The sequence below is a fragment of the Pongo abelii genome, chromosome 22, assembly GCF_028885655.2.
Source record: "Pongo abelii isolate AG06213 chromosome 22, NHGRI_mPonAbe1-v2.0_pri, whole genome shotgun sequence".
In the NCBI taxonomy this organism is placed as follows: domain Eukaryota; kingdom Metazoa; phylum Chordata; class Mammalia; order Primates; family Hominidae; genus Pongo; species Pongo abelii.
In genome coordinates, this window is record NC_072007.2 from 50,181,480 (window position 1) to 50,303,375 (window position 121,896).

Genomic DNA, 121,896 nt, shown 5'->3' on the forward strand with positions numbered 1-121,896 from the left:
TTTATCTTTTGTGGTTTTTTTTTGTTTCTGCAAATTTGGTTCTAATCTGATCTTCATTATTTCTTTTCTGCTTCAGGGTTTGGGTTTGGATTATTCTTGTTTCTGCAGTTCCATGAGGTGTGACCTTGAATTGTCTATTTGTGCTCTTTCAGACTTTTTGATGTAGGCATTTAATGCTATAAACTTTCCTCTTAGCACTGCTTTTGCTGTATCGCAGAAGTTTTGATAGGTTATGTCACTATTATTGTTCAGTTCAAAGAAATTTTAAATTTCTATCGTTATTTCATTGTTAACCCAATGATCATTCAGGAGCAGGTTGTTTAATTTCCTTGTATTTGCATGGTTTTGCAGGTTGCTTTTGGAGTTAATTTCAAGTTTTATTCCACTGTGGTCTGAGAGAGTACTTGATATAATTTCAATTTTCTTAAATTTATTAAGACTTGTTTTGTGGCCTATCATATGATCTAGCTTGGAGAATGCTCCATGTGCTGATAAGTAGAATGTTTATTTTGCGGTTGTTGGGGAGAATGTTCTTTAAATATCTGTGAAGTCCATTTGTTGTAGGGTATAGTTTAAGTCCATTGTTTCTTTGTTGACTTTCTGTCTTGATGACCTGTCTAGTGCTATCAGTGGAGTATTGAAGTCTCCCACTGTTATTATGTTATTATGTTGCTCATTTCTTAGGTTTAGTGGTAATTGTTTTATAAATTTGGAGGTTCCACTGTTAGGTGCATATACATTTAGAATTGTGATATTTTTCTGTTGGACTAGTCCTTTTATCATTATATAATGTCCCTGTTTGTCTTTTTTAACTGCTGTTGCTTTAAAGTTTGTTTTGTCGGATACAAGAATAGCTATTCCTGCTTGCTTTTGGTGTCCATTTGCATGGAATATCTTTTTCCACTTCTTTATCTTAAGTTTATATGAATCCTTATGTTTTAGGTGAATCTCCTGAAGACAGCAGAAACTTAGTTAGTGAATTCTTAACCATTCTGCCTTTCTGTATCTTTTAAGTGGAGCATTTAGGCCATTTACATTCAATGTTAGTATTGCAATGTGAGGTACTGTTCTATTCATTATGCTTTATCATGCTATTCGTTGCCTGAATACCTTTTTTTCCTCTCATTGTGTTATGTTATAAAGGGAGTAGCAAATTCTCTCAGCATTTGTCTGGAGAAGACTTCTTGGAAGCTTTGTTTATTTTTTAAAAATTCCATTTTCTTTGTCTCTGACGGATTGGATTAGTTCAAAAGCCTTGTATTTGAGCTCTGAAGTTTTTTCTTCTTCTTCTTTGATTCTATTGCTGAGACATTCCAGTGCATTTTGCATTTCTCTAAGTGTGCCCTTGATTTCCAGAAGTTGTAATTGTTTTTTTATTTATGCTATCTATTTTACCAAAGACTTTTCCTTTCACATTCTGTATCATGTTTTTGATTTCTTTAAGTTTGACCACTTGCTTCTTCTGAGCCACCTTCTTTGTTGGCTCTTATGTTGCCTCATTTTCTTGATTTTCCTGCTACTTCAAATTGCTTTCTTTAGTGCTTGTTTTTATAAGATTGCATGTTGGAGGACCATTTCCCTTGTCCTTGTTTTCCTGTTTATTTACACTCTCTCGTTAGGTAATATTTTATGGTCCAATGATTTTACATACCACCTATATGCTAACAGCTTCTAAGTTTATCTTAGCCTTGTATATAAAATACCACCTTGACATCTCTACTTTGATGTCTACTAGGCTGCTTAAAGCAAAAAAGTCCAAAACAGAACTTTTGATCCTGTGTAAAATATGGAGAAAAATCTGGAAGTAGATCTTAATTCTTTTCTTTCCTTCATTGTGACATACAAATCCACAGCAAGTCCTGCCAACTCTACCTTGATACTACATTTCCTCAGCTCATCCACTAGGCTCATCCCCATGGCTCCCATGCAGGTCCGAGCCACCATCACCTCTTGTCTAGAAAACTACCCTAGACTCTTTATGGTCTTGTTGCTTTCACTCTACCTCCAGTACATGTCATTCTCTTAGCAGCAAGAAGAGTCTTTAAAAATGTAAATCAGATAATATTATTTCCTTATTAAAACTATCCAATGGCTTACCATTATACATAAAGAAAAAAATCCTCCAAGTTTTCTTAACCTGGGTGTGCCTAATTATTCTGACTTCAGTTATCCCCCCAATCCTTGCCCACCCCATCAGCACACATATGCACTAGACGACCATGTTGCAGCTTCTCTGGTCTACCTGCCTTCCCCACATTGGTTGACCTTCTTTCCATCTCATGACCTTTGCATTTGCTGATCCTCTGCCTTCAGCACCGTTTCCACACATCTTCACACCATTCAGGTCTCAGATGTATGTCACCTCCTTAGAGAGAGCCTCTCTTCCTTGCCTGATAAGTAAACTGAGGCTCAGAGAGGTCCAGTAACTTGCATGAGGCTACCATGTTAGTAAGTAACATATGTGTAATCTGAGCCTTGAGGGTCTGATGCTACATCCTGTGTCTTGACCACTATTTTATCTGTCTTTACTCACCCATAATACTGGCAAGAGAACACAGCACAGTGCAGGGCTTGCTGGGGGCCACACCTGCAGAAGATACAAAGAATGGAGGGAAGAAAAGGAGCAGAAGAAGGAGGAAGTGAGCCCATGAGCATTTTTTGGCAGCAGTAGCAGAGCCCAGTAACAGAACAATTGGATGTTGAATAAAATGAAGAGTGAGCCGTTAACTCCTCAGTACAGCCAAGGTTAAGATATCAGATCATGATCCAGAGATGAGAAGATCAGGCCTGCAAAACCAACCTGCAGTCCCAGCTAGAGAAGTATTATTTATTTCCTAGGGAACTAAAATAAGAATAAAAACCCAACTTGTACTTGTGTCCATGATTAGTATCTTATTCCTGATTTAACAACTCACTTGATATTCTCAGTAATTTATTACAGCATGAGTATTATTCTCAAGTAAGTCCTTTAGTTCACTATTACTATTAAAATAACCGCAATGGATATTGGTTGAAATAGAAATATCTGAAACTGGTGGATTGGGATTGAGCAGGAGAGAACGATGGAAATAATAAGAAGAGTTGACATCTACTGTCCTGTTAGGTCATTTAGATGTTCCTTTTGGGTACATCTCTACACCAATCTTCTGGGGAGAAAGAAAGACAGGAGGCCCCTATGATGGGGCCAGGGAAGAGGGTAGTAATTACATAAGCACATTGAGACACTGGTATGATCTTTAGTGCATATACTGACCTTAATACTGTCTTCCCAAATTCATGTCCATTCAGAATCTGTGAATGTGACTTTATTTGGAAATAGGGTCTTTGCAGATGCAATCAAGTTAAGATGAAGTCATTAGGGGGAACCCTAGATCCAACATGAATGGTGTCCTTAAAAAATGAGAAATTGGAAATAGAGAGACACATACACAGAGAGAATGCTGGGTGAAGGCAGACAGAGGTGAAGATTGGAGTAATGCGTATACAAGCCAAGGAGCACCATAGATTGCAGCCACCACCAGAAGCTGGAAGAGACAAGGAAGGATCCTGCCCTGGAGGCTTCAGAGAGAACGTGTTCCTGCTGACACTCATTTCAGACTTCTGGCCTCCAGAACAGCAAGAGCATAAATGCCTGTTTGTTTATTTATTTATTTATTTATTATTATTATACTTTAGGTTTTAGGGTAATGTGTGCAATGTGCAGGTTAGTTACATATGTATACATGTGCCATGCTGGTGCGCTGCACCCACTAACTCGTCATCTAGCATTAGGTATATCTCCCAGTGCTATCCCACCCCCCTCCCCCCACCCCACAACAGTCCCCAGAGTGTGATGTTCCCCTTCCTGTGTCCATGTGTTCTCATTGTTCAATTCCCACCTATGAGTGAGAATATGCGGTGTTTGGTTTTTTGTTCTTGAGATAGTTTACTGAGAATGATGATTTCCAGTTTCATCCATGTCCCTACAAAGAACATGAACTCATCCTTTTTTATGGCTGCATAGTATTCCATGGTGTATATGTGCCACATTTTCTTAATGCAGTCTATCATTGTTGGACATTTAGGTTGGTTCCAGGTCTTTGCTATTGTGAATAATGCCACAATAAACATACGTGTGCATGTGTCTTTATAGCAGCATGATTTATAGTTCATGTCTAAAACACCAAAAGCAATGGCAACAAAAGCCAAAATTGACAAATGGGATCTAATTAAACTAAAGAGCTTCTGCACAGCAAAAGAAACTACCATCAGAGTGAACAGGCAACCTACAAAATGGGAGAAAATTTTCGCAACCTACTCATCTGACAAAGGGCTAATATCCAGAATCTACAATGAACTCCAACAAATTGACAAGAAAAAAACAAACAACCCCATCAAAAAGTGGGTGAAGGACATGAACAGACACTTCTCAAAAGAAGACATTTATGCAGCCAAAAAACACATGAAAAAATGCTCACCATCACTGGCCATCAGAGAAATGCAAATCAAAACCACAATTAGATATCATCTCACACCAGTTAGAATGGCAATCATTAAAAAGTCAGAAAACAACAGGTGCTGGAGAGGATGTGGAGAAATAGGAAAACTTTTACACTATTGGTGGGACTGTAAACTAGTTCAACCCTTGTGGAAGTCAGTGTGGCGATTCCTCAGGGATCTAGAACTAGAAATTCCATTTGACCCCGCCATCCCATTACTGGGTATATGCCCAAAGGACTAAAAATGCCTGTTTTTATAAAGCAGGCAGTTTGTGGTCATTTGTTAAGGCAGCCCTACGATTTAATACAGTAAATCTAAATAATTGGCTATCACAGATGATTACTATAAGTAAAATTTCTGCAGAATTGCTTTGTCTTCTGTTGACATAGCTTATTTTTATTTTAAAAACTAGTTTTTAGGAATCTATATGAACAGACAGTACATTCACATGGTTCCTAAATTAAAAACAAAGCAGGGAATGACATGAAAAGCCCTCCTCCTTCCCTGGCTCCTGTTTCCCCTCTTCACAGACATTTTAAAAATTCATTTCTTGTGTATTCTTCCAGGAGAATCATGTGCATCTACAAACAATTCAAGGACATATTCTTCTCCTGTTTTTAAAACACAAATTATAGCATATCATACTCTGCTTTGCACCTTGCTTTTTTTTCACTCAAGTATATATCCTGGTAAACTTTCCACATAAGTCTATGCAGAGCATCTTGATACATTTTTATAGCTGTAAAACTTTCCATTGTATGCTTAGAATGATAATATATCCAGTTGGTCCTCTCACGAAGGCAATTTAGATGGCTTCCAACATTTTGCTATTATATACAAAGCTGCAAGACATCACTTTATATATATAAATGCTTCTTGATTCATGATGGGGCTATGTCCTGGTAAACCATCATAAGTCAAAAAATCCTAAGTCAAACGATGGCAAGTCAGGGATGGTCTGTGTGTCATTTTATGTATTTGTGATTATATATGTAGGAAAAAATTCCACAAAAGTGAAATAGAATCCTAAGGGCATATGCATTTGTTATTTTTAAAAATATATTTATTTTATTGTGGTAAAATATACATAACAAAATTTGCCATTTTAATGATTTTTAAATGTACGGTTCAGTGGTATTAAGTACATTGATATTGTTGTGCAACTATCACCAACCTCCATCTCCAGAATATTTTCATCTTCCCTAATTGAAATTCTGTACCCATTAAACACTAATTTCCCATTCCCCAGCACCTGTCAGCCATAATGCAACTATCCATCTCTATGAATTTGACCACTCTAGGTATCTTACACAAGTGGAATCATACAATATATTCCTTTTGTGTCTGGCTTATTTCACTATGTAAATGTCTTCAAGGTTCATTCATGTAACGTGTCAGAATTTCCTTCTTTTTAAAGGCTGAACTATAGTCCATTGTTTGTATACACACATTTTGTTTAACCATTCGTCCATCGATAGACATTTGAATCATTTCTACCTTTCGATTATTGTGAATAATGCTGCTGTGAACATTAGTGTACAAACATTTTTTCTAGTCCATGCTTTTACTTCTTTTGGATATATTCCCAGAAGTGGACTTGCTGGATAGTATAGTAATTCTATGCTTAATTTTTAGAAGAATCACCATATGGTTTCCACAGTGGCTACACCATCTTACATTCTCACCAGCAATGGTGGGAACTCCGATTTCTCTACATCCTACATCCTTGCCAATACTTGTTAATTTCTGGGTTTTCTTTTTGGATAATAGCTATCTTAATGGGTGTGAAGTGGTATATTATCTTAGTCATCTTGAGCTGTTATAACAAATATATTATAGAAAGAGTGACTTAAACAACAAACATTTATTGCTTTGGTTCTGGAGGCTGGGAAGTCCAAGATCAAGGTGCTAGCATGTTTGGTGTCTGGGAAAGACACTCTTCCTGGTTTACAGATGGCTCACTTCTCTGTGTATTCTCACAAAGCAGAGAGGAGAGAAAGAGAGAGAGAGAGAGAGAGAGCTTATGAGTCTATCCTCATGAGGACACTAGTCCTATTCATGAGGGCTCCACCCTCATGACCTAATCACCTTCCAAAGTTACCATCTCTTATTATACACTGAAGTTAGTATTTCAACATACGCATTTTCTGGGGACGCACATTCAGTCCAGAACAAATCTCGTGATTTTGATTTGCATTTCCCTAATGATTAGTGATTTTGGTCATCTTTTTATTTGCTTATCAGCTATTTGTATATCTTATTTGGAGTAATGGCTAAATTAAAGTCTTTTGCCCATTTTTTGATGGAGTTGTTTTTTTGTTGCTGAGTTCCCCGTGATTATTTTCTATATATTTAATATTATAGTATTTTTATGCTATTTTTGATTTAAAAATTTATGACAGATACTATTTTCCTGCCTTACCTTAAATATAATTTATCATTTTCTTTCCAACTCAGAGACACCTCAGTTATTCTACTACTCTGTAATATGGGGAAAACTAAGATGTCACCTGTGGTTCAAATATCCATCTGTTCTATTAAGAGATGTCCTATCTGTTAAGCCAAAAGTTCCATCTTCTTGGTATAAAATTTTCAGCTCATTTACTTAATTAATGGTTAATTTGAGGCACCGAGCACTACTCTTGGGGTTGACAAAACAAAAATGAATTAGTAGTTGTTACTGTCTCTACAGAACTTGCAGATGAATAAATGAATGATCATAACAGAGTGTAGTAACGGTTGTCCTGGGCACACACAGATAATCTCTGGCATAATTTAAATCAAGAATGTCTTGAACTCTATTGCATGAATCAGAAGACTTAGAAAAGTATTACCCTATTGGATAATCATTGATGAAAATCAGAACAAAGGCCATGTGCAATCTGTTCATCCCAAAATCATAGCCTTCCTATAGACACTTCAGCTGCAAAGTGGGACAGAAAGTGTGGCATGAATCTCACAAGGAGAACATTGATAGAACAGAGACTATTATCGATCTACTTAAATTTTTGTTTAGCATCTAGTATATGCCCTATATTGTGCCAAGGCAATGGTAGAAATTGCTTCTGTGATCTCCTGCCTGTCAGCCCCATAGTAACGTCCACCTCCAAGGGAAAGATTAACAAAAATATGGCATGTAGCACCAATGGAAGACATCACTAACTGATGGTGGCCTTTCTCACTTAGTCCAGTAGTAGTTTCTGGACCCACGGCTGGAGGAGAACAATACCAATCAATAGAGTTGGCCTTGGAATTTAAATTCACTTGCAATTTTGGCTGTCAAGGGTCTCTATGTATAAGAAATTCAGCAGTCCCTCTTAATGTCTGCTGCTTTGAGAAGAAGAAGAAAGTTCGGGGCTCCAGGGAGTGAAATCAGACAACCTGCTCCTCTTTGGGCCTGGATACTGGTGAGTCAAGGTCACCATCTCTTTTGTCTATCTTCTTAAATTTATAATTTCCCTCTTTTTTCATATTGCATGGTAAGTAAAAGATTCAATGTGCTTTGTTGACCCTGAAAAGAAAGAGTTGTTGGGAGCAGGCTTTGATTTGACTGATGTGTTAACTCAGGTGTACATGTCCTATTCATCTTCACATCCTCAGTTCCTATAATAGTCTTTAGGACATAGTAAGGGCTCAGAGAACATGAGCTGGATGAATGATTGAAGCTATAGGACAGTCTTGGATCTACTCACTTGGTTAAATAAAAATCCAGGTAGACTGCAGTGCCAACTATCAAATGACCAACGCCTAGGCAAGGGAGAAAACTCTCAGATATGTTCCTACTTGGGAGCCATTCATTCATTCATTAACAAATGCTGAACTTGCATGTACTCTAAGGTAGGCTGTAGGTGCTGGGTCCCTAGGGGCGGACAAGAGCATGAGCCCCTCCTGCAAGGAACTTTGGTGAAGTGGAGAAGGCATATCTTGGAAACATAAATAGAAAACTATAAACTGTGATAGATATTGTAGTTGGATAAAAAGAGTGCAGGAAGGACATAGTATAGATTGGGTTTAAGGATCCATAAGTGAAGAGATGGAGCTTTGCCCTTGTTCATTGCCCCGCAGTCTGTCAAGGTGCTTGCTCCTCCCTGACACATGTCCCTCAGGGGAAGGACCCTGCACCTGGTCATCAGCTGCTTGAGTGGCATCAGAGGCTCTGAGTTCGTGCAGTGCAGTGCTCCTCTCTGTGAGCACATGGTCTGTTACCCAACACACTCCACTGGGCAGAGTCAGAGGGAGTCCTTTCTAACATCATTAAAGTCTTAGCTACTGAGACTTTGGTTCAAAAGAGGCAGTGAACTAAATATTTAGGAGAGCTCAGAATTGAAATTGATGGTCAGAGCCTAAGAAGCCTCCTGCTTTATAGTTATAAAATTGAATATATTTTCCAATTCATAAAAATATATACTCAAAAAGCCTTAATAATTTTCATTTTCTTCTTGCAAGGTTTACAAATGTTTTAACTCAATCTGAGCCCTCAGAGCTTGGATTTCCAGCAATTCCATAAAGATAGGGACCTCATTCTATTCATTTTAAAGATTTAATGTCTTTTTTTTTCATTTCATAAAATAATAGGTTGGATTCCAAATCTTGATAAGGCCCTGGAATTCTTATTCTATTCCAATGGATTTCCTTCGTTGAGTGTTTTCTCTTTATTAATCTCTCTCTCTCTGCAGAATACAGAATTTACACCCTAAAGAAAGTTAGAACCTTTCTTCTCTTTACTAACACATCCCATGAAGTATCCAGTTAACTCTAGGATAAGACAAAGAAGACTTATCATTGATGAGAATCAGAACAAAGTCCAATTTAGAATGGTTTAGAATCCTTGTTACAAATAATGACATTTGTAGAAACGAAGTGTTAACATATGTGTTAGTAATACCCCTTTGCATGAGTATACTATGGATCCCACAGTAGTCAACATTTGCACCATCGAATCTGCTTGTTACCTTCTTTTGCTCCCTGATATCTGATGTTTGTGGCTCATTCATTGCTTAATTGACTTTGAGCATGTTTTCCGAATGTTCTCCTCAATCTTATCTTTGCAGCAGAAGGGAGAAGCTGTGTGTCCTTGGGAATCTGGGGGCTCACCAAAGTCCACAATGGCTTACCAAAAGCACAACATTTTTGTGAAATCTCACGCTTTAGCTGAACATTTTGCCTGTAATTTGTGTTCTAATCATATTCCTATGTGTTTTAATACAAAATTTCTCTTTTCCCCTAAACCTTTAAGTAGCATCAGTGCCTTGTGATGCTGTGTCAAGTGCATGTACTCTGCAGTTGTGTGTCTGAGATTCCTCAGTATTCGGTGAATAATTAGCCCAGCAGAGCAGCACAGTATCAAAGGAAGGGGTTTAGCACAGGGTTTATTGAGTGTTCCATGCATGAAGACAAGGACCACAGCCTAATCCTCTCTTCTTGCTCAGGAGCCTAGCAACCTGTTGCCCCGATTGTGGACACAGTTCTAGTCCCACCTCCCCCCATGTGGTTCTTCACTTGTGTCCTCACAAACTAGTGGATGGGAGTAAATCCATGAGAAAAGGAGGCCACCTAAGCCTAGCTCAGCCAGGATGCTCTGTTTAGTTTTTTAGTGTTTAGTAGGAAACAGATAAGGCAGCAAATGCAGCTTTTTAGGTCTCCTTCCACATCTCCAAATGCCCTCTCTCTCCTGAGGTTTCCTTCATCACCCCAGCGAGTGATGGTCTCTTCCCTTCTTCACTTCCAAGTAGCAAAAGCAAAACAACAAAGCAAAAAAAAAAAAAAAAAAAAAAAAAGAAAGAATTAGATGGAAAATGACGGAATGAGAAAAATCATTATTTTGCAACTGCTGCTGTAACTGAGTCAGGTGAAGACCCTGGGAGGAGCAGTTGTTGGGAACGGGATGGTTACATGGTCTCAGCATCACTCCCTCCCTATTTGTTAATTACAAGGGAAAACATTTCCTCTCAGTGGAGAGGTCCAACACTTAGCACAGCCATCTATCGACATCACCATCATGGGAGAAGCTGACATGGGCTGCCCACTGTAATGCAAGGGGGACGGCACGCCGTCAAATATTTAGCATTCTGGCCCAAAGCCCTTAACTGGAATCTAAGGTTAGCGAGGACACAGTCAGACAAATACAGACTTAGCACATTCTACAAAATGACTGGCCTGGACTCTTAAAAAATATGTTACAATAAATAAACCACAAAACATAAACATAGGCAAAGGATCTGTTCTAGGTAAAAAAGACTAAAGAGTGATGAAGATTGAATACATTGCATGATCCTTGGGAGGGTCTTGGAAAACTGGGACATTGGAATATAGACTGTGCATTTTAAATTTCCTGGGTGTGATAATGATATTCAAGTTATATAGGAAAAATTCCTTTTTCCTAGAAGAAACATTTGTGTAAAATGAAACATAAAAGTATTACAATGACTGCAACTTACTTTCGAATGATTTGGCGACTGAGAGAGGAAGAAAGGGAGAGAGAGCAAGAGAGAAGAAAGGGAAGGAAGGGAGAAAGCAAATGTGGAAATGTGGGAAAATGTTAACAACTGGTGAATTGAGGTCAAGGGTGCATAGGTGTTGATTATAATCATTGATTTTTTTCAGAGGTTTGAAGTTTTTCAAATTTTTGCAGAAAAAATTAGCATAGGAATATACCTATCTACGACTCTTGCTGGGCAATTTTAATCTTGTGCTACAGTTACTTATGGGTTCTACTGTCCCTAATTTGTGAGGTGTTCACCTAATTAGGATGGGATCCTAGCTCCTACATTATAAAGCACCTGCAGAGGTTAATGCATGGCTCTTCAAATAATAAATAAATGCCACTCACATGAATGCTGAGAACTAATATCACGTATCTGTACACTGGATGGAGAGGTGGAATTCCAGCCTTGCTGGGGCAATGAAGTGGGTCACTTCCTGCTGAAAAGGGGAAGGAATTTTAACCCTCATGGGTCACGAAGACCTTGTGAGTCTTCCAAGTTTGCAAGCCCCACATTTAGGATGCCGCACTTGGACTTGAAGGCCTGACCTTCATCTACACAAGATGGTGGGGTGTTATCTTTTTTGTGTCTTGTGTGAGGGAACTGCGCAAATCAGTTGGAAAAAATGCAATGATAAGGCTTCTATAATAGAGAAGGAATAATGCACAAAGCTTCAGGTGATACGGTGTTTACCAAGTTATGTTTTAAAAATACAGGGCATGAGTGATAGGAATGAAATGCACATTTAATTTAGATCAATCAGAATTTTCAAAATCATATATTTATTTAAGGTTCAGGAGCATTGCCTGTTTTTGTCATTTTCATTTGATTTGGGAAGCATGGATTTGTCTTATAAAGGGGCTTGGGGCTGTGGTGGAGGGGACCTAAACCTTCCTATCAGGACAATACAGTTTTGGGGTTTTTGCTATCTTCTCCATGGTGTACTGTTTTTCTGAACCCTTCCTCGATGGTGAAGGAGGGATATAGAGTTTTTTCACTGAAGGGTCAGGTCGATCAGGGAAGAGGAGTGCAGAGCTGAAAGAAGTGAGGCTGGGACTTTGTGCAGCTCGGGGTTCCTTTTACCCTCCATGGGAGACATGTGAGGATGCAGGTCTTGAGAGGAGGCTGTCACACGTGGAGTTTCCTCACGACGACCTGTGCTCCTTTCCCACCCTCCCCACTTACAGCACAGCCTCTTTCAAGGTCGTGAATTCACTGACCCCATGCTCCCTTGGAGGCCCCTGAGCTCCCCTACAAGGACTGAGTTGGTCCCTTGGTGGGTTCCCTTCATGAATCTTGATTTCTGAGTGCCTCCAGGCTGCGCTGGGGGCGGATAGAGACTGTCACTGACACTGAGGCCCCAGGCGGAAGGGTCCAGGCGGTTCCACAGTGAGTGTGAAGGAGATGTCTCACCTCCAGTTCCATCTCACAAACAGCCTGATGGGCAGCTGCCAGCTTCCTCTCACCTGCAAAGCAGGCACACCTTGCCAGGGTGAGCACTGTTTCTTCTTGGAGGCAACACAGTCAGCCTCACACAACGAAGTGAAAAGATTATCACTCCTGCTGCACGGCCTTGGCATCAACCCTTGCAAACCACAAGCCCTACATCGTTCCCTGGAGCTTTTGGCATCTTCCCAGGACGGGCTTCCCTTACAAATGCCTCCTCACTGGCTGCAGACGAGCCTGTCTTTGCCATACAGGGAGGAGGATGCTGCTCTAAGATGATTTTACCTCCAAACCTTCCCCAGCAATTAGAGCAGTGGCGGTGATTTCCAATTCAGACACTTCAATATATTAGAAGTTATCATAGAGTAAGACCCTCGCCACACACTCAATCCTGTGCACGACTCTTTGTCTTTGTTTTTCTATTTCGGTTCCATGTTGATGTTTTGGTTCTACTCTGGGCATGGAGAGATTCTCCTCTCCTCCCCGTTTGCATGGGCCAGTGGCAGAGGGGCAATGGGCACACTGTTTTGTCTGTCATTCTGGGTCCCAGTGATTGAATTATTTGAATATTTTAGCATTATATTATTATTTTTTGAACAGAAAATACATTTGCATAATTCAAAATTGAAACAATATATTAAGGTGCACAACCTCAACGTCCAATCTCCACCCTCATGCCTTGCTCAGCCCAGGAAGCTGCCCCCATACAGTGCACCGGCCCTGCTTCTTGGGCTTTGTTTAGCCAGTGGGAGATGCAGACAGGGCATGGGGTTGAGCCAGAGGAGGGAAGCCATAACCTCCCCCTTCTGCTCCGTCTCTGCCTCACCATGGTTGGGGTCAGCTACATTCTCACATGGCAGCAGGTTCTCTGGGGTGGCCTCCTGGGTGAATCCGCTTCTCATGGGACTCAGGTAACTGTTTCTGCCCCTCAGGCAAGGGGGCGATGGGAGGAGGAAGGGGTGATGGAAACGGCTTTCTGAAGCTGTTAGTCCCTGGCTGTTTAACTTCCTCTATGGTTCTCTTACTCCTGCCTGCAGATGTGGTGTGTCGTCTCTACGCTGACTGGTATTGATTGGGTATATAATCTCTACATTCAACTCTCCAGTTAAACCATCTGAGTGGCCTAACAGTTTGTAGTCAGGCCCTGAATGACACACTTACCACTCGTTATACTTTATAGGTAACTGCTGTTACTAGTTTTTCCTTATGTAAACATGAAACTTTTGCATATATATATTCTTTTTCTTTTTGGTGACAGGGCCTCCCTCTGCTGCCAAGGCTGAGTGCACTGGCACACTCGTGGCTCACTGCAGCCTTGACCTCTTGGGCTCAAGTGATCCTTCTACCTCAGCCTCCTGAGTAGCCAGGACTAAAGGGGCATGACACCATGTCCAGTTAATTTTTGTATTTTTTGTAGAGACAGGGTTTTGCCATGTTGCCTGGGCTTGCATAAGTATTCTTATTTCCCCTTTTCTTACATGAAAGGTAGCACGCTTTTCACTGAACAAGATATCCTGAAGGTATATTCCTAATACCGCATAAAGTGCCTCACCTTTCTTTCCTCTCTCCCTCCTTCCTTCTCTCCCTTCTTTTTGATGTTTGCATAGTGTTCCATTTTGCAGGTTTTCTAGAGTTTGCTCAATAAGTCCTCTGTTGATGGACACTTTCTCCCTTTTTATTAACCAACATAGACAATGGCACAATGAACAGATGTGTTTCACTTCTGTGCGGGCATAAGTATAATGTCAATTCCTAGAAGTGGGGAAATGCATTTAAAATTTTTATCAGTATTGCCAAGGGCTCATCATTTGCTGCTGACATCTCTCCTGCCCCTCTGAGCTCATCTTCTGAACTGCCAAGAGAGTTCCTTCTTAGAACACTTCAAAGCAATCCGTGGCTTCCTGTTACCCAAGCCACCTTCCTAGAGAGAGATAGGTGGTGTTTTTCACTCTCTCATTCCAAATTCTCTCTTCAGCCTCAGCGGCTCCTGCCTCATCTATGCACCATGCCCTCTCTCCACAGCTGCTAGCAGATAACGGAACACTGGGATTGTCAGTTCTTCTGTATCTTAGCTCACTGTGGTCACCGAGTCCGCAATACTCCCTTCCCCATCGCTCATCCTCATCCTTCACCCCACTCCTCCTATAGCTCTAGATGATGAAACACAGTATAACGTTATGTATTACACATATTAAACTATTGTGTAACTCTGGATGACGCTAAGCCCCACTCACATGTGTTTCCCTGACCCTCGCAGGCCATCTGGCTGCTCCTTAGCTGCCTGTGTTATGAAACCACAGCAGATCACACTCACCCATCCACACATAAATTGTCCTAAAAAGTCATGAGTCTTTAAGGAAAACAATTGAGGCTTAGTTTCATTTTCTAGCAAGGAGCCTGGTACAGAGTGGACGTTCTAGTAATTGTTGTTGTCATTGCTTATTTGCTTGTTTTTAAAATAGTGCATTTTCCATTTCTTGCCCAACAGTTGTCTAACCTCTTTATTTCCAGAATATATCCAGAGACCAAAGATATAAACAAATGATCTAATCAAGTTGAGAAAAATCACAAATTGGAGTGAAAGGCTGAGAAGAAAACCGGACTCCTGTGTCCTCCATCTGTGTGGAGGGGACTGTGGTGCCCCGGGGGGCTTGCGGGTCTGGGTCTAAGTCTGGCTCCAGACTTTGCTGAATTAAGGAAGTTTTCTGTTCTCACCAGCTCTCTGTGTACATGGTCGTGTGTGTGTTTTGTCATCTGGAGCTGTAGGTGGCTTGTACCCTGCTCAGCTAGTGTGATCCCACTGAGTGGGAGAGGGAGTCTGTGATGGGGCTGTGGTATCCCCAAATCTACCTTCTTGGGGGATTCAGTAGCAGGTGATTTGGGATTTAGAGAGGAAAATAGGTTTGGAGAGTGGTAAGGAAGGAGGGAGTGCAAGAGATGATAACAGTGTAGGGGAAGGAAGAGGAAGGGAGGAGGAGAAGGAGAGGGGCCTGTGGCTGATGCAGCCGCCACTCATCTGGGGTGTCATCCACACTTTTTGTGTTTAGCAACTCAATTTGAGTGATGCCACAACACAGGAATATCTACAATATGAGGTTTCCTATTAAGGGCCAGGGTAAGGTCCAAGAACGTATTTTATTAACTTACCCGAGAGAACATTCCTTTTTAATGGCTAAGAGACTTGTGCTGTCTTCAGGAAGGGAAATGAAGATGAAAATCAGATATGTGCTTGGGGCTGGGCACCATGGCTCACGTCTGTAATCCCAGCCCTTTGGAAGGCCGAGGCAGGTGGATTGCTTGAGGCTAGGAGTTTGAGACCAGCCCGGGCAACAGAGTGAAACACTGTTTCATCAGTAGTCTCAGCTACTTGGGAGGCTGAGGTGGGAGGATCACGTGATCCTAGGAGGTTGAGGCTTCAGTGAGCCATGATCATGCCACTGCACTCCAGCCTGGGCAACAGAGTGAGACCCTGTCTTAAAAATAAATAAATAAAAAAAAATAAAAACACACGCTGGTGAGCCCAGAATCAAGCAAAGCGAATTGCATCATTTCATCCAATATTCTACCTGGGATTGTCTTTGTTATCTTGAGACTTTGGTGTCTGAGGTAAAAAAGACTTTGGTGTCTGTGGGTTTGGGCGGGTCCATTGACTGTGTCTTTACTGAATATCTACCATGGATCTGCCCAGTGCTTGGTGCTGGGGACACAGAGGTGGAGCAAGCACAGTCTCAGGGCTGGGGTGCGGTGCGGAAGGGGAACTGAGATGTGTTGACTCCACTCTGTGGAGGCTTCCTTAGTTCTCCCATGAGGTTGATGTTTCCAGTTCCGGTTGATCGCAGGGAAGGAGAGTGGGGATCAGGCCGGATGTGGTGGCTCACGCCTGTAATCGCAGCACTTTGGGAGGCTGAGGTGGGTGGATCACTTGAGGTCAGGAGTTCGAGACCAGCCTGACTAACATGGTGAAACTCCGTCTCTACTAAAAATACAAAAACTAGCCAGGCATGGTGGCACACACCTGTAATCCCAGCCACTTGGGAGACTGAGGCAGGAGAATCGCTTGAGCCCGGGAGGTAGAGGTTGCAGTGAACCAAGATCCCGCCACTGCATTCCCGCCTGGGCAAAAAGAGTGAAACTCCATCTAAAAAAAAAAAAAAAAAGAGAAAAGGAAAAGAAAAAACAAAAAAGAAAGTAGGGATGAGAGAGGTCACACAGCTTTCTCAAAGTCACACAGTCCCCAAAGCCCGGGAAGGCCTGTGAGTCTGACTGACTCTGCCCTCTCCCTCTTCATGAGGATGCCTTTGGGACCAACAGTTGTGTGGGATAAGGCCTGGGATGGTCTCTAACCCAGGAGACACCCTCAGTCTGGTGCTGGGTCTGCGGAGATATGAGTGCCTGGGAAAAGGCTGTAGCCCTTGCTTCTCTGAGGATGTAGTGGTGGCGACGGAGGAGGAGAAGGAGGAGAGGACGTTTGAGGACAGGAGGACCAGGCCAGGGATGGGATCCACGCTGAGGGCAACACTCACGTACACAGAGGACCTGGTCTGTTTAGAACTCTTGTCCCCTCCTTCTGAGGAATGAGCATCTTTGACAATAGTGCGTTGGTGCTGTCTTTTGCTTCAACTTTTGCAAAACTTGCTCCTCAACCCCTTGGCCTGCAAGGTTGGAGTCCTGGGGAGTTTTTGGTTCTGTTACTGCGAACTGTGTTTGTGGGCCCGTGGAGGAGCTGAAAGCTCAACCTACACTGGGGTCTTTCAAATGAATTTTCTTTTCCTTTCTGTATTTGACCCAGGTTTTAATTTATTCATGGCAGATGACCTCACAGCATGTTGCCCATCTGGCAGAGCTACCTTGGAGCAATTTTAATCCGAGGAGCTTAAAGCCGTTTGATCTCCCTCGTACTTTCCATTCTCAGAGGCTAATTCAAGTAAGACGTACCAGTTCAATTTTCCTTCCAGGGAAAGAAAGGAAATGACCTTTCTGGAAAAAAGTAGGAGAATATCTCAGAAGGAGGTTTTGGGGAGAAAAAAATCACAAGGTTACAAATAACTCAACAAGGGCAGTAGAAAATCATTGTCCTCCACCACAAAGCTCTGCCAACATGATGACTGTAAAGTCACGATGGCAAGAGAACTGTTTCTTTCCCCTTCCTGGGAACAATTTTATTTGACCTCTAGAAACTTTTTGCGCATGGCAAAAATCCATCTAGACTTAGAGGTAAGCAGCAGAAGCTATTTCCACCTGCACTTGGAAAGCCAAGCTCTATGGGGACAGAGCAGGAGCAAGCCGAGAAAGACGTTCCTGTGTAGAGTTCCAAAGTCTTCCAAAAATGACCAAGACCAACCAAGAGCCTGTGGACACCTTCCCCTTCTGCTGGGGTCTGACGCCCTTCCTTTCAAAGATGTTAATAATTCAGTCCACAGACGGGCAACTGTCTTATGCCAAATAACTTGCACTCCTTAAATCCAGAGCACCGGCAGGCAGGTGTTGGGTGTGGCTGCCCGTGCACCCAGGTTTTCCAAAATGAGAAGAGAAGAGTGTGGGCAAAGATATATTTTTATCTTCACCCCGTTTCTCAACTTCAAGAAATAATTATTGAGGCCTTTTAAAAACACATTAATTCCCTTGTCTGAATAGAGATTGAAATTTGTTAACTGATACTTAATGTCTCTTTACCTTTTAATTAAAAGTTAACTGCTAGTGGAAAGTGCCAAGGATACTCCTTGGGCTGTGCCCAGGCCGTTCATGCACTCCGTGTTTTGCTGGCCTGCTGGGGCTCAGAACTGGAGGCAGTGGAGGGTCTCAGGGTGGTGTATGCGTGCACGGAACAGGTTAGGGACTGGTGGAGCTTGAAATAAAAGCCATTTCTTTTATGCAAAATTCACGGGAAGGCTGAAACAGTTAAATATGAATACCACCCCAAAGTCAACCACCCTGCCAATTACCAAACCCTGTCCCCCGCCTCCTGCTTGCTGGAGACCAAGGCTTTGTGTTGTCTTTGGGGGACGACGGCTGAGAGTCGCTTTCTCCAGTGTCTTCTATAAGTAGAAGACTGCTTGGCCACCAGCTCTACAGCTCCATTGGGATGATGCCTCCTTTTGTCCTTCCTATTGTCACTTAACCACCTTTCTTTGAACTGTCACAGATGGTGCTTAATTAAAATTTCCCCCAAGGATACTTTCTTAGCACTATCGTTTCTACCTTAGTTAATGCCATGTGCTATATTCTGTCCAAAGTTGAGGTGGGGTGGGGATACAGTGCTCTTAGGTAGAAGTTATTTTTTCGTTGTATTTTGCATAGTCTGAGTTTAATTTGCATCCCTGTAGGATTCATATTTATTGAACACTTACTATGTGCTAGAGCCCTTGAGTGTTATGTGAGCCATATGAAATAAGATATTCAACTATTTGTCCTACAAATCCAGACATTTCATATGGCTCAATCTAACATCTGATTTCACTTAATCCTTACAATAAGTCTATGGGAGAGGTGCCATTGAATTCATTTTTTGGATGGTGAGGAGCTGTGGTCCATGGATGTGAAGGTATTTCTAAGGCTGCATGGTTAGGAGGCCGGCAGAGGCCACTGTCTGATGCTAAATCGCTTGCACTCTTTTGTGTCTTGCTCTGGGTCTCAGGACCCTCACTCTGAATTTCAAAAGGCTTGGACTAAAACCCAGTGCTTTTCAATAAGATGCAGTGTTGTGCTCTGAGGAGGCACGTTACATGAAGGTGGGTGGTTTAGTGTCATGAAGACTTGGGAGGGGACCCTTTGGCTTATGGGAGGGGACCCTTTGGCTTATAGTAGGTGGGGGAGAGTTAGGAAGCCCCCTGCAGTGTGGGTCAGGCTGGCTGATGACCAAGCATTTTGCTCCAAATGCCTTTTGCTTCCTGTTTAGAAACATGGGCCCACATGAACCCCATGTTTCTTCAGACAGTGGAATCCAATCAGTCAGCCTTCAATGAGTCCCAGCAGACGAGGGGGGTACTTTGCTTGGATGGCTGCCTGGTGGGATGACCTGCCCCTTTTGGGAACATGCTGGCCCTGCCCGGCTTAGGACTGGCTCCTGGGCCATGATTCTGTTGTGTGCTCACATCCTCCAGGTGGGGATGATCCAGCCATGGATGGGCACCTGGCCTAGCTGGGCTATGGGAAAGTTGACCACGTGCACACATGGGTCCTGCCACATGTGAACTCATGGGCTGTGGATGGTCATCTTCTACCTACCCTGTGGCCTTGAGGGACTGAGAAGGCCAGTTTGCAAAGAGAGAGAGTGGAAGCTCACCATTGATTCCTCCTGGTTTCCCAGGGGCCTTCCTCGTGGGTCACCTGACTCCCTGTCCTCCATGAACCAGCCCTGTCTCCCTGCAACCCCTCCTCCTCTTTGGCTTAAGCCGGCTGGGAATGTTTGCTGTTTTTTGAAACTAGAATAAGCCTAAGCAAGATAACTCTGTCGGGTCTACCCTTGCACGAGTATAAGAGAAATGTGGAAAATGAACCACACTTCAGAGCCCCTTTAGAAGATAAAAAGTGAAACTTAATGCAAATGTGAAGATGCTCATCTTAGACTCCACAGGAGATTAATATTTTTAGAGTAGAAAACTTTAGCTTTCATTGTTCAAGATGAATTTTCCATAATTATGAAGGCAAATTATCTGTGAATCTGGAAGCTATCATTATTTAAAACAAGTTCGATCAGACAATTTCCTGGTTTCCCAAATTTTACGATTTTTTTTCTTGCAACCCTTTTTTGAAATTGGTCTTGTCATTTGTCTTGAAATGCAAACAATATTTACCTGTTTGTTGTGCAGCTAATTTTAATAAAATGGAAATGCATCATCATAACTAACTTCATTTTGAAGTAAGAACCTGGGTGCTTTCTTACTTAATAGTTATGTATCAGATAACTATTACCTATGAATGCTTGTCAATTTTGTGTATTTTTCTTAGGCAAGAAGAGCAGCTATTTTTCTTGTATGCAGATTATCATAGCTTAAATATTCCAGCTTAATTATCTCCGAGGCTTTATCTTTGGAAAAGTCACTGAACTACTTGGAAATAATGATTTCAGCATCGACTAATAAAATTATACATGAAAAAATTTATCTTCTGATGATGAAAGGAATCATGACAGCATCAGACATTTACTCTACTCTTCTTTTATTTTTATAATTTTAAGTATTAGATCCCATCATCTTGAAAAAGTAATACCCTTAATTTATGAGGAAACAAATGGGCTGAGTCTGTTGCACAATGAGAACCAGATGCTGAACTCCTCAAACAAGTAGGAAAATTCTTTGAGATTTGAGAATTTCCTGAAATGTTTTTGCCAGAGTTGACTTTCAAGGTGAATCATCCACAGTCAGATAACTTGGAGTGCTTGGCAACCATAGCCCAGCCCCTGTAGAGCCCTGCTGTATCTCAGGTCTCGGTCTCAGCTCTTCATATCTCAATCCACTTCATTAATTCAGTCATTTGCTCACACCTCTGGGGGCCGAGGGAAGGGCTTGTTCAGTAGAGTCAGATTTCTTGTGGTCCAAAGCCTCATGTTGGCAGTGTGTGTGCCTGTATATGTGTGCCTGTGTGTGTGTGTATGTGTATGTGTGTGTGGGGCGTGTGGGGGGGGCGGGGCGTGTGTGTGTGTGTATGAGAGAGAGAGAGAGAGAGAGAGAGAGAGTGTTGGAAGGTAGGGGAATGGATTGGTTGGGAAGTAGTCTGTGCTGGCGGCTCTGTGTGCCCAGACACCCCGAAGCATCCATGTCTATGCAAAGACCATCTCTCAAGCACCAGGCCTTTTAGCGGCTGCTATGGTAGCCTCACTCTTTCATTTCCGAGTTGTGGGGCTTGGGCACTGTGCTCCCCACACGTGTCCATGTGCTGATCACTGGAACCTGAGGATGTGGGGCCTTACATGGTGAAAAGGGACTCTGGAGGCGTGATTAAGTTAGGGATTTTGTGATGAGAAGATTTTCTGAATTATCTCGGTGGGCCCACTGTAGTTACAAGGGTCCTTAAGATGGAAGAGGGGACAGGAGGGTGAGAGAAGGGGATGAGACAGCCGAGGCAGATGTGGGAGTGACACCGGGCACAAGCCCAGGAAAGATCAGGGACATAGATTCTCTCCTGCAGCGTCCACAAGGAATGCAGTCCCCCTGACACATTTTAGGCTAATCACATCTGGAACTAAGAGATATGGGATTTGTGTCATTTTAAGGAATGAAGTTTGCAGTGAATTGTTACAGCAGCAATGGGAAATCAATACAGACAGTCCAGTAAACCTCAGCTTATTTTGTATTTAAAAATGGGGCTAATTATGCCCAAATCATGATGGGATGAGGTGTCATAAGGCTTGCGAATGTGATTTAGAAACTGAAACAACTGAAACAACATACTTGGCAGTGGAAACTTTTATCGTGTGATCTTTCTTTGATGCCAAGGGGCCATCAGGTGTAGCCCTGGAGCCAAATCATGGGGCATTGATCACTTGATTTGTGTTTTTTGTGCCAATGCCATCCCATTGTTTAGTGGGGCTTACTGTATGTTCAAACAGCCAGCAGCCAAGGACAAGGGCAAACACACACACACACACACAAAGATGACAGAGGCTGAGACAGGCTGGCCAGGCAGAATCGCACTATGGGGAGCTGAGGCTTCGGAGCAGACTGCCTGGCCCTGCAGCTCAGCCTCCGGCTGCCAGCTCTGGCTGTGGGCAGTGCTTTCCAGTTGCCAGCCTCAGTTTCCTGCATAAGAAGTGCTGAGTACAGTTGCTGCTCCGTAGGAACTGACAATTGTTATTACCCACCCTGCATACATCCACTGCTCCAGGGCACGACCTATCATTCCCACCCTGGTCCAAGGTTTTCAGCACCCGCCTTCTCCCAGTTCTGCTGAGCTTGAGGCTGTGGAGGTGGCTGGCTGGTGGGGGACGGAAGGGCCACCAGCTTCTCCAGGGGAAAGGTTATCCTCTTAGTGCACATCGCAGATGTGAAAAAGAAATGCCATCTTCCCAAATAAAATTAAATACAACCCAGAGGCCCCAGGACTGACCCTGGAAGGAGAATTAAGCTTTGTTTCCTTTTCCAGAGGACTCTGTCTTCCCTTGAGGTCTTTGTCTGGAACCCAGCTGCCCGTGTGGGCCTTTGGGCACACCATTCCCCCTCTGCCATCTGTAGAAAAAAATCATCCTTTCCTGCAATCTCTGCTGCTTTGGCAGGAAATTCATGTGCAAAAGACATCTAAAATGGCTGGATGGCATCACAAGGGGAATCAACCCAGAAGGAACAGGATCCTAAACATTTGCATCTCAAGAGAGGGGTGGCAGTGGAGGTTCGCAGGGCCTGTCCTCTTTCCCATGGAGTTTGACCTTATCTATTCTGGCTGCTAGACTGTGATGAAGACAGACACTCCAGGATTCAGCAGCCTGGGGCTTAAAAAATAATGTCACGCTACCTTGCAATGATCGGTTTTGGTCACTTCATCCCTCTTGGTCTCAGGGCTGGAAATGAACAGATGTCCAAGAGACCTCCAGGAATCCCTGGGAGTCTCAGAAGGGTGGCTTCTGGGCTCATGCATGAGTGAGTTCGTGTGTCTGTTCTTTCTTTTGTCTCGGCCCTGGCTCCCTCTTATCCACAGCTGCTGCCTGCCAGTCATGTGTCACAGGTTCACCATGGCCAACTGCCACCATGAAAAGCAGCATCCAAGCTGAGGAGCTCTCTTGGGATGTGCTCAGGGAATCAGAACCTCCAGGTGCTGCCTCCTTCCCTTGGCAGGAACAGACCCTGTTCTGGTTCTGAGCTACTCTCTGCCAGCCAGCTCCCAAAGCAGCACTGCTCTGCATTCAGCCTTGCTACGTCTCCTTCAGATGGGCGCACTAGATACTGAGTGACGATCATGCCTTGTCTAGGATCTCACCAAGACAGTTCATGAAAGAGACAGTGCAGCTCATGGAGAAGATGGTGCAGCTCACAGAGAGGATGGTGTCATCATGGAAAGCATGGTACAGTCATGGAGATGACGGTGCAGCTCATGGAGAAGATGGTGCAGCTCACAGAGAGGATGGTGTCATCATGGAAAGCATGGTACAGTCATGGAGATGACGGTGCAGCTCATGGAGAAGATGGTGCAGCTCACAGAGAGGATGGTGTCATCATGGAAAGCATGGTACAGTCATGGAGATGACGGTGCAGCTCATGGAGAGGATGGTGTCATCATGGAAAGCATGGTACAGTCATGGAGATGACGGTGCAGCTCATGGAGGAGATGGTGCCATCATGGAAGGCATGGTGCAATCATGGAGTTGACAGTGCAGCTGGGCCAAGATTCTCCTTGACTAAGCTCTTCTCAGGCACCTCTGAGCCGTCTTCTTAACTAGGCCTCAAGCTTGGCTTGTGAAAACTGCAGACTCTCAGCACAAATGATTTTATTTTCCTCCTACATTAAGAGACTTAAATAAACACTTGCATGGTTTTTAACACCCAAAGCTGTGTCCCTGGGATGACAATGACTCCAACCCCTAAAATTCCTGCTTGTGAAAGCTCATCGCTGACAGAAGAATCTACCATTTGTTCCAGCCAACACCAGGTGACAGGCAGATAGGCCCTGAGCCCCATTTAAGAGCAGTTCCTTTAGAAAGCTTGCAATTGTAAATCTTTTCTCTGTCCATTTGAGATGTAAATCTTCTACCACCTGGAACTGTCTTCTCAAGGACCTGTGAGCTGACTCACTGAAATGCAAACATTCAGGGAGATAACTCCACTCCTGTCCCCATGCGAGGGTGAGGCCCTGACTTTGGTGGGCACCTTGCTCTTATTTGCACCACCACCTCCTGTCCTAAAGACATGAGACATTTGTCTCTCCTCTGGATAAGTGCTTATTAACCAACCCAGGTGTCCTGGTCACATGAACCAGTCCAGCCTAGCACCTGGCACTGCCTTTCCCTCAGCACACTCTAGTCTGTAAAAGTCTCCTTGTGTTTGTTTTGGCAAAACTGAGCTTAGTTCATGCTAGACCCCTTCTCTACTGCAATAGTTACTGCTGAATAAAGTCTATCCTTACCACTTTAACTAGTGTTGGGCTTTGTTTCTCTTTCACAAGCTCATGGAGAAGACAACGCAGTTCCATCAGCTTCTGGCTCTTACATTGCTAACAATCAGCTGTGGGGTCCCTGAGAGGGACAGACCCACACCACCCGCTTCATCCAGGTGCTGTCATCATTCCTGGTTCGTCTTTGGTTCCTCCTCACTGCAAGAAGTCTCACTCCACCTGAAGCCTCAAATCAGAGCCCCTTCACATGTGGATACGGTGAACAGATCTTAGCCGTGGTGGGATCAGGAGCTCAGGAGTTTGAGATCAGACTTGACAACATAGTGACATCTTATCTCACTATGTTCCTGAAGTCAGGGACTAGGGAGCCAGTCTTTTGTTATCTCCTTGTTTCCCATGCTTCTGGGTCCAGACAGAGAGAGATTCCCTTTTGTCTGTTTTGGGAATATACAGTCTGGGTTTCCTGACTTCCTGGGCGAGTGACCCCAGAGCTATCCTGGCACAATACAATAACCATCCCCCAGAGAGACAGGATGGCTCCAGCCACAGATGGATGACTCATCCCTGGCAGGTGTCCCTGGGCCAGGGCTTGGGCAGTCAAGTACCAGTGCCCATGGATCCCCTCCCCACCGCCATTAACTTATTAGTTCAGCCCAGCTTTCTCCCATAAGAATTCTCAATGCCTAGTAGGACAATCCAGGACGTCATAAGATGCAGCTCTTCTTCTTCAGGCTGAGGCCCCTGATTGCCTCACCTCTCTCCCTCGCCATGCAACCTGGTCTCCTGCCTCGCAGGTGCTGACCTAGCTGTCTCTTCCTAACTCCTGTAATCTGATGTGTGATTTGCTTACTCACAATCTAAGATCTTTTCTGTAACTTGTCTCTGGGCCTCTTTCCCTCTTCTGCACTCAGTGATTCTTGGGGAGACCTTTTGGGTAATCTCCCCTGACTCTTCTCCTCTGTGTCTTTTTTTCTTTTTCTTCTTCTTTTTTTTTTTTTTTTTTTTTTGTTGAGACAGGGTCTTTCTGCGTAGCCCAGGCTGGAGTGCAGTGGCATGATCATGGCTCACTGCAGCCTTGACCTCCCGGGCTCAAGAGCTCCTCCTGCCTCAGCCTCCTGAGTAGCTGAGACTGCAGGTGTGCACCACCACACCCTGCTAATTTTTTTAAATTTTTAGTAGAGATAAGGTCTGACTATGTTGCCCAGGCTGGTCTCAAATTCCTGAGCTCAAATGATCCTCCTGCCTTGGCCTCCCAAAGCGCTGGATTTACAGGCATGAGCCACCACACCCAGCCTTGTTTCTATGTCTTGACCCCACTCTCCCATCAGTCTCTTATTGTCCCTGGTTCTCTCAATGCAAATTTTCCACACAAAGAGTGCACTCACCTTCCAGAGCCTCTCCCTCCCTCTCCACTACAGAACCCTTCCCTTCTCCCAAAGTTAAAGTCCCTTCCTGCAGCTATTTATCCATCCCTGGTCCTCTGGACCGGTATTCTTGAATGTTTCTGCCCCACTCCTATGGTAGTTCTAGTTTTTTATGAAGTTTCAGGTATTTTTTCTGTGACCCTAGAGATCAGGGATAGCAGGACCTCAAAGAATGATATGTCCCTATGGACCATGTGAAAGACATTACTGTTACTGTTAAAGGATATGTGTTTAATGCAGAGTGGACAGTAAGCTTGTCCACACCTGAATGTCTTGGGTAGGGATGATGCTATAGATGACATTCTGGCTTTTGGAATATTCAGGTTAAAGTAGGGTCATTGAATTAAATGTTATAACCCTGAATATCTTTGGATGAAATTCACAGGAACATGGTTGCAAAAGCTATTTTTTAGAAGAGAAATAAAGGTTTTTTTTTTGGCCAATTTCTCTTTACGATGAAAATGCTTTTGCCTTTTGGGATCCAAATATATGCTGGCATTTATGCATTTTTCAGCTTCGTTCTCCACAGCTGTGCCTTGGTTGAAACAGCTCATGCATGTGGCTGGTAACCCTGGTGCCGCCCTGGTGGAAACCTTGCCACACAGTAGGACTTGTAGGTCCCCACCTTGCTACAGCTTAATTAGGGAATTACATTTTTCTGAAGACTTTTGGTTGACTGAATTTATTAGACTGAGGAGTTTTTTAATGTTATTATATTGGTAATAAGTTCTTCAGTATGATTTAGTATTTGAAATTATTTAAAGCAAGGATTCATATTAACAGGAATGAACTTATCACCTTTTATGCTAATGTCTTACGGTCTTGAAATAACTGAAATGATATGAATGTTTTGCAGGACATCAATTCTGGATATCGTTTTTGCTTTCATTTGGAAAGATGTTGGCATAGTTTCACAGTATTTTATTGACATAAGCATTAAGCCTACATAGGAGTAACTATTAATAGTTCTTCTTTTGTGACCCATTTAAATGCTGTACAATTTCACCCAGTAGCCACTGGGAGTGTACTGTGGTGGGTTTAGTTTTCATCTACCCCTTTCTCCAGCTTCCACGTGTAACACACACACATAGGCACACACGTACACACTTTTGTCTTGTTTGATTGTCTGACATAATCCTTAATACAGGAAAATGACCATTTTTGAGTATGAAAGAGAAATAGTTTCTACCATATTGATATATCCAAGGTGGGGGGAAAACCATGATGAAACTTTTTTTTTTTTTCCTAGAGACAGGGTCTCATTCTGTCACCCAGGCTGGAGTGCATCTGCTCTATGTCCAGGATCATAGAACAGAGGCATAGGAGGGAGGGTCTAGTAATTACATCTTCTTTGCCTTTAGTTTCTATGAAATAAATGGATTGTGGTTTTTACCTTTTTTTTTTTTGCATGCCTAGTAATTTTGGATGCCAGATGTGAATTTCATATTTTGGGGTACTAAATTTTATCATATTCCCTTAAAGAGTGTTGGATTACTTACTTTTCTTGCATGCAATTAAGTAACCTTTGGACAAGTCTGATTCTGCTGAGGCTTGATCTGAGGCTTTGTCATGGTGAGTCAAAGACTACGTTAATTCTAATAAGAAGACGGGTGGAGCCTCTACCCCATGCCTGAGTGTTTTGAGGTTGCTTCATTTTGGCTGGTGGGAAGACGAGTGATTCCAATTCCATGGGAACTCTGGGAATTATTCATGGAGCTTTTCCTTGAGCTTGGATGGTTTCCATCATTTTGGCTTCAGGGAATTTTCTCACACAGATTGGTATTCAAAGACTCAAGGAAGTGCTCTGAAGACCTCTGCAGCTCTCTCTCTGCAGCTGCCTTCTTTTTGCTATTGAGTCTTGCAAAATTAGTCTCCCTGGTGTCCCCTGGTGGAGGTGATGACCTCATTGCCTTTTCCAGATTTACATGGTATACCCACTCTAGTATGCCTCTGTCATACCTCTGTTGACATAGAGTGGGCCCTTGTTCCAGGTGATGCTATGCAGTGTCCTGTGTCAGTGGGTCACACACGGAGCCTCAGGTGGTGCTGCTGCATTTGGATCGATAGAGGCTTGTGGACTGGAAAGGAAACGCACACCAGAATATGTGTCAATTCCAGTCAAGGTGGATTATTGCCTCTTCTGGGGTAGAAGGACTTTAATGACCTCAATTTGAAACCAAAAGCTGGTCTCCTTGAAAGCTGGTGCCATTTCAGGGGCTCAGACCTTCTGATCCTCCTTCCTGGCTGTGAAAGGAAGGGAGGTATTTTCTAGGTCACTGACCACATACCATGTACCTGGAGCCATGTTGCTCTCCTCTAGCAAAGATGCAGCAGATGCAGTTGGGGCTGCCACTCGACTGAGTTCGAAGCACTCCACTGACATCCTTCAGGCTCTGTCTGGTTTCTGTAGAGACCACACTGGTGAATTAAATGAAGATGGGGTTCATCACCACCCCAGCTTCTTGTGGGTATGTAAGAGTGACCTTAATCTCTGCCATTTCATTGGGATGTGATGTTACTTTTTATTTATTATTTTGGCTGGAGCAAGGGCAGTTCAGAGCTTCTACTTAACCTTCCCAACTAAGAACACTCTTACGCCACAAGCCATGAGTCTAATATGGATGTTCTGTCAACTGTCCAATACATCTATTTCCAGTCCATCCACTTTGTACCTGTGCCAGGATCCCATCTATACTCGACCCTTGGATGCCCCTTCTCTAACAGGAAGGCCAACGCTTTGGATCCCCCTTTCCACTTGGATTCTACAGTTAAAAATCTTCAAGATGTTTGAGTGTTCTCCTTCTCTGGTGCACTGTTACTCAAGGAAATGTCTATGGGTCCTTTTGAGGAAGAACTAGGAAAATTACTACTGCATACAGTAGCCTTGATGTTGGTAGATCCTTTCTCCTGGGGACTTGGCTTTCTGTCAGTTGCTTCTGGATCTGAAAACTGGTTCAGATCTAAAAATAGAGCAAGGAATCTTGACTTCTTATTGAGATGTCAGCTCTCAGCCCCTTGATTGTCCATCTCTGGTTTCTTGTATAGATTTATAGATCTTTGTATAGGTGTGTTTGTATAGCTCAGGTTTTCTCAATCTTGGCACCATTAACATTTTGAGCCAGATCATTCTTTGCTGTCGGGGGCAGTCCTGAATACTGTAGGTGTGTTAGTCCATTCTCAGTTCTGGATGACTTGGGAGGCCTCAGGAAACTTACAATCATGGCAAAATGCACCTCTTCACAGGGCAGCAGGAGAGAGAATGAGTGCCAAGCAAAGAGGGAAAAGCCCCTTATAAAACCATCAGATCTCATGAGAACTCACTCACTATCACAAGAACAGCATGGGGGTAACTGCGCCCAAGATTCAACTACCTCCCACCAGGTCCTTCCGATGACATGTGGGAATTAGGGGAACCACAATTCAAAATGAGATTTGGGTGGGGAAACAGCCAAACTACATCATGCCACCCCGGTCCCTCCCAAGTCTTATGTCCTTACATTTCAAAACACAATCATGCCTTTCCAACAGTCCCCCAGAGTCTTAACTCATTCCAGCATTAACCCAAAAGACCAAGTCCAAAGTCTCATCTGAGACAATGCAAGTAACTTCTGCTTATGAGCCTGTAAAATCAAAAGCAAGTTAGTTACTTCCTAGATACAATGGGGGCACAGGCACTGGGTAAATATACCTGTTCCAAATGGGAGAAATTGGCTAAAACAAATGGGCTACAGGTCCCATGCAAGTCTGAAATCCAATAGAGTAGTCATTAAACTTTAAAGTTCCAAAATAATCTCCCTTGACTCCATGTGTCACATCCAGGTCACATTGATGCAGGAGGTGGACTCCCACAGCCTTGGGCAGCTCCACTCCTGTGGCTTCGTAGGGTACAGAACTTCCTCCCAGATGCTTTCACAGACTGGGGTTGAGTGTCTGCAGCTTTTCCAAGTGCACAGTGCAAGCTGCTGGTGGATCTACTATTCTGGGGCTGGAGGACAGTGGCTCTCTTCTCACAGCTCCACCAGGCAGTGCCTTGTGAGGACTGTGTGTGGGCTCTGGCCCCACATTTCCTTTCCACACTGCCATAGCAGAGGTTCTCCATGAGGGCTCTGCCCCTGCAGCAAATTTCTCTCTGGACATCCAGGTGTTTCCATACATCCTCTGAAATCTAGGTGGAGGTTCCCAAACCTCAATTCTTGTCTTCTGTGTACCTGCACGACCAACACCAAGTGGAAGCTGCCAAGGCTGGGGGCTTGTGCCTCTGAAGCAATGACTTGAGCTCTACCTTGGCCCCTTTTGGACATGGCTGGAGCGACTGGGATACAAGACACCAAGTCTCGAGGCTGCACACAGCAGGGGGCGGCGCTGGACCCAGCCCACGAAACCATTTTTCCCTCCTAGGCCTCTGGGCCTGTGATGGGAGGGGCTGCTGTGAGGGTCTCTGACATGCCCTGGAGACATTTTCCTCATTGTCTTGGAAATTAACATTTGGCTTCTCATTATTTATGCAAATTTCTGCAGCCAGCTTGAATTTCTCTCCAGAAACTGGGTTTTTCTTTTCTATTACATCATCAGTCTGCAAATTTTCCAAACTTTTATGCTCTGCTTCTTCTTGAATGCTTTGCCACTTAGAATTTTTTTCTGCCAAATATCCTAAATCATCTCTCAAGTTCAAAGTTCCACAGATCTCTAGGGTAGGGGTAAAATGCCACCAGTCTCTTTGCTAAAGCATGACAAGAGTTACCTTAACTCCAATTCCCAACAAGTTCCTCATCTCCATCCGAGACCCTCAGCCTGGACTTCATTGTCCATATCACTATCAGCATTTTGGTCAAAGCCATTCAACAAGTCTCTAGGAAGTTCCAAATGTTCCCATATTTTCCTGTCTTCTGAGCCCTTCAAAGTGTTTCAACCTCTGCCTATTACCCAGTTCCAAAGTTGCTTCCACATTTTCAGGTATCCTTATAGCAGCACTCCACTCCTGGTACCAATTTACTGTATTAGTCCATTTTCACACTGCTATGAAGAAATATATCCAAAAGTGGGTATTTTATAAAGAAAAGAGGTTTAATTGATTCATAGTTCTGCATGGCTGGGGAGTCCTTGGGAAACTTACAATCATGGTGAAGGCACCTCTTCACAGGGCAGCAGGAGAGAGAATGAGTGCCAAGCAAAGGGAGAAAGGCACCTTATAAAACCATCAGATCTCATGAGAACTCACTCACTATCATGAGAACAGCATAGGGGTAACCACTTCCAAGATTCAACTACCTCCCACTGGGTCCTTCCTATGACATGTGGGAATTATGAGAACTACAATTCAAGATAAGATTTGGGTGAGGGCACAGCCAAGCCATATCAGTAGGATATTTAGCTGCATCCCTGGTCTCTACACACTAGATATCATTTACATCCTCCTAGTTCAGATTGTAATAACTGAAAATATTTTCCCCCAGCTGTGACAACAAAAATGTCTCCAGACATTGCCAGTGTCTCCCTGGGGAGAGAAGAGGAAATGCCCTGCTCCTCCTTTGGGAACCACAAGGGTAGATTGAGGGCTTTACTTGTTGGCTGCCCTCTGTCTTGTTGGTGTGGGTGCTGTGTTCTATTAACATCTATTACCATAGCTTGGTGTAAGGCCAGCCTGCTGCCTGCCCTTTTCTGATTATTGCACCCACATTGCTTTTGATGGGTGATTGTTGCCACCCAGCTTCTATTATTTCTAGATCCTGCCATGCCTGTTGCTATCAGGGAGCCTGGTTCTGTAGTGGCTTCCCCTATGCCCAGTCCTGTCCTGCAGAGGATGGACACCTGCTTTGGTAAAGGCAATGCCCTCATTGCACTTTTTCAGACTTTCATGGTGTATCTGCTGTGGCATGCCCTCAACTGTAGGCCCTTGGTCCTCACATCCACTTGTTGCCATGGAGGGTCTGGCATTTTGGCCTCAGTCAATATGGGTACCATCTTCTTCAAGGTTCCAAAAGCCACCCTAGCGGCTTTTAGGTATCATCTCCTGAGGTCTTTCCTAAAGTGTTAAGTGGTGTATCATAAGATAGTTTTCCTGTATCAATGAACTTTCTCTTGCCCAACTTCATTTTCTGCCCCTGCTCCTGCTAGTGCCTTCCTGGCTTGATCTGATGCTCAAATCCAGTCTCCTACACATTCTTTGTACATATCGGCCAAGTCCTGCAGGTCCTTTGGGAAGAGCCCTTTCCTCCACTCTCAGGCTTAGCGCTCTTCCCCACCAGCTTATGGGTGATTCTAGCTTAGTCATGAGTTTGTTGGGCATGAGGGAAGGTGGAAGTTCTCTTGGGATAGGTGTGTATTATCCTACCAGACAGAGACTCTGCATCATCTTCAAGCACCAGGGGCACTAGCTTTCGACAGGGAGGAGAAGGCCAATCTTGCAAGCCCAGAGGCATCAGAGGGATCTGGGAATTTGAGATCTTCAAGCACATCCACCCGTGACTCAGCATCCATTTCGGTTTCAATCAGGCCCTGACCTTGGCCCAGCACACCTGCTGACACTGAGGATTTAGATTTGCGTGGGGTTCTGCTAGGCTCATGATAAGACTTGGGCCTTTCTTCAGCTTCCTCTGCCTGCAGCCCATAGGAAATAAGAGTCTTCTTTACTTTTATAAAATAAGCCAGAGCTTCCAAAATGGGCCTGGGTTTCATACTTAGCCTTGAGTTCCTAATGAATCACCCCCAGCCTTGCTTTATTTCTGTCTATAGCCTTGATTTCTGCAGCAGCAGCTATCTGATTTCATTGTCTTTATAACTATCCTTTCCCACATATTTCTTGGCTATCTGACTCAGCCACTTCAGGGTTCCCACATCGTGCATTCTTTCCACAGGTATAGCACCCCACTTCCCCAGGGTGAGCGCCCTAACACCTGCACACTGCTGCACTTCAGTGGGGCTCCACGCTGCACCTGCACGCTGCACTGAGGGTCCACGCTTTCAGCTGGCTGGCAGGTGATCCAGATCCAAACCCTGTGGCAAGGTCTGCTTTCCTCCCACTGCTCCTGATGTGACTGTCAGGTCAGTTTCCCGGAAGCTGCCTCTAAGGTGGAGATGAGAATGCAGGGTGATACTGAGCCATGCCTTGTAATGATACTGTGTGGCAGTGAATGGGGCAGGATGGGGCAGAGACAGAACTCAGGCCATGATTGAGGCAGAGCAATGCCTCCGTGGATCCTACAGCAAGCTTTGGAGATGGAATGGAAGATTCTGCAGAGTTGTCCCAAATTGGGACCAGGGGGCCAGGCCTTTTTTAGATATGTTCTGCCCCCTGCATAGCTCCCTTTGGCTGAGAGCAGTCTCTTTAGGGGCTCAGAAATGAGAGTTGGGTCCATCACCAACACTCTCAGCAGGTGGGACAATAAGTACTTCAGTCCCCAGAGGGCAGGGGATTGGGGTGGTCCACTATGGAGTCCAGCACAGAAACCAACCTTAGCTCTTGGTCAGAGGTCTTAGTCACCTCAGGATGCCTTAAAAGAATACCACAGTCGGGAGGGTCAGCAACAGAAAATTACATTCTAACAGTTCTGGAGGCTGGAAATCCAAGGTCAAGGTGCCAGGGCTGGCTCCTTCTGAGATCTCTCCCCTTGGCTTTTTCTCCCTGTGCCTCCACACGGCCATCCCCCTGTGCATGTCTGTGTCTCAATCTCTTCTTCTTATAAGGACACCAGTCATAATAGATTAGGGTCCAACACTTATATACCTCATTGAACCTTAAACCTCATTAGAGGCCCTATCTCCACATACAGTTGTGTTGGGGGGCAGGCCTTCAGCATATGAATTTTGCGGGACACGATCTGGTCCATAGCTCTAGACGAGCAGGCTGGTTCTGCAGAAAGAATCATGAATCTGAAATTTTGGGAACAATTACTGAAAAGTGAGTTGGAGGAGTTCACCTGTGTAGAGAGTGGAGACGGGGAAAATAATTAAGGACTCAACCAAGCCCAATTCTGAAAGCTGTTAGGTTGCTGAGAATTGAGAGGTCCTTTCAGCCGGCCCACAGTGTGGCCTTCAGAGCTGCAGTGGCACTTTGAAGACAAACACCCACTGACCTTTTCATCAAAGAGAGGGGCTGCAGAGGTGACACGCAGACTCTGCAGGCCAGGCAGCCAGTCCTCATCAGCAGGACAGGCTTGGGCATTTAATTGGGCTGAAAGGAATTACAAGTTATAAAATGGCCTTTTCATCCATACATAGGGAATAATTTAAGCCTTAAGAATAGCAGTGGCTTCAGTTATGTTTGTAGCACTTGGAATTAGAAGATGTGACAAGACAGAGATCCATAGGAGCATCACGAATGGATTTTACCTGTTGCTGTATGTCTCCGATATTCTTCCTTTCTCTCCTGTTGGCTGGTGCCTTTTGGAAGAGTCACCTCACCTAGTGTGAAGATGGGATGGAAGGTTGCATGCATAAAACACAAATTATTTCATATTAGAGGGAGACATAGAGGGTAAAGGAAAGAGAGAGAGAGAGAAAGAAAATACAAGTCATGCATACCAAGTTTTCAATAACTTAAAGAAATAAAAAAAATACACACCTACTATATAGAGTGGCTAATTAAGAGTGACCAGTAGTGTGGAGAAGATATGGGGTATGAAGTAGAGGCATAATGATGTTTGTGCAATATTAGTTGCTAAAATCCTGGACGACCATAGCCAAATATTTCTGTTAATTATTATTTTTTCTTCAAACAGGCAGTAAAACCCAATTATCTAGGTTTAAAACAGGTGTGTTTTGTGGGAAGATTTTTTAACATTTTAGAAAACTGGACTAAAACTTGACAGCAGATTTAAAAAATACCCTTTTTTCTCATTTTCAAAGGAGAAAATTCTTACCTGTTGGCATGGGAAAGAGAATTTAATTTCACAGAACAAAAGAGCTTTCTTTCCTACAGCAACATTCACACTTAGTGACCGTTGGGTATTTATTTATTCAGAAGTGGTTTCAGGTGCCGACTCAGTGCTGGGCATCATGCCAGGCATGGCAATGAAAAAATAAGCAGGGTGATGTGTCCTGGCCTCTCCCTCTCAAGAGGCTTAAAGTCCAGAAGGCAGGCAGGCAACAAGGCTTGAGTAAACAAGCACACATATTCATGCATCCTTACAAGTACATCCTTCCAGGAGGGGTTTAAAGAATTAGGCTGCATGTCCATATCTGTGGATAGAACCTGCATAGCCTCCTGGCTCGGGGCCACATCACATCCTGTGGTTGGCAGCAGGCTAGAGTCTGCAGGAAGATTCAAGCTCAGGGCAGCAGGGAAGGAAGTGAGGAGTCAAAGACAGGAGCCCCTGGGTTCACCCATCAGGCCAGGGATGCTGAGGCTCCCCATGTAGACACCCAGAGTGTATAGTTGGCATTGGTTTGGAAAGCAGTGAAGGCAGAAGAAGGGAGCCTCGCCATCAAGGCCAGGCTGTGCAGTCTCCGTTCCAAGAACGATGACCACCTTCTTCGTCTGTGCTGGATTAAAACAGCGCTATGTCCGCAAAGGCGAGGAAATGAAGCAGAAGGTAGGTTCTTTTTCAAAGTCCCCCACACCCCCAGAAACTATACACAAATGATGCATTTGGTATGAAAGTCTGATGAAAAGCCGTAGGTCATTAATATATAGTGTCCCTATAAATAATCTCAAAGACAGCTTGGGCCAACTCTGCCCCTTCAGGCAGGATCATGCTTCTAAGAAGATGAAAATAATCTGTCCTTATTATATATATACATTTCCATAAATTTTAGAACCACATGTCTGTATTTTAATTCAGCCAGGCTGAAGTTTTCCCCAAGATCTAATATATGAAGCTGTAGATCTAATTCTTCTGAAGTTCCTTCAAAATTTATTTCCCAGCTCAATATATTTCATGTATATATTTTTGCTTAGGTTGGCAGATGCAAGGCTTGAATACTTCTATATTACCAGTGGAGAAAATCAGACACTGAGCAATGGAACAACTTCGCCAAGGTCGTACAGAAAATGATTTCTCACATCTAGGATCCAAGTTCTAAGCTTCTGGTTCAGAACCCCATTGGTCACGTAACAGTGTTTGGCTAACCTGAGAAAAGTCAAATGATGGGGCATGTTGAAGCTATTGACATACATGTGTAAAAGTAAACCACAGCCAAGCAGGCCTGAAAAGGAGGTAGAAAGGGAGAGAGTATCACTGTGTCAAGCAGCACTTCTCAAACCTGACTGCTTATCAGAACCGCAGGAAAAGGTTGAAAGATTGCTCATTGACTGTCCTTGTCCCTGGATGTGCTATGAAGAGGTCCAGGTAGTCTTTGGCATTCTTGATCTGGTAACTGGTCTTGTTGGGGTAGTACTGTCCCACGAGGATCAATGGGGCTAGGAGATGTCGTCCCAGGGCCCATCTGTGGGAGAGGATGCAATGTGTGTTCAGGCTGGGTTGCCGCTTGACAGCTAGCGTGCTTGCATTTGAGACCTGGTGGGTTGCACGCTCAGACCTGTCTTGTGTCACTGGCGAGCACTGATTTCCTGGGGCAGCTTGACCCTCCCTTTGTAGCAATACTGAACATTCATTTTGTGTTCTCTATAACAGGACAACTCCACAACTCATTAACAGGAGATAGTTATTTTGCTAAAGATATCCTGGGGAAATAAATAGGATGAAATTGCATACCACAAGGCCTTGAGAAAATCTCTCTTAAGGTACTTCTATCCTTTCCCTGAAATTTCTCCATGTGCTTGTGATGACATCTGTGTTCGTTTCCTGTGGCTACCAGAATCAAGTACCAAGACTGCGTGGCTTAAGCAGGGGATACCGAAATGTATCCCCTGGCAGTTCTGGAGGCTGAAAGTGTGAGGTCAAGGGGCAGCACAGTTGGTTCCTCTGAGACCTCTCTCCTTTGCTTGTAGATGCCATCTTCTCCCTGTATCCTCACAGCGTTGTCCCTCTGTGAGTGCTTGTGCCCTAATCTATTCTTCTTATAAGGACACCAGTCCTATTGGATTAGGGCCCACCCCAGCGACCTTGTTTTAACTTAATCACCTCTTTAAAGACGTTATCTCCAAATAAGGTCACATTTTGAGATATTGAGGGTTAGGACTTGAATGTATGAATTCTGGAGGAAGGCAATCAGCTCAGACCATAACCCATCCTCTCCCCAATAGTCTTCATAGTCCCTTGGTTGGTCCCAAAGAATTGCTGAGTCTACCCAGCAAAGCCTCAGCCCAGCCCTGCACCTCCAATCCTGCCCCTCTACTTGGAGCCTCAGCACTAACTGCTGTGCTGCCAAGCCCAGGCTGCTGCAGCCCTTGATGTGTCTTTGTGTTGTTAGAAAATGCAGGTCTGCTCCAGAGCCAGCCAGCAGAGCACAGGCTGATTCTCCACGTGCCCTCTGCACAGCCTGGAGGACCGCAGCAGGGACCCCATGGAGGCTGCCACTGGGAGGCCCCTTCTACACCTCCAGGCTGTGGGGGCTCCAGCCCCTCCTCTGGGGAGGGTGTGGTTTTTACTCCTGAGAAATCACAGTTGTCTCCTAGTATAGATAAGCAAGCACCCTTCTTCCAATCTGTCGATCTGTCATACATCGCAGATGACACTATGGCTCCGGTTCCTCACCCTGCCCTCCTGCCCTCCTTCTCCTCCTCTCCCACTGCTGACTACCTGGGAACCCTAAAGGCGTCCCATGTGGGCCTTCCCCAGCGTGGCATTGGGGGCAAGGAGGAGAAGGGGAGTGAGAGGAGAAGGAGGATGCTGCCTTCATTAGTTTGCAAATGATTTGTGTGGTCAGGATATGTAAACAAATAATTTATATACATATAAAAGTAAACGAATATAACACACTTACATATTTTATATAATATATATAATGTTCATTTCTGTTGCTCTGTGAAATATGGGTTATTTCATAATAACTCACGTGTGAGACTCTGTCTTGCTGGCTGGTGTGCCCACGGTGCGGGCGAGGGTGCTGACCAGCTGGCGCTCCTGGCCAAGGCCTCTGAGGGCAGCCTGTGCTCACCGGTGCCCATTTGGGGGCGCATGGCCTTCTGCTTGCTGTCCAAGGTGGACCTGAGGATGAGGTCGCATCGGTGACCTGGGCATGTAAGGAGGGCAGTCCAGGTCAGAGGGTGTGGGGCTGCTGAGCTGAGGAGAGAGGATTGATGGGCTGGAGTCTGGTGGCCTGCTCTACACAGGGAGACGAGGGGCGCTGGGGACGGGTCGCAAGACGCTTCAATCTTCTCGCCAGACCCGCTAAGTCCTGTACCAGGACTGGCAGAGTAACAGATGTGAATGTGCCTTCAGTCTGCACAACGCTTTTCTGGGACAGTTGAGGGCCCACTCTGATGCCTTGAAGACTCTTCAGAGCCTCACGATGTTGGGACTGAACAAAGGATGGAACCTCTTCCCGGAAAAGCTGAACAGGACTAAGGCAAGGAGACCTTCCACCAGGCCAGGGCCAATGCCCAGGCTCCTTCCTGGCCCCACTGTGGTTGTGAGGAGGGCACATCAGCAAGTCTGCTGGAGCCGCTCGCCTCCTTTGTTGAAATCGTGGGGACCCATTCCCATGTCCCAGTCCATCTACTCTTATCCTTCCAGCTCAGGGTGCAAGCAGGGCGACAGATTTGGGATGGGGGAGAGACAGCAGTCCTTGGGCTGAGTTTTGTGTTATAGAGAGCAAGGGAAACACAGCTCCTGGGAAAACCTGAAAGTGCGTGAGCAGGCACGCAGGTATTTTCAGAGTTCCTCTTCCCTTAGAAAAACAATCCTTCCCACTGACATTTGAAAGGTATTTTACATGCATGTAAATCTTGCACTCATTGAAAAACGCACAATGGCATCCCTGTGATGATCTTTGAAACTTTAGCTTTTACTTTTTTCTTTTTTCTTTCTTTCTTTTTTTTTTTATAAAGAGACAGGGTCTCGTTCTGCTGCCCAGGCTGGAGTGTATTACTTTTTAAAGAAATCGAGCATTTCCTTCCATCCTGGCGGAATTTGGAGCAGCGACCTAACGTGCCGTTCTCTTTTGCACCACTAGGTGGCCCCTGGTGCTCTCAGATGTCGGCCAGGCTTGCAGACAGGTGAATGCATCTCATTGGCTCCAGGGAGGCATGATGCCACCGGGCAGCTCTTTTTAAGAGAAAAGCCAGAACCGGTGGAGCAGCGACCCCTGAGCAGTGTTCTCTGTGCTGAGCGGCGGGACTGAGCTGTTGAGTTAGAGCCAACATGAGTGAGGTGAGTGATGCTTCGACTTGTAGAGGGAAACAGGAGTGAGAAGGGACCTCGGCTGAAGGATTAGTCTCAGGAAATGTGAGGGGCTTAGCAGTGCTGAGGAACAAATTAATCGTGTAATTATTTGCTTGGAGAACTGACAGGATTGATCTCTTGGTTTGAATGGTAAGTGCAGAAATTGGTTAAGTTTGCAACTTTTACAATTAGCCTGAGGAAGAGAAAGGTTTGCTTTCTGATTGAATTGTGACTTTGAAAAGTGCTTTGGGTTTTAGAGCTCAGAAGAGAAAGCCAAATGTTTTATTCTCTTATGAAGATGCGTGTCTTTGCATGATTCCCGCGGTGATACCTTTCAGAATGTGAGTGGGCAGGTGGTCATCTGGTGAACGCAAGCCTTGGAAGGGAAGGGGACAAGGTGGGGAAAGGGCTGGCCGTTGGGTGGCATTTCATGGCTCGGTTGTACAAATTACCTCTGCAGTTAATCAGAGCACCAGGGAAAGAAATGCAAACAGTAGTAGGAGCTGGGAAACATCCGTGTGTATAGATCTGTGGCTCTAAGGCCAGAGGCGGCCCTGGCAGAAGAGGAGCTACAATTGTGCAAATCCAAAGTCACTTCTCTAAACATGTTTATACAGAATGTGTTTTATTGGGGCCAACTGACAGCACGTTTTTTTTTTTTTAAATCATCTTCTCCTTTTTTCTCATCTATGAAGCAGATTAGCGGTGGTACAACATCATTCTCTAATTCAACTCAATAACCGAGCCAAATGCATTTTCATTTCCTCTTGGTTTGCACTTAAATAATTACTTTTAAAGATCTTTTATCTTCTCTGTCTCTTTTTGACAGATGGATGATTCTTTTCTTGGAAGTCTAGGGTAAAATTAACAACTTCAGAAATAAAATGCCTCCTCCCTGCTTTTATCTCTCTGATGGGTGATTTTTGATGTTAACATGACAAGAAGAAGAGAAAAGCACTATAAAACTTAGAAACGGGGTTTGGGACAGAGCCAAGGGTTTGAGGCAGGGAGAGACCAACTGTGGGGTGGAAGATGGGAATTCTCCCATCACCACCATCCATGGTACCTATAACAGCAGCTAACACTTGCCTAATGGTCTGTGTGCCGACAGTGTCAGGCTGTCTCTGCACCTGTCACCTTCTTTGAACCTCTCAACAACTCTGTGCAGTGGGCACCATTATTATTCCCAATTGACAGATGAGGACACTGAGGCACAGAGATGGGAACCAAGTGGTTCGAGGTCACCAGCTAAAGAACAGTAGAGCCAAGACTTGGGCTGCAATGCTGGGTGGTTGACTGCCAGGTGAATCTTGATGTCTAAATGTGTATGGAATTTGCTGAACAGAGGGGATGCCAGAGGTTGGAGGAGGAGAAGGGAGGTGAGGAGAAAGAAAGAAGGAAGTTGGGGCTCTGAAATAGAGATGGAATGATGAGGATGAGACCTCCATTTCCCACATGCTAGGAGGAGGGGCTTTCTGCTGGACTCTACAGATATTTCAGAAGCTTCTGTGTCCACATCAGCTCACCTTGCTTGCAACAAGAAGGGATGGCTGCGTGGAGTGGTTTTTCTTTATATACAACTTATCCAATAAGAGTTTCCTATAGAAGAAGGACTTAGAAAGCAGCACAGCACTGAGGGGTGGCCTCTCGGGTCAAGTCAGCTACCCTGGGATTCTGGCTCAGTCGTGCCGTCGTTTGCTGGGGCTCCTGGCCAGCAAGGTGCTCATGAGCTCTCAAGGATGCTCAGCTCTGCTGGGCTCACTCAACTGTGCGGGTCTCCAGGGAGAAAGCGCGTGTTCCAGAGCTCACCTGTGATTAGGGTCACAGCCTGGTTCCTGCTGAACGGGTAATCAGGGCAGCTCTGTAGTCACTGCCCCGCCGTGGCGCTTATTGGACGTATTTGCAGGTTCTTGCAGGAGCTCTTGCCTTAGTTCCTTTAATGTGGATAAAAGCACACAAGAGGCGCATCCCACTTTTCTGCCTCCCCTTGCTGCTCACAAAACCCCTCCCAGCTCCCTGCTCCTCATCCTCCCTCCTGCCCTGTTCTCCCCCTCACATCGCATGAGGCCCCCTCCCTCTGACCACCAGCATGGCCACCGCTCCTGGCTGATCTCCAAGTTCCTGGGCATGTGCTCCTTGGAGAGCAGGAATTTGTCCTTTGACTAAACCTCAAATCTGCTTAAAATATTTAATAAAGTGGAACAGAAGCTCCTTTCTGGGTAGAGAACTGGATTTCCCCTTCACGGCACCCCTCAAGGAGTTTCTTTGGTTGGATGAATTAAATGTGGCTTCTAGTTTTAATAACTCTCAGGCAGAAATGGCTTTCAGATCATCACTTACTTGCATATGTGACTAATTACCAAAGAAAGCCAGAGCAATGGATTTTGCCAGACTTTCCTTGACCTTAGGATTGATTGGGGTCTGGTGGGCAAATAGTGCCTGCTGCAGTGCCAGGGCTGAGTGCCTGCTGCAGAGGCTCTGGAGCTCATTAGCTGCTTACCCAGACAGTGGGCAAGCCTGCTGGCTGGAGAGGACCCCAAAGTGTCATATACTCCCCGGGGCCTGCTCTGCACTTCCAGGCCTCCCCGCCTTTAAGGGAAAGATGGAGTGGCAAAGGGAGCCTCGAACTGGCTTTAAACTGGGCAGCTTTACAACAAGACGTCTTCTTTATTTCCTGTAACAACACTTTTTAGGGGAAATGACATGTGATAGAAAAGAACAGCTCAGGAAAGTAAAGTACAGCGAGGAAAGTAAAGTCCAAATTTAGGGTAATGTGAGAGAGAGGAGGTGGTTTGTGGGGGTGTCTGATTTACATTTTGGTATTAAAATATGTCAGATGTGCCTGGAGCAATCTATGAGATGAATTGGAAGAGAATGTAACAGGGATCAGAATACAGGCTTAAGTCTATCAACTGGATCAGAAATCTTAACCATCACAGCCTCAGTTTACAAGGTGCATTCTTTCTCCCTCATCGTACTCACCCAGGCACAAGAAAAATGACTACTTTTGTTTAGCCACTTAATAGAGCTTTTGAAAAAAGAGTTCCTGGAATAATGACAGTCAGTCCCATGTTCTCCTTTAGATGTCTATTTTTAAGTTGCTTTTCAAAGGAACTCATTTAGGAGAGCTGGGGCAAGGTTGGAAGGCATAAGGACAAACATCTGGAGCGTGAATTTAAAAATGTGACACCCTTGCCCTGTTTAGGGTGCGGGTTGGAGACGTTCCAGGTCACGTAATCAAATGACAGCTATTAACTGGACTTGAGATCCCTTTGGGAAAAGCCTCTTCATAACCCCGAGTTTCACGGTCATGGGCTGGGCTCTTTTCTTGCTTTGGGGTGGATGGGAAAGTGCAACTCAGTACAAGGGCTGTGGCTCTTTCTTTCGTCTAGACGTTGGCCCCAGCGAAAGACGATACCCATCAAAGGCATGGTTTGAAAAACATCAAGGACATTTAAGGGCAAATCTTTAGATACACATGTCTGTTCTTAGCACCCAAACAGAATCAATGTCGAACTTAATGTATACATTAAAACGTACAATAATCTCTAAAGGAAGAAGAAAGCTGTAAATGGCATTTTTCTTGACAGAGATTGCAAATGGGAGGCTACATGCAGTTAACTCGTGAGGTGAGGACATAGAAAAAACATGAATTAAAAAAATGTTTTGCCACTGATTTAAAAATATCATACATACAACAGTGGTTTGGGGCTTACATAGTTGACTCTCACGGTTGCCCAGTGGAGGGACTAATGTTAAAACGAAACAGATCCTAAGAAGAGAAAGATTATGGCTTTGAGCTTCTTACAATGTAAGGGTAAACTCAAACGGATGCTAATGGGTGGGTGATTAGGTTTGTAAGGAGCTGTATATTTTAGACCAGTTGTGAAGCACAGATTCTGAGGGTGACTGCGTAAAATGTGGGTTTTGCAAATGGTCTGCAAAACCCAGCAACAGAAGGTCAAATGACAGTTCAACTTCTTATGTAATTATAACCCCATTTGAGGGTGTACCTGCAGCAAGGACTCTGACAGATCAAGCAAGATCAGTTTTAGTTTCGTTGGACAACACCATGAAAGATACTCTTTCCTCTAATTGGTGATATTAAGTTCACACAGTCACCAGTTACAATTTGGGTTTGAAGTTCAACTTTTCCTAATAGAGAAGAGGTCAAAATTAAGCAGGAATATGTGTTTCCCAGGGCCGATGATTGTAAACAGTTGCCATAAAACTTGTTTCCCCAATCATGCATTTTATGAAGAAATGCTGTGGGGTTAAAAAGTCTCAGGTTTTCTCTTTTGGATTTTAAGAATGACACAATGCAAGATGTATTTTTTTTTTTCAAAAAGAAAATAAATGACTCATTATTGATTTTATTAAAGGTTTAGTGAAGTAGTACGATCAAGATGAAAAGAAAACGTGTTTTTGTAATGGAAAGTTTCTTAAACTTATGATGAGCACATTCTTTGTATTATTTATTTACTTATTTATTTGAGATGGAGTCTCGCTCTGTTGCCCATGCTGGAGTGCAGTAGCGTGATCTTGGCTCACTGCAACCTCCGCCTCCCAGGTTCAAGCAATTCTCCTGTCTCAGCCTCCTCAGTAGCTGGGACTATAGGAGCCTACCACCACGCCCAGCTAATTTTTGTAGTTTTAGTAGAGACGGGGCTTCACCATATTGGTCTGACTGGTCTCGAATTCCTGACCTCAGGTGATCGCCTGCTTCGGCCTCCCAAAGTGCTGGGATTACAGGTGTGAGCCACCACACCCGACCTGCGTTATTTTTTAAAATTCTAATTTCTACTCTCAGTGCTTCGTTAGAGATGTGATCGGGGGAAGGCATTCACAATTTGTCTATGGTCCTTCTGTTCTTAGACCACTGGGCACGTTGAACTATTTGGATGCACAAATATATCAGGACCTAAGCCTGGGGCTTCTCATTAATTTAAAATGACTTTCTAGAAAGGTCTTCATACTTGGAGAAAAGGAGAATTTTAGGGGATGCGTGCATACAGGTTTATATTATATTGAATGATATTTTTATGAAACACAACAGTAAATATCATGTTGTTAAAGTATTATAGGCTGCATAGTATTGATTAGAAGCATCCTAGACTGTGAACTTCCCAAAAGGGACAATTTTATGTCATTCACAAGTCTGACCGCTGGATGGGCACTTGGTAAATGTCCAGTTACCGAATGAAGAAATAAGTTTTGGGATGTGGATTTATCAGTTGCTGTAATCAATAGGCCAGGCACCCTCTTTTCTAAATGTTGAGGCTTGTGGTTGGGATACATTTGGAAAAGACGTATTCCACCTTTTATTCTTTATTCCTGGTTTGAAACCTGTGTTTGCCATGTAAATCCTTTTATGTGGGAAATGGGTGCATTGTTATATACGCAACATAAGTGCTCTCATGACAGTAAAAGAAAATGAGAAAAAATAAGAAGGATCTCAACAGAAGGAACTCTTGACATTTGGGAAAATGTCAGGGAAAATATGGGAACTGAGCAAGGGACGTAGAATTCTAATATCCTATGTTTCCATGTTGTCTCCATTGAGACTAGTTCACTTCAGATAAGCTCAATGAAGTTCAAACGAAAGAGACTGTAGCCAGAGAGGCAGAGCCTGTGAATACCTTGGAAAATGGTTTGCTATACTGAAACAGAAAACCAATTTGACTGTGATTAGAAGAGAATAAGAGAGAGTCTAAGCAGATCTGTAGTAATATGGCCCCAGTGCCCAATCTCCATCAGCCCAGTTGTAAACTCTGGCATATTGTTGAAGGTAAACATTTAGCATGCGGAAAGCAAGTTGCATATTATTGCAAGGAAATAGTTTAATCATCATCTAAAATGAATTCTTAATAGCATACTCATAATATTAATTAAAATAAATAATTGATATTTGAATATTTAAATATTTTAGTAAATTTATATTTGAAATAGGAATATATGAAAATTTATATGCCAAAAGGGATGGATTCAAATTTCTTTTCTTGGGGAGTTCGAAACTGAATTGCACATCCATATCCCCATGTGATTAATCTGATAGGATCTCTGCTTTCCTATCATCCCCAGGGATAAACTATTTACCATTCTTCTTCCCATCTTTCACATGAGGTGCAATGTGAACAATGAATACAGAAACATTTTCCAATCATCTGGCACAGGCGCCTTTGGGATATAGATATGGGAATGTTCGATAATGGATTGTTTTGTGCCACAAACAAAGCAAGCTTGCCACAGTCATCAATGGCTCAAACCTATAAATACCACATTCATGTTGGGGCCATTCTACATGAACAATTTAGCATAAGCCACACATTCCAGGCATGGGTCTGCTTGTATATTGTTTATGCCTCACAAAGAGCTCTGAATTTATGCTTCAGAATCTCACTGAATTTACTGCTCGTTCCATTTCTGGAAGGGAAACACTTGGCCCATATTTATGACATTGCCAGTAGAAAAATCAATCACCCACTAAATGCCATTATTTTATATTTTACTCTTAACTCGCCATTTTATAAATGAAAGGAAGACAAATTAGACTCATAAAGCAGGAAGGTAATCATCCACAAATTGAACATTTAAGGGCAAGGAAGCAAAAGCTGTGAACTGTTCCAACCATTCAAATAAGGCAATTTTCCTCACAAAGGAGCTAGAATAGAGAGCAGGGGAGTCCCTGTCTTCAAGGTTTCTGCCCTCCATTTTAGGACAGTCTTGGACTTGGATGAGACTAAAACGTCTCCAGCCATACACGAGTCAGACCTCTGCCTCGTAGTTCAGAAGACAACTTTTGAATGTTAAATATTGTTTATGGCGATTTGATAGCAAAGTGGGATCCAGATTGGCTTGAGATCACGCTATTCCTGGTATAACAATCCAAGTCTGTGGTATAGTGGCATGACAAAAGACACAGTCATCTGTTCCCGTAGCACCACATCTGTGGTTTGGTCAATAATCAAATGAAGTAATGGTTATTTTAATTTTATATGACCTCTGAGAAAAGGACTCCAGAAGTTGACAAGACCCATTACCATGTGTCTTAATCAAATAAGAGTAAAAATATAACAAGGAAACACAAAAACACAAGAGGGAGAAATAATATAATTTCTTCCTTTTTTTTCAAGATCTTTGAAAAAAAAACAAAAACCAATACAAGCATCTGTTCATCAGGTGGTTAAGTTCTAGTATTTTTTTAAAAAAGCTAGTTAAAATGTTACACCTGCTTTAAAATTTATGATTCTTATGTACATTAGTTCCCCCTTATCTTCAGATGCCCGGTGGATGGCTGAAAGTGTGGGTGGTACCGAATCCTATACATGCTATGCTTTTTCCATCTGATAATACCTGAAAGTGCTGCTAAGTGGCTATGGGAGGTAGTGTAGACAGTGTGGATACGCTGGACAGATGAATGATTCATGTTGTTAGACAGCAAGCGGTTTCATAACGCTACTCAGTACAGTGTGCAATTTGCAACTTATGAATTGTTTATTTCTGGGATTTTCCATTGAATATTTTTGGACTGTGGTGAACAGCAGGTAACTAAAACCTCAGAAAGTGAAACCAAGGAAGGTTAAGGGGGAACTACTGTATGCAATTTCTTTATTAAATAATAGCCACTGTTTCATTAGGAGTTGTTAGAAAAATATCACTTTTTTTTTTCTTGTGCCCAGCAAAATGACTAATTGTATTTAGGGTTTTCTTTTTCAAATTGTAAATTTTCTCACAGTTTTTTTTTGTTGTTGTTATGCAGAGAAATCTCTGATGCAATGAACGGGTCAAATTTCGAGCTGAGTGTGGCTGTGTGACAGCATCCTGGGTGCTGGTCTCCTCATCTCTGAGGGGTGACAGCATACACACAGACACTGGCGCTGCCACAAGCCTGCCCATGTCCAAGACGGGCGATGGTGTGGAGCCTTCCTTTACAGATTGTATCTCTGCATCTTCCAGAGAGTTTTAGGTGGAAATAGCAACAAGCAAAACTTCAAACCATTATGCCATAGTGACATCTTCTCCTTAAAACAATAAGGGCGACTTGACGTGATTTTATCCTCTTGCCTTCTATGACTTTCCACAATTGTCATTGCTCTAACAACAACTGTCTGTTTTAGCATATCAATGTTTTGGGAACTATCTTCTCAGTATTCCTGCAGATCCATAACAGAACAATGGAATAGTGTCCACAATGATTATGGATATCAGTACTCCGAAGTTTTTGATAGTGTACCTTAATAGGGAAAAAAATTTGACCGTGTATACACAGCAAATTTTTATTGATTTTACAATTATGTATACATGCGAATATGCTAATATAGTAAGAGTTAATCGTTAAAGGAAGGGTAAGGAAATCTATAATTCCAATAGACTTTTTGGTAACTGTACTTCTTTTTGAGTCTAATTTGATGGCTGAGGTTTTTAAGCTTCATTGGTGCCCATGAAGATGTCCTAAGAATAGAAAGTTTAGTTAGTGCTTTTATTGTTTCCTTGGTGTTTGTGCTGATGGTGTTGGTATTATTTTCAGTCTATGATTTAATGCAGAATTTTTCAGTTGTGATAAAAGACATATACGATTTACTATTTTGACCACTTTCAAGTTTGCAGTTCAGCAGTATTAATTATATTTACACTGTTGTGAAACAGGTCCACAGAACTTTTTCATCTTTCAAAGCCAAGACTCTGCACCCATTCAACAACCACTCTCCATTACCCCACCCCTATCCTCTGGCAAACCCATTCTATTTCTTACCTCTATCAATTTGACTACTTTTGGTACCTCCTATGCGTGGAATCATACAGTATTTGTCTTTTTGTGACTGGCTTATTTTACTTAGCATAATGTCTTCAAGGTTCATCTATGTTGTGGACTGTGACTATATAGGACATTTTAAAAGCCACTTACCTACTGTGGGAAGATTAGTTTAGTTAAAGGTAGACTGTATAATCTATAAATCCTCTTAATGGAACGTAAGGAACTGCAATGCATCACATGATGATATTCTGAGAGCAAATCAACAGGCAGTGTGTCTTGGACAATCTCCAGCTGTGGGACTCCTACTCTTTCCCACCAAGTGATGATGTCAGTATCAATCCAGATATTAGCTATTAACGAAACCTAATTTTTAAATTGATCTTAGATCCTACACAAACATAAATAGAAATTCTAAAGTCTTCTTTACCGTGAGTGTTTGTGACAGTGAAGCACCTTACAACCCCAGAGGTGCCGTGGACATGGTGGTCTGTGCCAATAGCACCCCCTGGAGTTGTGCTGTGAACAACTATACCACTGAACGTGGTGGCTCTGCCCTTCCTTGAGTTGACGTCAGCCGGCTTAAGGACTGTTGACCTTGAGAAAGGCTGTCGTTTTTATAGTTCCACTTAGAATTCAGGGAATCAGAGAAGGGCGTCGTCGTCATTTCATTCAAAGCAGTCATTTTAAAATAGGGGACTGAGTGTCCAACGATAAATCTTGTGCAAAATCACAGAGCTTCTTGAGAGAAAGCTTAAGTTTCCCTTCCACATTTTCCATCCTATTACATTTCTCATTTTCTGGATACAACCCAATTTCTTTTAAACCTGTCCAAATTCCACTTAGGGTTTGCACAAGTAATTTATTAAATTAAAATTGTCCTGAATATTTTTATTAGTCTTGAGTTAAAAAAGAATAGCCACGGAAATCTTGACAAAGCCATTTTTTTGTTCATCAGGGCTTCCACTCTATTTCTAGGGATTCCAGCTTCCACCCTGACATCCCCAGCCTCCCATCCCATCACACACAGAGAAGCTGAGAAATGTTAATAATGCTACCCTGTGGAATGTTTCATTAAGACCCTTGTTGGGCACGGTGGCTCACTCCTGTAATCCCAGCACTTTGGGAGACCCAGGTGGGAGGATTGGTTAAGCCCAGGAGTTAGAGACCAGCCTGGGCAACATGGCGAAACCCCGACTCTACCAAAAATTAAAAAAAAAAAATTAGTCGGGTGTGGTGGTGCATTCCTGTAGTCCCAGCTACTCAGGAGGCTGAGATGAGTGGATGATTTGAGCCTGGGAGGTGGAGGTTGCAGTGAGCCATGATCATGCCATTGCACTCCAGCCTGGACAACAGAGCCAGATCCTGCCTCAAAACAAAAACAAAACAAAACAATCAAAGAAACAAGACCCTTGTTGGCAAAGTTTTATTTTGTTTTGCCTGGTAGTGTTCTTGACTTTGAGGTTATACCAATCACCTTTATGCCTTGCTTACTCTCTAGTGCTCTGTTTGAATGAGAAAGAGCATTCTGAACCCTAACATACACAATTTTTAGAAAACATTTGTCCAGAAAATGGTGGCCTTTTTATGGCCAAAACCATTGCATAGATAATCAGTCATCACAAATTTTGTAGTCACGTTTCTTTTTTTCTTCTAGATTGTGACACGAGAGAGAGAGAGAGAGAGAGATTATGTCTTTTTCTATACCATTTCATCTTCCCAGCACTATATCACTGAACTCACATTGATGGAGAATCAATAAGACGTGGTCCTTACCCCTTAAAGAACTTGTAGGGGGAGGCAGGATCACATAAAATTAACTCTACTCTGGTGTCCATGCAGAGTTACAGGCCTATTCTCTGTATAAAGCAAGTGCCAGGATGCATGGGTTAATTTGCCATTGCTCAGGGCTGGGAAGGAGAGGAAAGAAGATGCCAATGGGTAACCTTCCCAAAGCAGCTGGGGCTTACAAAAGTAGGGGCTCAGCACACATTGATTGAAGAATAGCACTACGATAGCACTCTGCGAATCTTAAAAGTCATACAATTTAAAGCCATGTGAGAATTTAGCAATCTTCAAGCTCATTGTATAGATACATGTCCATTATGATACTATAGTTAATTCTGAACTCCTGCCTGGTGATAAAAATTGCTTTAAACATGTTGGACATTTTCTCATCCACATCAATGAATATTTGGGCTCTATGGACTTGTTGCATCTTTCTTTAAAAGTGAAATTCTTCTGTATATTGGAAAGAGATTACATGAGGACAGTCAATTACATTTTTGAAAGTGCACACATTGGTTAGTTGTAAAATTTACATGATCCAATTGTGAGAACTGTGTACATGGATTTAAGTATATCTGTTATTTCCCTTTGTGAGAGTATCTATCCGTGCTTGCTCATGGTAGAGTATCATTGCACTCTGTATCTCAGAGCTTCTAGTGGCTTCTTAACCATTATATTATTGTCTTCTCTTTGAAGTTTGCTCAGGGGATGGGCTCAACCCTGTATTTATAACTCTGCTCTCACATATGCTTAAGTCCTGTCAAAATATCTAGATAATACAGTGCCACACCTCAAATATTATTTCTGGAAATGTTCTATACCTCAAAAATGTGGGATATTTTACCTCTTCTTGAAGAACATTTTCTTTTCTTTTTCTTTTTTTTTTTGAGACTGAATTTCACTCTTTTTGCCCAGGGTGGAGTGCAATGGTGCTATCTCAGCTCACTGCAAACTCCACATCCTGGGTTCAAGTGATTCTCCTGCCTCAGCCTCCTGAGTAGCTGGGATTACAGGTGTGCACCACCATGCCCAGCTAATTTTGTAATTTTAGTAGAGATGGGGTTTCACCATGTTGGCCGGGCTGGTCTCAGACTCCTGACCTCAAGTGATCTGCTTGCCTCGGCCTCCCAAAGTGCTGGGATTATAGGCATTAAGCCACCATGCCCAGCCAAGAAAGTTTCTTGAAATAGATGTAGCAATTTGTCAAGCACCTCCACCAAATACCTCCTTCAAGTTCATAGTTATTTTTCATCCAGATTCCTTCTTTGCCGTCTTTAAAAATGATTCATTTCATTTTTCAGGCACTATTCTATGAATTTCCATGTCATCACTTTTTTGCTGAGTTCTTGCTGGGAGCCAGAATTGGCTGAAATTCCTATGAGAGTTCCCCCACAGTTGCATTTTGGACGAGGATTTCGAATTTCACATGACAGACTATAAATGCCGCTAAATGTAACTCCAGAGATATAAGCAGTGGAGTCGGAGGCCCCTTCTCTGGCTCCTTAATGTCCCCATTAGTATTACAACAAGGAAAAGAGACACGGGCTGAAGAGTGTGGCAGATGCTGGCAGAAGTTAGTCCAGTTAAAAACACACCACAGTTCTGTAACCCTCCCTCCTGGCCCCCTCTGCCTTCAACCTCTTTTGAGGTAACGTAGCTCAGAGTTCGGACATCCATAAGAGCCTGTGACAGGGAGTAGGGTAGGACCAGTGACATAATTTGTGGCCCCAATGAAAAATCAATACGATGCCCCTTGTTAAACATTGATTAGAATTTGAAGATGGGGACAGCAACATATCAGACCAAGCCAGGGCCCTTCTGAGAGTGGGCCTCCTCGTACCGTGTGGGTCACTCTCCCATGCGGCCAGTCCTGGGTCAAAATGAGAAGCATCCCAATTGCTTTTTAATGAACAAATTAAAAACAGAAGAGGCAGAGCTGAAGAAACATAATTCCATTATCTTTGTAATGTCTGGAGCTATATATATATATTCCCTGTCCAAGTGGAAGCTCTCAAAATGGCCCAAGCCTGACCATGGAGGTCAGTGGGTGGAGGGTCTTTCCCCCAAATCCAAGGGAGCTTTCAAGTTGGTTTGGAGGAAGCCTCCCTAGCAGCAAGCTTGAATAAGAAATTATTGTGTTCAAGGATCAGCTTGGCTGGTGCTGAGGACCCTTTTGATGATGAAGTAATAAAATGGATTCAAAATCACTTGGAATATGCATGTGCATGTGTGTGAGTGTGTGTGTATACGTGTGTATGTTTAAAGGCCATATAAATGCTAAACTCTGTGTGCAAATGTCCTTGAATTCTGATTCCAGCTGTCTTTATCAAGTGCTGGTTGTTTATCCAGGTGAAAGCATCCGCTGGCCAGTTTTGTCCCAAGTCTTTTTCTATCAAGTCTTTGGTACTCACTTCTTCTTCTTGAGTATGCCCAGAGGGAACAGAATGCAGATGTACTAGGCTTTTCAATTAAAGAAACATTTTTGTATGTTGGGCTTTGGAAATAAAGAGGTCTGCCTTAGTAATTCCGGGATCAATATGTGCAGATAGGAAGTAATTTGGTGGTGTGAACTTTGGCCATTTGTAAGTGCCTTGTCCCTGGAAAACAATGTTTAAATTGGAATTGGGTTTATTTTCCAGCCAATTAAATCCTTCTGGATTTCAGAGGAATTTGAAACAAAATATGGAACAACTATCTATTATGAAGGAGGCACAGCTGTTAGATGAGTTGGTTGTTGGTAGTGGTGATCGTGTATGCATTTTTTTTTTTTTTTGTGGGAGAGTAGAATTTTCACTTCTGTGGGGAGCATCTGATCAAATGGCCCATATAACTTTTACCTGTCTTCTAATCTGAGTCTCAATCCACTTCTTGGGCTGTGACAGCTGATTTAGGACAAAACATTCCTTTTCTTCCAAAAGTATACGATCTTGGGCTTCTACTGTTTTCTGAAGCTATTTTTGTTCTAGTTGAATGTCGGGGGGAAAAACCTGGCTATTTGTTTATTATTGTACCAAAAAAGAAAGTCTCCAGCTTCCGAAGCTTGGGACACTCACTATTAGAGAAACATGTTTAGCAGCACACAGTGCCAAATAAACTACACACCTGCATTTCGTCACAACAGGTCATTGCAGGAACAGTGGCATTAGCCTCCATAGGAAAAGGGTTTGCATGGGGGTCTAGGAAGCCAGTTAAACACATGAAAAACCCATTGAGACACCTAGACAGAGTGAATTATGAAGCAAGAGCTGTTTTCATGGTGCCGGGGTCCTGTCCTCACAGATGCATGAAACGTACATCTGCATTTCTGACATCACAGCGGACACGGGACCCTGAGTGATGCAGTACTGAGTTCCCTGACAATGTGAAATGCATTTGTCCCATTTTTTTCCTGAAATGGCCCAACTATTTTCAAATGCAGAGTCTTGTGCGATGTCATACATTTCCACAATGTTGCTTTAAAATAAGAAGGGGCAGGAAACGTGATTCCGACTCTGCAACCAGATGGACTGAGGCATAACATGTCTGCATTGTTGATGGCAGAAAGGGGGCGTCCAAGTCAGGTTTTCCATCTTCCAAGCCAATCTTTCCCCCTCTAGACCAGAAAGATTAAATGGCAAGTAGACTACCAAGTCGATCTGCCCAGACTCAAATTCCGTTCCCTGACCCCATCACATAGCTGTAACATGCTTGGGCATAATCCTAAGCCTCTCTGTGTCTCAAGTTTTCTCTCCATCCAGTCAGGATAAAGGTAGTAGCCACCTCGTAGTAGGCTTGTTTCCATGAAAGTGTTTAGCTGTTGTTACTGTGACTGAAAAAACATAGCTTCTTGCATTTGCAGACAGAGCCTTGTGCCTTGGTGCAAAGAAAGGAAAACATCTTTGCTGAACTTGGAGGTGTCATCTATTCACTCAGCTCTAAATATAGGCTTCTCTTGGATGACAGTGGGTTTGGCCTTTGTCCTTTCTTTCTCACACCTTTTTGTTCACTTGATGAGGATGCCGAGTGCAGCGGTACATTATGCTTGTCTCAACCATGGCAGAGCCAGTGTGGCCATGGTGAGAGATCATTCAGGATGGATGACTGCTTAGGGACTGGCAGGGCAAGAGTCTCCCAGCTATTGCGGCATTTCATCCTGTGGTCTTTGGTCATTCTTTGGCTTTTATCTGAGTACACCTGGCATGGCATTTTACTAGCTGTACTGGGGAGGACTGGGGGAATGGAAAGCTGGCATTACTGCTGAAAGCAAAGAAAAAGATGTGTCTTTCTCTGTGGCCGGTTTCTGTAATCCGGGAAGACCCCATGTGGGTTTTCTGATCTCATGTCAGCTTCCCTAGCCTTTGAAGTGTATAAAATTGCTAGAAGAACCACATCATCCTCGGAGGGACAGGCAGGCATTCTTAGTGTTCTTGAAATGATTACATCGTCAGTTTCATTTAGTTCTAGAAGACTGGCCCTGCCTGTTGGTTTTTCCCCTAATCATCTGTATAAGAAAGACTTGCCCTTAAATGGGTGAGTTACAGGCACAGCTCAGTTTCTGTCATTACACTGATCTTTCATTGACAGTTTTCCACCCTCTGTTACTCTTGGCATCGGGCTGGTCAGCCATAACTTCTAGGGATGGGGAGAGAAATCGAATCTCTTCTATTCTTCTCTGTACTGCTTCAACCTGGCAACTTCTACGTAGACTGTGAGAATATAACCTTATAATAAACATTTGGGTCTCTTTGCCTTTGTCTGAGAGCCCACTGTTATTTTTTTTTTCTAATCACAGCAGCTGCTCTAGCTAGCATCTGGCTCATATACCAGCAGCCTTTATTCTGAGACTAATCTAAGGATTCAACACAAATTCAGGAAGGCAATCAAAGAAGTGGGTTGGATGGAGAAGTATTTCTTTGGGTACAGTTCAGATGCAGAAGGTGGTAGACAGCTACACTGATGCATTGTCTTAGCATCCTGCAGATCCATGGGGTTTCCAAGGGTGGCTTGGTGGGATTAGGGGGGTGCAGGTGAATTTGGCTGTAGCTGGGATAAATGGAGGTGCTTGTATGTTGATTCCTGGGCCCTTTGATCCAACCTCTGGTTTGGGGAGAGGCTGCTGATTGGAGCAGATGCACACACCTTGTTAACAGGGCCACTGAGTTCTCCCAGTCTTCCATCCACATTTCTTCTTTGTCATCAGCGTACCCTCCTCCTGTATCTTCCCTTTCTAGAAAAAAATATGAGCTGTGATTTGTACAAAACACACAAAATGCATCTGTTGGAATCAGAGATCCAGGAAACTTCAGCTGAAATTAACAACTTCATAACACAGGTAGAGCCTGCATCCTTCATGAGAAAAATGACACAAATCTCAGTATTCTTTGTTTGGAGTCTCTTAACATGCATGTGAGGTACATATTTTCTGTATTCTATTTTATTTTAATTCACCATGAAAAAGAAACTGGTCAGATAAAGAAGCTGAGGCTTTGAGGAGCGGAATCATTTATTTGTAGTTATTCAGCCATATTTACTCCCAGTGTTTCAACTGTGAGCTCAATGCACTGTTTTCATTACCTTTACTATATTGCAAGCTGAATACAATGAAAAAAAAGGAGAAACATCTCTTCTTAAGCCTGTTTTACTATTATTTTGCTCTCTGATTTTTCTTAGAGACCAAATCCATGCAATGTGAGTGTTTTTATCTCATTTAGTTCTCACATGCTAATGAGGTGGGTATATTGTTATTCTCATTTAATAAAAACAGACACTGAGGCTCAGAGAAGTTAAGTGACCTGAACTGGGCCACACAGCTGCTGGGGGCCAGGGCTGGGATTACCTGGGTAGTTGGATTCCAGCACACTTATTTTTGAGGTTAAGTTTATTAAGGTGTAATTTACATGTGGTAAAATCTACCCCTTTTTGTTGTATGTTCGATGAGTTTTGACACATGTGCGGCCTTTTTTTTTTTGAGAATTGGAATTTCTCTTTTGTTGCCCAGGCTGGAGTGCAATGGTGTGATCTTGGCTCACTGCAACCTCCGCCTCCCAGGTTCAAGCAATTCTCCTGCCTCAACCTCCCAAGTAGCTGGGATTACAGGCATGCACCACCACACCCAGCTAAATTTGTATTTTTAGTAGAGACGGGGTTTCACCATGTTGGTCAGGCTGTTCTCAAACTCCTGACCTCAGGTGATCCGCCTGTCTCAGACTCCCAAAGTGCTGGGATTACAGGAGTGAGCCACCGCACCCAGCTGACATATGCAGTCTTATAATTGAGATATAGACTATTCTGGCCAGGCATGGTGGCTCATACCTGTAATCCCAGCACTTTGGGAGGCTGAGGCAGGCAGGTCACCTGAGGTCAGGAGTTTGAGACCAGCCTGGCCAACATGGCAAAACCTTGTCTCTACTAAAAATACAGAAGTTAGCCGGGCGTGGTGGCATGTGCCTGTAATTCCAGCTACTCGGGAGGCTGAGACAGGACAATCGCTTGAACCCAAGGAGGCAGAGGTTGCAGTGAGCGGAGATCATACCACTGCACTCCAGGCTGGGTGACAGAGGAGACTCCGTCTTAAAAAAAAAGACAGAGAGAGAGAGAGAGAGAGATTATTCCATCACCTGAAAAGTTTCTTTGTGTGCTTATGGTCAGTCCTTTCTTTCTACCCTTGGCACTAGAGCCCACATTCTTCACCAGCACACCTTAAATAAAAATAAGCCCAATTACGATGCAAGGTATTTACACCTTTTTGAGAATAGCATGATCATATCGGCTTTTAAGTCAATTAAATCTCATAGTGCAACAGTTTATAAATGTTACTTTATAATGAATAGCTGAAGTATAGAAAAGTAACAAAATGACACCAGAATGACCTGTGTTCCTGGTCTTTGTAAATTATGCCAGGATCTCTGACTGCAGGGAGGGCATTCAATGAATGGGAGCGCTTTTGATTCTGAACAGCAGCCCTAGCCAGAGCCTTTAAATGGGTTTCTGTCCTGCTCCTTCTGAAACTGACACTGAGCAAGCGCCACCTGCTCCTGCTCCAGGGGGCTATTCAACCATGTAGTCCCGGGGGAGCCAGGGCTGTGGGAGGTGTTGGTTGCTAAGAAGCAATGAGCCTGAGGCCCAGCCGCGAGCCTGAGGCCCAGTGGAGCTCCCAGTTGCCCTCCCTCTGCTCTGACCACAGCTTGTCCCTCTGCCAGGCGCTGCCCTCACAAGGCGGCCAAGAAGGACATCACGCTGGCAGCTGGGGAAACCTCTGGCTTGGGGCTGGAGAAACAGTTCTGGGCATGTGGTTGAGGGAGGACACATCTCTTCTTTCTAGCCCAGGGAGTGTCCTACCTCCATGTGGTTTGGGGTTCAGGAGAGAATTCAGCCCATGCCCGTGGAGTCACACCCCCCTGCAGAGGGTACACACCCGAGCTGCACTGAAGGAGATGCCCTCCCCTGTGCCCTGGGCATCCCCCAAAGCCAGGCACCCTCTCCCTCCTCTGGGACAGGACGCCAGGACAGGCCCCAGAGCCTGCAGAGCCAGGCCTTTGCCCGGCTTTCTTTCCTGAGCGTCCTTCTATCAGCCCCTGTGGATGAGTCTGTTCTTTCCTATGTTGCTGTCTGAATGTATTAATTAGTCTGCGGGCAGCTTAAACAACAGAAATGTATTCTCTTATAGTTCTGGAGACCAGAAGTTTACAATCATGGTGTCTGCCGGGTTGGTTCCTTCTGAGCACTGTGAGGGAGGATCTGCTCCAGGCCCCTCTCCCGGGCTTGTAGATGCCGTCTTCTCCCTGTGTGTCCACACTGTCTTCCCTCTGCATGTCTGTGTTCAAATTGTCCCTTTTAATAAGGACACAGTCCTATTTGATTAGAGCCCGTTCCAATGAGCTCTTCTTTACTCAATTGCAAAGATGTTATCTTCCAATAGGATGACACTGTGGGGTACTTGGGATTTAGGACTTCCTCATGTGAATTGTGGGTGGAGGTCCCAATTCAGCCCACCACACTGCAAAAGTGGTAGTAGCTCTGCCCAACGTCAAGGACCATTCAGAACCTTCTATGATATTAATTTTCAGGAAACTGACAGCAACACACAGTCATCACCATGAGTCTTTGTTGAGCCAAGTTGAATAAACAAGTGGCTTTATTTTACTAAAATACAAATCTACTAAATACACTAATACTAGTAAAATGCGAGTAAAAATACTAAATCTACTAAAATACAAATCTACTAAAAATACAAAATTAGCTGGGCGTGGTGGTGCATGCCTGTAATCCCAGCTACTTGGGAGGCTGAGACAGGAGAATTGCTTGAACCTGGGAGGCGGAGGTTGCAGTGAGCCAAGATCACACCATTGCACTCCAGCCTGGGCAATAAAAGAGAAATTGCATCTCAAAAATAAACAAGTGACAGGTATGAAATATGTAAGATTTGAAAAGTCAGGGGGAGTTCCAAATGAACTCAACAGTGTGGGCTGGACATTTCACTGTGAAATCTGTGAAATTAGAAGACTCCATACAGAAGTCATTAAATAGCAACTGTTCCTTAAGTTGTAATGTATACCTTTATGAAATTATATATATGGTATGTGGTTGGTTTTATAAAACAGAGACTATATATATGTCCACCTATAAGAAGATGGAAAGAAAATATTCTGAAGTATTAACATGGATTAACTCTGGTTAGTTGAATTGTAGGTGGCTTTTTGCATTTTTCCTTGCGTATTTATGTTCCAAAAATTTCACAACAGCCACATCCTACTTTTGCAAATAGAAAACAGTGTTCTTCCACATGAAAATTGGCACAAATAAGTTTTTTTTAAAGTAGAAAATGCGAATTTTAAAAATATAGCTGTGAAAAAGAAGTATAAAATTAATTCCAATAAAATAAATCATGGATACCCAAAAATGATGGTACCTTTATAAATGGTTTGCCTAAACTGCAGTGACACTAATTAACTCTCTTACCATAAAGGTCAGGATAAAAAATGACAGGAATAGAACATAGCATTTGAGGCAGAGTTTCAGCCTTTGGGTCTTCCAGAGGTGAGAATGAAAGAAGAGAGGAGGAATTAGAAAGGTTAATGCGTTTGTCATTGAAAATCCCATCACTTTTTTTTAACCAACTTTTTTGTTTTTTTTTTCTGTTTTTTTTAAAAAACCTTCTAGCTGAATTTTCTTTTGACATGAATTTCTATACCTTTAGGGATTAAATTAACGCTCAATTTTTGGAATGTTATTAGGAGAATTATAGATGACTTAAAAATATCACTGGTGAGAAATTAAATCTTTTCTGTCTCTATCACAAAATGTAGGCATAAAAGTCTCTTCTGCTCTTCAGACAAATTCAGCAACTTTGATTTCGAAGTTACCTTTAATGATAGGTCTTCAATGTTCCTGAGAATCCATTTGCTTAATGATCGAGGTGGCCTCAAGCAGTCGTCAGCTACCTGCTTACCTGCCCGGCTGTTGATGCCATTTCACTGTGCAATCCCTTTGGCTTTGCTTCTCTGTTCATTTAAAGATGGATCATATAAGAGCCTGATTACCTTTTGTCAAAATAACATTAAATATAATACCATAGTAGCAGGCCTTTTTGTTTCTTTATAAACTGGTGATTCAGAGAAAGCAGACAAGAAACCCTTAGAAGGGCTTACTGGGGTGACTGGAGGCAGTCCTGCATTTTGTGTCTCTGCTGTGTGGGGTATTAATTGTGTGAGGAATATGCAATATCTGAAACTTCATGGTCCCCATGTGCAATATATACCAAAGATATGCGGATTCGTGTTTTTCCCCTTTTTTATGATCCATCTAGGGAACTGCTTGTCGAGATGCTGCCATTCCAGGGGAGCTAAAAACCCTGAAACCATTAGAAGTGTTGATATCAGGATGCTACAGCACAAAAAGAAGACAGCACTGTGGAGAAAAATAACTTAAGAGAAGACACATCACCGGGGGATAGATGGTGTTAAGTAGCCCTTGCTAACAAGAGCTTTCAAGCCACCGTGAGAACGAGATGGATTTATTTTCCTTCCTTTGCAGAATCTCAGCAACTCCGTGGTAGACAGGGGCCAACAGAAGTCAGATGTTGGGAACAGGGGGCAAAATTTTAAAGAGGACTTAGGAACAAATACTTCCTTTCTTTTCTTAGAGATAAACCACCCATTTAACATCACTCAACAATGGCTCTTGTGGTAAATGCTGTCATTGATGGATAGGTGGGGAGAGCATGGCTGCTGGGTCCAGGTCCCTTAGATGTGGCCAGTAGGAGGCATGGATTATCATTTTTCTTTGGCAGGGAGGGGACTGAGACTTCAATGAGGAATTTCTCCAGTGATACGCAGTTGGTGGGGACAGTCAGTGGTTGGCACACCTCCCTCAAGAGCTGACAGCGGTGTGAGTTAGGGGACTCCCCCACTGCCCCTGATGTCAATCATTCTTGGGTCTCAGCTCCTCCCCTCTACACTGAGATGGTTGCTTTATTCTCTGCCCGGCCCTCCAGGCTGTGACCCACCAAAGTGGGAGCAGTGGGTCCCTTCTGCTTGGGACCCTCGGGCCTAGCCCAGAACCTGGCTCAGCAAAGGCAAAAATGAACAGTCCAGGAGTTGGTCTCCTGACCTGGCTGAATCTGGGTACCTGTCTGACCCTGTACCTGTGACTTTTTCTCCTGACAGCTTTGCACATTGGTAAATATACCTAATTTCCACGTTTCACTTTAAAAAGTAGTCTTTTCCTCTTAGCCTGGGAGACACCACAGTCCTTTAACTAGAGAAGTTTTCCTGTGCAGTAGCCGTGAGAGGCTGACAGCAGGACTGGGAGGAGCCCATTTCACTTCCATCCCTGCGTGGCTTGATCACAGGGCTGAGAGGGAACGCCTCTGTGAACCAGGGGCCTCTGTGGGTCCAGTTGTCCCTTGTCGCCTGTGGATCTGGCTGCATGAGGACTCTTTCTTTCTTTCTAGTGTTGCCAAAGCGAGATTCATGAATAAAGCTCTTAAGAATATTTGGTGGCCACATAGGCAAGTCTACTGGGGAGATGGGAAAGAAAGGGACGGGTGTGTGGCACCCTAAGAAATTTGGGGATGACCTGGGCCCTGACGGCTTCAGAAGCCTCCTTATTCCCTAACCCTTAGGGGTCTTCAAAAGTGGTGACCCCCCCCCACACAGTCCAACCATATCTCACCAAATTAAATATCAAACCAAGTTCTTTTTTTTGTTTGTTTGAGATGGAGTCTCGCTCTGTCGCCCAGGCTGGAGTACAGTGGCACGATCTTGGCTCACTGCAAGCTCCACCTCCCGGGTTCACACCATTCTCCTGCCTCAGCCTTCCGAGTAGCTGGGACTGCAGGCGCCCGCCACCACGCCTGGCTAATTTTTTGTATTTTTAGTAGAGACGGGGTTTCACCGTGTTAGCCAGGATGGTCTCTATCTCCTGACCTCATGATCTGCCTGCCTCGGCCTCCCAAAGTACTGGGATTACAGGCGTGAGCCACCGCGCCAGGCCTCAAACCAAGTTCTAAGAGTGAATACAGATTTACCCACTTAAATGCTAGAGGCATACATTCAGAAAAAAATATTATTAGACTGCAATTTGGACCCCAAATTTAACCAGCTGGAATTCATTTCGCATTTCATATTCCTCAATCTCTGGAATGAAAAATAAGTGTCTTTTAATGGGAACTTGTATTTTATCCTAAAGATGGAACAAAGTGTACTGGGCTGAATTATTTCCCAAATAGGCATGATCTGTCTCGTGTTCTGGGTTATGATGAATGATAAAACAGGTTTGGGTGAGTTGGCTTCTTACTGATGTATGAATTGCACGCTGATTTTATGGGTATGGACAACAAAGGGAGGAAGCGAGGCCTTCTACTGCAGCATTCTAGAAGTCGTATAATAAACACTCTCAAAACAACCACAGGAGTCCTTCAGGCCCAGGCATGGCCCATGATACAATGAAAAGGTTTCAATGACTGTATTAGAATAATTTTCTGAAAGCTTGGAATTACTGGGTTTCTCCAATCTTTTCCTTACTTCAGGGAGACATGGTGACTAGAGTTGGGTTGAGCCACACTGAAGCCCAAGGCAGAAGGAAATATCAGTCATTCCAATCCTGACTATTTCAATTTTAATATTTATTTATCTATTTATTTATTTATTTTGAGACAGCCTCTCTCTTGTTGCCCAGGCTGTAGTGCGATGGCATGACCTCGGCTCAGTGCAACCTCTGCCTCCCAGGTTCAAGCGATTCTCCTGCCCCAGCCTCCAGAGTGGCTGGGATTACAGGCATTTGCCACCCCACTCAACTCATTTTTTTTTTTTTTAATTTTTATTTTTAGTAGAGACGGGGTTTCACCATGTTGGCCAGGCTGGTCTCAAACTCCTGACCTCAGGTGATCCACCCACCTCGGCCTCCCAAAGTGCTGGGATTACAGGTGTGAGCCACCATGCCTGGACAATATTTTAATATTTTGTTCATCATGACTTTTTGCAGTACTTTTTATTTGAAAAATATTGCATTAACATATGATTTATTTTGATTACTGAGTTTCTTGGAGCCCTCTTAAATTTTGTGCCCAGGGGAAATGCCTTGCTTGCCTTACCCAGTGGTGGGTATTTCAAGAACACTGTGATTTTGTAATGGATTTCACAAGGAAGAATAGTAGACTGAGAAGTAATTGAGTTTTTTGTTTTCAAAGGAATTTGTTTATGGGACTGTTAGTGATGTTCGGGATGCCAGCACATTTTCTGTTCAAGCCCTGAACTGAAGACCTAGGTATTGATGATGTTGCACAGCTCCTAACTGTAGCATACATATGGTCAGACATATCTTTATGTCCATTCTAAGCTCAAAGTACAGACAGAAATGAATCCAAGGCCAACTATTCACGTGGAACTTGATGTGGTCCCTTCAACTAGCAGGGTATTGAATATGAAGGGATTGTTTGTGATTTTGCAACTTAGTGAAAAAAAAAGTCACCCAGCCATGTCTATGCGCTGAGTCAGACACCTCTCATGTGTCACTAGGCCCTCTCTGAGGACCCCCGTGGGTGGCTGGCTCAGCGTAGGCTCTGCAGACTTCAGGCAGGTGCACAGTAACAGCATGTCATCTCCTGCCCACATCAATCACCTCCACCTCCACCCTTTGCCTTGGGGCTTCCTCATCAACCCAGGCAGATGCCAGGTGCAAGACTTTGCATGGGGAATTGGTGCTCTGTGGAGCACCTTGGATCAATGAGAGACAGCAGCTGGTGGTGTAGGGTCCAGCCCTACGGGGCTTAGCAGGTGTTCTCCCCGTGTGTGGAGATGAGAGATTGTAATAAATAAAGGCATAAGACGAAGAGATAAAGAGAAAACAGCTGGGCCTGGGGGACCACTGCCATCAAGACGCAGAGACAGGTAGTGGCCCTGAACGGCTGGGCTCGCTGTTATTTATTGCATACAAGACAAGGGGGCAGGTTAAGGAGGGTGAATCTTCTAAGTGATTGACAAGGTGAAGCAAGTCACGTGATTACAAGATAGGGGGCCCTTGCCTTTTAGGTAGCCGAAGCAGAGAGAGAAGGCAGCGTAGGTCAGCGTTTTCTTCTCTGCACTTATAAGAAAGATCAAAGACTTTAAGACTTTCACTATTTCTTCTACTGCTATCTACTACGAACTTCAAAGAGGAACCAGGAGTACAGCAGGAGCATGAAAGTGGACAAGGAGCATGAGCATTGAAGCACAGCACCACAGGGAGGGGCTTAGGCCTCCGGATGACTGCGGGCAGGCCTGGATAATATCCAGCCTTCCACAAGAAGCTGGTGGAGCAGAGCGTTCCCTGACTCCTCCAAGGAAAGGAGACTCCCTTTTGCGGTCTGCTAAGTAATGGATGCCTTCCCAGGCACTGGCATTACCACTTGATCAAGGAGCCCTCAAGCGGCCCTTATGCGGGCGTGACAGAAGGCTCACCTCTTGCCTTCTAGGTCACTTCTCACAATGTCCCTTCAGCACCTGACCCTATGTCTGCCAGTTATTCCTAGGTTATATTAGTAATGCAACAAAGAGTAATATTAAAAGCTAATGATTAATAATGTTTATAATAATGATTGATAATTGTTCATTGCATCTCTATATCTAATTTGTATTATGACTATTCTTATTCTAACTATTTTCTTTATTATACTGAAACAGTTTGTGCCTTTAGTCTCTTGCCTCGGCACCTAGGTAATCCTCTGCCCCATGGTGGATAACTTTTTAGTCTTCTCCCTGGAGCCTCTGTCCTCAGACACAGTTCACACAGCTCTCAGGGGCCACACTGCAAGATCAGCATTTAGAATTTTGTGTTTTAAAACTTTTTTTAAATTTTAATTTTTGTGGATACATAGTAGGTGTATATATTTATAGGGGACATGAGACATTTTGATATGCAATGTGAAATAAATACATCATGGAGAATGGGGTACGCATTCCTTTAAGCATGTATCCTTTGAGTTACAAACAATTCAATTACACTCTTTAAGGTGTTTTAAAATGTATAGTTATTATGGACTATCGTCACCCTGTTGTGCTATCAAATAGCAGGTCTTATTTATTCTAACTATTTTTTGTACCTATTAACCATCCCCACCTCCCCTATTCAGCCATAAAAAAGAATGAGATCTAGTCATTTGCAACAACATGGATGGAACTGGAGATTATTATGTTAAGGGAAATAAGCCAGTTACAGAAAGACAAACATTGCATATTCTTACTTACTTGTCAGGTCTAAAAATCAAAACAATTGAACTTGTAGACACAGAGGGTAGAAGGATGGTTACCCTCCGGGGCTGGGAGGATCAGCATTTGGTTATACCTCTCAATGGCCAGTCTGATGAAGAATCCTCATAGCAGCTGCCTCTCCACTCCCCACCTTCCCATCCTCTCTCTTTCACTTCTGGCCCTGCCTTCTCTAATAAAACCGTAGTGCAACCGGCATCTGCCTCATGCTCTGTTTTCTGGGAAACCCAGACTAATATATATTCTTCACTACTTTCCTGCAGATCTTGGTGCAACAGAACTGTCAGGAAAATTTACTTCAAAAAATTGTACCTTTAGAAGATTGTAACCCTGTAGTACTCGACCAATTAGGAACTGGGGAAGGGACTTGCATGCTAGGAGATAAATTACCTACTGTAACAGTCCTGGGTGTGCCTGCCTACCAGATACCCGATCTTGGAAGACCACCATTAAAAGTCTCGCTTCCACTGTTAAAAAAAAAAAAAAAAAAAATTGTACCTTTAAACACCTTTCCTGCCTTTTTATGGATACCGGGCACGTATGAGATTATCAGAGGAAACATTTAGAGGCACAAGGATCTTCATATACCCATTTGTTATTTAGATTCCCTTTAATCGGGGTTTTATTAAATTCTGAAGCGCTCTGCTTTTATTCATGAACACTGCCAAGAATGGAAACCTCACTTTCTGAAGCTGTGTGAGTTGCTTGGCACGTGTTTAAGAACCCAGAGCGTCTCACCTGCCTCCTGGATCCTCCTGTGTCCCCTCCACAGAGTCCCAGCACACGCACCACCTGCCTGGCACATGGCCAAGGATGCAGGCTGTGATTTTGAATTCTGGTGTTGAACCTTAGATGGGTGTGTAGCATGTTCTAATGGTGAAATAAGGACAATATTGAAGGAAGTCATTGTGAGGGAAATGTGTCTTTTGTTTGAAAGAGCCAAGTGGTGTTACTATTTGTGATCGGGAAGGTCAATCCAAGTGGAATACACTGTCTCACAGAAGGCCACCTGTCTTTTGTGGAGGTCTCTGGAGATACCAGTAGGGACATTGCTCTAACATGTTTAAAGAGGGAGGGCCAGTGTCTCTGATGATGTAGATAGACACAGAGCTGGCTTGAGCACCAGGGATGCTGATTTCAGGCAGTTGAAGGAGGAAGGGGCTGTCCTTCTTCTAGACTCTTTGGTGAGCATCCAGGAAGATGTCATGTCTGCATGAGGGCAAGGTGTTGCAGAGGGTCCCAAACAGGAGCATTTTATGTAAAAGAAGTCATTAGGGTGGGTGTCGGGCTGGAGATGATCAGGAGAAGAATGAGAACATCTGAGCTGAGTATTGTGATATAGACTGCAAGACTCATGGTGGCATTCTCCTGGGAGTGGAATTATTAGACAATCTAATGGATCTGGTTTTGCTGTGGTTGAAGTTGATGCTGACTTTTTCCTCTACTACCATTCTACTACCTGCTTCTCCAGAAGAAAATATAGCAAAATCCCACATGTATCAACCCATGCTCTTCTTAGCAGTCATAACTGACTCACTCTCTAGATCCCTTGGAAAACATCAAAGAAGATATCTGCTGACAAATTCACAGATATCTAAATGCATATTCACGAAGCTCTCAAATACTTAGTCCTTAGTTCTCTAGATAATTCTAATAGCATATTTTCTACACCTGCATTAAGTTGGTCATTGTGGCTATGCCTATTTGTTTAGGGACAACTTGTACTGCCTTCTGCATAACTTAACATATTAAGCTTTATTGATATCTAAACTGAATGACACATTGGTGGTATTCATGATACCATTGAATCATTTCTGAAATTCCTAAGAAAGAGCTCAGGATTCCAGAATCTCATATCAGGGTTTGCTCTGAAGCCAATTTATTGTGCCCTGTTTCTTGAATACTTGATTTCATTTATTAGTTCAATTATAATAAATAATACTTTTGAACTATGACTACTTCTGTTCAGTGGGCAACATATGTTCTTAGGATGATGAACTTGTAGTTGGAGCTCATTTAGAACACAGATAAGAGATCACATCTTCTCCTATTTGGGGATGAGAGTGGGGTGGAGAGAAAAGGCAGCCTCTTCCCGAAGACACTAACTTCTGTCATTTCATGAAAAAGAATCTTTTCCTTGGTTGCTTGGAGAATGACCTACCTCCATCTGTCTGTTCATTTGACCATCCACCCATCTACCCATCCATCCACCCATTTATCTACTCATCTGTTCATCTATCCATCCATCCATCCATTCATCCACCCACCCATTCATCCATCCACCCACCCATCCATCCATCCACCCACTCATCCATCCTTAGGTCCACCCATCCATTCTTCCATCCATCCATCCATCCATCCATCCATCCATCAATCAATCCATCCACCCATTCATCCATCTATCCATTCATCTACCCATCCATTCATCCATTCAACTACTCATCCATTCATCTATCCATCCACATATCCATCTGCTATTTATTTTAGTAGAGCCTAGCTCTGGGTGCTTATGTTATTTAAACATTAACAAAGATCTGATAGCATTTCTGGAATTGAGCCCTTGGCTGTTGTTTGCCTCTGCTTATTCCTGAAAGGCAAGTGTTCTAAAAACTCCAGCCTGTGGTGTTAATGAAGTCACATTTACCTTCAAACTCAAATCTTACTGCCTCCTAACTCCCTGCCTGCTGATAGAGGCCCTCAGGAGGGATGCTGCACACAGTACTGAGAGATGCTTAAGTACAGTGGCTAAAAGGAAGGGCTCCAGAGCCAGCTTCTTGGGGGCTGAATTCTGCCTCTGCCTCTTCCCCACTTCGTGGGCTTGAGCAAATTCCTCTCTGTGCCTCAGAATATAATTGGTAAAGTGAGGCTGATGAGGACACTAAGGGCATCTACCCCATCAGGGATGCTGTCAGAACTCAATGAGTTGATGATGCTTGAGTGCCCTTGAAGCCTGGCCCCAGCAGCATGAGCCATGATTACCCGACACCCAGCCTGGTGTAGACTCTCTCCAGTATAAGTTCAGTGAAACTGCAACTGCCTGGCATTGTAAAGACCAGACCCTGGGAATAGGGTAGCTCTTGGAGAATTCCCCCTCTGCCCTCAGACCTCCCTTGAAAATGTCAAAAGGTCTCAAAGAATTCTGAAATGAGATACTTTCAATACTTTCAATAACGAGTTCTTTTTTGTCAGGATCATTTTTTGATGTGAGACACCTTTTCCTATGACATAAATCACCTTCATTGTGTCTCCATTAAATAGAACCTGACATAAAAACCGCATCTTAGAAATCCCGAAAAAATGACTCCTTTTCTCCCCTGTGCACATTTCATTTTGGTTTTCCTCTGGTTTCTAAAAAGTGATCTTTTATGGAACAAGTTATTCATGACATTTGAAAGGCATCCATGTTTAAGGCATTTAAAGACAGTGGGGTTGAGCATACACCTATTTTGCACTTGCCTTCCATTTAATTTGACTTTATTCTACTCTAAAACACTGTTCTTTTATTCCGTGAAATTTTCTTTTATTTGAGCCATCTGTGAATTATGCAGGGAAAGATACTGGGTTTGAATGCCAGAGTTTAATCACCTGAGGTGGCTGTTCCATCTCGGATTTGGTCCAACTCAGTAGTAGTCAGATTTCCACCCAGTGCAGCAAACGTACGAGCCTTGTGTTTAAAAAGAGGAGGCATCAATATAAGGATAGACAAAAAGAAGCAGGCATTTTTACTTGCAAATCTGCTATATTTAAGAAATGGTTTACCTGATTTAAATCATTTCACATTGACTCACATGGAAGGTGAATGGTATTGGTAATAAGTGGGAAGCTTTACTTTGCTTCTTTATTGGGTTATTGTCTGCATAATGCAATAAGCATACACGAGGATGGTTCACTTTGTTAATATAAATCTGGATCATTTACTCTATTTATTTATACTTTTCAGACTCTGAAAGCAAGGTTTTCCGAGATGATCCATTTACCATTTACCATTAATTAAGGGTTGACAAATGACCTGAGAATTTCTTATGACAATGTTGAATGTCAAAGAGAACTGATTGTTATTTTTCTGATATTGTTTTTAGGCTAAAGACCTGGACCCAAATATGAATTTTGAGGGTACCTTATCCCTTAGTCACCTATCATGGTTTTCTCCTTGTTCGGTGCTCTGCTGTTTTTTTCTAGGATCCCATTCCGATAGTGGCATCACAGTAGCAATTCCTGAGGTGAAGGAAGTCCAGGCTCCAGTCTTGACTCTGCCACTCATTAGCTGCATGATCTGGGGCAAGTCATGCTTCCTACCTCCCTCATTTTCTTCATCTGAAAGTTAGAGACTTGGCCGGGTGCGGCGGCTCATGCCTGTAATCCCAGCACTTTGGGAGGCCGAGGCCGGTGGATCACGGGGTCACGAGTTCGAGACCAGCCTGGCCAACATGGTGAAACCCCATCTCTACTAAAAATACAAAAATTAGCCAGGGGTGGTGGCACGTGCCTGTAATCCCAGGTACTCTGTAGGCTGAGGTAGGAGAATAACTTGAACCTGGGAGGTGGAGGTTGCAGTGAGCCAAGATCCTGCCACTGCAGTCCAGCCTGGGACAGAGCGAGACTCTGTCTCAAAAAAAAAAAAAAAAAAGTTAGAGACTTTATAAGCTTTTCAGTCCTTTTCAACTCAAAGCATACTTTTTGATAACAACCAAAAAATGGGATTGACAAAATGCTTCTCTCTCCATAACTAGAATCACGTTAAGCTTTGAGGAAACACCCTTTCTGTTTACATGTGTGGTGTATTTCACGTGGCTCCCCAGACTTCACACCCAGAGAATCTTGCCCAAAGAGTTAAGTCTAACCTTAAAAGACTTCATACTTCTAGTTAACCTGGTAAAATGAAAATGCACAGGACAGGTATAAACAATGGCAGAAAAAATACTTTATAAGTAGGAGGAAACATAAGAGTTTCTTAGTTGATTAAAATTTATTTAAAAAGAAGACATTGGGCTGGGCGTGGTGGCTCACGCCTGTAATCCCAGCACTTTGGGAGGCTGAGGCGGATGGATTACGAGGTCAGGAGATCGAGACCATCCTGGCTAACACGGTGAAACTCCGTCTCTACTAAAAATACAAAAAATTAGCCGTACGTGGTCGTGGGTGCCTGTAGTCCCAGCCACCTGGGAGGCTGAAGCAGGAGAATGATGTGAACCTGGGAGGCGGAGGTTGCAGTGAGCCAAGATTGCGCCACTGCACTCCAGCCTGGGCAACAGAGCCAGACTCCGTCTCAAAGAAAAAAAAAAAAGAAGACATTGGACATGGTGACTGGAATGAAAATACAGCAGCCTAATGACCGTCATTAACAAAAGTAACAGTGCTAATCTTGTAGCTGATACAGAATCTTGGCTGTTGCCTTCATATTTTCAGTGAAGTTGTGCTTGATCTCCCTCTTGGTTTCTCTTGTTACTGGTGACTTGCATTCCTAGAGCAGTGGATGTGGATGAGGGGACCGGTCTGTGCAGCTTCAGTACATCCTTTCTTGGTGGATCCATTCCTACTCTCACTAGCACAGTGCTTTAGCCATCTGAGCTAAAGTAACATAGAACTTGATATAATGCAAGAGATATTTGCAACAATAAAAGAGACAAAAGTAATCCCGAGTATATCTGACAACAATTTCTTTTTTCTTTTATTTTTTGCCTTTAGCGACAAGGTGCTGGGGCAACCAATGGGAAAGACAAGACATCTGGTGAAAATGGTAAGAGGACATGAATAGTCCAAGTTCCTTCTCTTTTGCCATCTGCAGCCCTGGGTACGCAGCAGGTGTGGATCATACATCCCATCCCAATCAGCTTACTATATGTGTCTGTGCTTCAGCTTACAGAGGATTTTAGCAATTCACAATGAGCACTGAGGTCTGGTTTTATGAAGAAAACTGAGCTAGCTAAATGCTGTGATAAGAAGTTTCCCTTCCATAGGAGGACTCCCATTTTGGGCAACATGGCAATTACAATGCAAATCCAGTTCTCTGCTTTCTTCATTAGGGTGGGCGAGAATCATCCAAGTTGTTGTGAGGATAAAATGAGATCAAATGAGATAAGTGATTTGAAAACTGTGAAGTACACAACTTCTGAAATGATGTTTTAAAACTTGCTTCAGCCCTCCGGAGCACACAGAATGTGGTGCTGGTCCATTGGAAGGTGCTGAGTCAGTGAATGTCACTGCAGTGATTCACCAGCAAATAAAAATGATAGCAGTGACAAGAACATTGCATCCTGCCTCTTCATGGGCCCATCTCAACCATGACCGTGAATTGTAGGAATGATCATCATATTTTTATGGATCAGGAAATGGAGGCTTGGCATTGGGGTGAGATTTAGCTAGAAATGGGAAGTCCATGGATCCTGAAGGAAATAGAGCCAGCTGGAACCCCAGGTCTCTAACTTTAGCAATTGACATAAGAACAAGCATAATAATAAAAAATACTCAGTGGTATGCACCAAGGGCCACAGCATAGTTCCGGTGAGGTGAGACTCTGGGTGTTCTTCCTTTCTGTTAACTCAAGATGAACTCTCCTTTTATGGAAAATGACTCTTGCTTCCAACCGGATGAAATTGATGCTAGTGTCCACCAATCAGATTGTGGATAATGCCAATCTCAAATACCATCTGTTAAAATTCCCTGGGGCCTCACAACCCCTTTGGAGCCTCTGTGGTGGGTCTGAGCTGAGCAAGACTCAAGTATGAGAATGTTACTCTGCGTCTGCAGCCTGCCAATGTGCCCACCCATTTAGGGCAGTCCTACTGGGCAGGGTGAGTGCAGTGTCCCCTGGGTAAAGGCGTCATCATATCAATAAGTAGAGAGGTGGGGGCTCCACAATGTCCTAATTGGAGCTAGGGGGCTGGGAGAAGAAGGAAACAAGGTTTTCCATGAGGCTGATGGCTCTTCCTTTGCTGCCCAGGGCTTCTCCTGTCTCCTGTGTGTGAGTTGGGGTGGGTGTGTGGGGTACTGGCAAGGAAGGCAGGAAGCAGAGGAAGGAGCAAAGGATGAGGCTTAAAAGGGAGGAGCAATATTGTAGTTGCCTATATGAGGAAGGACCCACTGCCTGCCATAGGGGAACATAGGGCACTGTGAGCCTCCACTGATTTTCCCAGTTCATACATTCATAGCCATCTGTTCATGCAAGTTCCTTTCCACTGAACCTCACAACCTTAGATTTACAGAGTTTTACAGTCAAAAGCCTTCTCAGAGATCCTCTATTGTAGTGATTCTCAACTTTTTTTTTTTTTTTTGAGACAGAGTTTCACTCTTGTCACCCAGGCTGGAGTGCAATGGGACAATCTTGGCTCACTGCAACCTCCACCTCCAGGGTTCAAGTGATTCTCCTGCCTCAGCGTCCTGAGTAGCTGGGATTACAGGCACCCACCACCACGCCTGGCTAATTTTCGTATTTTTAGTAGAGACAGGATTTCACCATGTTGGCCAGGCTGGTCTTGAACTCCTGAACTCAGCTGATCCGCCCACCTTGGCCTCCCAAAGTGCTGGGATTACAGGTGTGAGCCACCGCACCCAGCCAACATTTTTGTTCTCACAACTCCTTTCCATTTTAAAGAATTCTTGAGGACCCCAAAGAACTTTTGTTTATGTTGGTGATATCTATTGATGTTTGTCATGCTGGAACCCTACTGACTCTAATAGAGATGGTACTGAAGAAAAGACCTGGAGCCAGTGAACAAGACATAGGATTTATTGAGGGGAGTTACCTATAGGGCAGTCCAGTGGTGGTGGGCTGGATAAAAGAATCACAACTGTCTGTAACAAGCATGCAGTTTACACAGCGTTTTCACTTAGCACCCTCCCTCTAGCAACTTCTACTTGGCAATCTACATTCATTCCAAAACAAAGGTCCCCAATCCCCTGTATGGTCTGCATCCCATGGGATGGGCTGGGAATTCAGATGTTCCTCATAGATAAGAATGAATCTCTACACTGGCCACTCCCAGACTCCTTAGCTCGGAACTCAACTCTAAGCACACATTCTTCTTAGACCATAGGGTCATTCTCAGGGTATGCTTAAGTTAGGCTATTGATATCAGGTGTATCTGCCATACACTGTTTCCTATATTAGAAATTAAAATAGAGAAAGTTTTAAATGGTTTTCTTATTAATTTATTAAAAATAAAATAATAAACCTACTACATGTTAATGTAAGTAACATTTTAAAAAATGAGAAGTCATTATATTTTCCAAAATGGAAAAGATATTTAGTAAAAAGTGGCAATTTTACATTTCTGCAACTCTCTTTAAAGTCTGGCTTGATAGAGGACAGCTGGATTTTCATATCGGCTTCTGCATTCAATCTGTTATATCATGTGATGTGTAGCCTATGGAAAATTCCACTGCTCACTTGTGAGAGTATGAGATTTAAAAAAGCAAATAATATCCTTTAAGATCAAACTCTTTCCTTTTATAATAATAATGTATTTTATAAGACCAAAAATGTTTTTGATCTTTTGGGCTCCCTTAAAGGATGTAGGCACCCCCCAGGGTACCTGGTTCACACTTTGGGAACTACCGCTCAGCATGTCTCATGTCATGCCTTGAGGAGCCTGAAGACTAGGCACGTGGTGACGAAGCCAGGACTAGGTCCTATGTGTTCGACGTCTCTGCCCCTTGGCTTTATGTTGGCATCCTATTGGTCTTTCAAACCATGCTGACACGCTCAGTGCTTTGTACCAAAGGGAATTACCGGCTACCTATAGTACCTATAGTGATGCCATTTTCTGCCATTCAAAGACACGGAATTTCTTTTAGCTGAAAACTGGTCCACACCAATGGAAACTGAGTGAGGTTTTTTATGGAGGTATAAAAATTAATTAAATGGAAATATTCCTGATGCTATGAAGAAGGCTTTTCATTAGATAATTCTAGATATTAAATGATAGTCACTTTTGGGTACAAAAAGGAATTTGAGATTATTTTATAGTTACCAGATAATGGCAATGTATAAATGTAAATTATTATTAACATGCTATACTTTAATTTCAGCTAAAACTGCCTATATATGATATTTGTACGTGATACTTTATTATAATTTAAAGTCTGTGCTTTTGCCTTTAAAAAGGAGCAAAGACAAAAACTGGAACAGCCCAAGAAAGATGAGGGTGAAAACTTCTAGAAGTAATCTAAAAAACATTTTCCTAAAGAATTGAAGTTACTTAATTTTTTATTCTTAAATTCCTGATATGAGATGATCATCTTGGAATTTCCGTTTTAACCTAGTATTACATTCCATTGAAATTCAAATGATTTTATTCTGTCATTACAAGTATCTAGGGAGATCTATTATGTTAATGTATATTTCCTATTAATATCAAATGAAGCTGTCTACATGTCTTGAAGGAGCGAGGACCCTTGAGTATTGAAATATGAAGTATTAAAAAAAACCATCAAAATGTTATGAAATTTGGATAGTAACACTTAATAATAAAAGGAACATTCTCAATTGTATTAATTGTCCGTACAAGTCAGGGTGTTCGTAATCCAAATATTGTAAATTTAGTTGAGGTCTCCATTTAACGTATAAAGCAATAAAGACTGTGGGAGTGAACTATAGGTGCCTTGAAATTATTTGGATCACAAAAGACCCAAGTCAGGTACATTAAAACTTCAGAAGGTATTTAGATTCCTGGGCTTTCCTGCCATTTCATTACATTGAATATTATCTTGAGAGCACCATTTGCTGGGAATCAAATTTCTCATAAATTCAATATTTATTTTTGTTATTGTTGTCAACATGGTATTTATTGATGTGAAGTATGACCTACTGCATACTCTCCAGAATGTTTCAAAATCCTTCTCATTTTCCCAGGATGTTAACCTCAGTACACACACTCAAACCCGATGTTTCTACTAGAACTAGATTTTGTGGTATCATCTGCAATAGGAAGACAGGTTTTTCAGAAATATTAGGGTTATAATTTCTTTTTAGTGTAGAAAATAAACATTTCAGGGCTTGGAGGTTCAGAGATTTTTCATTCCTATATGAGCAAAGTGCCTTCATCATTTGATTAGTTAAGCCACAGATTTCATTTCTGGAAAAAACTTTCTACTTCAAAGAAGCAATAGCTCATAGCTTCCATTATAAATCTTTTTGTCTCATTTAAATGGCTAAATTAAATTCAAACATGTTTACAAATATAGACACAACCATGTGAATCTAGATTATTCACTACAAATTAGTAATTTGAACACAACCAAAAGATTTTTTGGGGAAACTACAACTTTGCTGGATTTCTTGATCCATACCTTGATATTGGTTGTCTGGAGAGGCTCCAAGAGTTAAATTTTTTTATTGACACACAAAAGCAGAAAAATACTGGAAGCAGAGTGGCTGCTGGGAGCCTTCCTACCTGAAAAAGAGATTTATGAATAATAAACCTCGTGATGGGGCTTACTTTCAGAGCTTGGAGGCTGACCCAAGCTAAATTGAATTGCTAAAACTGGAATGGATTTCTCTTGACTTAGTGAGCTGTGATGCATTTGTTTCCAAAAGGCTCTGTTTCTGCAAGTGGAAGGTGTATGAACACACCTGATTTTAAGAAAAGAATCCCCTCACATCCAGGCTGTAGGTAAATGCTACAGAGGAAAGTATTATTTTGAACTACCTGTGAGACTCACTGTAGTTGTGTTTCTTTGAGTGTGAGTAGCCTTGCACAAGCTCAGGCTCCATGCTTGAATACCTGTGCCCCTTGTTTGGGAGAGAAACTGTGGCCTGAGAAGTTTCAGTAGGTGTGGGGATATTCTAGGAGTACTTAAGACTTAGTTTGATTTGATATGATTATATGATTGCCAAGAATATATAAGATGAAATGTTAATGAAACAGGGTACTTTCCTCTCCCTGTTTTAAATAAATTTTTAAATATGGTTTTAAATACATTTCAAACCATAAAAGTTTAAGTTTATCTCACCTTTGGATTTTGAGGAAACACACACACATGTACACACACAGGGTCACTTTCTTATTTTTCTGCTCTTAAGTAGGTAGAGAGAGACGTCCCAAGAAGGACTTGCATTTATAGGCAGACAGATGTACATGCTACCATTAAATGGACTGTGATTTTTCAAATAAAAAAATCATTCAAAAATTTATTTCCAAAGAAATTTCACTACCCCCTACCCCTGGCCCTTTGTGGCTCCATATCTCCCAGTAGACATTCATCCCCCTCCCACTTGTGTCTGTGTTCTTGGTGCAAGATTATCTTTCAAGACCTACGTGCTGACTTAGGCAGATTTTGCTTAGGATATATTTTATCTATCAACTCTCCTTGGTATGTGGAATTGTGTGGAGTAAGGCTTTGTGTACAAGGCTGGGCATCAGCTTGGAGTAAGAAGAAACTGATGTTGAGTCCAGGAAACAAAGACGATTGAGTGATCACTATCATGCCCAAGAGAGGTCAGTTTTGGCAGAGGATGCTGCCTGGCTGATCTTGCTCCTGGGCACAGGGTGGCTGGATGGAAGGCAAGAGGAAGAAATGCATTCTAGAAAGGCTACAGAGGGAATACACCCTGCCCCTGCCTGCAGCAGTGACTCAGCTCTGCTCTGCTTCAGATGTGGGTTGTGGTCATATCAGAGTTTGAGGATGGATCAGGGTACATGGAAGACAGAGCAGCCTGCGATTCAGAGTTTTGCTGTTCCTGTAGGCCAGAGGGAGCAGGTGTCTGGAATCCAGGGGGAGGTGAAGCTTGAGTCCACAATGAGGGTCTAATATGCCAGTTCTGCACAAATCTCAATAGTCTATATGGAAACTTACCAAGCCAAGATGAGCCTCTTTGAAAAGGAACAGAGACAACTTTGAGTATCCAGCTGCAACGTGTGTCAGAAATGTGCTGTTTATAACTTTCACAGACAGCACTGGCTGTGAAAAAAGCACCTCCCTAAAGTCATTAATGTCTAAGGTGTGCAACATATCCCAGGCTAGAAAGCTCTCAATCTGTTTCCTGCTAGGGCAATGAAACTCTGAGCTGCCTAAAGCTCAGAATCCACCATAGTGAGAGATAGCGAGTGCTGCTGTGAATACCAGAGGCACATGGGTGGTGATGCCTTCAAGGTAAAAAATCAAACAGCTCTGGTCTCCATCTGGGGGTTCTTGGCCCTTTATCTCCTTCCTTTTCCATATTTGAAGAAATCAGAAAAAAAAAATCAAAACAAAAGTGGCTGATGCTCAAGAGATGGGGTCCTTTGTGCTTTCGGCTCCAAACACTCTAAAGAGTCTCTATTCCAGAAGGAAGAAATGGACACACAAAGCTGCTTCTGATATTGATCCAGATGGGGAAAGGATGACATTGGAATTGCTTATTAAGCCGGGCATTTAAAGCCATCGCAGTCTCCAGACAAGCCCAGTCAATGGGTGATATTGCTCAACAAGTGAGCTGATTCTGCCTGAAGGTTACTTCAGGCGTTAGTGCTGAGAGGGAATTTATTAACATCCATCTCAGTTAGAAGAGTGACTTTTCGTTTGTTTTGCCCTTCAGAGTGAGCATTATAATAACTTCACTGAGCAAGGAACACCTTGGATAAGTACGGTGCTTCTGATCTGTCTTGGGTGTGAAAGTGCTTGAAGCCTTGTGGACAGAAGCGGAGATGCCTACCCATCCCTGGTTGCAATTCCTTACATCTCTATAGATTTGCATAGTTTGAAAAAATGCGGCCAGGCGTGGTGGCTCATGCCTGTAATCCCAGCACTTTGGGAGGCCGAGGCAGGTGGATCACAAGGTCAGGAGATCGAGACCATCCTGGCTAACATGATGAAATCCTATCTCTACTAAAAATACAAAAAATTAGCCAGGCGTCGTGGTGGGTGCCTGTAGTGCGAGCTACTCGGGAGGCTGAGGAAGAAGAATGGTGTGAACCCGGGAGGCAGAGCTTGCAGTGAGCCGAGATCGCGCCACTGCACTCCACCCTGGGCGACAGCGAGACTCCGTCTCAAAAAAAAAAAAAAAAAAATGCTCCCCCATGCTGTCTTCCCTTTGATTTCACCACGGCCTTGCAGGTGGTTTGGGAGAAGATCTCAGGCAAAGTTGCTGGTGAACTTGGAATTGTCCCAAGGTCACATAAATAAGATGAGGAAAGTTTTGGTCATCTGACCCACAGTCCAAACACACCAGGTTGTCTCTATTTACACTTTCTCCTGACTTCCCTGTTGACCAGGGTCTTGTGTGTAAATGGGCAACTTGGGCGGGCTGTGGTCTAAGCCCCTGGAACAGAATAAGGTTAACAGGCTTACAACTCAGCCAAACCAGAAACTATTGTCTCCATAGTACCATTATCTCATCAGTTTAGTTAACCAGCCCCTGGCAAATAGAGGTGATCTCAGACTAATAATAGGGACAGCCGTGATAATTTTCAAAATTAAAACATCAAAGCAACATGCTCATTTATAGCCTTTTCATATTTTACCTGCCCTCTTCCTCACCCTCATTCTCCCTCCTTCCTTCCTTCCTCTCCTCCTTCTTCCCCTTCCTTCTCCCTTTCCTCCCCTTCCTTCCCTCCCTCCACCTTTTCTTCCTACCTTTCATCCTTTTCTTCTTTCTTTTTGAGATTGAGCAGTGGACAGCTTTAGATCAGCTGAAATAGAATTTCATTCCACATCATACAGAGAAAGCTTATATACCTTGGTGAAAAAGTGAAGTTATACATTATTCTAAAAGAATTGCTCTTAAAGATCTTCTTCAAGATCTTGGCCGTGAAACAGCTTGAACCAGGAAAATGTGGATCCTTCTAGCCTTTGGAAACCTGCCCCAAGCAGGAGATATTCCAGGTTTCAAATGTTTCAGGTTCTGCTTGTCAATTACTTTTATGGAAATAGTATCACTCACAGGCTTGAAAACATTTTTGCTCTTTTAAGTAGGTGAAACTCTCATAATCTTATTTATAGAATTAATTTGCACAGCAGGCAGTTTTTCAGAAGCAAAACCCAACCTAAATTTCAGGCTGGGCCAAATGATAAGATGGTTTAAATTTGTAGGTTTCATATTAGTTAGGTACATCTGGGATTACAAAAGCATGGAAAAATGCTAATATTTCTCCTTGGAAAATAATGCTGTCAGTAGACGGAGTGGGCTGAATTGTCCTCAGAGAGTACATCTCCCTCTCAAGCTAGATCTGTTCTCCCCTCCACATGAGGCAGGGAAGAATCAGCCTCACAGCCCTGGGTGTGTCTCCAGGATATCCTTAGAGCAACCACAGAACATGTTTTGGACCCCGGGGCAGAAGTCCCCAGGGTCGCCCAAGAAAGCTCTCTAGCAGCCAACCTAGAACATAGCCTGGGGGAGATGCAGACCCAGAAAAGGAGAAACGAGAATCCCAGGGAGGTCTATCTGGTGGAGTGCACAGACAGGGGCTTCGGCCTGTTGAAAGGCACAGCTAAGCTGTGGCAACTTTGCAGAGACTAGTAGGATTGCTAGAATTAAGAAATAAAGGCCCTGCGACGTGGCTCCCAGCACTTTGGGAGGCCGAGGCGGGTGGATCACCTGAAGTCAGGAGTTTGAGGCCAGCCCGGCCAACATGGTGAAACTCTATCTCTACTAAAAAATACAAAAATTATCTGGGCGTGGTGGCGGGCACCTGTAATCCCAGCTACTTGGGAGAGTGAGGCATGAGAATCAGTTGAACCCAGGAGGCAGAGATTGAGGTGAGCAGAGATCGTGCCACTGCACTCCAGCCTGGGCAACAGAATGAGACTTTGTCTCAAAAAAAAAAAGTGCCTTCTGATCACTTCTACCGGTTGGACTTTCCCACCCAAAACTACAGAGCAATGATTAGGTAGAAGAAGAGAAGAGAGGAGAGTGAATCTGAGAATCAAGAAATGCAGCATTCCATTGTATCAAGTGCCTTTTTCCAGTTGTTGCCAATGTACTTCCCTCCCTGGCCTTTGGGCCAGGTCACCCTGTTCCCCTGTCAGTCCCCACTAATTAAAAAATGTAGCTTATTATACGGTAAGTGATTGCAGTTTTCCAAAGACAAAGTGGGAACGATTTTTGTATACAAATTCTGGATTGGCTTCAGAAAAAAAAGCAAGAAAAGTGGTTTATTGAAACCATGCTTTCATGTTAACTGTGTAGTGTAATTGGCTGGCTTAGTATTTCTAAAGGAAGGAAAATTATCAGATCTCTTTTTTAAGGATGACATATTTGACATTCCTGGAACGATGAGGCTGTCCCTGTGAAGGTTAATGTGTGTTCCCCACAGTCTGTGTAAGCCCCTTATCCCTCCTCGGGTGTCATTAAGGGGACAAGGAGGTGGCCAAAGAGGAGACACAAGAGGAAGCTGGCTGGAAGGTGGGTGAGGGTGGATACAGAACTGTTCACACCTCCACCCAGTCTGAACGGAAGGCCCTGCTAGATGGCAGGCCAACTTGGAAATGGGAAAGGGACTGGGCAGGCACGGTTCTCCCTGTGCACACCTCCACCCAGTCTGAACCGAAGGCCCGGCTGGATGGCAGGCCAATTGGGAAATGAGGAGGGGACTGGGCAGGCACTTTTCTCCCCTGTAAGCTGGGGTTTGTCAGATCAGGACGGAGGAGGAGAGTAGCTTCCAGCCACACACCCACAGACTGTGGGCTTCCAGAAAGCTGCTTTCTCAAGGGCTCAGTGGTGCCCCAGGCTCTCCTCTCACTGAGCAGAGTCTCTGGATGACTCCCCAGCTGCGTCGGCCCAAAGGAAAGGTGGGGAGGAGGGTGGGAGTGCCTGCGGCTCCAGGTGCTCTCTGGGAGGCTGGAGTAGCTGCTACTGTGCCTGGGGCTGTAGATGTTGGTCTGGGTTGGGAGGCAGCACTGAGGTCTCAGAGGAGAGGCTAAGCTTAGCCTCCACCCCCATGGAGAGGCATCAAGGAGCCAATCTGCTTTCATTTAGGTCCCTCTTGGATTTCCTGGCTTCATAACCTTGAATTAAACTTCAAATTTGTGACTGCAAGATCAGCTGCTTAAAAATATGAGAAATGACCATCTCCTTATTTAAATTATACGTATTTCCTTTTAAGTTCTTCTCTCTTCTCCCCCGACGCAACTGGGGGAATTGCTCGTTTCTGCACATGGTGAAGAAATGAGATCAGGGCCCCTTTAATGTCAAGTACATTCCAAATGTTCAAGAAGGAAGAAGAATAACAAGTACGGTGAGATCATTGAATTTAAAATGCAGCCATTTATAGACTTCACTATTTACAGCATTAATTCAAAGGAGTAGATATTACAGTTATTATAATGACAATTTCTTGTGGCTATTATGGCGTATTGATCTGTTCTTTTACTATCGCTTTTTCCTTGGGCAGATCCTGTATCTGCTCAGGCTGAGCACACCCTTTTCTTACAGACTGTTGTTCCGTGTCGCTGCTCTGTTTTTCTGTCATGTTATTTCCCTCAGTCTCATCATGAGCAAGAAGCCAAATTATTTGCATATCACTAGGTTTAATTTTAAAATTGTATTTCCTTTGAAAGTTGCCCCCTTCTCCTATTCACTAAGGAGCAGATGCTTCTTATTCATCTGCTGGGATCTCCTTGCATTCTGGTCATGGTTTTTCTGTTCCAGCTGCCATTTCCTTTTTACCTCTTGGGATGTGGAGTGGTGTAGAACTGTGATCAGTGGAAATACGTATCGATTGGATAGACCCAGATATGGCTGGGGGTGCCGGGAGGAGGAACTGGGAAGTCAGCGACGTGGCCTCCATCACAATGTTTATGAAAACTCTACCTTCAGGAACTTATGATTATGTGAAGGGGATGCTTGCTACTGTTTTTGTGCTTGGCAAGAAGCTTCTTCAAAATTTCTTCCTTCCTTTCTCTTTTTTTTTTTTTTTTTTGAGAAGGAGTTTCGCTTTTGTTGCCCAGGCTGGAGTGCGATGGCGTGACCTTGGCTCACCGCAACCTCTGCCTCCTGGGTTCAAGCGATTCTCCTGCCTCAGCCTCCCAAGTAGCTGGGATTACAGGCATGCACCACCACGTCTGGCTAATTTTTGTATTTTTAGTAGAGATGAGATTTCTCCATGTTGGTCAGGCTGGTCTCAAACTCCTGATCTCAGGCGATCTGCCCGCCTCGGCCTCCCAAGGCTTCTTCAATATTTCTAAGGTGCGTTCTTCTCTCTCTACTATTCTACCATCCCAGACCCTGAAAACCATTGGAAATTGAATCATGCTCTGGCATTCATTTAGAAAGCAAAGACTCCTCGGATGTCAGAGAGACGCTTTAGTGGCCAGGCACTGATGTGAGTGAAGCAATTCTCACTTCAGACTCCATTTGCTACCAGTTCACCAAATCCAAGTGCAACAGACCTGGCTTGTGTAGGAGGGCAGACCTCGCTTCCCACAGCAGTCATTGTGAACGGGGCTAATCACCGTGGGACCATGATCCTCCTCGCCCCCCAACCTTTCTTACACTTCGAGTTTCGCTGTTTTCACGCAAACATAAAGCTTTTGGCAGTTTGGATGGATGTGCACTCACCAAAATCCAATTTCCCACCAGTCCATTAAAAAAAAAAAGTGTTTTTATAGTGAGCTTTGAAAATGGGCCAGGCAATGAGAAATGGTCCATGCAGATGCTTGGTTGTAGATTATAACGCATTTGCTGGTTGGGGAAAGTGCTTTGAAGGTTCCTCCCAGGTAGCTCTGAGCTCAATAATTAATTGTTTCATACAACTTTCAGAATAAGATGGAGCAATGTTTAGCATCCAATTTTGGCTGGGGTTTTCCATGGATTAGCTGATGCCAGGCTGCCTCCGTGCCAGTAGGAGTTGGGCATTTTTGCTGACTGTTTTTAGGGTCTTCCTCACCCTTTAGCCATTTCCCCGGTTGCAGTGCCCCTGAGCTGCTTAGCCTGAAGGCCTGCCAGTAAACCTCATCTGACTCTTGGTTTGCTCATGAAGGGTGGGTTTTGGGTGAATTCCCATTTGTTCTGTCCCTGCCATTCTATGCTTTACTCATTTGTTCCTGGTTCACCTGCAGTGAATCATTTTATCTCTTTGGGTTGCAGCATTGTACGACGACATTGTCTTTGGGCACTTGTTGAATTCTGACTCTTTGTGATTCTGTGGCTGTCTCTTTCCTGGGACAGTGTAGGACATTTGACTCCTTTTGATTTTATTTTCTGTAAGCATCAAGGGGATATTGCCTATGAGTCCACAGGAGAAATACGATGATTTTTCCTGGTGGAGGCAGTGGAGGGGAAAGTAAGGGCAATGGATGGAATCTGAATGGGATTGTCACCGGCTGTGAACACAGAATAACAAGTAGTTATTTTTGTTGAAATAACAATTATTTCAACAAAATGGGTGAAAATGGGAAAATTTAACTTTTCCTCTAGAAAAACTGCATTTCCGACTATCTGACAGTAAAACAGGGAAACAGAGTTTATTTGCCTGGACCTTTCTGTAGTGTGTGTCCAGTTTAGAAAGGAGGCTGGCACCCCAGTGACTGGCCTTGAGGTGAGCACAGGTAGACAACAGTGGTCCACTTGACACAGAAACACAAAAGAAGTGGGTGCCTCCCTCTGGTGGCAATTGGCATACATGAAATTAAAGTGTGACTGCAATCTTTCAGGCAGAAGGTAGCCAACATTCTTTAGAAACTTTATAACCTTTTCACCTGTGGGCCTCGTCAACGTGACCTGGTACCAACCAAGCACTAGGGGAAACCTCAGCCGGAGGTTGCCAGGATAGGTGCTCCCCAACCCCATGGCAATGGAATACTGAGTTATAGCTGTTTCTTGAAAAATCCTCACTTGTCTTTTCTATAAATCCAGCCTATTGTCACCTTAAATGATGGCTGTGTGTGGAAGAGTTGAACTGTAATTTTGAAATTATAATCCAGACTTGTTTGTGGAAGAAGGAGATAGGGTTTTAGAAGACAAGATGAGCTACCTGCAGATAAGATGTTCACTCTTATTCTAGTCACACATCTCACAGCTGAACAAAACTATAAAACGTTGCCAATTACCTATCTGGGCTAGAAACGGCCTATTAGGTCACCCTGGCCATTCACGGCTGGTGAAATATGACTCCCTGTTGTGTATTTCCTCAGTTCAGCTTAAAATGACTTTAGCAAAAGGTCAGATGCTACTGCTCCTGGGAGATGTTTTCAATCTCTAATAGACTGATGTTAGACATTTTTTTTTCTAACATTCTATCTAAATTTGTTTTCCCCATCAGTTTCTTGACATCAGCCTCTGTTAATGCTCCCTTGAGCCATGGCAGCCCCAAATGGGTATTTTATCACTGCTTAAATTTTTGGTTTAGACAGAAATGCTTCTACTACCTCTGCTGATAATTAGAACGTGTCAAGGGATGATATTTCATTGTTGGTCTTTTGAAAGGTTTTTTTTTTTAAAGTATTTCCAAACTGATTAATTTTTGATCCTGTTGCCCTGATCCCAGAAAATTTCTTTCTGTCTTTGAAATTTCTTGAAAAGAATAAAAGTAATCCACTTTATTTTTGGTTTGTAAAAGCTTTTTGGATAGGGATGCTCCGATGGCACCCATAAAGGGCAGGAGCCTTGCTTTCCTGCCAAGGTACCACATAAAACAGGCCCTGGTTAAATGGTCACATTTAACCAGGCCCCATCTGAATTCTGCCTAGGTGTTCATCTACCTGAACCAATATAAAAAAAGTCTGGAGCTTCAGAACTTTTCACAACCCTGGGAAGAACTTCCCAATGCCATTTTTCGGGGTGATTCGGTGTCAGAACATTATTATTTTAATTTAATCTATTTTTATTTTTATTTTTTAGAGACAAGGTCTTGCTCTGTCTCCCAGGCTGGAGTGCAGTAGTGAGATCTTAGCTCACTATAACCTTGAACTCCCAGCTCAAGCAATCCTCCTGTTTCAGCCTCCAGAGTAGCTGGGACTACAGGTGTGGGCCACTATAACCAGGTAACTTATTTTTTGAAGAGATGAGGTCTCACTATGTTGCGCAGGCTGGTCTCAAACTCCTGGCCTCAAGGGATCCTCTCACCTAGGCCTCCCAAAGTGAGGACATTATTACTTGTTGCTTAAAACTAACACCAAAACTCTACTCTTAGTTAATCTTTTTGAGTCCAGGTTACTATATGTAGTTCAGCTACTTAGTCTAGAATGCCACATAACTTTACTTCTGGGGTATTTAATTTTATTATCTTTTTATAAATATAAGAACTCATCTTCCTGATAAGTAGAAAAAGGTACAAAGCTTAAAATGACCCATCTTTAAAAAGGTATTTCCAAGAAATCAGCAAGTGCCTGACCATGAGCTGTTAAGATAGTGTCATCTTAAAAAAAGCAAATTGAAGTGCTGTGTCTTTGCTCCAAACCCACCAAGAGAAGGGACGTGAGGGGCTGTGGCTGTGGATTAGGAAACCAGAGATTGTGAAGTTTAACTGTCACAGGGCTGGCCGTCCCTAGAAATCAGCACCCATCTTTGTTTAGACATAAAATACCCACTTACAAATCCAGGCACACACCTCTGGGCAACAGCCCGCTCTGTCCTTATGACAACATTCTGACGTGGGATGCCCAGTCATGTTCAGCATGTTTGAAGGGTATTCTAAAACATGGGGCTTCAGAGTCATATACAGTGGTGTCTATTTCTGCTCTGCCATTTTCTTGCCATACGTGAAAAGTGTAGAGCATGAAATAAAACAGAGGACCCACGACTGAATGGAGATTCCAGGCTGGTGGTAGCCTCGGGCTTGAGATTTTGAGCAGTGATGGGCGTCTATCAGCTCAGCTGCGTGGTTGGACCTGGTATGGACTTGGCCCTGGCTTTGCTTCACAGACCCCCTTTGGAGTTGCCGGAGAGTTGTACCCCACGTGAAATTGCATACACAACAGATCCGTCTACTGAATAGTCTTGTGCATTTAAGAAAGCTTGTAATCCCTGGAAATATGCAAAGAGAAACACCTGTCTGCAGGGATTAGAAGCTCAGGGTGAAGAGCCAGGGTGGGAAGTGCCCCGTGAGATAGCATGGCCCAGCAGCTGAGTTGACAGCCAGGGCCAAGAAGGACGCAGAAACGTGTGTCATGAAGGATGCCAGATGCACACACACACTGTGGAAGAAAGGCATTTAAATCAGACAGCACCAAAGAGAATAAAGAGTATTCTTATTCTTTATTTAAATCAGACAGCCTCAAAGAGAATAAAGAGTATTTGTAAGGAGGAAAGGCCTAGAGTACCCACTTTTGAAAGCAGCTTTAGTCCCTTTCTGATGTACATGTGATGATTTTTCAACCCAAGCTGCTCTTTGCTTTCCCCATTGTTCATGAAGCTCTCGGGGGCTCTTACCAGCCTTTCTCTTCCTTCTTCACTGAACCCTGGAACACACTCCATTTGCTTTGGCTTCTACCTTTCCTTCTTAGAGTCAAAATCTTTGGCCAGGCATGGTGGCTCATGTCTGTAATCCCAGCACTTTGGGAGGCTGAGGCAAGTGGATCACCTGAGGTCAGGAGTTCGAGATCAGCCTGGCCAACATGGTGAAACACCATCTCTACTAAAAACATACACGAACAAAATTAGCTGGGTGTGGTGGTGTGTGCCTATAATCTTAGCTACCCAGGAAGCTGAGGCAGGAGAATGTCTTGAACCCAGGAGGCAGAGGTTGCAGTGAGTCGAGATCATGCCACTGCACTCCAGCCTGGGTGACAGAGCTGTCTCAAAAAAAAAAAAAAAAAAAGAAAAGAAAAAAAAGAAAGTAAAATTCTTTGTAGAATTATGGGGCAAAGAGAATTAGAAGAAACTCAGTGGGTTCAAGTGAGGTTCTTATATTAATTAGGCTAATTGATGTTCCTTTGAGACTACTTAAAAATGTCCTGTAATTATGATTGCATTTGACTTTTTTTCTATTTAAAAACTGGGGAACTGTATGAAATTCTCTATGGTGGTGAAATTTTTAGAGTTTAATGCTTTAAATCTGGTATTTGAAATTTTAGAAGCTGGGGCACATGTGAGTCCTAGAAGGTGGTGAGCACCCTCAGGAGAGTCAGTTGATACCTGGTAAAACCAGGGAATATCAGAGAAAAAGGAAAACTCCAATTATTCCAAAGCTGTGAAAGGAAGAAACAAATAGACCTAGTGCAGAATGAAGGGAGTGGCCTGAAATCTGACTAGGGAGGTCACCTTCCCTGGAGCAGGACCTGCTCACATCAATTTCCTGTGTTTTCAGGCACTTGGAAAACTACACAGTTTCCACAACTGCAAAGGGAAGGGTATGGAAGGAGAAGCAAACGTCCCACAAGGAGAAAAAAAATAACATGAAGCAGGGAAGCCTCAGAGGGAATGTTGCCAAAGGTTACTGAATATAAAGGAAGTATTTCTGCAAAAAAATAATCTCTGGGATTTTTAAAACATTAAATACTATGAAGAAATGACCACCCATTTCAGAAACTGAATGGATGCACGTAAGCAAAAGATAAAATGTGCAGTTCAGGGAAGGAAATGAACCCATCCAATACACAGTAAAATGCATGTGAATTTCCATTATCAACTTGAAATAAAATGTTTCCTGATGAATTATACACTGATTATCACACATGTGTAGAAGATGAGGTTCATTTAAAAGAAGCTGAAACCCCAAGATAACAACTGCTTAAACAATGGAGAAGGTTATTTCTCTCTCATATAGAAGGATTCTGGAGGTAGACGGTCAAGGGCAGTCCGTGTAGTTTCAAGGAGCATCAAGCATCTGTTATCGTTTGGCAATATTTGGCATAAGACTTCCAACATATGGTTGAATATGGCTGCCTGACCACCAGTCATTGCACCTACCTTTCAGCCAACAGAAAACAGATATGAACAGAGGGAAAAAATGGGCAAGGGGTGTCTGTTAATTTTATTGTAAGATTTCTTTTTTCCACTTACATCATATTGGCCAAATCCTAGTTGCAGGGACACATCCAACAGTAAGGAGGCTGGAAACTGTTTTCTGGATAACCGTGTGCTCAGCCCCAGATCAGGGGTTTTGGAACTAAGAAAAAGGGGATAAACAAAGGCAATGAACAGACTCAGCCACAACACCTTTCTGCTCCTGGAGTTTATTGGGTACTTACAAGCTGGTTAGCTTGCACAGAGGGATTATCTGAATTGTCAGATGACTAATTTGTCCTCTATCTCTCCAATTAGTCTGAAGAGATTTTTTTTCTATGTTTCCTAGTCAGAATGTGAAGAAGGGCAAACTGTGGCTTTTCTGTGGTTTGCTGTTAGGGCAGCTAGCTGCTGATTCCTGGGAAGGAATTTCAATTCTTTCCATGTGTTCAGGGAGAAGAAGGCATTTGGTATGTTATTCTCACTCCCAGAAGCATTTTCATTTACCCACTTTCCTTCAAGTTATTCTCGAGTAAATATTAACGTATTTTCTATGTAAATAAACTAAAATCTTGCAATCTGATCTCTAAAAGCACAAGATTACCCCTTTTCTTTATATAATATTTCTCTTCTCCCCTGGCCCCAGTGTAACTGGTTATGGCTATAGGAGGTGGTGGTGCAGACAGCAGAATCTACTCTTGTTGGATTTGGAAGAAAGCGCTTTTATTATAAGACCTTTAATAATTTCTGGCTTGGTAAATTTTCCTCCATCCCTTTGTTTTGAACCTATGTATGTCTTAGTTCAACTATTGTTCAACCATTGTGGAAGTCAGTGTGGCGATTCCTCAAAGATCTAGAAGCAGAAATATCATTTGACCCAGCAACCCCATTATTGGGTGTATACCCAAAGGGATATAAATCATTCTATTATAAAGACACAAGCGTGTGTATGTTCATTGCAGCACTATTCACAATAGCAGAGACATGAAATCAACCTAAATGCCCATCAATAATAGGCTGGATAAAGAAGATGTGTATACACCATGGAATACTATGCAGCTCTAAAAAAGGAATGAGATCATGTCCTTTGCAGGGACATGGATGGAGCTGGAAGCCGTTATCCTCAGCAAACTAACACAGGAACAGAAAATGAAACACCACATGTTCTCACTTATAAGTGGGAGCTGAATGATGAGAACACATGAATGCATGGGGGAGAACAATACACACTGAAGCTTATTGGGAGTGAGAGCATCAGGAAGAATAGCTAATGGATGCTGGGCTTAATACCTAGGTGATGGGTTGGTCTGTGAAGCAGATCACCATGGCACACGTTTACCTATGTAAAAACCTGCACATCCTACACATGTACCCTGGAACTTAAAATAAAAGTTAAAGAAAAAAAAATTTCTGGGAGGCAGAGAGCTCAGCCTAGATGGTGTCCAGCCAGAAACAATTCATATGGAAGATATTTAGTGACATGATAGATCTTTCTAGCAGATGCTTGACTGCTCCTAACGTTGCCTGGCATGTGCCACCAGGCAAAGGACATTGGGATGTCCCCACAGCTGCCCCAGAGAAACCCAGTACCTCCACCTCAGGGCTTACCAGAAGGTGGGATCTTCTTGTGGTTGGCTGGCCCCTGGTGCGCACTTCTGCCTCTCATATCCTTTTAGTGCACCTGCCTGGCCAGCCCTCACCTGTGCTGCAGACTTCCACCCCTGAGACATCTGGGAATGATGTCCTCCAGCTTCTCAGCCTGGTGGTAGACGGAGAAGCTGGAAGGAGGGTGCTTTGGGCAAGCCAGGCTGCCGGCTGCCATCTTGGGCAATGCACCTCTGCATCGGGATGGCCCTCTACTCGTTACAAACTGTGTCCCTGCCCATGCTCTCCAGAGAAAAACAAGCCTGGGCAAGGATTTGAACCTCAGGAAGGCAAATCTGACCACAGTCAAGAGTCATGACTTGAATTCAAGCTGTCCTTAGTCAAGCTGTTTCTCATCATATCTCTCTGATTGTCTTTATTTTTTTCTTGAAAATGTAGGCATTTGGCTAGTGGAATTGTGTACTCCCTCCCTACCAAATTCAAGTGTTGAAGCCCTCATCTCCATAACCTCAGAATGTGATCTTATTTGGAGATAGGGTCTTTATAGAGGTAATTCAATTGAAATGAGGTCCTCAGGCTGGGCCCTCATCCAGTCTGGCTGCTGTCCTTATAAGAAGAAGAGATGAGGACACAGACATTCACAAAGGGATCCTCATGTGAGGACACAGAGGGAAGCCATCTGCAAGCCAGGAGAGAGGTCTTACGAGGAACCTGCTCTGCCAACATGTTAATCTTGGACTCCAGCCTCCTGGATGTGAGAACATAAATTTCTGTTGCTTAAGTGACCCCGTGTGTGATACTTTGTCATGACAGCCTAAGCAATTCATACAAATAGGAATGAATTTTGCCTTTTCAATAGAAAAATTAGTATTTCTTCAATGATGATTATACCTTGTTTTTTTGTGCCCTTCCTCGCTTAATAAATTTGGAGGAAGATCTGATCTCATTAGTTCTCATTCTTTGTAATCGATAAGCATGGATTTGTGCTAATTTGATTATCTAGTGCCACAGTGGGCATTTTATATAAGCCAGGGTGCCTCTGGATGGAAGCCCGAGAAACAGAATAATGGGAAATAGATGACCGAGAGGAGCTCAGAGTAAACTCTTACTTTTGGCTACCAAATTAGGGTTTGTATTAATGAGAACTTGATTTGAACAATTGAAGACTGTGGGTTTCAGAATACTTCTGTTTTAGGACAAAAGAGAATTGTTCGCTCTTGGAAAAAGCTTTAAGTACCAAAGAAGGCACTAACTTGGTAAATGGAAAGCTAGAAGAAATGCGAATTGTGTTTTTATTTGATTTGGGGAATACAATAGATGCAGAAAGTCCCCTTGCCTGGGACTGCTAATGCCTGAACTTGCTCATTAATCTCTGCGTCTTAGCACAGACCTGGAAAATTGCAATTCTCCGCACCAGCAGCCCTCATTCGATAAATATGGAGCCAGCGGGCAGGAACAAGAAGTGGCTCTGGGCTGTGGGGCTGGCTTGTTGGAATCCCACACTCCTCAAGCTGCGGAGGGACTGCAACTCAGGAAGTCAGGCAGAAGGACACAGTGGCTCTCTGCATGCTTTGTTCCCAGCTTTTTAAAGAGCTTATTGTCTTTTTTTAAATTGGCATTTCATAAAGTGTGATGCTGTATGCCAGCATTATTAGGTACTATGGGTATAAATTTATTGTTATAATTTTTTTCCTCTGGAGGAATTGACCTTTTCTCCAACACTAGATGCCTTATTCTCTGAGTATATCTTGATCCAATGTGAGGTGTAAAGGATAAAATTGCAATCCTTGCTTGCTTTGTTACCTGTCTCTTTGGCTTTCTCTGCTTCAAGGGCAAGGATTTGGGTCTTTAGGAGGGAACTCCACTCCCTCTCCTTGGCCGAGTGGCCTTGGTGTGGGCGAGGGGATCCCAGCTAAGAGGGCCCCAACAGCACAGAACTCTGCATCAATTAGCTTAATTATATCAAGGGCAACACAGCTGACAGATGTTAATTCTTCCAAAGTTAATATCGTACTTTGAAAGAAGGTAGAACATTCTAAGAACCTTGGTATTAAAATACCCCAATTGGAAGGCATACTTAAGTTAAATGACTGTTATTTCTTTATAACATGCTAAAATTTAGGTCCTTTTATAGTACGCTATGTGCTGCGACTCCTAATGAAGGCAGACTCCTACTCGGGACTATTATATCCCAATTTACTGCTTGAGCACAAATTTCTGATCTACAGGATTAGGCGTTAGGAGGTCATTCGTTTCTATCAAATCAATCTTAAAATATGAAGAGTGATAAATATGTAAATTAAAGCATTTACCTGTTTGTGTGGTGTGTATGAGTGTGTATGTGGTGTGATGTGTGTGGTCTAATGTGTGTATGTGTATGGTGTGTGTGGTTTGTGTGTGCGTGGTGTGTATGTGTGTGTAGTGTGAGGTATGTAATGTGTATTTCTGTATGTGTGGCATGTGTTTGTGTGTGTAATGTGGTGTATTTTTGAGTGTGTGGTATGTTTGTGTGTTTTGTGTGTGTAGTGTGGTGTGTTTGTGTGTGGTGTGTATGAGTGTGTGTGGTGAGGGTTGTGTTTGTGTAGGAGTGTGTGTGGTGAGGTGTGTTTGTGTATGAGTGTGTGTGTGTGGAGTGAGGGGTGTGTGTTGGTGTGTGTGTGGTGTGTGTGTGTGGGGTGTGTTTGATGTGTGATGTGTGTGGTGTGTGAGTGTAGGTATGTGTGTGTGGTGTGTATGTAGGATGTGTTTGTGTGTGTGTGCTGTGTGTGATGTGTGTGTGTTTGGTCTGTGTGTGAGGTGTTTGTGTGTGTGGTGTGTGTGGTGTAGTGTGTTTGATGTGTGATGTGGTGTGATGTGTGTGGTGTTTGTGTGTGATACGATATGTGTGTTTCGTGTGGTGTGGGTGTGGTGTGTTTGCGTGTGTTGTGTGTTTGTGTGATATGTGTTTGGTGTGGTGTGTGTGTGGTGTGTGTGTGTGGTGTGTATTTGATGAGTGATGTGGTGTGATGTGTGTGTGGTATGTGTGTGGTGTGTGTGTGCAGTGTGTGGTGTGTTTGCGTATGTGGTATGATATGTGTGGTGTGGTGTGTGTGTGGTGTGTTTGTGTGAGTGTGTGTGGTATGTGACTGTGTGATGGGTGTGGATGTGTCGGTCTGTGGTGTGTGTGTGGCGTGTTGTATGTGCGTGTGTCTGTGTGTTAAAAGTAAAAGCTGCTGTGGTGACTTATTGCTGGTTCCTCCAATGACGTAACCATGATGACGTGAGCAATGACCTTTCATTGCCATCAATTGGGAAACAAACAGATTTGAGAGTTTCCTTTCCCAAGTTTAGAGGTTAATATGTTTTTGAATTGTGCTGTGTTTCAAACTTTTTATCCTTTCTGGGACTGTTGCAGGATCCATGAATAGCTCTGTCATGCCCTAGGTGACTTTTCATGTCTGTTAATTTCCTAGGAATTTATGTTAATTATTTGAAGCCTGCCTCTTAGATTGTCAATGCACAGATGAAGACCATTTTTCTGGAAGTGCTATTTCCCACCATCCATGAAGAGCCCTGGCTGCCGCCCCCATCCTGGGGGAGGCTCCTTGGCAGAGGCCCCCCCCGACAATCTTACCTCACCCTCTCCAGCGGCCTGCTTTGCTCTTTGAATCTGAAATTCTATTACTTACTTGTGCATTTACCTTTCCGTTTGTTTTCCTGGGGAGGGAAGGGATTAGGTTTGTTCTCTGCTCCCTCCCAACCCCTGGGACAGGGATGGCTCTCTCAGAACACTCGCTGAATGCATGAATTTGGTATAGTTCCCCCAGACTGCCTGGTGAACCAGCAGATTTTGCAAGCTGGTTGACTGTATTATGTGTTTAGACTTGGACCATCCAAGAGATGCTTTTCCCCCAGAGCTATATTAACGGGTCCATAAAGAAGTCTGTCAAATTGGTCTACATCTAAGGAGATGAAGTAGCACAACCCCACAGAATGAAAACAAGATTTGGAACAAGACCCAGATCCCAAGTCAGGCTTGGCCAGTCTTCATGAGGTGATCTTAAGGGAGGCCCTTCTAGAATGGGGATGATGAATGTTTCCTCAGCTCTCATAAATGACTATGTAACTCCAAACTACAGATTCTCTATGTAAAATAGAGAGTCTTAAATATAGATTCTCTATGATGCAAAGCTACTTTAAAACCTATGAAGCCTCCAAATTAGGTCAGGTGCTATTATAGGCTAAGCCATGTCGTCTCCCCACCCAAATTAATATGTGGAAGCTCTAACATCTAGTACCCCAGAGTGTAACTACATTTGGAGATGGTTAAAGAGATGGTTAATTGATTAATGTTAAATTAATGTCCTCACATGTTGAGGACACAGCAAAAAGGTGGCCATCTGCAAGCCATGGAGAGAGGCCTCACGAGAAACCACACCTGCCAACGCCTTCATCTCCAACTTCTGGCCTCCAGAACTGTGGGAAAATAACTTCCCATTGGTGAAGCCATGTAGTCTCTGGTATTTTGTTATGGCAGCCTGAGCAAACTCATACTCTTCTCGACAAGTATCTGCTGATGGACTATGGGACTGATGTGAGAACCTCTGCTCCAGCACCAAACTCTGTTTTATCAGAATAGATAAATGCAAGTGGAATTTTAATTTATGAAAGCATTTTTCTGTTCTTTGGATTTTCATGACAATACCAGAGACTTAAAAAAATATAGATACAGGATCTCACTATGTTGCCCAGGCTGGTCTCAAACTCCTGGGCTCAAGTGACCCTCCTGCCTCGGCCTCCCAAAGTGCTAGGATTACAGGTGTGAGTCACCATGCCTGGCCCTGAGACTCGTAATATTCATTTGGGATTGTCTTCAACTGGTAGTATAATAGTTCCTAACCTTTATATTTATGATTCTCTATTTTACATTTGCCCATGAAATGATCTGTAAAATAAAATCTACTTGAGTATATGAGGGAGGATCTATTTAATGCTCAATAAAGAGTGGTTTTTATTACCATTCCATCTTTAAGAAGGGCTGCCTGAGCTTTCTCTTATGACATAATAAAACATATAATTGCAGAGGCCACCTTCTACTCAGTTTCTGTGGGGGAAAGGCAGTATTTCAGGAAAGTAGCATAAGAAATGTCTATACTAGTGCAAAGTTTAAACTTGAATAGTACTGTTTTGCTTCCTAGTGGAGGTCATGGCAGAACTGAATCAGGGGACGTTCCAAGCCTCAGGGAGCATCATTTCTTCATTATTTTTCCAAGCCGCAGGGAGCATCATTTCTTCATTATTCAAGGGCCATTGGCAGAGCTCTGTGTCAGGTCCTGGTGGTTTAATGAGGTTTCTGCTCAAAGGGAAAAGCCTCATTGCTTGGAGCCATTTTGCAGCTACACTGTTTGTTGAGAAAGGGCAATGTGACAGGCAGACAGGTAATGGACAAGTAGCTAGACAATGTAGCAGTTCATGTAGCTGCCCAGCCTGATAGATTTTGATTGTCACTTCGTTTGAGGTGAGATCTTACAGGTGATGGACTTGGCTGAAGTCTGAAGGCCTTGTGAGGGATAATGGCTCCCCAGGCACACAGGATGTTGAATCATGGGACCATTTTTCTTGAGCTATAATGATCAGTAAGTCGGGTTTCCCCTCACCTTCTAGTGGAGTTGGAATTACTGTTCTCTTACATCAAATCTGCTAATTGGCATGAATATCTCTTGACTGTTCTGTGGTCAGCTTGAGAATTTCAGAATGTCTATGCAGAGTGGGAAAAGGTAGAATTCCAGGACCTGAGTCAAATACAAGTAATGACAACTGTGAAGCCCTGGATGGCTTACAAGGTGTTTTGGTGAAATACTTCTTAAAAGGAAAAGCCGTAGACAAGTCTAATGTAGTGGAGTTCAACAAAGAATGATTCCAGAATTAGGCATCTCTCTGAACCAGAACAGGTTCTCAGAACTCCAGCCTGCCACGTGGTCAGGCAGCCTTTATGGGCAGAAAGCAGACGTGAGGCACTGAGGCAGCTTAACTGGTTACAGTGCAGCATTTTGCCCTGTTTGAGTAAGTTACCCACCTGTGATTGACTGAAAATGGGCTGCTGTGATTGACGGAGATCCCACTGTTTCTTGACCAGAGCACGCCTGTACAGTACTCCTGAGTTAGGCTTCTAGTTAGTTTTTGTACTAAGTAAGATTGTAGTTTTTATTTGAGGACTGGAGTATGGAGGCATCCTCAGGCCAAATGTAATTTAGTGTAACCTGCTGCTTGCTCAGACCGAAAAGCCGCCATGGAGAGTGGGTGTGGCCAAAGTGGTTTTCCAATACAGGCGGCAGAATCCTATATGCACATGTCAGGGAGAGGCCACCCAGTCCAGACCTAAGCCTTCAGCCATCTGTGTGAAGGAGCAAGTGGAAATATGACGGAAATGACCGTAATGCAATCTGGACGTGACAATGGCATTCGTTTCGTCAGTACCACTCATTTAGACGCCCTGCTCCCTCCTGGACACAGAAGCTCTGCAAAGGCCTCTAGGCCACTAGGAGGGCGTGGTGTGTGTCCTCGTAGCTAAGGAGAATGTCCTTCTGCATTGTCTAAGCTTTACAGTGACATGACTTGTGAGTTGTGGACTGTATTGGTTGGCAGTGGGAAGTCTCTCTTTTGAACAAATTTTAAGGATATTCTTTCTGCCTTGTATTTCTGAGCTGAGGCCATCTTGCAACAAGCCCAGCAAACACAGCTGACCATGATGGCCATGCGGGCGGCCATGTTGGAAAGTGCCCCCTTCCTCCCTGGATGAGGGCCCGAGTGATTCATGAATCTCACCACTGAGCAGACACAGACACCCTGAGCCTGGAGAGCCACCTTACTGCCCATGTCCGCTTCACTGGCCTTTGCAGCTCTGGCCACGCCATGCCCAATACAGTGTGGCCCGTGCTTTAAGGTACAACTGAGTGTTGATCTGAACATAAACCTAACACTGGGAGCCAGGTAGCACAGGCTTTTGTTTTCTAGATGAGAAAACTGAGCACCAGAGAAGCTAAGAACTTTTTTCAGAGTCACAGAGCAGTCAGAGGTAATCCTCAAATTCAGATTTTACCTGAACTCCACAGCCCCACTTCTGCAGGGTGCCTCGCTCAGCGCGGAGAGTATCTAGGTGTGAGGAGAGAGGCAGCCTCTCATCCCCAAAGAGACTGAGGGCTTTGGCTACTGGGACACGAGGCCTGTGTTTTTTGTTTTTGTTTTTGTTTGAGACAGGTCTCACTCTGTTGCCCAGGCTGGAGTGCAGTGGTGCAATCATAGCTCACTGCAGCCTCCATCTCCCGGGCTCCAGTGATCCTCCCATCTCAGTCTCCTGAGTAGCTGGGACTATGCTCAGCTCTGTGTAAAAATTAGCTGCCACCACTCCTGGCTAATTTTTAACTTTTTGTAGAAATGGTGTCTCCATATGCTGCCCAGGCTGGTCTCAAACTCTCAGTCTCAGTCTCCAAATGTGCTGAGATTACCGGCATGAGCCACCACACCTGGTCCCAGGTTTTGTTTATTCCCTGGCCAGCTACTGGTGGCAGTCTCTGTTCTAGGCAAGGAGAGGCTTAAAAACCCACCTGGAGCTTCTCTGGCTCTGCTGGGTCCCCACAGGCTCCTCTGGGGCCACAGGCCCTGGCCCAGGGGCATGAGGGTACACCTGTGCCTTCCTCTTTTCCTGTGTGCCTGTTGAGGTCTGGACGTCTGCTCCTGGACAGCTGTGCCACTCTTCTCTCCATCTGGCCTTGAGCATTTCCCAAGGCTTTCCCCCATGAAACAGCAGTGCTTCCTGACGTCATTCTCAGGTGCCAGGTTTTCCATCTTCCTTATAGTGCCCCCTGTGGGCTGTGTCCCTCTGGCTGCCCAGACAGTGGCTTTGTCAGGACAGCTTCCAGCTACATGCCCTCCTTAGAGGCCCGTTGAGACCCTCCTCCATGACAATGCTGCAGGGAGTGAGGACAAGGACTCGCCTCACAAACTGAAGTTAAATGGTTACCAAGGAGGGTACCATGCTTGTTTAGTCCTCCAGATAAAAGCATGCATTTGACAGCTGCCTAGCATATTAATTAATGGCCCACTTGCAATCAACAGTTTTTAATTGAACACCTACTGTGTGCTGGGTCTTATGTAAGCTGTTGGAACAAGGCAAAGTTCCTGGCCTCACAGAGCTCACACTGTAGCGTAGAAGACAGAGGACAAACTAGGGAAGGAAAGAAAAAAGTAAAGTAATGGGTAGCGATTACACCGTGAAGAACTGCAATGCAGGCTTGGGGGTGTGGCAAGCCCCTAGGGGACATATTCGGGGAATGTCCTCTCCTAGGGCTCTTCAGTCTCCCCAGCAGGTGTGGCCAAGGGCTTCCCTGTGGGTGTCAGCAGTAGAAAGGGCCCCCTGTATTGCCTGTGGGTCCCTGCCTCTGCCCGGGAGTGATGGGGCTGGGGAAGCTCCTCACAGGGCCACCCCGCTCCTGTGGTCTTGTCACTATCACTAGGGTCATCCTTGGGGAACCTTGGCAGGCTCCAAGGCCCTGAAGAGTGGTTCTGGGAGTGGATGCCCGGCTGTGGTCCCTTCCCTTACTCTTCTCCCCTACCTTTGTGCCTGCTGAATCTGGGGTATTTAGAACTGTACTTTCCTGACTTCCAGGGCCACAGACCATTTGTATTGAAACTTGTGCCACTGAGTCTAATTGGTTGTCCCTTCTCCACTGCAGTCGGGTGCCCCATTCTCTTCCTTACACACTCCTGGCTGGCTCAGTGGAAGGAGCTCCTGTCACTCCTCTAACAGCATCTGACCTTCCCCCGGGAACTGGACTATCTGAAGTACACAGAAAGTAGTGATTCCTTAAATGTTAGTGGTTTCTTTTTTAAACAATGTAATATTTTTCAAATGAGGAATCAATCGATCACTTTTGGCTGAGATATCAGTTTAAGATATAAGTGCAAAATTGATTTCTGTGACCTGTCCTCACTGTTTCATTATATATTTCCTTAATATACATAATTTTCTGCATCTTCATTTGTCATTTGTCAAAAAATAATATTGCCGCTTTCTTTCATTATTATAAAAGGGAAAAGACAAATCAGGCCCTTTAAAAACTTCAGATTGCAGCAACATTTTAAATTTAAAAGGGAAACTTCCCCTCCTACTTGGAATCAGAGTGAATTTTTCCCCTTTGCACTCACTGTACAGTCGATGCAAGGATTCCTCTGGGAGTAGAAGGATTTGGGACTATAAACCATCTTATGAAAAGTGACAGCTCCTAGTGCTGTAGATGCTACCTAACCAAGGATGTTATTGGTACTAAAGGGTTTATTGCCATCAGCAAAAACACTGGAGCCATTTGCATTCTGGGTTTGCTGGACACTTGCCCTCCAGTCCCAGGCTCATGTGATAACATTAATTAACCACTTTTAAAACATCTACTTGAGCCACAGGAAACTTTTACTTCTCCCAGTGATCCCACCCCTTATTGTTCTGCAAAGAAAGGGCCCTGGCAGTGTAGAAGACAATGTGAATAGCTACCTGCAGTGTGAGAAACAGTTCCACTTATCTCTCTATCATTTGGGCTGTCGTGGGTTAAAAAGGAAGCACCCCCCCTCCCCTGCCTTTGAAATATTCCTGAACATTGGTGCACTCAACATCTCTGCTTTTATGAGCATTGGCGGCAAGTTTGAAATAGAAGACAACAGTTCTCTGATTTGGGTCATGGCTCCATCAGTCCTACAAGGCTTCCAAAGCCAGAGCTGACATTCCCTCCTCCTAGGTAAGAGGATGATTGAAGGGTTCCAGGTGGATGCTGCTTAGAATCTTGGAAAATTGAGAGGAGGCTGCTTACAGCTCTGCAGATGCATCTGAAATAAGTGCTGATTCTCCTCTATCTATTACCTGTCTATCTGTACCTATCTATCATCTACTTATGTATGTCTGTCTGTCTGTCTATCTATCTATCTATCTATCTATCTATCTATCTATCTATCTATCATCTATCTATCTATCTATCATCTATCTATCTATCTAGAGCAAGCAGGATAGAACAGGCAGGACTTACCTCAAGTCCTCAAGTCCTCAAGTCCTCAAGGACCCCAGCTTCCTCCACCCTCTCTGATAGAGCTGGTGCCTGAGCATTATTATGCAAAGTCCCTAAACAAGGTAGTGGATGATGAACTCAGGCTGCCTGGTGACACTCAGGAATAAAGCCCACGCCCTGCTCACTGGCTGGGGCTTTTCCTCTGCCTCAGAATGCCTCCAGTTTCTCCCATCTCCAAGCTGGCTGTGCTCCTCACAGGGCTGGCCTCCTCTGCTCTAGGTGCAAGCCCAGGGTGGCAGCGAGGCTCTTGGCCCAGGTCCCAGGAGAGGTCGGTTCTGTCCCCATTTCTGGCTTGAGCTAACTCCAAGGCCTCCTTTGTCCTTGGATCTCAATTCCGGCCACACCTGAGAGTCTTTTTAAAAGAAGTGTAGATGTCTGGCCTCCCCCCAGGGACACGGATTTCTCAACATCCATCTTGCTCTTAGGAGCACTCTTCCCACTGCGGCTGTGCAAGGAGGAAGCTCTGAGTCTGGGGTGAGACCCTCATGCCTGTATTTAAAAAAAGAAAGAAAAAGAAAAAGGATGACTTTGATGAATCTGATGTTTAGCCTTCATCAGACTAGAGGCATTTATTATTTTATTTTAGTTTTTTATTTCTCTAGGTTTTTGGGGAACAGGTGGTGTTTGGTTACATGAGTAAGTTCTTCAGTGGTGATTTGTAAGATTTTGATACACCCATCACCCGAGCAGCATACACTATACACTCTACGGCCACACCACCCTGAACACGCCGGGTCTCATCAGACTAGAGGGTTTTGAAAGACATTTACCTTCCACGACTGAAGAATTTTATTGATTTATTTGTTTTTCCGTCTTGGCTGCACTGGCCCCGTGCTATGGTAAGGTATACAGCACAGAGGCCCAAACCTTCGCTCCTCACCGCCCCCCGCTTTGTATCCTATCACCGTGTGAATTGGTGAAATCCCTCCACCTTAGCAAGCCATTTGTCAAGTCTACCTCATAGGAACAAGAATGTAAGCTTTGTGAAAGTTCAGTCGAACTGTGAAGGTCAAATGGTGTCATCCCATCTTGACGATGATAAAAATGGAAGCCCTGATTGCAATAAGCAAATCTTTCCTGAGAATGACACACAGAATTATACACGGAAACTCAGTGTATGACTTTGCTGACTCAGTAATTGTGAATATCAGCTATCATCAGACCAATATCTTAGCAATATTAAATGGTACCTTTGTGAGATAGCAGGAGAAAGTAACAGCACAGCCAATATTAAAACCATATATCAAGATGGTCATTGAGAACAGAAAATCATGTGCAGAAAATACATGAAGTGTTGAGACTGTGTCCTTGAGTTTCATTGTCCTGCTCAGGTGGTAGATTCTGAGCTATGTCAAGACACTCCACTGGATTTTACTTTGCAAATGAGCTCTTGTCCTGGGGTGTAAGTTAAGCCCCTGTGTGTGCCCCAAGGTGGACTCCCTGGCTTCACTTATCTAGTGGGGCTGTCTGCTTTCCTATTTTCAGCTCAGTGACTGCCTTCTGTTTGTGTTTTTCTTGCTACAGATGGACAGAAGAAAGTTCAAGAAGAATTTGACATTGACATGGATGCACCAGAGACAGAACGTGCAGCGGTGGCCATTCAGTCTCAGTTCAGAAAATTCCAGAAGAAGAAGGCTGGGTCTCAGTCCTAGCGGGAGAGCCCCCTCCTAGTCCACCTGAAAACACCAAATTCAACCATCATCTGTCAAGAAATTAAAAGAACAACACCCTAGAGAGAAGTCATCCACACACAATCCACACACGCATAGCAAACCTCCAATGCATGTACAGAAACCTGTGATATTTATACCCTTGTAGGAAGGTATAGACAATGGAATTGTGAGTAGCTTAATCTCTATGTTTCTCTCCATTTTCATTCCTCCTGCAACTATTTTCCTTGATGTTGTAATAAAATGAAGTTACGATGAGTGAATTCAAGTGACTGCCTTTCTTTCTCTCTTTATTTTACCTGATGTTAGAGGTGACTGTGAGCCAGGTGTCTATTTCCTTCTCTTAGGAGTCAGAGATATAACACATTGTCTTCTGTTAGGAGCTTTTTTGCTGAGAGTGAGAGATCCATTTTCAGCCATGCTTGCCTCTTTTGGAGAGTCCTAAGTGCTGGCTGGCGATGGCAACATATTTTCTTCTCATCATGGGAATAGAGCCCTGTATCCTCGGGTGCCAAAGACAGAAGTTTCCCTGGGGAATTATGACTGATTCAGGAGAACAAAATGGGAGAAGGTGATGCATCTGTGTTTGCAGCATCCCCAGATTTACTCAGCAGACCCATTTCAGATCTCCAAAGGGGACACCCTAGCCTGTTATAGGCCATTCTGCAGCTTACCTGCAGTGCTCAGCACCTGTGTGGCTCCAGGGTACTGGCACCTTCTCCAGACTCCCCAACTTCCTCTATGCTGTGATTTGCCACCTGGTAGGGTTATTTATTACAACCTGTAGCAATTTAGAGAAGCTATCAGGCTTCTTTTCCACTCCACCTTCTCCCATGCAAACCTTGCAGGTAAACCGTTCTATAAATCCCAAAGTAGTTTTGTAGGCAGTGAGGAGAGGTCCATCACATAGGGAGGACCTCACCGCCACTGATTTGGGAGCCAGTTGGTTGGGTGGGTACCCGCCTTGGGAGGCACTTGTGGCTTTTGTTTGAACTTTTCCACATGATAACGTGATGTGTAAGTCATATCTCATCTTCAACCTCCTGAGATGTTTGAGATGCTCCACGACGGCTGTCGTACACAGTGGGACATTGCATGTCTTTCCTTTGCCAGCTCCTTAACAAAGGATCAAGGTGGAGCATGAAGAATAATGGGAAAAGGGGTGAGGGATGACATCGTGTGTGTGCACATGTGTGTGCATGGGTGTGTGGATGTAAGGGATGGTGGGAGTGAGGCATGGGCAAGGCAATGAGTGCAGGTGGATGTGCCGCTGTTCCTGCGGCAGGGCCCCATTTATTGTCAGGAAGGCACAGGTCAAGAAACACTGGCATGCTTGGGTGATTTACTGTCGCAAAAATCCCTCTGAAAATGTGCATATTTTCTTGTGTAAGGAAATCTCTCCTGCCAGACAATTCCCTGCAGTCGTTAGAGACAGCGAAAACTCATAGACTCTGATGAATTTCCAATCATCAGAGAGCTAAATAGGATCACTTTGGCCCTGATAACCAGCGAGGGCTCTGAGGGGCTCCTGATGCTGTGGTCCCTACTGAAAATAGGACCACAGGCTGAGGGGACACTCCAGGAAAAGCCTCCTGAGACAGCAGGGGTACGAATGCCACAGAAATCAGATGGGTCTCGATGTAGTCTTCTTTGGTGTTCCCTAAAGCTACCAATGTAAAGTAAGCCAGGAACAAAACAAACTTACATATTTTGGATTAATTTCACCACACCTCATACTTCAAGCACCTCCATCCTCTGGATAGTTCACCTAAAGGAAGTAGGGGCGCTGTCTATACTGGCTGCACTCTGGCCGGTGCTGCCCCGATGCTGACCCCTTTGGAAGCTAATCTGGCTTATAATGAGGATGCTTTCTTTAGAGGGGACTCTCCATGCACAGTAGAAAATCCCAATGGAGTGGTTCTTCCCTATATCCCCAAGGGACTGGGAATATTCTTTCAGGAACAATGGCCCATTGGGGGAAGAAGGATGAGAGTGGGGTGAGAGACGTGAAATTTGGAGAGGTCCTTCAAAGATTGTGATGTGCCTCTCTTGTTCCAATCACAGGACAGGGATATAACTGCTTTCCTTTGAAACACGGGGATGAATTTAACTATTCACTTCCCAGATAGATTCATCAGGGTCTAGAGCTTCAGCTAACAGCATGAGGAAGATTCCAAATGTGCCCCCATCAGCATAGGAACTGGGTATGTTGAGTCTATGTCTCATAAGACCAGAAGAAGGACAAGAGATTGTGGCTCCAGGCTTGGGAGCACCTTTTCCTTAACATGGGCTGCAGTATTTATTTAGGGTAAAGGAAGGAAACTCCTGAGGTGCTACGGGGTGCCAGCAATTTGGAGCATCACTAATTCAATGTCCCTTCAGCCATGTGTATTTAACTCCTGCTGTGAGTGTGGACTTGGTGCAGTGGCTGCAAAGCAGGACAGTCCTTGTCAAGGTGCTGTCAGTCTGGTGGGGAAGGGACGAGGATAAGCAGATGCTGGAGTGGAAGGAGGGGCACAGCACGGCAGATCATGGAGAATCAATCACTCAAGTCTTCTCCAGGTGCAGCAATGCCCAGCAGTGCACTGAAGGCTGACAGGAGTTCCTGGGTAAATAAGGGCGGTGGTTGGTGAAGAAGTGTCTGGGCAAAGTCCTTGAGAAGGAGGTGCACAACTTTGCCATCCCAGAGGCTGAATTTATCATTGCACTTCAGCCTGGGGGATGTGACTCTGCTCTCTGAACTTGGGGAGGCCAGGAGGCAAGAACCCAAGTATTTGAGACTTGAAACTGGATCCGTCTTTGACTTACAGTCAGTCAAGTGACTAAAGAGAAGTTACTTACCTCAAGTAGCCAGTTTCTTTAACAGCAAAGTGATGATAAAATCTTTGTGGTAAGGTGGTTGGCAAAGTGTTAGGAATTTAGAATGAGGCAAAACGCATGAGTGTCTGGCTCAATGTAGGTGTCTAATAAATGTAAGCTGTCATTATTGATAAACCAGTGTGGTAAAGAGTCAACCATGGCTTCCCTTATCAACATGCAACACACAACACCTCACTCAACTGAAGCCATGGGACTCAGTTTCCCTTGGCTACAGCCAGGTGGACCAGTGGTAGGCACTTGACTCAAGGGGTGGGCTCAGCCTGTCTGAATATTTCTCTAGTGATTCTGAATTAACCATCATGGGAGCTGAGCCAGTTAAGGTGAGGGAGATGTTGAGCTGGGACAAGGCTGGTGTGGTGACAGGTAAAAGCTGCAAAAAAGGTTTTAAAAAACTTTTTTTTTTCTTCAAGGAGCTGCAAAAGCCCATGTGGAGACAGGTGCAGGAAGAAGGAGAGGATTTGAAACTCAAGGTACATGAGCCCATGGGAGATGAAGAGGTAGCCTAGGTTGAGTTAGTCATTTGGTAGCAATGAATAGACACCCACTCATACTAGCTAAAAAAAGAGAGAATTATTCAGGTCTCACAGACATCCAAGAATAGAACATCCAAGACACCCAAGAAAAGAACAGAACACCATGGGCAGGCAGAATTATATTAGATTTATAAATAAACTAGGGCACAGTGGCGAAGAATTGACGTCTTTATATTATTGTTTTTATAGCATTTTATGACGTTTGGTGGTTTTATAGTTTTCTTCATATAGGTCTTGCACATTTCTTTTTGTTCTATTTCTAAGTGCTTCATAGTTTTTGTTGTCCTTGTAAGCACGATCTTTTTCCAAAGCATTCTCTAGTAGGTGTTGCTGTTATCTCAAAGAACTACTGATTTCTGTAGATTTAGCTCTGTAACTATTCATCTTACTGAACTACATTCCTGATCATTTTGCAGTGAATATTTTTGGATTTCCAGGTCCTATCACTTGCAAATAACAATAATTTTCTCTCTTCTTTCCAACTACTTTCAATTCCTTTCCTTTGTTTTGTGTCATCTTCCTTATAATTAATTCTTGTGTGTTGAGGGAGGCTTGGGCATGATTTCAGTCTCAACAGTTATAGTGACAGACCATCTCATGGGGTTGTCATTTGCATGGGTCAGCTATTTTGGGTTGATTGATTTTAACTTCATAAGATCATCTTTTCTCAAGTTTTACGAGTCTCTTATTGTACCTTTGAATGCACACATTTTATATACTGTGGAGATTAACCTAAATAAATTAGTATAATTGTAAGGGGAGATTGAACAGGAAGAGTTTAGGGTTAGGGCTTATTTAGGATTTGCGTTTAAGATAAGGATTCACATAAATGTCATGTTTAGGAGATTTCACTTGATTACAGCTCAAATCGCGGACAATCAAGGTAGAGTCCCTTGGTCACTCTTTTAGCTAGAGATGCTAAAACAAAATACCATACAAGGGTGGCTTAAACAATAGACACATATTTTTCACAGTTCTGGAGGCTAGGAAGTCCAAGATGAAGGTGCTGCAGGACTTGGTTCCTGGTGAGGTCTCTCTTCCTGGCTTTCAGACAGCCACCTTCTTGCTGTGTCCTCACATGGTAACATGGTAGACAGTGAACTTGCTCTTCTTTTTTTCTTGAGATGGAGGTCTTGCTATGTTACCCAGGCTGGAGTGGAGTGGTGCGATCTCAGCTCACGGCAACCTCTGCCTCCTGGGTTCAAGCGATTATTCTGCCTCAGCCTCCCGAGTAGCTGGGATTAGAGGTGTGCACCACCACGCCCCTCTAATTTTTGTATTTTTAGTAGAGATGGGGTTTCACCATTTTGGCCATGCTGGTCTCAAACTTCTGACCTTAGGTGATCCACCCACCTCAGCCTCCCAAATTGCTGGGATTACATCCATTAGCCACTGCGCCCAGCTCTTTCTTTTCTTGCAAGGGTACTAATCCCATCATGGGGCCCAACCCTCTTGATACCATCTAAGCCTAATTACCTTCCAAAGGTCCCACTTCAATATCATCATCTTGGGGGTTAGGGATTCACCATATGAATTTAAAGGGACATAAACATTCAGTCCATAACATTCAGCTCACCCTTGGGCTTCATTTTCTGTAATTTGATCAGATTGAACAGTAGATTGGACTTTATTTACTGCCCATCGATTTACTGCACAACGTGGATTTATGCTTATCACCTGCCACTCTTCCCCTCTGGTTGCTGCTTCAAGACTAGCTCCATTTTCCCTACAGCTGTGACAATGCACTCTGTTCAGTGCCCCATTGCCCTTTAGGAAGTCTTTCGCTCTTTTGTTAACAGTTGCTTAATTCAATAAGAATTAAGGGTAAGCAGAATGCTGCTATGCTTTATATGCCCTCCATGGGAGTTAGGAGTCTGCAGAGAGGGGATGATGATGGGTTTGGGCTGAGGCATGTGTTGGAGGGCACCTGCTGGAGGGCAAGGCTTAATCAGGCTTTATGAATAAAACCGCCAGAGGATTGTTAAAGTAGAGCCACTGTTTTTGCTCTCTGCCCTGTAAAGCTGATTTGAATATGAAATTTTTGCCCCCCCCCAGAAAAAAGCTAACCGCTCATTATTTCTATATGCCTATGCTTCAGGCTTTCTCTGGCATCTGAGGGTTTAAAGAGCTACTACCATCACATGGACCATGACAGCTCACGAAGGAGAGAGATGTACTTCTCTGTTAGTGCTTCTAGGGCTTCTACTGGGGGTCTTTCTTGTAGCCCCCAAGCTAAGGAAGAATTTTCTAGGCTACCTACGGCATGAACTATGTTGTTAGACGGTTGTCTTGTTCAAAGCCAGGCTGAGTCTTTGATTTAATGAGATGGATTCCTGCACAGAAATGCCTAGACTCAGGTGAAATCACATGGTATTCGATGTAACTAGGAGGAGTCCATGCCTTCCTGCTGTATTCTTATGTGAACCTTACTGATGCCAAAAATATTAGGCTGGCTGCTTTCCTCCCTCTGCTGCAGCCAGGCCACCTGTACCCAGGCCTTCTAAACAAGCACTGTGGTTTGGGAACCACACATGCGGCATGTCTGGCTCTAGACAAAATCACTTGTGGCTGACTCTGTAACTCTTGACAGGTGCAGAGGCTTAGACATTGCTAATCCTGAGAGCTAACACTGTTCTATACCTGGATACTTTCAGTGACCATCCCTCCAATTTCACCACATCATTTCCTCTTTCTAGTATATTCTGTAGCAGCCAGAGTAATTTTTAAAAACTGCAAACCTGGTCCTATCATCTTTTCCATGCTTCCCTCCCCTCAAACTTCAACATTCTTTAATGTCTTACCTGTGCTCATAGGATAAAGCCAATTTCCTCTGTGTGGCACCCACACTGCCACCTCTCCTCTCGTTCTGGAGGCTTCTGATGTTCCTGGGATGTGCTCTCTTGGCCGCCCCAACATCAAGATGCTTGAGTTGGCTTCTCAGTCTCACCCTGCCCGTCTTTCTCTGCATCTGCTACTTCCTATCATCTTAGTTCTGAGCTGACCTGTTACTTTCTGGAGTAGCCGAGGGAGAACTAACTGATGGAAAGATAAACCCCCAAATCCTGGTGCCTGCACCCAGTAGAACTTTGTTTCTTGCTTACAGCAGAATTCAAGACTGGTGCTCCAGAGTCATCTGCATTTCCCATGCGGGAGGCTGTGTCAAAAGTTTCTGATGGGTTAAACCCAGAAGTGACTGATTGACATTGATTCCACTGGCTGGGAGAAAACACTTGGTCTCGCCTATGTGCAGGTGAGTGGGGAAATGCAGTCCACCTGTGTGCTCAGGAAGTGGAGGAAGCAGGTTTGGGGCATCACTGCAGTTTCTGCCACAGCCCCCTCCCCTCACACCCCAACCCTTCCCACGTACCTACCCACCCCACTCACCTAAGGTCCTGTTCCTGATGGCACTTTTTACAACTGTAATTCACAGGCATCACTGTGATTGTCCGATCAATACTCGTCTCCTCCATGCTGCTCCATGAGGTCAGGGACACCCGTTTTACCAGCAGTTCAGGTGCTCTGTAAGAACTTGCAGCAAGAATGAATAAATACATCCATGCCCACATTTGTGGCATGCACTCTACAGATATCATCTTTCCCAGTGTATTTGAGGGCAGAGGTACATAAAGGAACCCTAATGTTTTCATTCAGTAAACAGTCAAGGAAGACCTTGATCTGGTCAGAGTCCAAATTCAGCTGGTATGCTTCAGCTTTTCATTTTCTTCTCTAAGGAGGGTGTTAGAAAGCCACTGTGCTGTAGATTTTCTTGTCATCCTGGTTTATAATGGCTAGACATAGAGTGGGATTCAGGACAGACAGGCACCAAGACACAGGTACATTTCTAGGCCTCTGTTTATTCCCCCAAAAATGCTGAACAAATCCTCAAGCCTATGGTGGTCTTGAGGTCAACAGGCACCTGAAAACTGCAAACCCAGGATCCTACTTTATTCCATGCTATTCTTTCTATTACAGGCTCTTTGCAACCTGCAACTTCCACCTCCTGGGTTCAACTGATTCTCCTGTCTCAGCCTCCCGAATAGCTAGGATTACAGGTGCCCACCACCATGCCCGGCTAATTTTTGTATTTTTAGTAGAGATGGGGTTTCACCATGTTGGCCAGGCTGGTCTCAAACTCCTAATGTCAGGTGATCCATCCACCTCAGTCTCCCAGAGTGCTGGGATTACAGGCATGAGCCAACACGCCTGGCCATGTCATTCTTTCTGTATAGAACAAATGCCTGCTGTCAGCCTACCCTCACTGTGGGCAGTGGACTGCCCTGGGCTTGTGGTCAGCCAGCCTAGTACCGGGGTTGTCCTGGGAAAAAAGCACAACTTCCTCTGGCCACAACCTACCCCTCTATAAAATGGACATAACTCCCAGGATGGTAGGGAGGGATTAAAAGCAACCTGTGTGGAACTCTTCCTGTGTATCGGGTTGTGGCAAGCTATTAAGGGCTTCACACATATTATTTCATTGAGTCTTAATAGTCTTAAAGAGGATGTACTTTATCCCCATTTTACAGATGAGAAACTTAAGGCTCAGAGAGGATGAGGGTCATGCAGCTATTGAGAGATGAGGTTGAATTCTGCATCTGGTTTGACTTGAGAGCCTGAAGTCTTTGACACCCATTTCATCTAGTAGGAGGCATTGAATACCAACGTATTCTGTAACTTACAGTGCTTCCTATCCATGTGGGGCACCGTTTGGGTTCTGTAATCTCCAGTGCCCCCATGATGTCTCTCATGATTCAAGGCCTTTGGGGATCCCCTGCCTCTGCATTCCAATAGTGATGACTGTAGACAGAATAAGACCCCTAAAGATGTCCATGTCCAAAACCCCAGAACAAATGAATATGCCCAAAAGGACTTCACGGATGTGATTAAGTTAAAGATTTTGAGATGGAAAGATTGTACTGGATTGCCTGAGTGGGTTCAATGTAATCGCAAGCATATTTCTAAGAAGGAGGTAAGAGAGGATCAGCGTTGGAAAAAAAGGTGGGAGGAATGTGCTTTGAGGATGGAGGAAGGGGCCAAGAGCTAAGGAATGCAGGTGGCCTCTAGAATGGGAAGGAACAGATTCTCCCTAGGAGCCTCCAGAAGGAACACAGCCCTGCCAAAACTTTGATTTTTGCCTTATTATAATAGACACATTTTGGACTTCTGAGTCCCAGAACTATAGCATAGTAAATTTGTGTTGTTTGAAGCTACTAGGTTCGTGGTAATTTGGAAATTATAATGCAGTGATAATTTCTGTGCCATGTCTCTTGTACCTTGATGCTTGGTGTGGTCTCGCAGCTCACCTGTTATGCATGCACTAATTATTATCACCCCAGCTCACACAGCATCCCTCGAGAGAGTCATCAAGTACATCCCTCTCTATGAGGACACTGCAGATACAGAAGAGCCGAGGAAATGTTTTCTGGTCTTTAAAACTGTGGTACGGTGGTGAGGCTACTGAGATGGCTGGCCGATCACACTGTCCTCAGCCCTGGTCTCTGGGAATAGGTGGGATCTGCAGCAACATGATTATACCACAGTCTCTGTAGGACCCCCTTGGACAGGGAGGTGCCGAGGGCTGAGGCAAGCTAGCAGCATTGTGGTTCATCAGCTACTGTGGCCTGACAACCGTGGGTGAGCTTTGGAGGCTGGCCTGTGGCCAGCACTGGCTACAGATCTTCTCCTTGTTCAGGTGTTGCTCAGGCTCTTTTGTGTGAGTTGTTTGCAACCAAGCCAGCAGCCTCTGCAACCCCAGGCACGGAGCCAAGGCAATAAATCTGGCTGCCATGCAAATGGCTCTGCCACTGCAGAGCTGCAGGCTGGGAAGGTGCCGTGAAGACTCTGCACCATTTGTATTCCTGCCTGAAATACCATGCCATTCCCTGCGTTCCCTGCATTCCCAAGCTCCCAGGGGAGGAGCTGCCCATCCACCCAATGTAAAGGACCGGTGGGGTGGTAAAGCAGAAAGTGGGTGTTTTATGACTTTGATAACCTCCTTGTGGGTGTGTGAAGGTGAGGGAACTCCGTGGGACAGTGATTGGAGTTGTTGGGCTCCCCTTTTTGATTGTCTTGGTCTCAATGAACAAAGGCATTCTTCAGCTCCTTTCTGAATGCCTGGCTCCCAATCCAGCTCTCATTTACTCAGTGCCTCTCACCCACATCTACCGGCTCCCTGATGTGTCTTCATGTTTATAAATCAAAGAGCATGAGTGCTGCTAGCTACCTTAGGGACCTCATCCAGCCCTGCATTTTATAAACAAGTGAAGCAAAGGTCTGAGAAATGGAGCACTTGCCTGCAACCACAGGCCAGGCCCAGGCATAGCATCCTTCAGGGCCAGTGCATACCCTGATGCAGCTGAACCCTCAGCAAGGCTGCCGCCACCCATCTGCAACTCTCCACCAGAGATGGGAGGCTATGTTTTGTCCATCCAGGCCCCGAGACGCCCCTTGCTGGCCAGGTTGCCCAATCACTTGCTTGAATTCCCTGGGAATAGACATGGAAGAAAGAGCAAAAGCAAACAAACAGTGGCCCACTCCATTGCTTTTTCAGTCCGAATTTCAGAATACTGGAGGGAAGGGATGTGGCCATCAGCATGGAATCTCAGCACTTTATCTGACACCCCCAGTAAGGGTGGCTTCAACAACAGTGCTCATGTGTCTCATCTGTAAGAGTCTGGATGAACAGCAGCTTCCTGGTATCAGGACCAGAACTTCTACCTTGTCTGGCCATCTTTAGTGTCCCTTCCCTTTCTTTCATAGTCTGAGATGGATCACCACTGCATTCATGTCCAGCCACAGGAAGGGGACAAGGTGGTGGACAACTGGGAGGATGGATGGAGAAGAGCACAGTCTCTGCCTCATGGGCCATCTTCTGTGGCCTAAACTAGGTAGGTAGGCATACATGTGGCCTGAGTTCCCCAGACGATTGGCACCTGTCCAATTCTCCTGGTGCTGTGTGGCCTGGAGACATGTGATTGGTATGACAGAAGATGGTTTCCATCCATGCACGCATCTTCCCAGCACTCATCCTTCCAGCTAATGCTGATGCATCTCTTAGCCAGCACACAGGCAGCTGGAAGTGATTGGCATTCCTGCCGCTCAGCACCGTTCCTGGCCAATGCCTGGTGGGACTTGGAGGATAAATATCCCAGCTAACTTGCTCTTTATGTGAAATCACTCTGAGGCTGTACTCTTCTGCCTTCCAGAGTTCCGTTGTAGGGGTGAGCCCCAGGTCACATGCAGTAAACTGCGGGAGGGTGCACTTTGCATGGGCTTTGCTCCCTTTCTCACATGCTCACTTCCCTCCTGATACTCCCCAGATAACCTCCCAAACAAACCACTTATATTTAAATGCTTGTCTCAAGGTTTGCATCTAGGAGAACCCATCCCAAGACATATGGCAAAGGAGACGTGGGCATTTTTAGCTAAAACTCCAGGTTCCAAGATTTCTGGACCATATGCACCATATGTTTTGTTTACATCTTATGTTTCACAACCTTTTTTTTTTTAATTAAGAAATCAGCCTCTTAAGATATAAATGGGCAGAAATTAACTTAGTTTTTGTCCATCAAGAGTTGTTTCCTTTCCTTGAAGGAAAAGCTTCCCTGCAAGGGAAGGAAGGTGGAGTAGGAGGACCCATCTGCTCTGTGTTGGAATTCATCTAAGTCCTGGAAGTACGAAGACGAGAGAGACGTGGTCTCTACTTTCCCTAGAAGCTTCATTCAAATGGGAGACTTAAGAGACATATATATGAGAGGTCAGCTAAGAGCATGAGAGAGAAATGAAAGATGTGTCGCAGTGAAGCTCACATTTATCAAAAAGCAAATGTGTCCTTGAGAAAGGGACAGGACTCCATGGGTAGCTGGGAAGGCAGAAGCTTCTAGAAGAGGACCAGAGAGGTGGGAGGAGGAGAAAGGACCCTCAGCCCAAGAGTGAGGGTCTCAGTGTCCATCACAAGATCACGTGCTGCTGTGTCGGCCTCACCTATTTGATCGCAGGCATTTCAGCCATGAACCCCTCCCTTCTGCTTCCTTGGGAATTGTATAGGAACTCTCCCTCTGCTTTTCTAGGCTGGTGGAACATGCATTTCGGTGGCTTCAGGGACACTGCTTTCTTTACTGATTTGCATGTGTGACTTGGTGCTCCACTCTCTGGGATACGCTGACATCTTGAATCTGCTTCTGCATCTCAGGTTAAAACAGGGATGTGCTCTGTGCACATGTTCATCCCCTCCCTTCCCTGTGCCACGTTACCCATGGCCTGGCCCCTCTCTGTCTTCCTGATGCTTGCCTATTTGTTCTCTGTTGAAGAACTTCAGGTTCCAAGCATTCTGGACCATACGTACCATGGTTTGTTTATGTCTTATTTTTCACAACCTCTTTTTTTTAAATTAAGAAATCAATGCCTTAAGATAAAAATGGGCAGACATTAACTTAGTTTATGTCTATCAAGAGTTATTTCCTTTCCTTGAAGGGAAGGAAGGTAGAGTAGGAAGGTGTGACCCAACTGCTTTGTGTTGGGATCCATCTAAGTCCTGAAAGTATGATGAGAGAGATGTGGTCTCTATTGTTTTCTGGAAGCTTCATCCCAGTGGGATGCCCCTTACCCTCAGACCATTCTTGGAATGGTCCTCACTCCCTGAGAACAACTCTGTGTTTGGTCACCTCAGTCACCTTGAAGCTCTCTGTCCTTGGGACAGCTGCTTCCCAGGAGGCTCCCTGACACCTTGTGCCAATGTTCTTTGGTGGACAAAGGCTCTCAGCCACCCTGGCTGCAGAGAGGCATGACTCTATAGCCTGCAAATAGCAGAGCCCACCTCCCAGCACTGTGCTAGTCTAGGACTGTGAAAAGCTATTCTAACTAAAATCAATTCAGTTTGGGGTGAAATTGATTCCACTGTAGCCCCTCAGCATTTTCCAGGGTCCTGTTTTTCCTCTTTTCCTATAGTTTTTAAGTCCCATGCTATGATTTTCTAGTTTCCTTTATGGGCAGTGTAACAAGCTGAGTTACCATCTAGATAGATTACATCATCTTTAACTTGCTTTAAACTGGATGCTCATTCTGGATTGAATCAGTCCTGGGGTGTTTCTCTTGGCTTCCTCTGGTCTGGAATCACACTCATTCCCAATCTGAGGTCTCCCCAGTGGCTTTCCATAGGGTTCATGGACTCTCTCATTCTGTTTGTAATAAGAAGTCTGACTTAGTCTCTAAGACAACAGTTAGTTCAGTAGGTTGTGGGGATAATGTGGGGCTTAGCAGGACTGTGTGGGTCGCTCTATCCTGAACCCATATCCACTAAAAAGGTCCACAACTTGATATGCTACTGAAGGTGAGGGGCTGGAACTGCTAACTACAGTTAATCACTGTAATTAGTTCTTCACCACCTTTCCTACTATCCAGGCTTCTTTTCCTCTCTATCTAGATCCCTACTATAGAACCCTTAAGAATAACAGTCATATTGCTTGGGATAATCAATGCCAGATGCTGTAACTAACAACCCAACCATTCAGTGATTTAATAAACAGGAAGTATCGTTCTCAATCCTGTGAAGCCTGAAGAGCTTTGTGCAGCTATCTAGGCAGCTCTCCATCCAGGCAGTGACTCAGGGATGCAGGCTCTGTCCCTTGGATGACTATGTCTTTGGGTCACTTGCTTCTGAGAGAAAGAGCTTGGATGATCACAAAATGTGTTAGTTTCTAGGGCTGCCATAACAATTTCCACACTGGATAGTTTACACAACAAAAATTTATTGTCTTACAGTTCTGGAGGCTGGAAGTCTGAAACCAAGGTGTTGGCAGGGGTGGTTCCTTCTGGAGACAGAGGGAGAATCTGTTCCATGGCTCTCTTAGCTTCTGGTGGCTGCCAGCAGTCCTTGGCATTCCTTGGAGTGTAGACACAGAACTCCAGTCTCTGCCTCCATCCTCACATCACCCTTTGTGTCTGTGTGAATCTTCTTCTTTTTTTTTTGCCTCTTACAAGGACAGCAGTCATTGGATTTAGGGCCTACCCTAAATCCAGGATGATCTCATCTTTTGATCTTTAACTTACATCTACAAAAATACGTTTTTTCAGATAAGGTCTCCTTCACGAGTTCCATGAGGTAGGGCTTGGGTACATCGTTTGGGGGGGTGCTATTCAACCCAATGCACACGTTCGTTTGTTTTATTATCATGCGTAGAAGTGGCGCCCATGCCCACTCACATTCCATTGGTCAGCTCAAATCACACAGCACAGCCCTGGTTGCAAGGGAGGGTGGGAAGATCATCCTCCTGTTTGCCCGGATAAGCAGATGGAGGTGGTGAGCACCTAGCCAGTCTCAGACACATGGCCAGTGCTCAAGGAGTGCTTCCTCTGTGCCCGATGCCATGCTGAGGACTTTGCAAGGATTATCTCCTTTTAATCCTCACAAGAAGCCTCTGAGGTGGACACTCGTAGTTATCCAATCTTCAGACAAATAAACAGAGGCAAAGAGTCCCTTGACAAATTTCCCAGGTCATTTATAAATGGTAGAACCACTGATTCCATCTGAGCAGACTTTTCAGAGCCTGTGCCTTTTGCCCCATAGGATGCTGCTTCTAACTGTACTGACTCCTGATCTTTTATCCTTGTGGGACAGTTGTCACAGCCCCCATGCCTAGCCTCAGATTTCCTTTACTTATCACTGGGGGCTGAGCTCACTGGAGCTAAGTGCTTAGAGCTAAGTGCTTACTAGCGGCTGCCTTTACTTGCAAAAGTTCTTTCTTTCACCCTAGACACTGTCTCAGCTTTCTTGTCCCCACAGTGACTTGTTCAAGGACACATCAAAGACTGAAAATACAGCCAAAGTTCTCAATTTCTGGTCCAGAAACTGGATGAAAGCAATTGACAGGAGTGACAATGCAGATGTCTCAAGCTGATGGAAGCAAATGTTGACAAGTTCATCTGCCAAAGAAGAGAAGCCGGCTAGGTGGAGCCTGATGTTTTATTCTTCAAGCACAGCTATCAACTTTGAGTGAGAGGATACAGAAAATTTATTTCTACTTTGGCTGCTTTCAGAACTGCATATCAGCAGCTCCAGCATAATCTACATCAAGCTGCAAAGCATCAATTGGCAGCCTGTTTGAAGCAGATCCAGGCTACCTTGTCTGAATATAGAGCCACATAGCATATTTGCAGGCAAGAAGGCTGTAGGTTCTTGGCAGGTGGGGAAAGGGACAAGGTTCACTTTCCTATTCTATGCTATCCTTTCTGTTCTGGAAAATTTTCTGCTGGCTTGCAGAAGATCAAAGCGTGAAAAACAAGCTTACGTAATTTAGTACCTCATTACTGATTATTGATCCAGATCTGTCTTGTACACATAGCAGATAAAAAAGTAAATAATGTTTTTAAAGAAATAAAGACCAAGAGAATAATGAAGCTGGAGGAAGGGCAAAAAGAAGGAAGAAAAGAATCAAAGGAAGGAAGAGAGACTGGAAGGGAAGAGAGAAAAGAAACAAAGTCACTAGGTGGGAAAGAAAATAACTTCCCTGTAGTTTGGTTTTGAGGTAAGAGAAAACATGTTCTACCATGCCTTTGACAAGTACATAGTTAGTGGATAACCCTGTCTGCCACAAATTCTGGCAAGCCCACTCTCTGTGTCTGCAGATGCAACAGATTTCATTTTAGGAGTTGGATGGCCATGGTCAGTTTGTGACTGGGGCAGGTGACACGAGAGAGCATGAGTTGGGCTCTAGTTCACTCTGCATCTACCATGTCCAAAGCATTGTACCGATTTCATGGGGACGGAGTGAAGGATGCAGTCAGGCACAGGTAGTGTTTATAGGTTTTCTTTGGTGAGGCACAATGGCAAGATGTGGCCACCTGTCTTCAAGGAGTTTGCTTTTTCATGGAAGTGACAGACATGTTCCCCAATAAGGTAAAAGTGGTGAGTCCTTTGAGAGACAAACAGATGAAGAATGGGACGGGGAGAGATCAATGTTGACTAGGGGAACACTTGATAGAGAAATATAGGTCTTGAAGAAAGCATAGAAGTTGAACAGGTGGAGATAGGGAAAAGGACATTTTAGAAAGGGCCACACACAGAGGCAAGAAAACACTTCTTTTGAGGAATAGCAACTCTTCCAGGCTGGGAAGTGCATAGGGAGCTTGGAGGGGTGCAGTGGAATCTAAGTCTGGAGAGGGAGGTGAAGGCCAGGCTGGACGACAGATGGCCGCTGTGGCCGAGCTGGCTAACAGCTCACCAGCCTGTCTTCTCTTCATCTTGGGAACAGCCTGTCAGCACTGGCCAGCCTTCCTGGCAGTGAAATGTGGCCATGTGCCTGAGTCCTGGGCAGTGAAACCACAGGGCAGAAGCCACATGAGCCACTTTCAAGCCAGGCGCATAGAAAATAAAAGTGCTATGTGTGGTCCTCCATTCTCTTTCTCCTTGTTTCCATGATGGGGAAAGAGAATGGAGGATCACACATAGAACTTTTATTTTCATGCCCATTAGGGTGACTTTGGAACTGGTTTAAGAGGGCTGCTAGTATTTGAATGTTTGTGTTCTCCCAGAAATCCTATGTTGAAATCTAATCCTCAGTGTGACAGTGTTAAGAGGTGGGGTCTTGGAAGGGGGAGGGGGGTCATGAGGAGGAAGCCATCATGAATGGAATTTATGCCCTTATAAATGAGGCCTGAGAGAGCTCCCATGCCTCTTCCACCACATAAGAACACAGCAAGAGGGTACCCTCTATGAACCAGGAGACAGACCCTCACTGGATGCAGAATCTGCACCTAGACCTTGGACTTCCCAGCCTCCAGAGCTGTGAAAAATAAATTCCTGTATAGAAGCCACCCATTTGATGGCAGTTTTGTTTTAGCTGTCTTAACAGATGGAGACAATAGCAGAGCCCCACAGGATGGAAAGCATCCAGGTCCCTGAATGGTCATATAGAAGGCCTCCTGATGTTCAGGAACACTTCTTTTGGATTTAACTTGAGCAATAAATGAACTACTGTTGTGTGCATCCCAGAGATTTGGGGACTTACCTGTTATAGCAGCTAGCACCACTCTAACTCATAGAGTTATAAATGAAAGTGAGGTGCTTATGTTTTATTAACAGGCAGTGAGGAGTCAGGGGGTCTGTATCTTCCAGGGGGTCTGTATCTTCCACCTAGCACCACTCTAACTCATAGAGTTATAAATGAAAGTGAGGCACTTATGTTTTATTAACAGGCAGTGAGGAGCCAGGGGGTCTATATCTTCCATCTATCAGGGAGCACATCTGAGATGGAACTGTTGCCAACCCATGTCCCATGGAGGAAATAAAAGGAAAGTCCATAGGTTCCTTATTGTGGAGCCTCAGACGACAAATTCTCTGTTACCCTTTAGAGTGGATAAACATCCTTGAATGGTGGGTCATGCTCATTATTTCAAAAATTTCTTATTTCACTTTAGGTGTTGAGCATCTATTATTTTCAAGTCCCCCTACTCCAGCATGTTGAAAAATCAATGATACATAAGATAGAGTTCTTGCTTTTTGAAACAATTCAGCGTAACAAGGAAGAAAAGTCAGGATCAAACTAAAGTGCATTACAAAGCAGGGTATAAACTTGCCCCCAAAGAGGAGCAGACTCTATGTGCAGGGGGAAGGTGAGCTTGCATGGTGGTACCACACATGCTACCATGCCAGCTGACACCAGCAACAGCACGACCACCATGGCTGTGACTATGAACAGGTGTCCAGCTCACATGCCATGCCAGATGTCATTCTAAGTGCTCTCATTTTTTTTTTTTCATTTAACCCTGACACTGACCCTGTGGATTGGGAACTATTATCTCCATTTTGAAGATGTATATAATGCCATTGGTTGTATTCTGCATATAGGGGCTTTAGCCTGTCTATGCTTTTAGAGTTCTTTGGAGCCAATTCTTAAAAGCATGATATTCATGTCATGGCTTAGGCTTTGTTTTCTTAATCATGTTCATCATGAGTCCTGCAGACCTTTAATTAATCAGGTAGACCACGGTATGTAAAGAAAAGCACATTCATCTGCCAAAGGCAGAATTTCCAGCGAAGTGTTACAGAATATAAATGTTCAGTGCATGTGTCCCTTGAAAACTTGGGCAGCAGCAGTACTGTCTTGATAACTGTTCTTCATTATTATGCCTCTTACTTTATTGATAAAATGATTTAGAATAGAACAAAAGGAACATTTTGTTTGAGAAATGAAATGAAGTGCTTGAAGACCTGAACTGCAGATGAACAGAAAATTGATGAACATGGTTTTCAAAACACATTGTTCTGATCTGAATGCTGAATTCCACCTCTACCCTCCTGCTGCCTCCATTAATTCCCCCTGCATGTCTGCAACCACAGCCATTTATTGACCTTGCTCCACAGCCCCACTATGACTGTGCCTCTGCCCTCTCATTAATTTCTTCCAACCACCCCCATTTAACCTTCATTTTCTTTTTAGCCTCTGCCTCTAAGTCAGCCTAATTTTTTTAGCATATACATTCCCCTTCCCTCTTGGCCCATCGCCTGGTTTTTGTTTCTTACTTGTGAAAATATTACATGATTCTACAAAGCTGATAAGAAAAACACAGCATTCTATGCCCCAAAATTTCCATTTCCATGTCCTGTTTCCCTGCCAAAATAGCTTTCAACTTTTTCAGCTGCTCCTTTGGGCACTTACTTCCATATTTCTAAAACAAGTTTGTGTAGCTTTTTCTTAATTTTTCAGTTTCACATATTGTATGATGACTTCCTACATGAAACATGAGGATTTGCCTCTCCTCCTGGTCTTTCCTTTCCCTTATTTTCTCAATGCAATTGTTGTTTTGATGTTTTCTTTATTATGTATTTGTTAATGTAATCCACAGCTGAGTCATTTAACATACTGTCATTGCATTTTCTTTCCTGGAGTTAATAATTTTCTAATTTTACCTTTGCTTAGTTTTTATGTACTTACCCTATTTTAATGCTGGACTTTCCACCAAAAATATATTTTTCCTTAATATATTCAAAGGTCTCAAGAGTAACCTGTAGTTTCCTTTTTTCAAATGTTTTTTTCAGAGACTCTTCCTCCATCTTAATGCTCCAGTAGGGCTGTGGCACAGATTCCATCCTGGCGTGTCTATTCATTATCCTTCAGGGAGCTGTTCAGCATTTCTCCTGTCCTAGGTTATCATATGTTCATTCCTCTTTCATGGTTATCTTTCTCATGTGGATGGAATATATCTTTAGGATCCTGTTAAGAAAGGTGAAGAAACGGGACCTAGAAAGTATTGAATTTCTGCATTTTTAAGATGTATTTTTCTTAACACTTTAATTGAATGATAGTTTGGCTAGGTATAAAATTTTAGGGGGTGAACAATTTTTTTTTGATTTTTAATACTCTTTTTTATTAGCTTTACTGATACATAATTTACAAGCAATAGTGATCACTCATTAAAAAATATACAGTTTTATGATTTTGGTAACTGTATACAGCTGTGTAACAACTACTACTATCAAGATACAGAACAGTCCTATCACCCTAAAACAATTCCTCATGCCCCTCTATATTTGAACCTCAGGCATCCAGTGCTCTGCTTTGTGTCACTACAGATTTGCCTTTTCCAGAACTTCATATAAAAGGAATCATACATTATGTAGACTCTTGTGTTTAACTTCTTATTTAGTATGTTTTGTGATTCATCCATGTTGTTGTGTATGCCAGTATTTCATTTCAATTTATGGCTGAGTAGTATTTCCTAGTATGGATATCCTGTAACATCCCTTCAACAACTGACAGACAATTTATTTGCATTCATTTTGGGATTTTATTAATCATTCTGAAACAAACATTAGCATACTACTCTTTGTGTGCACATATGTGTTTATTTCATTTCTTTTTCAATGAATGGTATTGCTAGGTCATATGGTAAGTTTGTACTTAAGTTTATAAGAAATGGCCAAACTGTTTTCCAAAGTGGCTGTGCCATTTTGCATTTGTGTCAGCAACGCATGAGATTTTTAGTAGTTGCCCATCCTTGTCAACACTTGGCACTGTTTCTTAAGACTCTGAATTGTTCTTCTTTATTGTATAGCTTCCATTATTGCTGAAGAGGAATCCAACACCATTCTCATTTCCAATCTTTTGTGCCCTAGTTTTTACTCTAAAAGACTTAAAGTTCTTCTCTTTAGCCCCAGTTTTCTGAAAATTTACATGGATTGCATTGATGTAAGCGTCTTTCATCCATTTGTACTGGATTTTAAAGGTAACTTTCCAACTGGAGTCTTGCATCCTTCAGTTCCTGGAAATATTCCTAAATTATTTATTTGGTAATTTATTCTCCATTTTTCTCTGAAGTTACCTTCTAAAATATCTGTTACGTGGATGTTGGCTTCCTGGAATGATCCTTTGATTTTGTTTATTTTTCTCTCCCATTTTCATCTGTCTGTCACTTTGTCTTACTAGCTGGAAGATTTCTTTTTTCAATTTTGCCTTTCAATGCATCTATTTTTCATTTTGACCTGATATTTTTAGTTTCCTATGTCTATTTTTAGTTGCTTGAGTCTAATTTTTTTGGAATCACACTTTATTCTGATTTTATAAAAAATATCTACTCATAGCTATTAGGATATTAATTACAGTTTTTTTCCCAAAAGATATATTATGCTCCCTGCAACATCTCTTTTTTTCTATTTTTTATTTTTTAGAGTTTGTCTTTCCTTTCATGTTAGATAAGTGATTCTCAACTGGGTTGGCTGTAGGCAGATATTTCATCTTCAATAGATATTTGTCAATAGCTGGAAATAGTTTGAGTTGTCACAACTGGAGTGGATGCTGCTAGCATCTAGTGGGTGGAGGCCAGGGATGTTGTTAAGCATTTTACAACGCACAGAACAGCCCCCTGTGATGGTTAATACTGAGTGTCAACCTGATTGGATTGACAGATGCAAAGTATTGTTCCTGGGTGTGTCTGTAGGGGTATTGCCAAAGGAGATTCACATTTGAGTCAGTGGACGGGAAAAGGCAGACCCACCCTCAATCTGGGTGGGCACCATCTAATCAGCTGCCAGTGCAGCTGGAATAAAGCAGACAGAAGAACGTGGAAGAACTAGACTGGCTGAGTCTTCTGGCCTTCATCTTTCTCCTGTGCTGGATGCTTCCTGCCCTCGAACATTGGACTCCAAGTTCTTCAGCTTTTGGACTCTTGGACCTACACCAGTGGTTTGCCAGGGGCTCTCAGGCCTTTGGACACAGACTGAAGGCTGCACTGTCCCCTTCTTACTTTTGAGGTTTTGGGACTTGGAGTGGCTTTCTTGCTCCTCAGCTTGCAGATGGCTTATTGTAGGACTTCACTTTGTGATTGTGTGAGTCAATGCTCCTTAATAAACTTCCTTTCATATATACATCTATCCTATTAGTCCTGTCCCTCTAGAGAACCCTGACTAATACACCTTGCCATAGCAAAGGATTTTCCAGCCGCAAATCACAATAGTGCTGAGGCTGAGAAACCCTGTGCTTGTAGATGCTTTTGTGAAATATCTGCTGATAGTTCATATTTAAAGGCAGTGCGTTCCAAAGTATCTGTGGGCGAGGCTTCAAGGTAGGGAGGTTTGGCTGCGTCTTTCCATTGCTATGTTTGGATCATTGTTAGGGCTCAGGAGAAATCCTCAAAGTCCTAGTGTGAGTGTGTAGCGGGAAGAGTATAAGTCTGGCAACGCATGTGCTCTGAACTGAAGGGGCACAGGGGTCTTACCATTTAGTGTGTCCATTTTTATTGAATTCTCTTAACCTCAGTGATGCCTCTGTTTCAGTCTCTCTAGAGAATGAACTTCAGCCTCATGCCGGGTGGAGGTGGACAGCTTGGGAGGTAACTGCCCTTACACAGACTTTCAATCAATGCTCCTGTTTTTGGGAACACCTGCTCCCCAGTGTTCCCCTGAGCTCTAACCTCTGTCCATCCTCCCTGCAGGTCATTCCTTCTTTCAGAGTTGACTCTGCTGATTTTCCCCAGTA

At 43.7% G+C, this 121,896-nt stretch overlaps 1 protein-coding gene across 1 annotated transcript; it reads left to right on the forward strand.

The window, feature by feature from the left end:
* Nucleotides 1-38,987: 38,987 nt before the first annotated feature.
* PCP4 (Purkinje cell protein 4) lies at nucleotides 38,988-100,780 on the forward strand. Its single transcript, XM_002830690.5, has 3 exons — nucleotides 38,988-39,081; nucleotides 70,042-70,093; nucleotides 100,372-100,780. The coding sequence occupies exons 1-3, from the start codon at nucleotides 39,073-39,075 to the stop codon at nucleotides 100,497-100,499; spliced, it is 189 nt and encodes a 62-aa protein (XP_002830736.1). The 5' UTR covers nucleotides 38,988-39,072; the 3' UTR covers nucleotides 100,500-100,780.
* The last annotated feature ends 21,116 nt before the right edge of the window (nucleotides 100,781-121,896 follow it).

What these genes read in the sequence shown, in the direction of transcription:
- PCP4 (XM_002830690.5), top strand. An exon ending in CAAGACATCTGGTGAAAATG is followed by an intron (nt 70,094 to 100,371) that starts GTAAGAGGACAT and finishes TTCTTGCTACAG; the next exon opens with ATGGACAGAAGAAAGTTCAA.